The sequence below is a fragment of the Anolis sagrei genome, chromosome 2 (genome assembly GCF_037176765.1).
Source record: "Anolis sagrei isolate rAnoSag1 chromosome 2, rAnoSag1.mat, whole genome shotgun sequence".
Taxonomy (NCBI): Eukaryota; Metazoa; Chordata; class Lepidosauria; order Squamata; family Dactyloidae; genus Anolis; species Anolis sagrei.
The window spans coordinates 97,803,759-97,947,937 of NC_090022.1; the positions used below are offsets into that span (position 1 = coordinate 97,803,759).

The 144,179-nt window shown below is 40.0% G+C and overlaps 3 protein-coding genes and 1 long non-coding RNA gene across 14 annotated transcripts; 3 read left to right on the forward strand and 1 right to left on the reverse strand.

Moving 5' to 3' along the window:
- Nucleotides 1–10,272: 10,272 nt before the first annotated feature.
- Nucleotides 10,273–12,679, forward strand: POU4F3 (POU class 4 homeobox 3). Its single transcript, XM_067463707.1, has 2 exons — nt 10,273–10,640; nt 11,443–12,679. Exons 1-2 carry the CDS (start codon nt 10,545–10,547, stop codon nt 12,355–12,357), a joined length of 1,011 nt encoding a protein of 336 aa, XP_067319808.1. The 5' UTR covers nt 10,273–10,544; the 3' UTR covers nt 12,358–12,679.
- Nucleotides 12,680–17,775: 5,096 nt separating this feature from the next.
- LOC137094734 (uncharacterized) lies at nt 17,776–60,765 on the forward strand. The gene is made up of 2 exons (XR_009630760.2): nt 17,776–18,075; nt 59,261–60,765. It is a non-coding gene; the product is annotated as an uncharacterized lncRNA (long non-coding RNA).
- Nucleotides 60,766–69,803: 9,038 nt separating this feature from the next.
- Nucleotides 69,804–112,734, forward strand: TCERG1 (transcription elongation regulator 1). Of its 11 annotated transcripts, XM_060765152.2 has the most exons (22): nt 69,844–69,930; nt 73,842–73,933; nt 74,409–74,634; nt 76,318–76,470; nt 76,683–76,932; nt 79,090–79,332; nt 82,949–83,011; nt 84,415–84,615; nt 85,662–85,801; nt 93,232–93,338; nt 93,986–94,146; nt 95,108–95,201; nt 95,398–95,533; nt 96,931–97,020; nt 98,615–98,733; nt 100,488–100,638; nt 105,587–105,751; nt 107,835–108,017; nt 109,270–109,449; nt 110,276–110,359; nt 110,525–110,625; nt 111,551–112,734. In XM_060765152.2, exons 3-22 carry the CDS (start codon nt 74,410–74,412, stop codon nt 111,750–111,752), a joined length of 3,048 nt encoding a protein of 1,015 aa, XP_060621135.2. In that variant the 5' UTR covers nt 69,844–69,930; nt 73,842–73,933; nt 74,409; the 3' UTR covers nt 111,753–112,734. The 11 variants fall into 11 exon arrangements, with proteins under 11 accessions (XP_060621127.2, XP_060621130.2, XP_060621128.2 ...); XM_060765144.2 differs by lacking the exon at nt 73,842–73,933 and having other exon boundaries at nt 69,804–69,930; XM_060765147.2 differs by lacking the exon at nt 73,842–73,933 and having other exon boundaries at nt 69,804–69,930; nt 95,135–95,201.
- Nucleotides 110,459–117,379, reverse strand: GPR151 (G protein-coupled receptor 151). The gene is made up of 2 exons (XM_060765155.2): nt 116,002–117,379; nt 110,459–110,518 (listed from the first exon to the last, which is right to left on the reverse strand). The coding sequence occupies exons 1-2, from the start codon at nt 117,214–117,216 to the stop codon at nt 110,501–110,503; spliced, it is 1,233 nt and encodes a 410-aa protein (XP_060621138.2). The 5' UTR covers nt 117,217–117,379; the 3' UTR covers nt 110,459–110,500.
- Nucleotides 117,380–144,179: the final 26,800 nt, after the last annotated feature.

The following is a 144,179-nucleotide window of genomic DNA, read 5'->3' on the forward strand; positions in this document are numbered from 1 at the left end:
TCAGTATAATGTACTCTCAGTATGGTCTCTTGTGGCCAAAACTATGTTAGACAACGACTTCATCCACTTTCTGGGATTCACAATTTAGAGAGTCACTTTGGGTTATATGCAGGTCAGAGAGAGATAAGGAACACTTTTAACAAAGCAGACCTTGAACACACAAAGTGTTCCCTTCACATTTATGGGTTCAACTTTTTGGACTTGATAGGTCCATAATATGTTCTCTAGAAATTTCTAGATACTTCAGCATAACTCTATGGTTATATTTTGGAGGAAGTTGAACACAAAGTCACACTGGTAGACTTCGAGATTCTTAAAGGTGTGTTTTCTCTTGTAAAAAATGTAACCATTTTTTTAAAATTGCCAGATATTCATTTTTACAGTGGTTCTGCATCCCTAATATGGAGGACTAAATATTTATATGATTGAATCCCATTCTCACCTTGAAAAATTGTGGCAACCTATACAACTAATCCCATGAAAAACACTGCAGACTGTTCAGTATCATGAAAGAGAGCATTTATACCAGAATCTGTAAACATGAGTTAACAGACATTTTAATATTATAGCTCTCATAACAGGAGTGCTGTTGATGGTGTCATATTAGTTGAGTGATGAATCTGCTCTAAGGTTTCTTCTGAACTTCAAAGAGCAAGGTGCCAGAACCTTTCCACAAAATAGGCTCAGCACCATGGATAGCTCCTGTAAATCACAGTCTAAAATTAAGAGTGGATTCTCCAGCCTACTAACATGGCAGCCACTGGGACCTCTCTCATCTCTCGCAGATGATTGATTGCCTCCAAACTCCACCACCACAGCATTATTTTTTGCTTTAAAAAAACTAATTAAAAGAATGCAAATGTGGGGTGGATGATTTTAATTTCAGGTGACAAGGATTTTTTCTCCTCCTACTTTGATTGTTACATTTTAATTTCAAATTTTAATGAGGGTTTCAGTGAGGATTAATGTAAAAACTTATGCAGATCCATGGTTAATGTTATGCACATTTATATAAGAGCTAGAGGCCAACACATGGGTGTTTCATCTTGTGAATGTGGGGCAATGGCTGAGGACAGATTCACACTGTGACTCCACTTATTCCGTGTCCATTTTTCATCATCATCATCATCATCATCATCATCATTTAATAACTTATTAATCGCCCTCCATCCGAGAATGCTCCAGGTGATTTACAGCTAAATTACAAAAGATAAAATACATACATACAAAAATTAAAAATCAACAGAGATCGAATGCTCTAGTAAAAAGCCAGGTCTTAAGTGCAAGAGTAAAAGGCCCTAAGTCATGCATGGCTCTCATGTAGGGCGGCAAGGAATTCCACAAGGCAGGGGCTGAAATAGATAAAGCCCTGCGTCTGGTCCTTTCCAAGTGTACTTCTCTAGGACCCGGTATATGGAGTAAGTCACGTTGGGCTGGTCGTTGCGACCTCCGATGATGAGAGAAGGAGAGGCGGTCCCTAAGGTACGATGGACCCTGGCCGTAAAGAGTTTTAAAGGTCTTATCCAGGCCACGGTACTCAGTTGGAAGCCAATGTAAATGTTGCAGCACTGGTGTTATATGGTATTTCATGGGCGTTCTTGTGAGTAACCTGGCTGCCGCATTCTGAACAATACGAAGCTTTCGGGTCGTAGACATCGGAAGGCCCACATACAGGGTGTTGCAATAGTCCAACCTAGACGTGACCGTGGCATGGATGACAGTTGCCAGAGCCTCATCAGATAGGTAGGGTGCCAGTTGCCTCACTTGTCGTAGATGGAAAAAGGTCTGTTTGCTGGCAGCAAAAACCTGAGCTTCCATTGTCAGCTGTGAATCCAGGATGACACCTAAGCTCTTAACAGTGGTCGATGGAGATAGGGCGACACCATTTTTAGTGTTCAGATTTAACACACTTTGGGGGCAAAAGAGCTGTCTAACCATGCTACAATTCTATTTGGAGTTTGGAAATGTTACTTTTTTGGAATAGAGTTCCCAGATTTCTACAATCTGAAAAGACTCTAGGGATTTGTCAGTAGAATGAGTGCTAAAGATTTTATCATAGCCTTAGCTTTATTTGTAGTTCATAACAAGTAAGGCTGTAAGGAGATGACTTTCTCACAGGTGGAAATTCATAGCAGGACCATGCCACATATTCTCCTCCAGCTTTCCCAGCGGTTTTGGTGGAATACAAGGAATGAAACTAGGAAAGGCACTGAAATACGGGACAGTGCAAAAATCAACATTGGAAAGAAGGTTTCAAATTCTGTGTGTCAGTTTCAAGTTCTGTCATTCATAGTCATATTTCAAGTTTTATCATTTGCATTTTGCTACTGAAATAATAAATATACTCACACAAATATTACAGCTGTAACATCATTAAAACTAGCTATTTAGCCATCTGAGGGGTAAACACCTGTTATACTCTCTTTGGAAATCAGTCAAGTCACCTGTAAAGATGGATGAATCCACGTTCCAGGAAATCTTCAAGTGGATTCGAGATGGATACATGCTAGAAGGTCACTTTAATCATGGGTCATCGTGCTTCACTATTGCACTTTCTTTCTTACAATGTATCATTCAGATCATATGAGGGTGGACTCTAAAAAAGTGTTACATCACTGACAGGCATCTTTTTAGTATCCATGGATTCATGCACCAAATAATAATTGATATATCTCATAACTGCATTCTTGGAGAGGAGAATGTCCTCTCTGATTTCCTCTGTCTCATTTTTTTCTAAAAAAATACTCCAGTTACAGAATAATCTAGATAAATTGGTAGTGACAATAGCTATCATAACTGTTCCTTGAATTCCAAATCCCATTGTTTGCCTAATTTTCTCCCCTCTCCAGAACTGGTAAGTGTCATCAGGCACGGACAGCTTGGTCATGTAGCCCCTGTAACTTAGCAACTTTCCCTTTGCTATTGTTAAATTAGGCTGTTCAATCTCCTTAATGAATAAGAGAATCAAGCCAAGTAATTGATGCTTGGCTATTTCACTGATAAATAATTGACACTCTGGGTAATACTAGACATTTCCCCGATCAGATTGTACAATGGAATAGACTTGTCATCTCGTGTGCAAAGCTCCTCTCCATTTACTAACCAAGAGAAAAATCTTCTTTTTACATCAGGTGGTAAAATAACACACACAAAAAACTTTGTTTCTTAGCAAGTTTATTTCTCTGAAGAAGACATTCCAATTTTGTGCTTAATTATTTTGAAATAGATCACACTTACATCTAAAATTTTACTTCTGAGTGAAACTGTATAAGAGGGAGAGAAGTGTAGTCAAAACTCATCTCGCAAATATAATAATAATTTCACTGAAAATCCTGTTTTTTCTTCTTCTCCTAAAACAAAAAATGACAAGCAAATAATTCACATGTCTAGCAATACCATATCAAACAGGTAATGACTGCACACATGAAACACAACTGTATCCATAAAGTATCATTTCTTCTCTTTCCTGTCCCTTTGTTGGATTACACAACAAAGCAGAAACACTATTAAAATACCAGTATAGAAAAGCAGTAAAATAAAAAAAAATCAAAATTTAAATGTCAAAAGTTTAAAAGAAAATGCTTTTCATCAGTCTCCCCTCTGGTGGCACAGCAGGTTAAACCACTGACTTGCTGAACTTGCTGACCGAAAGGTTGGCGGTTCAAATCCAGGGAGCAGGGTGAGCTCCTGCTGTGAGACCCAGTTTCTGCCAACGTAGCAGTTTGAAAACATGCAAATGTGAGTAGATCAATTGGTACCATTTCAGTGGGAAGGTAACAGCATTCCATGCAGTCATGCTGGCCACATGACCTTGGAGGTGTCTATAGACAATGCCAGCTCTTCGGCTTAGAAATAGAGATAAGCACCATCCCCTAGAGTTGGACACAACTAGGCTTAATGTCAGGGGAAACCTTTACCATTTTATTTGTGACCTACTATTAGCCTAAATAACCTGAAGGCACCATATTCCCATTTGACTGGAAGTTAAGCAGGCTCAGACCTAGTTAGTTCTAATTTTGATGTGGGGACTGCCAACAAATATCTGATCAGCTGAAAATGCCAGTCACAGATGCAGGCAAAAATTCAGGAGAAAATGCTGCCACCTAATTTTCATCTAATTTCTGGTCACAATGAGTCACCACTGAAGCCTCATCGGTGTGTTATTTTTCCTTCCTTCTCCTGAAATGGCATCAATAATTTACTGAGAGCTGAATGATCTCTGAAATCAATGGCAGCGTCCCCTTTATTTGTGTGAATATCATTTCTAGATGACAAAACATCTGTGCTCTTAACATGTTCCAGTTTATCCTTTGGACTCCCCTGCTTGTAAGGTGTAGACGGAACAGTCAGGGCCAGAAACATTAATATTTTACATGTGTAATGAAGAATCCATCCAGTTAAATGAAAGCAGCTTGTTTTTATGAACCTTGAACTAAAAGTTATTCAGAGAAAAGGGAAAAGACGCTTGGTTAGAATTTGCTGCTAGAAAATAAAGAGTGCTTGAAAGGATGCTGCATAGTATAGAGGTTTGAGTTTTGGTCTGAGGAGACAAGGGTTTGATTCCCTGCTCAATCAAGGAAATACACTAGGTGACCTTGAACAAGTCACATACTCTCGGCCCCCCAAAAACTCCATAAGTCTTAAATAACTTGAAGGCATACAACAACACAAAATGGTATAATGATCTCACCATGGGTCAAGTGTAGAGCTTGCAGTGTTTATTTTGATAGTTTTCTTAAAGTACTAGCACCTTGAATCCCCACAGAGATAAAGGCGGGATATAAATAAAGATAACAACAACAACAACAACAACAACAACAACAACAACAACAACATAGATGTGGCTCACAAATGGAAAACTTTGAGGGCCTGATTCTTGCAGCCCAAGAACAAGCTATTAGAACAAATGCCATCAAAGCCAGAATTGAAAAGTCGATAATAGATTCCATTTATAGACTCTGCAAGGAAGCAGATGAAATGATGGATACTCAGCTGCTGCAAGAAGATTACCCAGACAGACTACAAGTAGAGGAATAATACCGTTGCTCAGATGATCCATCTGCCTGTGACAAAAAACAGTGGGAACATAAGCTGGAAAAGGTTACAGAAAATGAGTGAGTAAAACTACTCTGGGACTTCCAAATTCAGACTTACAGAGTTTTGGAGCACAATATTCCTGACCTCATGATCATGAAAAAAAACAAAGTATGGATGGTTGATGTTGCAATCCCAGGCAACAGCAGAATTGATGAGAAGCAACTGAAAAAGCCTACACGATATGAGGACTTAAAGGTTGAACTGCAAAGATTCTGGCACAAGCCAGTAAAGGTGGTTCCAGTGGTGATTGGCACACTGAGTGCAGTGCAATACATTGGCCTGCACTTAAAAACAATCGGTGCTGAAAAAATTACCATCTGTCTGCTGCAAAAGGCCACCCTACTCAGATCTGCATGTATTGTTCCCCAGTATATCACACAGTCCTAGATACTTGGGAAGTGTCCAATGTGTGATCCAATGCAAAAGCCAGCATGGTTATCTTGTTTGCTGTGTACTAATCTTGTTGTGTATATAATAATAATAATAATAATAATAATAATAATAATAATAATAATGCCTTACTTTAAGATCCTAAATCAATATGCCTCCTGGCCATTTCATCTCTCAACCAAGAAACTTGGTGAAAAGGGATATTGTAAATTCTGGTGTATCTATGAAACTCAGAAGATCAAGTGTCAGTTTCATTACTAGAGCAGGGAACAGCAACAAGCTCAGCAGGCGAGCCAAGTCAAGCATTATTCATCAGAAAAGGTTCTTGCATTCAAATCCAACACTTCCCTTTTATTTATTTACAGCAACACACAAGTCCCAAATAGCAGGAGGGTGCTTTTAAGAAGTAGAAGAAGGAAGAGAAGAGAAGAGAAAACAAAAGTCTGAAATTTATCCATCTATTAATTACCTAGAGCATGGTCTGTAAATACAGTGCCACTTCAGATAAAACTTTCATGCAGCTATTTAGGTCCTTTGAAATATAAATGATTTCCTTTAAATTTTTTATCATAAATCAAGGCATGGAGCTGTGCGACTACACACCGATTTCCCCACTGATGGCAGGAAGCAGCTTCACTCTGTCTCCCTGCCTTTCAAAGACCCGTTCATGTTCCACTTCCATTTGCCCGGCTCTTGGCCTTGATGGGAAGTGATGGCACAGGGCAAGCTTGTCAACAGACCCTCTGCTCCCTTGGCTGCCTTGTCATTTTGCCAGGAGCTCTCAGGGAGTGAAAGCCAGGGGAAGAGAGCACTTTCATCACGCGAATCCAAAGAAGGATGGCCTGAAACTGTGACCCTCCATAACTGTCACCCCTTGGCTTCAAGCAATCCCTTCTGTCAGGGTTTACATGATGTGATCACTACAGTTCATGTTCTTATTACAAGTCTCATACTCTCAGGGGTGTGTGCTCTGTCCTTTATGTATCTTACTTTTGTATCTTTTTTCAAACAGATTTTATGCTGTTTATTGTTTTCTAAAATTGTAATGTTTTATTATTGTTACCTGTGAGGAGAGGGCTGCCTGGCCAGGCTAGCTGCTCCAAACAGCAGCACAGGGCATGGACTATTCAAGTTGGGCGAGATACTTTGGAGGAGGGGAGATGCTTTGCTTCATGCCTCAAAGATTGAGAGGGAGGGAACCATGTGGGGAGCCAGAGAGTATTTCCCTGTCTTTTTTGATGACACAACACTAACTCAGCAACTCAACAGGTTTCTTTCTGCACTGTTGAGTACTCAGATGAATGCTTCAAAGCTTTGTGGGGACTAGAATTTGAGTCTTCCTAGTCCCAGTTCAACCATTAACTACAGTAATTTGTTTCCACAAGTTACATTCCAAGCTTTGCACTTTATAGAAGCATTCCTATAAAGAAGAACAGCAAATTGCTGGAGAAATCACAAACTCTTGCCCTGTTCCTGGTTGGGTATAACATCATCAGCTGTCTTCTGTACCCCAGTAACTTATCAGACAAGCTGAACTAGCTAAAATTTGTCTGGTATGAATAAGAGCCAAAATGAAATGCTGATACATTTCAAAGGTTTGGCACACATTTCAAATGGGTGAAAGGTATTGAATTTGCTGTTTGTTAGACATCAGATAGTGGCTCTCATATATGTGTGCATGCATGCCTTTAAGTGGTATGTTGAGGTATGGCAATCCCTTTAATTTCATGGTGTTTTCTTGGACAAGGGTAACTCAGAGGTAGTTTTCCCAGTTTCTTCCTCAGAAATATAGCCTACAGCATGTGGTATTTGTTGAGGGTCTCCCATCCAGGACTAACTAGGACTAACCCTGCTTAGCTTCCAAGATCAGACAGGCTCTAGAGCCTTTACTATTTAGGCAGATAGCTTTCAAAGACTACAGATGAAATTACCAAGGTCCACTGTACCTATGAAAACTTGCTTCCAAGCAAAATGTATTTGAGAATTGGATCAAATGTTGTAACACAATAGAAAAGTGTTCTTTCATGATTGTAGACCTGTAAGATCCCAAAGTGAAATGCTGTCGTACTCCCAAAATGCCCAGGCTACAACATTTGTGGCACAAATTTGAAAACAGCAGTTCTAGACATTTTAAAGCAGGAAGGTTATCACCCTGCTGAGACATTTTAGAGAGGTGAGCATCAGAAATGCTGACCCAGATCTTTTCGGTAGCAAGCAGCTCTTCTTATGTTACCATCACCCTGCTTCAGTTTCTCATCAACTATATAATGAATACTGGGTTATACCGCGGAACCCACCAGATGGATCTGACACACTTTGGTTCTGAAAACTCAAACCCCGAGCAAAATAATTTGCTGCAATCTGGAATTGCGCAAAAATATTTTAGAAATACAGTGGGGTTTTTTTAATGAAGTGACCTTACCTTCACAATAGCTGTGTAATATAAGTCAGCTGAGACAAGCTTGCCAAAAGTGAACGTCAAGGTTTTGTGACAACTAGAATCTTCCAAGTGCCAGTTCAATATTAAACCATGCTGGCTCTTATTGATAAAGTAATGTAGTTTAACAAAGGTATAGTGTATAAAATAAGATTAGCAAAGGATCATGAACTTCATAAGAAACACCTTAGTGAGGTGCCATATATTGGTGCCATATATTGGTGTTGGTGATACTAAGAATATATGAAAAGAAGAACCACAAGGCATCAAATCAATGCTCGCACTCCATAGCAGCCAATTAGAAGCCCATAGAAAGGCCTGGAGGAGGACAGGAATGAAAATGTGGCTGGTAGCTGTGGATCTCCTGGTGAAAGAGGGAATCCTGGCCAGTGGCTTCCATGACAGCAAGAGGGCAGATCCTGTCTGGATTTTAGCCTGAACTTTAAAGGAGCTCTGCAACCCGCTGAATCCTCTCCCCAGACTGGAATCTCATCTGCACTGCAGAAAGATAGCAGGGTGGCATCACTGTGGTAGTCTTGGCTCCATCATAGGGAATCCTGGGATTTGCAGTTTATTGTGATACCAGAGCTCTCTGACTGAGCATGATTAATATTTCACAGAATTACAAATAACAGCATTGAGACATGGCAGTTGATATGGTGCCAAGCTGTTCTAATTCTGCAGTGTGGACACACGTAGATGCGGGATACAACATACTTAACTGCTCTGGCTCAGTGGTATGGAATTCTGGGAGTTGTAGTTTGGTGAAGCACCAACGGTCTTAGGCAGAGAAGGCTAAAGACCCTGTATCCTTGAGCCATGGCAGTGAAAGTGGAATCAAACTGCAATAACTCTAATGAAGATGCATCTTCATTTGAAATGTCTGGAAGATGGTGACTCTTCAGGTACGCCTGTGGAATTCATGTAATTTGGCATTACTTGAACTGCACAGCTCAATATGATGAATTTATGGGAGCTGCAGTTTTACAAGGACTTTAGCCTTCTCTGCCAAAAGGCACTGGTGCCTCACTAATATACAACTCCCAGGATTCCACAGCACTGAAGCATTACACTTCAAGTAATGCCAAACTGCATTAATTATATACTGTAGAGTCAACTTAAGTCTTCTGATATTAATGGGTTGTCTGAATAGGAAGGCTGGAGAAAGCAAGGAAAGGCAGTTCATGAACTTGGATTTTAAAGGAATACCAAGGCGTGCATGAGCAAGAATTGTCCATGTCATGGGATATTATCCTTCCTTTCTTAGTTTCCCTTTTCCTCCCCCTCATCTTATGCCCAACGGGAGAATTTGTGGAACTGAAATGTTTGCATTCACTCTAAGACCTTCCTGGACAAGAGTAAGGCAGAGCAACCTCCGTAGCCTTCATAACATGGTTGTTGATGTTGGTGTTGCTGTTGTGTTTATTTCTTGTTGTTGTACACATCTTCAAGTTGTCTCCAGTTCATGACAACCCTATCTTAGGGTTTTCTTGGCAAGGTTTATTCAGAGAAGCTAGCCTTTGCCTTCCTTTGAGGCTGAGAGAGGAATAGTGGGAGTTGAAGTCCAGAACACCTGGAGGGCTCAAGTTTGCCCATGTCTGCACTAAAACCAAGAAAGGCTACCAAGGTTTATTCAGAGGAGCCTGCCATTGCTTTTCTCTGAGGCTGAGAGTGTGTGACTTGCCCAAGATCATCCATAGGCCACTGCCAAGATGATGAGCAAACACTGGTTTGATCCTGGGCCTTTGAGCATTGGTCTCTGCTCTTTCCATGGACTGTATACAGCCACAGTGCTGTGATTCCACTTTAATTGGCAGGGCTTCATCCAGTGCAATCCTGGGATTTGTAGTTTGATAAGACACCACTTCAATTGTTCCATAGCCTCTCACAGACACGGACAAATTTGGGTCCTTCAGGTGTTTTGGACTTCAGCTTCCACTATTCCTACCAGCTGTTAGGAATAGTGGGGGTTGAAGTCCAAAACGCCTGGAGGGCCCAAGTTTGCCCATGCCTACTTGAGTAATCGGGATCAAAGCAGACAATCTGGATTTTATACGGCACTGTATTTGGGGCCACCCTAAAGTGTGGTGCGGGAGGAGGAGGGGGAGCTTTGGGCGCCCTGTTCTGCTCTTCCCTGATTGGTGGAATCCCCGCAGGTCTGAGACCTTTCAGCACTGAGCCTCGCCGGAGAGCGGCGCTCCTGTGCGCAGGCGCAGTCAAGCGCCGAGGGAGGGATGGGACCGAGCCCTCCTCCTCCTCCTCCTCCTCTTCCTCCTCGGGGCAGAAGGGTGCTCGCACACCTCCTGCCCAGAGGAGGAGGGAGGGAGGGAGGGAGGGGGTCCCATTCCTCCCCAGGCGCAGGAGTGCGCCTGCGCAAAGGCGCTCCCTTCCCCTCCGAGGCACCCAGGCAGGGCAGGGCAAGGCAGGGCAAGGCAGGGCGAGGTAAGCTGAGCGGAGGAGCCGAGATGGGGCGGCGGAGTGGGAGTGGGAGCGGCGTTGGGAGCCGCGCACTCTGAGAGAGAGGACAGGCCGCGCGGGTGCCAGGGGCTGCTTCTGCTGCTGCTGCTGCTTACCTGCCGGCAGGTGCGCCTCTTCCTCCTCCTCCGCTGCCGCTGCCACGATGCTGGGCATGAACGCCAAGCACCCCTTCGGCCTCCCGCTGCCGGAGGCCCCCAAGTTCCCGCCGGGCCTCCACGCCTGCCTCTCGGCCCCGCAGGTAGGTCGCTCGGTCGCTCCTTCAGGCGCAATTCGCGCTCTCTCTCCGCTGAGTTTGGACAGCTTGGGTTGGATGTTTTGTTGAATAGGGAGCCCCCGGTGGCGCTGAGCTGCTGAACTCGCTGACTGATCACCTCATCACACTAGAGAACGAATCCACATTAAATCCGGTTTCTGCCTCCTTTCACAGCTTCACTAAACTACAAACTCCAGAATTCTGCAGGAAGCAGAAACCGGATTTTAAGTGGATTCATTCTCTTGTGGTATGACGTGAGGTAGCGGATTCGAATGCGGGGAGCGTGAGCTCCCGCTGTTAGCCCCAGCTTCTACCAACCCAGCAGTTCAAAAACATGCCAAGGCGCTCATCCCGGCCACCTGACTTTGGAGGTAAGGGCGCTCCATGCAGTCATGCCAGTCATGCCGGCCACATGACCTTGGAGGTGTCTACGGACAACGCCGACTCTTCGGCGTAGAAATGGAGATGAGCACCAGAGTCGGACATGACTGGACTTAATGCCAGGGGAAAACCTTTACCTTTACCTTTGATGAGCAAGCGCTCGCCTGCCTCTCCTCCCTCCAGTCTAGTCCTCCCCTCCTCCCTCCCGCCCTCCCTCCCTCTCTCCGCCTCTGTATTAATTTTTATGACCTGAGCTTCGTGGGGGGATCTCGGCTCCTTTCCACACACACTGAGAGAGCGAGCGAGCGGGCGAGCGGGCGAGCGAGGGGGGAACCGTGCCCGGCTGCCGACTTGACAGGATGTATTCCCCACTGACCCTCCTCCTCCGCGCTTCTCCCCCTCGCAGCTCCAGGGCCATATATTCGGCGGCTTCGAGGAGAGCCTGCTGGTGGCGGCGGACCTGCTCTCCTCCTCCTCGTCCTCCTCGTCGTCCTCGTCGCAGGGCAAGAGCCAGCAGCAGCAGCAGCAGCACCCCTTCCAGGCCATGAGCAGCGGCGGAGGGCACCCCCAGCACCCCCTCCAGCACCCCCACCACCACCCGCACCACCCTCACCCCCACCAAGGCCTCGACGGCGACCTGCTGGAGCACCTCACGCCTTCCGCTTTGATGGGCGGCCCCGACCCGGCGCTGCACCCGCACCTGGGCCACCTCCACCCGGCTGCCATGGCTGGCATGGCGCAGCCCCCTCCGCCCCCTCCTCCGCCCCCTCCTCCGCCTTGCTTGGGCGACGTGGACTCGGACCCGCGGGAGCTGGAGGCCTTCGCGGAGCGCTTCAAGCAGCGGCGCATCAAGCTCGGTGTGACCCAGGCGGACGTCGGGGCGGCGCTGGCGGAGCTGAAGCTGCCCGGCGTGGGCTCCCTCAGCCAGAGCACCATCTGCCGCTTCGAGTCGCTGACGCTGTCGCACAACAACATGGTGGCCCTGCAGCCCGTCCTGCGCGCCTGGCTGGAGGAGGCCGAGGCCGAGGCGGCCCAGCGGCAGCGCAGCAGCAACGCCAAGGCCGGCGGCGACGGGGGGCTCTTCGGCCTTGGCATCGGCGGGCAGGCGGGCGGCGGGGCGGAGCGGAAGCGGAAGCGCACCTCCATCGCCGCGCCCGAGAAGCGCTCCCTCGAAGCCTACTTCGCGCTCCAGCCGCGGCCCTCCTCCGAGAAGATCGCCGCCATCGCCGAGAAGCTGGAGCTCAAGAAGAACGTCGTCCGCGTCTGGTTCTGCAACCAGCGCCAGAAGCAGAAGCGCATGAAGTACGCCGCCGTCCACTGAACCTCCGGGGCCTCCGGGACACGGACCCACGGGCGCACGCAGAGGGAGAGTGACACGCGTGGGAGACGCGCAACTCGGCAAGGAGACCTGCCCCGCAGCAGGGGACTCTTTCGTGGAGAAGAGACAGACCTGTGTACAGGTATACAGAGACATCAGAGAGAGAGAGAGATAAATGCATCAAAATCTAGGTGGCCCAACTGGGATCCAACTCCGAAGGAGCTTCGTGCGCCTCTGCCTCTTTCCTGGCCCAGGAAAGACTCCGCCGTGGGCTTCGACGCTTCCACCAGCAAAAAGAAAGAAAGAAAGAAAGAAAGAAAGAAAGGCAAAGGGACACACTTGTAGGTATACAGCTAGAGACGTATATATATATCTGTCCAGAGTCGGATACAACTAGACTTAATATGTATGTCTACAATCCTATTCTGCATGCAGGGACACACAATCTCCTTTCCTGCATATATATATATGTATGTATGTATATGTATATTATATATATGCATTATATATCTTCTATATAAATAAAAATGTTCGTTTGTGGGATTAACATAACTCAAAAACCACTGGAGGAATTGACACCAAATTTGGACACAATACACCTATCAGGCCAACGAGTGACCATCACTCATAAAAACACTGAAAAACACAGCGGTAGAGACAAAAAGCCCAAAAAATACATTACAACGCATGCGCAAAACCACATGTATACACATATACACACATATATACACACACAAAACACATATACACAGACTGAGCCAAGCAACGCATGGCAGGGGATGGCTAGTGTGTGTGGGTGTGTATATATATATATATAGAGAGAGAGAGAGAGAGAGATTTCATTATATGTGTGTGTGTGTGCAGAAATGTGTATGTGTGTGTATATACACATATACATTAGACAATGCAGAAAAAGAGATTGTGTGTCCCTTCATGCATGAGATAATAAGGTAGGCGACATATATATTAAGTCTAGTCGTATCCGACTAGACTTAATATATATGTCGTTTTCCCTTGTTTTCCTTGGCGACAAGGAAAACAACCCTGCAGGGACCTGGAAGAAGCTTCTTTCCTGTGGTGTCGTAGGCTTTCAGGCCGGAATTACTGGGTTGGTGTGTTTTCCGGGCTGTATTATCTCCTGACGTTTCACCTTCATGTTGTTATCATCATCATCATCATCATCATCATCATCATCATCATCTATGGCAGGCATCCTCCGAGGTTGTGGGATCTGTTGGAAACTAGGAAAATTGGGTTTATGTATGTATGTCTGTCTATCTATCTATCTATCTACCTGTGGAATGTCCAGGGTAGGAAAAAGAATGGACTCTTGTCTGTTTGAGGTAGATGTGAATGTTTCCATTGAATCCCCCTAACCCTAGTTTCCAATAGATCTCATAGGTTGTGAGGATGCCTGCCATAGATGCAAACCTTACAACCTCTGAGGATGCCTGCCATAGATGTGGACGAAACGTCAGGAGAGAATGCTTCTGGAACATGGCCATACAGCCCGAAAAACTCACAGCAACCCAGTGGTTCCGGCCACGAAAGCCTTCGACAACACAGGAGAGAAGCTTCTTCGGAGGTCCCTGCTGGGTTGGCTTCCTTGGGCAACAAACTCCCACAAAGGCGCGTGAAAGGAAGTCCCTAATGCGCACCAAGGCTGCGTGCCATCTGGGCCTCAAGCTGGTTGCGGAACATCCCTTGAAACCCCCTGCACCGCGGAGCCGCTTCCTTCAATACCGTTTTGAAGCTGCCTTTAAATGGTCAGTGTCGAGGGGGCCCGGGACCCCACCAGCACACAGAGAGACCGGCAGACTGCAACTGTAGAAGGAAACCAAAAGAAAAGAAAAGCAGAGAGATCTAGACCGAGACATACATATCTATATATTTAAATACAGGAATAAAAGTATTGTGCGTGGCAGAATGGGGTTGGACGGGATGCGATTCTGTAATTTGATGACTCTACCGGCTGTTAGGAATTGTGGGAGTTGAAGCCCAAAACACCCGGAGGGCCCAAGTTTGCTTATCCCTGCCCTAGGTCGAGCATGTTGCCTGAGATCTCTTCCTGATTTTCAAAACCTAACATTTCAATGTTAATAATATATTTTAAAAGATGGTCTTCTTTGTAAGCGAGTCCCTCTCCAGTAAATAAGGTTCTTTGCTTTTTCAGAGGAAGGGAGAGAAAGAGGGAGGAGATAAACCAAAAGATGAACATCCCCGTTTGAAAGGGAGGGCGTTCCAATCTTTCAATGGGGATTTGTTGTCCAAGGCATGGCCGGAATCACCGAGTTGCTGTGAGTTTTCCGGGTTGTATGGCTATATTTCCAGAAGCATTCTCTCCTGACGTTTCGCCCACATCTATGGCAGGCATACTCAGAGGTTGTGACGTTTGTTGGAAACTAGGCAAGTGGGGTTTATATGCCGGCAGGACTGATGACCGACAACTCAGAGGTTCGAATTCGGGGAGAGTGGGTTGAGCTCCCTCTGTCAGCACCAGCTCCCCATGCGGGGATATGAAAGAACTCTCCCACAAAGAAATCAAAACATCCGGTCGTCCTCTGGGCAACGTCCTTGTAGACATATACTCTCACACCAGCAGTTTCTCAAGTCGCTCCTGACACACACAAAAAGTTTATATATCCGTGAAATGTCCAGAGTGGGAGAAAGAAAGAACCCTTGTCTGTTTGAGGCAAGTGTTGATGTGTTGTTGGGCTTGGCCTCATGTAAGCCGCTCTGAGTCCCTTGCGGAGATGGTGGCGGGGTATAAATAAATTTTGTATTATTGTTATTATTATACGTGTGAATGTTGTAGTCCAGAGATATACAAACTTCACTTGCCAAGTTTCCAACAGAACTCACAACCTCTGAATATGCCTACCATAGATGGGGACGAAACGTCAGGAGAGAATGCTTCTGGAACATGGCCACGCAGCCCAGAAAACTCACAGCAACTCAATGGGGATTCATTCCTAAACACGTAATCGGAAAGAATCTCGAATCTGTATCTTCACGACAGAACGCACGCAGCTTGGCACCACTTTAATGGTATAGAATCGTGGAAGTTGTAGTTGTGCAAGGTCTTGAGCCTTCTCTGCAATTCCCAGGATTCCATAGCACTGAACAAGGGCAGTTAAAGTGGTGTCAAACTGCATTCCTTCTTTAGTATGGATAGAGAGAGATTTGAGGGTCTGGCGCAGTTTCGTCCCTTCCTCTCCTTCGACTCCCGAATTCACCGGCTGGAAAGGGATTCTTTCGGGGAGTAAGGCAGGCTTTCACTGAACTACTAGTTGGATGTCTTAAATTCAGTCCTTTTCCCTGGGATTTTTAAAATTTAAACTTCAACGAAAGTTTATCGAAACGCGGAGCTTAGATTGGCTTCAGTACCTTGGACAACTTCTTTAAAGTTCGGGACTAAAACCCGGAGCGGATTCGCTGACCAGGAAGCCGCCTGCACCAACCCTTTGGAAACTTTTCATTAACAGTTGCAAACTGAGGGGGTTTTGTCAAGTTTTTGACAGTGTTGGTTTCATCTCTACCTTCGACCCCAGGCATGGGCAAACTTGGGCCCTCCAAAAGATTTGGACTTCAACTCCCACCATTCCTAACAGCCTCAGGCCCTTTCCTTTCCCCCCTCAGCCGCTTAAGCGGCTGAGGGGGGAAAGGAAGGGGCCTGAGGCTGTTAGGAATGGTGGGAGTTGGAGTCCAAAACTCTCGGAGGGCCCAAGTTTGCCCATGCCTGTTCTACCCGCTTCCCTGTTCTTGCATTTTGGACTTGTTGTGAGCCTCCATGATCTCGACAGACCCCGCTCCCTCTCTCTTGGAAATACAGTCTGAAACTTCTCAAATAAAATGTTTTATTTTTCAATCCGAGTCGTTTCTTCCTCCTTCTGTCCTCCCACAATGTGCTGCTGTTCTTCTTCTTGATATATGTTAGTTGAGACTGAACTCGAAGCAAGCCAATGTGCCCTTAAAGAAGCAGAAGCTACTTCTCTTACTGACACTGAGAGGAAACGCCAGGCTTTTGGGTTTGATCTAGAGTTAGACCCATTGAATCAGCAGAATCCCATTGATTCAAAAGACTAACGAGGGTAAACAAGCATTTCAGATTGTTACCACACAAACCTCACAAGTAATTCTGGGCCAGTTTTTCATCCCAACGAATCAGGTCTTTTTTCTGTATCAGATCTTTTGTGCTTCATTACTTTTTAATCCATTCCGTCAGCTTTTTAGTGGGCAACAAGGGAAGGAATATGTTGTCTAAGGCATGGCCGGAATCATTGGGTTGCTGTGAGTTTTCCCGGGCTGTATGGCCATGTTCCAGTAGCATTCTCTCCTGACGTTTCGCCCGCATCTAGGGCAAGCATCCTCAGAGGTTGTGAGGAGGGAATCATCGGCCAGCTGCCAGATTCTTAAAGCTTTTTTGTGGTGAAACCCTACCAATCCTGACAATCGCTCCCTGAAATAATATTTTTGTTCATTTCACCAAAGTCAAAACCAACTTTTTACTCCTGCGAGGTGATCTCTTGTTAGAGATATATAGCAGGATAATAATAATAATAATAATAATAATGGGATTTAATAATATAACTGCAAAGACTCTGACAAAAGCCAGTAAAGGTGGTCCCAGTGGTGATCGGCACACTGGGTACAGTGCCTAAAGACCGTGGTCTGTACTTAAAAACAATGCGCTAGTAAAGTTACTATCTATCAGCTGCAAAAGGCCACCCTACTCGGTTCTGCACTAATTATTAGCTGATACATCACACAGTCCTAGACACTTCACTTCACTTTATTTCTTAATTAGTTGCTCTCCATCAAGGTGCACCGAGCGACTTATAATTTAAAATAGCACTTACACAATATAAAAACATTCAACATAAAAGCATACAACAGTGATTATTTGGCAAATTAGATCTGATCACTTTACTTAAATGCACAACCAAACAGTCAAGTCTTAAGAAGTGTCCGAAGTGTGATCAAATACAAAAGCCAGCATACTGATCTTGTTTGCTGTGTATTAATCTTGTGTATATAATAATAATAATAATAATAATAATAATAATAGGAGGAGGAGGAGGAGAAGCATTGATTTCCTCACCGTGTAGGGGTAGTATTAGAGCTAAAGAAAGAAAATAAATTGACTCCTTCCAAAGATTCATTTGTAATTCTATTTAAACGGGGAAAATAGGCGATTGTGGGTTTTTTTAAATCCCAGAGGCACCAACAACCATTAAAAATTAATGCTCCAAGCCCAAACTATCTTCTGAATTATATCCTCTTCACTTTTGATTGAGTATCTCTCAATAAAACTTAAACTTGAGTCTACTGGCTTTTAAAAAAACTTTCTAATCAAGGCATTGTTTATTATTATTATTATTATTATTATTAATAATAATAATAATAATAATAATCTGAGTCAAGACCACTGGCTTCCTTCCAAAGCCCCTCTTGCATTTTATTTTCCGAAGGAGTCCCAACGATTCCCCCCAATCAAATGTCCTTTAATAATAAACGCCCTTGTGTCATTACATTATATTGTGGGTTCTGAAATTTTAAAATAAGCTTGATGCAATATTAATTGGGCGCCGCAGTATAAGAGGAGCGGGACGGGCTTCTGCCTGGGCAGCCTTCCTCCTCCTCCCTCCGCCAGGACTTGAAGGCAAGCGCTTGCAAGAAAGGCGCTTCTGGAGATTTCCTTTCAAAAAGATTTCAGATCGGGTAAGATACATTTATTCATTGTTGCAGCCTTTTAACATTGGAATCTAACTTTTTATATTTTAGTGTAGAATGTAGCATTGGAGTGGGCGGGTTGCACCCGCTCATAATTTGACTCAGTTCCTTCATATGTACAATTAAACCATTTATTGTTCTGCTATTTGGTCCTCCATTTATGTGTTAGGGCTTCCCAATGGAGTCTGAGCTGAATTTGTAATGTTTATTAACTATATATATATAGACAGATAGCATTCCTATTTGAAGATCGGCTTGAAATATGTTAAGATTTTGATACAAGGAGGGGGGCTGAAAATTAGAAATATTTTCTCCTGTTGTCAGACTCTCTCTCTCTGGGCTTTTCCACACAGCCCTATATCTCAGAATTTCAAGGCGGAAAATCCCACATTATCTGAGTGTGGACTCTGATAACCTTGATATTCTGGGTTATATGGCTGTGTGGATGGGCCCACAGAGAGAGAGAATGGGGGCCTTCCATACAGCCCTATATCCCAGAATATCAAGGCAGAACATCCCACAGATTCTGCTTTGAACTGGGTTATCACACTGCCATATATCCCAGTTCAAAGCAGAGCATGTGGAATTTTATTCAGCTGTGTGGAAGGCCCCCCTCCCCCCCCCTCTCTCTCTGTGGTCTCTCTTTCCCTTTCTTGTCCTGAAATGTTTCCTAGGACCCTTCCACACAGCCCTATAACCCAGAATAAAAAGGCAGAAAATCCCACAATATCTGCTTTGAACTGGGTTATCAGAGTCCACATTGTCATATATTCGGGTTCAAAGCAGAACATGTGGGATTTTTTTCAGCCGTGTGGAAGCCCCCCCCCCTCTGTGGTCCCCCTTTCTCCTGCCCTGAAAAGTTTCCTAGGACCCTTCCACATAGCCCTATAACCCAGAATATCAAGACAGAAAATCCCACAATATCTGCTTTGAACTGGGTTGAGTCCACACTGCCATTGATTCCGGTTTAAGGCAGATTATGTCGGATTTTATTCAGCTGTGTGGAAGGGGTCCTAATCCCTCTCCTTGGTCAATGCAGTTTCTTGAATAGCTTTCTTTCCCCGTGTGGAAGTCCAAAGCCGGCCTCCTCCGTTTCAGCACCTGGACAGCACCCTCCCTCTGTCCCTTGGAAAAACTGCCTCCTCGCTTCCCTTTCGGCTGAATTTGGCAGTCTATTCAGGATCCCGTCCTTTTGGAGAGGAATCCTTTCATACAAAGGAAATCAATCTTTTATTTATAAATGGCTATTGAACGTGATGAGCTTCTCCGTTTCTCGCCTGCTCAGCGGCAAGCAGCCGGGAGCCGCCTTTATTCTGCCTCCAACATCAAGGCAAGTCCTGGCTTAAGGCTGGATCTACACTGCACTGAACTGCATCATATGGATCTGCACTGACCATATAAAGCAAACCTGGACTCTCCAGGTATTTTGGACTTCAACACTCATTATTCTTAACAGCCTCGGACCCTTTCCTTTTCCCCCTCAGCCGCTTAAGCTTTGAACCAGAATATATGACAATGTGGACTCTGATAACCCAGTTCAAAGCAGATATTGTGGGATTTTCTGCCTTAATATTCTGGGTTATAGGGCTGTGTGGAAGGGTCTTAGGAAACTTTTCAGGGCAGGAAAGACAAAGAGGGATGGGGGGGGAGGGGCTTCCACACAGCTGAATAAAATCCCACATGTTCTGCTTTGAATTGGGATATATGGCAGTGTGATAACCCAGTTCAAAGAGGATATTGTGGGTTATACTGCCTTGATATTGTGAGTTATATGGCTGTGTGGAATGGCCCGGGGGGGGGGGGGGCGGGCTTCCACACATCCCTATATCCAGAATATCAAGGCAGAAAATTCCACAGCATCTGCTTTGAACTGGGTTATCAGAGACCACACTCAAAACCCCTGGAGAGCCCAAGTTTACCCATGCTTGATATAACAATTTCAAACTGCATTATTTCGCAATGTAGATCCAGCCTGAGTGCCTTGACTGAAAGAGGAAAGGCGAATAAAGTGGGTGAGTGCTTGACTCTTGCAATGAGTTCAAGAACAATCTCGGTCTTCCTGGAAGAAACTGAACAAAATGAGCTCCGGGAAAGAAAGAAACCGTGTTTCAGGTTTTGATTAACACGTCTCCCATTTATGTGAAATAATTTTTTTACAGACTTTATGAATCTTGAGTTTTATTTAGCCTAAAATATTGAGAGGGTGCCCTATGCAGTGTAGATCCAGCCTTAAGTTTTAGTGGCTTTTACTGAAAGAGGAAAGGCGGATACACGTCTCCCATTTATGTGAAATAATTTGTTTACTGACCTTATGAATCTTGAGTTTTATTTAGCCTAAAATACCGAGAAGGGGCCCTGTGAAGTTTTCTACACCGAGATTCATTCCAAGGTGGACAAATGATTTGATTGCTAAAAATGCTGCTCTCGGAAAGGTCTAAAGGCGCGCCTCAGTTTCTCTGTCTTGCACTAAGCCCCAGGCGATTGAGTGACCGATGTCTCCTTCCACTGGCAGCTTTTGCCCATTGTGGGTGCATCTACACCACGCCTGGGCAAACTTGGGCCCTCCAGGTGTTTTGGACTTCAACTCCCACCATTTCTAACAGCCGGTAGGCTGTTAGGAATGGTGGGAGTTGAAGTCCACAATACCTGGAGGGCCCAAGTTTGCCTACGCCTGCTCTATACGGTAGAACTAATGCAATTTGACACAGCTTGAACTACCCTGGCTCAATAGTGTAGAATTCTAGGAGTTGTAGGTCAATAGAGCATCAGCATTCTTTTGCAGGGAAGGCTGAAGACCTTGTAAAATTATAACTCCCGGACCCCATAGCATTGAGCACTTCAAGTGGTGCCAAAGTGCATTAATTCTACAGTGTAGAGGTCCTGTATCGACCATATCATTCCTGACGATACAACCTCTAGGAATTTCTACCTATCCACTGAAATAATCAATGCTTTTAAAAATAGACCTACCTTTTAGGGTTTGAGTCAAAGTAGGGCCGCTTTTGAGGTCCGTTTTCCTCGTTTTCCCAGTTACTTTACAAGCTGGAGAAGGACCGGGAGCTACAAACTTCTTTCCTTTCGGGTGCAGAATTAATGCACTTTGACAGGACTTGAATTGTCATGGCTATTGGGCTAAGGCGGCCTTTCCTCGCAGTCTTAGAACTGTGGGATCCTGGGAGTTGTAGTTCGACAAAGTCTTCAGCCTTGTCTGCCAAGGAGCGTTGGCGTCTCACTAAACTACAACTCCCATAGCATTGAGCCATGACAGTTCAAGAAGTGTCAAAGTGCATCACTTCTACAGCGTAGATACATCCCGAGTTACTCTTAACACGGCCATGTCTCCCAATGAATGAAAGTGAAGGCAGAGTGAGTAAATATTCATTTCTTTCACTGCTCTTGATTTCCCCTTCAGGCTTTTCCTTTGAGTTATAAGACTGCGAGGAAAGGCTGCCTCAGCCCAATAACCCGCCAAAAAAAAAAAAAACCAAAGTAATGTGCTCTCCCCTTTTTCCCCACTTTGTGTCCCCAATCCTCTGGGAGCTAGCCCTCTTCTTTATCCTTCTCCTTTGATGGAGGTTTGATGGCAGCTTCTCCTAAATTTAGGCAGTTATGGGACACCTCCTTCCCCCAATGATTGGAGGGTGGCCTCCAATCAGCCCAACTTCGTATTTGCATCTATTCCTATGAGCCTTTCCAAGTCATACTTGGGGGATTCAATCAATTAGCCATTAGGCTACTGCATTAGCTCCCTAATAGAACTGTCTAGTGTCAATGTCTTTGTGCACGTGGGGATGGATTAAATCAATGCAAAGATGGGAGAGGGATGAAAGCCAGCCAAAGCAGTTCTGGAGAATCTGGACAAAAACAGTGCCTCCCTCCTCTCTGTCAAAATTTTTAGGGAAGCTGGGATTCAGCAGTTTTTCTAGTGGTTGCTGCTCTTGCAACCAGCAGAAAAAACTGGAGAGCCCTTCTGTAACATACTTACCTCAAAGGAAGCTCTATTGATCTCAATGGAACTTGCTTTCAGGTAAAGGTAGGGTAGATAGGGGTCAAACATTATAAATCCAGTCACCTTAGGGTTACCACACATTGGAAGTGACTGGAAGCACACAATAACATCAACAATAACAACAACACCCACTTCCATTTTCCTGGGGCACAATTAGCCATGAACTCTTTGGATGATTTCCCCATAGCAAAATACTTTCTAGAATGAAGAGATGCATTTCTTCCAATTCATGGAGAACAGGTATCATTCTGGACACCTTGTGCTTTCTCTCAGAAGTCAGATTCATAGTTATCACCTAAGTGCAAACTTAGTTATCACCTAAGTGCCATGTGTCCATTATAGTGCCATGTGTCCACTTCCTGTATTTTATGAAATGCCCCCCCCCCCCCCCCCCCGAATTTGGCAGTGCTCCAGAGAGAGGGAGCCTGAATATCAGAGCTGGGAAGCAACTCTGATATTGGACTATGGCTCTGGAAATCAGGAATTTATTACCTGTTCAGTGATTTACAATGACTTTAGGTAAGTCTTACTCTCTCAGCCTCAGAAATTTAGAGTTTAGGTGCTCAGTCAGCCATGAAACCCTCTGCTTGAACTTGGAGTTTCTCTTTCCTGTCTACCTCTCTCCTTCTGCAGACTACCACCCACAGCTCTTTAAAGGAAGGGCCATGCCTAAATCATAGATTCAAGAGCTTAACTCTAATATACAAGAGAGAGAGAATGGAAAATCAATTGGAGGGGAAGCTTAGCATTCTCAATAATATTAGCTCACCCCTGAGATGAATCTAGTCTCCATGGTGGCCAAATCAATCCTACTGATAGAGACAAGATAACATGTCTGATGTGAAACTTGTAACATTAATTTATACTCTTCATGAAAGACATTTGAACAAAGCTGTCAGCCCACTCTTTCTTTAGCAAAACTATAAAGATGTGGGAAAATACATAAAAGAGTCATTCTGCATGAGACTGGCAAAGTGATGGGAATCTTGCCCCATTTGTCCAGTTCTGTGATTCTGTTTTAAGTACTTCAGACTTCAAGCAAAGGAGAGTGCCAAATTTCTCATCCACTAGTAAGGGATACCATCTTTCCCTAACATGGTGCTCCCTCACTGACATGCTTGTTTGGAATGATAGGTATTGCAGTACACAATATGGCTGGAGGAAACCAGGTTGGTGAAGACTGCTTTAGGTAGTTGTGTAAGAATGTTCAAATGTCGTGCATAAAGTGAGCAAAGCTGCTGTTTGCAAGAAATGAAGGTATTTTCACAACTCGAAGAGGTTACTGTTTGGCTTATAGCTCCCCAGATTCCCCAGCCAGCTTGGCCACTGAAAAATTATGGGAGGTGTAGTCAAAAGAATTAACCTTTTCTGGCTCTTTCAAAGCCAATCATGTGACATTTTCCCTTCCTGTGTCCTAACTCTATTTGGTTATAAGACAAAGTTTGGTCAGTGAGAAAGAAATTGCAATTCCACCCTATTGTAATGCTTCCATCATTTATCTCTTTGAGGCTGTAGTCCTGCACTTTTATCTGATAATGATGGTGGTGGTGGTGGTGATGATAATCTAGGGGAGCTCGTGCCATAATATATTTGTTAGCCTGTAAAGTGGCTAGAATTGTTTGTTATTTGTACTTAAGGGGTAACTCCCATTGAACTGGTATGGCTTACATTTGAGTACACACAAAGATTTCTGCCCTTCATCTTTGATCTCTTAATTCCCAGAGATTTAAAAATTAATTCACATACTCATGCACCCATGCTTCTTTCCCATTCTTCTTTCAGTTTATAAAAAAGCACTTAAAATAATAATAAAATGCAGAAACCACTGTTAGATTTAGTTTTCTTGCATTATTGATTGTGGTTTCATCAGCAGTTGGTTAAGCAGACATTTATCAGAAGAAGCTTTCCCTGGCAATAGGAGAAAACACTATCAACTAAATACCATGCTGCAAAGAAAAGTACAGGAACATAGACAGTAAAAGGTCTGCAATCCTAATAAAAATCATACCCCTGATTTAATTACTACAAGGAAATCTTAGTTTCCCTATATAACTTGAATTGTTTGTGTCCTCCTCCTCCCTTAGAGAAGGTTCTGGTGATTGTAGAGTCAGCATTTTCAATCTTTTACCTCTACCAGAAAGGTCAAGCACTACTGATGGGAACCAGGTAATTTATTTGGGGTATTTGTACACTGCCTTTATCAACCTCAAAGGGGATTCAGGGCGGTTCACAGTGTTGGCAACAATTCAGTGCCATTGATAAAATATAGTATAAAATGCCAACATTGACCACACCCTGGTAAAACATTACACATTATTAAATACAGCACATAAAATCATATATTGCAGAAAGACATTGCCATTGTTGGTAGTGGTTACATGTTGGCTCAAATGGGAAGGTGCAATTCTACAAAAAGAGAGGAAGAGATTCCTGGGCATAGCTAAAACATCCTCTATCATATTGCTATGGTTTAGTGAAACTGCACTGGAAACTGCATTCATTTAATCAATCTAAATATGCATATAATCATGGAATGCCAGCTTTTCTTCTGATGGGGCTCATGTGCCCTTAGCAAGTAGACATGTAGAAAATAAAGTAGATAACCTTTCTTTGACAGGGAACTCCGGGGTGGGCTGGCCCATGAGGTTATGAAGAGTCGGAAACGACTGACTGACTGAATAAACAACTAGTGCCTCTTATATGAAGAGGCACTAGTGAGCAAAACTTCACTAGAATTTCTGCCAGCCATGAAGTTGTTAGATTTATCACATTTATATTTCATCCATCCTCCAAGGAGGAGGATGACTCATCAGGACTTCTTTTAAGGAGCTCCAGCTGAGCAGCAGGTTTTCAAGATTGCTTGGTTTCATGGCTCGTCACATCTAAGTGCACACAAACATGTCACCTTATTTTGTTTCTATCATTTCTGCATTGAACAGGAAGGACTGCATGTTTTTTGTTCACTGATTATAGCATGTTATAAAACAAATCAATGGCAACACAGACAAGTCCTGTGGAGAAGCCATTTTGATAGGGCTCCTCATATTTTGTGAAATAAAATGATCACCTGTGGATATTCTTGCACAGCTAAGGGATTTGGTCACATAATTGTCTGATGTACCATGTCTTGTCAACAATCTGTTCCAGTTAAAACTTTTATAATGCTAAAGAAGTTGCAGTTTTTCAGCTGCATGTTTTATCAGTGCCAACAGCAATTCTTTAAAATTAAATAGAACCTGAACTTTCAATTTAAATATTACATTTCATAAACTCTGGCATGCAATAGAAGGGGATAATATTTCTTTGAAGCACAGAAACCAAGTGAGAATTGTCTAGGCCTGGCACTGAATTTTTCAAGAGCTGCAGTCACAGAATCAGACAGCAGAGCTACCAAGCTGGGATCTGATAACATCTTTAGAAAATCTATAATCTGTTAGTTAGAAATGTAAAGATACCCACGTTATCTAAAATGTTAACAAATGCATTTTAGCATAAGTATTTATAGATTGCAGCATACATCATGCAGCACACTTTCATACAGAATTTCAGGTGTACATAATACATATAGTTAGTGTGGAATTGTAGTCAGTGGGGTCAGGAAGAATTAAATGCAGTCAGTAACAAGGAGATTATCTATAGGAAGCATTTCCCAAGCTATCTGATTTATGATACTGTCAGTTATTCCACTGATCCACCCCACTATTCATGGGTCAATGACCGGTACCATATTGGCACCCATTGGCTATACTTGTTTCTTTCTTTCCTACAAACTCAATATGTACCAGTACACAATGGCTTGTGGACCTGCACCATTGGTCTAAAAGATATGACACATAAGGAAAAAGAGAACAGGGAAGGGATTGAAATAGAGAAATATTTTTCTACTGCATTATCAATATATATTCCTACTTAATTTTGCAGAAATATAAATTAAGAACACCAATTATGCTAGCCTAAGTGAGGGTGGCAAGGAAATCATACTAAACCTTTCATATAGCACCTGACCTCAACATGCTTTCCAGCAGAGTTCAACATGCTAAGTGGTGAGGAGCCTGCTGCTGCAACAAGTTTACCAGGCACTTTGAAGAGAAAGTATTTTGTATTTGCTCAGAACTAGATGGTACAATTACTCTAGAGCCTGGGGAAATGTCCAATGATGATCAGGTTTCCTGGGATCTATGTGAAATGTTATGAGTTGATTACATGGACAAGACACTTGTAAGCCTGACCCTTAGCCAGGTCTAACAAGCAGGCCAGCTATGGGCCTTCCTAGACAGGGATAATATATCCACACAAGTCCATGTGCTGGTAAACTGCCCTATTAGACTACTATAATCAGTAGTATGTGGGGCTGCCCTTGAAGATGGACTAGAAGCTATACCCAGTGTGGTAGAAAGATTACTGATATACAGACAACACATTACACTAGTCTTAAAGGGGGCTGCACTGGCTAACAATTCACTTTCAGTCAGAATTCAAAGTGCTGATGATGGCATTCAAATAGTATTTGAATACACGTACCTGCCTGAGAACCATATTCTGCTAAGGGGCCCTCCTCCATGTCCCATAGTGGGCGTAATACATCAAATAGGGACGTATAGCAGAGCCTTTTGCTGGGGCACCCCAACTATGGAATGCTCTCTCTTGATGCTCAATTGGCATCAATGTTAGTTTCTTTTCTTTTAAACAATAACTTAGAACATGGCTTTTTGAAAAATGGCTGGGACCAAATATCTTTTTCTTGAAATATAAAAGTATAGTCAGCCCTCTACACTTGAGGGCTAAACCTTTGTGGATTTGATTGATATGTTTTCACTAGGTATCACTAGGTCCTCCAAGACAATTCTATGGTTGACTTCTAATGGAGAACCTAGAGATTTCTATAGGTGTTCTGTAAAAATTTTAAAATTGCATGTTTCTAATTTCACATATGTTATTTGATCTTAACCTCAGCAAATGGAGAAGACTGACATAATATTAAATCATGCTTAGAAAACGTACTTGACATTTATTACTTAATTGATGTCAACACATTGGCTTTAATGTATCTTGGTTTTTTATAAATATATGATACCTTTTCCATAGGAGCCCCCAGTGGCACAGTGGGTTAAAGTGCTGAGCCGCTGAACTTGATGACCAAAAGGTCACAGGTTTGAATCCGGGGAGCGACATGAGCTCAGTTGTTAGCCCAAGCTTCTGTCAACTTAGCAGTTCAAAAACATGCAAATGTGAGTAGATCAATGGGTACTGCTCCGGCAGGAAGGTAACAGCACTCCATGCAGTCATGCTGGCAACATGACCATCTATGGACAACACTGGCGCTTCGGCTTAGAAATGGAGATGAGCACCAACCCCCAGAGCCGGACACGACTGGACTTAAAGGGAAAACCTTTATCTTTACTTACCTTTCTATAGTGCAGGGGTCCTCAAACTAAGGCCCGGGGGCCAGAAATGGCCCTCCAAGGTAATTTACCCGGCCCTCACTCAGGGTCACCCTAAGTCTGAAACAATTTGAAAACACACAACAACAACAATAATCCTATCTAATCAGCCAAAAGCAGGCCCACACTTCCCATTGAAATACTAATAAGTTTATATTTGTTAAAATTGTTCTTCATTTTAATTATTGTATTGTTTTAAAGTGTTTTTTGCACTATAAATGAGACATGTGCAGTGTGCATTGGAATTCATTCATGTTTTTTCTAAATTATAATCCAGCCCTCCAACAGTTGGAGGGACTGTGACCTGGCCCTCTGTTGAAAAAGGTTGAGGACCCCTGCCATAGTGTCTCTGTGAGGCCATTTTTACCAGGAAAAATTGACTAACTGGTGTCAGGACATGGAAAATGTGCCAGTGATAAATGGAACAGAAAGTTGTCTTCATAGGGTATGGCTTACTCCTCCCTTGCTGAATATCATTCAGGAAGAATCTTCTAATATTTGATATTACTGAGATTTCTGTGCTTGATAAAGTGAATAGTTTCAATACTGACCTGCTTACATGCAATGGTAGATAGTATTTGACAGTAGAAAAACCAAAAATGTCATAGTGACTGCAAACTAATATTGAATTCACCTGGTGGCATTGATTACAGTACCCAGTTTCACGCAATACTGTACTGAAGTAGATGAAGTCAATCCTGAAAGATCAGTCACAGAAGATAGCATTAGAAGACTGCTGTTCACCTGACCTTTGGCACATGGCAACAGCAAGGGTCTATGATTTCCAATGTATTTGCATATTTACACAATAGCTTCGTCTTCTGCCTTTTTTTTTTTTTTTTTTGGAAATATATATAATTGATAGGAGATAAGAGAACAAATCCCAGAAACTGAGCTCTAGGAAACTGAGTTCTGGTTTTCAACCTAAGGCCAACCATGGCTGAGACGACCCCCCCCCCCCTCTCACACACACCCAACCACACACACACACACACATGAAAATATCTTTGATCTTATTAAAATATAGAAGGTCTCTAAAATTTGGTAATCTGCCAGAAATCTTCAGTGATATATCCCTGGTATGCAAAGACATTTGTTTTGTGGATTGTACAAATTTCTCAGTGAAAGAGGATTTCTGTGAATCTTAAATCTTATGTAATCAAGTTTATGTTAGCTGACTTTTTCATACAGTACAGTGAGCCCTTGGTATCCACTGGGGTTAGGTTCCAGGACCCTCCATGGATACCACAATTCATATATGTCAAGTCCCATTATATAAAATGGTAATGTAAAATGCTGTCCCTTATATAAAATGGCAAAACCAAGGCTTGCTTTTGATTTTTTTTTTCTTTGAAATATTTTAAATCTGTGGATGGTTGAATCCATGGATGCAGAATATGTGAATATGGAGGACTAAGTGTACCTGTCTCTATATATGTATGTATTCATTTATTTACTTTTTTTTGTCCCCCCGCCTGTTATAGGAACCCAAGGTGGCTAACAGCAAACATGATACAATATCATTAATCCTGACAAATGCATTAAAATATTAATATAACAATAAAAAACAATGAAATCTGTTGTGTCATATAATCATAGATTTGGAAGAGACCACCTGGGCCATCCAATCCAATCCAAGAAGCAGGAAATTGCCTTCAAATCACCCTCGACAGGTGGCCATCCAGCCTCTGTTTAAAAGCCTCCAAAGAAGGAGTATATAAATAGCAAAATACAATTAAAATTACATTTTAAATCTCCTTCTCATCAAATAGATACAATTTCTCGAGAGCAAATTTCTTCTGATTTACATTGCAAAGGACCTACTACTAAATGAAGCTTTAAAAAAGGATCAGACTTGTTATCTAATTTACAGCTGATCTACATACCTTACCATACCTTAAGTGTATTCAGTGCAAGATTGCAGAATACAAAGGCTATATCCTACTTTCTTTTTCAACCAGATTAAAAACTCAGCATTAAACTACCTTTGTTGGGCAGGTGAAATTTAAAAAATGAAGAAGAGGAGAATCAAGAGCTGACTTAAGTTGGGTCAACTCTCCAAATAGTGACAAAGAAAGAGCAGATCAGATGTTTGTTTTCAGTTTAAGGAGTTGCTATCCTTCCAGATGGCACTTTAGAAGACCAACCACTACTAGTGTCCACAATTCCCAGCACCAGACTTCCAAACCCTGCAGGTCAACAGCTGGGTAAATGAACTAATTCAGGACTGCCTTGAAGTTAATGCTTCACACAGAAAAGCCCCAAGGCTGTGATTCAAAGGATACCTTGTAGAGAAAGAAATTTCATTAACAAGCAATGCGATTTGCAAAATAACCTTTAAGCCTGTAATAACTGTGCTTGTTACTGTGGAAGGTCTTAGTTCTGTATCAGCATGCATAGGATTTCACTATAAGTAAAATCAGGAGGACTTTCTCCTGTGTAACTTTTGCAATGCATTCTACCAAAAAAAAAAAAAACCCAAACAAACAAACCATTAAGCATTTTTTGGCATTAAATGTATATTCTTCCTATTGGGAAGATAATTGTTCAAGAAATGCCTAAGCATTGAATTGATTTGTATAAATTCAGAGGACATGTCACCATGATACACATTTTATTTTACAAGGAGCTTTGTCTTACCTGTGTTCAGAACTTTGTCAATACACTTTTTAGACTACAGTGCCCAGAACCCTCCAGCCAAGATGTTAGTTGGGGGGAATTCTGAGAGTTTTAGTCCCAAAACCAGCAAACCTTGTCAAGCTCTGGTTGTTGACACCAATATAGAAAAAAGAATCCCATTCTAGGTTGTAGCAGGATGGAGGTGAAAGTGGTCAGTGTCCTGAAATGCATTTAAGTAAAGTCAAGACCGAGAGAGAGAGAGAGAGAGAGAGAGAGAGAGAGAGAGAGATGGGCACCATTTTTAGAGAAATGCAGGATATAAATCAAATATTGTTGAAGAAAAGATTGAAGTAGAGAAGGATTTCCATGAGTCACTAACAATGGATTCTTCCCCTCTCTCTCCTGTGCTGGTTTCCTAATATCCTGCTCAGTGCCTCCTGAGGACAGCACACAGGAGATGAAAGCAAAGAAAACCAAACAAGCCATCGGCGACATTCACTCAATTGATTTTTACACAAAATTTGCCTTTGTGCTCGAAGGACGGAAAAGCGATCCCATTAATAATAAATCAGGAAAACAAACGTGCAGAGGAAATCAATAGAGGCACATTGGGTGTCATAGGGAACTGAAGCATGGAGTGGAATCTCATGATGATAGACATCCAATTTGTGATGTAACGACACAAGTTTTGATATATAACAATTTGGGGGTTGAAAGCAGAGGGAGATATGACCTCTTCTAGTCTGGGTTGCATGAGGATGTTCCCAGCAGGAGAAACTGCTATGACACAGATGGGAAGGGATATTTCCCCCTGGAGTGTTAGGGTAGCACTTGGGAACTGTACAGGAGCAATTTCACATTGGGAAGATTCAATGATCTGAAAATGAGAAGGAATTTGAAAGTTAAAACAGAAGTAAAAGATGAATATATTTTGAGCAATTTTGGGTGAACACTTGTACTCTGGAGGAAAATGGATGAATACATATACTCTAAACAGTTTGGAAACAATGGGCGCATTCTGAAATGTCCTCTCATTCGGTCTCAAATAGGGTGGTTGTGCAAGTGTTCATTTATAGGTGCTCCTCCTTTTGAAAGGCTGTCCAGTTCAAATCTGATTTACAGGCAAACAATCTTAAAGAAGGAGATGTGAAACCTTGATATTGCCCATCCACTGCTAGAATTTGGGATGACATACTCAGCAGGTAACTGGTCACATTCTTCCCTACTGGGTGTGATATATTGTAACTCTTTTTTGAATTATCCCATCATTTCCTATTTCACATCTGTATATATAGAAATCAGAATATGCAGTTTTGTGCAAATCAATGTCTTTGAGTGATGAATGGTATCTTTGCAGAGAAATGTAAGTGCCCATCTACATTCCAAAGTACCAGATCAATTTGCCAGTTTCAAAGTCAGACCACCTAATGGGGGTCAGGAGGGGGCAGCGTGGCTTGGCTTTCAAATTCATGAAATTCTTTCCATGTGGAAGCAATCATAGTACCAGCTCCTTTTTAGGGAAATGAAGAAACTTGGGCATAGCTTTCTATAGTTGCAATTCTCATAGCTTTAGAGGAAAGCAGTGGCAAATACCTCTTGCCAAGACAATCCTATGATAGGGTTGCTGTAAGTTGAAGTTGACTTAAAGGCACATAATAGTAACAAAGTGAAGCTCTACCAGGTGTAAGACAAGTTTCTTTAACCCCCAACAATGCCCCTCTCCATCAATAGAAAAGCATCCCTGCTTAATCCTCCATAAATGGCAGGTGGTTAGGAGGTCGCAGTATTTGTTGCTGTAATTCTAGTGTGTGTGTGTGTTAAGATGTCCAAACTATATTTTGCTGTACAGGACTATTTTCTGGTAATTCTTAGAACCAGCTGCAACTTATCTGTCTGTTTATGTTTTAAGATTTATTAATTCAAAAGAGATTTCATGGTATCTGGAAGTGGCCGTGGTTCATACCAGGTTGGGTAGAAGTGCCTGAGTTATGGTGCCTATAACTTCTGTTTCAAGCTGAAGAGTGGGAAAGGGAAAGGAAAGGAGAATCCTTTAATTGCCTTCTCTACCTTAATCTTTTCTTTTTAAAAATTGAATTATATTCTGCATTTCCCTAAAAATGGGAATAAAAACATCTTACTTTTTTAGTTATAGAGCCATAGTGCATAATGAATGAATCAAACAGCACTTTTGAACTACAATAGTAAACAAACAAACAAACAAAACTTTATTTATAGACTGCCCTCTCTCCCTGAGGGGACTCAAGGCAGTTTACATACAAAAAGACAATACTCTTTAAGAATAATGTTTAAAATATCAATATTTCAGAAATAAGAAATGTATTTCTTCAAGTCATAAGACCACCTTTTAACATTAGCAAGCTATGCTCCCAGTTAAAAAAACAAACCAAAGCTTCAAGAACAACTCTAGTGTAGATCCAAGAAATAGCTACACCCAATGACAAACAGCCCAAGAAAAGAATGGAAAAACATGCACTGAAAGAGAAAAAGTGGATGAGAAGGTAGCAATCACCATAATAATGTGTCAAAGCCCAAGGAAATATATTGCAAGAGTTTTTAAAAACCAACCTGGACAAACCCTGAGGTGGTGGTCTGAGAGCGGATTAGGAATGCTCTTATGAACCTATAATATATAGCTAGAGAATCAAAACATTGGTGGATGAGAGCTAGACAGTAAAACCTGATTTGACTCCTTGGCAATATTCTTAGAGCTTTGGAAAGCTACATTTTTCAACTATAATTCCCAGAGTCCTCCACAATTCTGGGCCACAATGTGGAAAGCTGGTGTTTAAAAGAGATGCTTCTCTTTCATCAATCAACCTGTAGTTATTGTGGTACATGCAACATAATTCCTCATAGTGTTTGGCACTACAAAGTAGGTTTTTGGAGCCTTGTTTAAGTATGAACCCAAAATCTGCCTCCTTATGCTCCAGAACTCTGAGTACTCTGTTATCCCCAAAGCATTAATGCAGCAGCCTTGCACTAACATTTGGAGAAATGTACACATCATTTCCTTCTCAGTCTTTGCATGTAACCTGGAGAGTACTTAGTCTGAAAGTATAAATGTATGATAAAATATTCATGAAAAGGTTATGGAATATTCATTAAAGTTCACTTCAGCGTTTGTAAAGTAAGCTGTGGATTCCTTTCAATTTTTCTTTCCCACAGCTATATGCTCTTGTTTTAGTGACCAGAAGACTTACTTGCAAAGAGATGGGCCTTGTTTGTCATCTTTTTTTCACTCTACACTTACAGTCTTTGATACCACTTTAAATCTGTCCTTTGGAATCCTGGGATTTGTAGTTTCATGAAGATTAAAAGCAAAAGAGTTCTAGTGCCTCCTCAAATTACAAGGATGAGGGGGATGATGGGTTTCAAAATGAGGAGTCTGTGAGTGATTGGACAGAACTGCAGGGAGACGAGGCCAATGTTTTGGATTCTTGTGCTCATTGAGGGGAAAGTGAAAGTTCCAGTTCCCTGGGGAAATGGCCTTGGGCAAATGGGGAGTTTTCCAAGAAGGCTAGATTAAACATGAAAATGCAGGGAATGAAAAACAGTCAAATTAGATATTCCCAACTGATCTGAGATAAGACCCTAAAGTCCAGATGTGTCAGGCATGATGTCATGGGTTTCTCTGAGGCTTTAATTAAGTGGTTTTAATTTAAGCCTCAAAGGAGACAATGTTGCTATAGAATATTGTTCCTTTGTTTCTGCTCTCAAGTTCTTGTCCAAGTTTTCTCAAGTTTCCCGTGTTTCCTCATGCCTGTGTCTCCTTGGAGAGTTTACCTTGGAAAAGATCCTGTTTTCATGTTCATGGATTTATGTTTGGAATACTGCTGCAGATTTTGGTTTGCTTGATTTTATGTTCCTTGTCATTTTTGGATTACTGCTCTTTTGTATGTTCTATGCTACTGATCTCTTTTGAATTACCCTTTTAAAAATCTGTTTTCCTTAATAAAAATTTTAGATGGAATTACTGGACTCTAGTGTGGTACTGGGTGAGAAGGGGTTTCAGTGCTAGAGTGCAAAAACATCTTGGCTCACACCCTAACATTTTTCTATGAGAACAGTTGTGTTCATGGAAGGAATCTTTCTGTTCATGGAATAAATCCTTCTATTTGCACAGAATTCCTGCCAAATACTGAAACTCTGCTCACTCACCTGCCGCCGGTCAGGGGGATTTAAATTCCTACCCTTGTCCTCAAAATCTTTTATGATCATCTTGCCTCCATCCTCTGTATCTCTTCTCTGTCACATCTTGATATATTCCTGGCCATGTTTTGTCCTCCTTCAAATCCGCTGCAAAACATTTCTTCCTTTCTCAACATTAGAGCTAGCATGTTTTGAAAGTAGCCTTTGTCAAAATTCTGTACATCATCCAGGTGTCGTCTAGTAGTCATATGTGTTCACAAACTTGTTCCAGTGCCATGTGGATTTCCAGTATCTTTATGGTAGCATATTATTCATTAATCTGCTTTTGTTGTTCACATTTTATAATATGCGCATAGAAAAAAGAAAAAAAACAAACAGATTGATTTGAACAGTGCACAAAAGAGACAAAGAAATTGAGAAAACATTGCTTGCATTAAATAGAAATTATTTTAGCACACTTGCTATGTGACTGCTAATCCTAGCCTTACTGTTGAATGTGATTTTCAGTGTGAATTATTATTTATAAATGATTGAAGAGAGCCTTATCCCCATTACTGGTTGTCCAAAAGTAAGAGCTGGGAAAGAAACCCAGCCATTGCCTACCAAAAGAGCACAGCATTTGGACAGTGCGACATGAATGAATTATTTAGCAATGATTTGAAAAGTAGAATAGTCTTTTCATTCTCTATAGATCAACTCTGGACTTCTTGGAGAGAGACTCATTTCTCTTGATCTCATTTGAGCCATTGGCAATTGGTAACAATTAATACGATCTAAAAAAGCAATTTGGCAGTTTCTGATCTGCTTATGTTGTTTGTTGTTAACAAGAGGCAAGTAGGCTAAAATAATCGAAACCAAAACATTTAAAGACAATAAAGACAATATGTGTAAGAGAATCATGTAAAGTTAAACATTCCACACACATTAATTCAAAATCTTGTTATGAGCACTTTCATAAAATATTCACGAACACTCATGTTTTAGTTGAAAAGGACACAGTGCTGGAAAGTGGTGGATTCCACTTAGAAGGAAGTTGCATTGGGTGCAAGTCACTTTTAAAAAAACTGATTCTATTTGGCATTTGACCTGCCAACAATGGAATTTGGTGTGCATCCTTCCACAAGGATCAGATTAGATGGGGAAATATATAAACATATAGAGCATATAAAAGAAGGTGGATTTTAAAGTATCCAGGTCCCCCACTGTTTAAGACTTAATATATTAAAATCATCATCTTTGAATGAGTCTAGAAACACACTGGAGACCAAAGGAATTCAAACAAAGTAGGAAGATGAATATAATGTAAAGCTCACAAGAGCTAGTTCAAACAATTGTGCTTGCTCTTTTAAATGTTGAACTGGATTTATTTTTTTTTTCGTGTCGGGAGCGACTTGAGAAACTACAAGTCACTTCTGGTGTGAGAGAATTAGCCTTCTGCAAGGACATTGCGCAGGGTATGTTTTGATGTTTTACCATCCTTGTGGGAGGCTTCTTTCATGTCCCCGCATGGGGAGCCAGAGCTGACAGAGGGAGCTCATCTGCGCTCTCCCCGGATTCGAACCTGCAACCTGTCGGGTCTTCAGTCCTGCTGGCACAAGGGTTTAACCCATTACACCATCGGGAGCTCCGCTGGACTGGATAGGAAGATATCATAGCTTTCCCTGATAGTTGACATTCCTGGCAAATGTTTTCATCTGCTATGTTACTGAATTCTTGATGATAGCAACCATTCACAATAATTTGCAAAAGTGCAAGAACCAATTTTACAGGTTATCGAGGATAGTACTTTAGTGTGAAAAATATTCGAGTTCACTATTGATTTATAGCCACAATTCAGAAAGCAATTTCAATTGGGAAAGGCAGCCAAATACTCCATCTCACTATGGAATGTAGAAAACAGTAAATTATGTAAAATAAGGTCCTTGTAAATTTATTGCCCTTTGTGTTTCATTTATTCTTTATTGTTGCTTTTGAAAAACAATCAAATCAAATTTTGCCACTGAGGGAAATTTGGCAACCCCTATGTAAGTTCCATATCTAGCTTTCAATCAAACATTTGTTTCCTGTTGCCTGGATCCTTCATAAAACATAAAAAGATAGCAGATTCTGATCAGACATTAATATATTTGGGCTTCCCCTGTACCACCTGAGTCTAAAAAGGAAGACAAGAAAGTCGATTGTAGGCATTCCTTTCATATGCATAAAGAGCAATGCCAAAAGTAAAGACTGCAGTATTTATAGGAGACAGGTGAACGTGTCTTTCATCTCTGGTGTTTGAAACTTCACTCAGGGTTACCTATGGGAAAACAATGCACAGAGCATGCCTTAATATGCTGTATGTTTTGTACCACTGAAACTATGTTCCTTTAAAAAACTTAGACGAATCTCTTAGAAGAAAAGCAAATGTGACTTAGAAATCGAAGATTGCACATTTGAGATCTGGAAACAAGTTCGATGTCTCTCTTCTATCTTAAAGAAAACCACACTTATAGGTATGTGATATGGCTTGTCTAGGGCAGGATTTCATAAGACCAGATTTTGTTACTATTGTAGCACAGGAAAGAACATTTTAATTCCTTCAGGAATCAACTGCAAAACTTTGAAGGGCTACCAGTCAGTTAGTTGGCTAGCTAGTTAGTTGGAGCATTTATATCATGCCCTTCAGCCAAAAAGGCACCTAGAAGAGACCAGACCAAGGGAAGATGGAATAGAAGAGGACCACTTCTCAGTTGCTGAACAACTGGGGGGGGGGGGGGTAGAGGATAATTTTGAACCCCATTGCCCATACTTTGGCACCAGTGGTAACCTAGAGGTGTCATTACATCATTCCCAATTCCCATTTCAGTTAGCATGTAGTTGAACAAATTTGAGGGGTGGGATTAAAGAGCTGTAGTTGGGGAAAGGAGATGGATCAATGTGTTTTTAGGGACTGTTGAGAATTTTCAGGTGATTTGGGGGCCATAAGTTGTCCAAATCAGATAGAAAACAAATAGGGCAGTCTAAGTCAATTTAGACTTCCCAGATCTCAGGGAGCTCATCCCTATTTTCCAGTCTGCAGACAAGAGGAAGAAATCGCAGGGCAAGATAATTGTTTTGAAAAGTTTGTACAAGTATTTTCCTTATATATTTTTTGTACTTGATGTTTGTAATTTAAATAGCATACCCTGAGCACTGTGATAGATGGTCAAGGTATCACCCTGCATGATATCATTCAGATTGATCATGCACACTGAAGGCTGTACAGTATGAAGGCTGTATGTGTGTTTCCATGTTAGCACAGTGAGGAAACCCCTCCTCCTCTACACATCCGCATCCAAATCAATTGGGCACAGCTCTTTCGTGTCCACCTTTCTCCCAACCCTAAATGATGAGATGAATGTGAGAAGAATTCAGTATAGCAAGGGAAGTGTGCAAGTGCCCCCCATCCCCAACACACACACTTTTACTACTTGCCAGATAGCCAGATAGTCCCAGGCTCAATGACTGCTTAATGTTTGCTGAAATTCATTTGGAATCCTGCCTGGCCATAACTCTTCATCAGGACCATTATATTCAAGATGGTCCATGAGAAAATGTCAATTTTGAACATTAATATGACAATAACAGCACACCATTTCCATTTGAAATGGAGGCTCCCAAATGATTGCCCATGGAATTTTATAGTTTATCATTTTTGTCTCATTTTCCTAGTCTCTTCCCTCCCTCTTGTCTTGATCTGAGAATTCCCATGCACTGCAGACCATCCATAACTCAAAGATGTGTTCTAAAGAGATCTTATAAAAGTACCTTTTCTAAACTACCATTTCTAGAATATCCCAAACAGTATGCCCAGATTCTGAGAAATGTCAGCTCTGGCCATTACTCAATATTGCCATTTCACTTCATTTTTTTTGTATGCTGTAATAAAACCAGCTTTCTTGGTTGTCTTACATAAAGTCAGAGCTAATCACCTGGCAAATCTAATGACATTTCAATGCTTCCCCACCCCCAGCCATACATATACATAGCTCAAAAAAGAGTTCCAAACCTTTCTTTATATATGGTTTTGTAATTACATTACATTACAGTTTTATAATGGAAAAAGATCATTTTAAAAGAGCAAATGGCAAAGTTTAATCTGTTACCTATCATAATTTCTTAACTGAGCACATGTCCTTCTGGCATTGAACAACTTTAGGAACCAGTTAATTAATGTGATGCTAATATCAAGAGCCTGAGGCGTCAGACCAAAATGTATGCACGTTCCATTTTTGGCAAAGGATTCACAAAGCGCAAAGGAAGCAAAGGGTATTTAGAGGAAAATGCTACATGTTCAAGCCAAATAGCTATGCAATTGGAAACAGAATGAAAAAAAGGAGGTATCTCAAAAAGAGAATCCATCTTTCCCAGAGATAATTCCTCACACTATATGGTGTGAGTTTTCTTCTCTGCACCTGGAATTAAACAGTGCTACTTTGTGGCCTTTCCTTTGTTAATAATTTTGTTTTGATTCATTTTTCTGCAATAAGAAAAAAAAGATACAGTAGCGAGAAAATATGGCTTTTCCAGTGGATAAAGTCTGGTGGCTTTGTAAAATTGTAAGCAAAGCATCACCAATGCATATTAAAAGTCTCATTTGAAAACACTTATGCACAGATGATTGTTTTGATGTGTAACTTGTACTCATGAAAAGCTGTTATCATTGGAACAAAATACATGGGGACAGAAGAGTTTTCAATTGTCAAGGGAATCAGGCAAGGCTGTTTACCCAGTCTGTTTACCTTTTATGCTAAACATATGATATGTAAGGAAGGACTAGCCTCAGAAAATTAGAGGAAAGAACAACAACAAATCAAGATATGTAGATGATACCATACTACTAGGAGAAAGTTGTGAAGACTTGCAACCATTACTGAAGAAAATGCAAAGGAAGGTTTACAGTTAAAACTTAAGAATTTTTTTAAATGACCACATAATTTACATGACTTTAAAGCAGGCAGTTAAGACACTAAAATCATTCAAGATTTTCCATACCTTTGGCCCAGCCATTAATCAGAATGGGGACTGAAGTCAAGAAATCAGAAGGCTAAGTCTTGGAAGGAGAGCTACAAAGGAACTAGGCAAAACCCTGAAGGGTAAAGATAGGTAATTGAGTACAGGACTTAGGATTGTCTATGCCATTGTATTTCCAAATTCTATGTATAGTTGTGAAAGTTGGACAGTACAGAAACCTGATAAGAGGAGAATCAACTCACTTGAAATGTGGTGTTGAATAGGTCTAATAGATATGGTGGACTGCTAAAAGACAGTAAATGGTTCCTGGATTAAATCAAGCCTGAACTATTCCTAGCAGCCAAGATGACTTAACCTGGACTGTCATATTTTGGCCATATCCTGAGAATACATGACACATTAAAATACAGTAATGTTTGGTAAGGTAGAAGGCAGTAAGAATAGAGAATAACTGCATTCCAGATGGGTAGAACAATCAAGGAATCCACAGACCTGAGTATGCAAGACCTGAGCAGGGCGACTGATGATAGGGTGACTTGAAGGTCTTTTGTTCATAGGGCCGCCACGTTTGAGTTGAGTTGATTGCAGTTACCAGCAAACAGAAATTTAAAAACCATTAAATAAACAATCAGTTAACTTCAAAACAGTTAAAATATATTAAAACATAGTAAAAAGACAAAACTACATCAACAACCCTTCTGTCCCAACAATTATACATTGTTAGTCTGATTAGATGGGCAAAAGATTCTACAGTTTATACTAAGATACACTACAGCTTATAATAAGTAATTTAAATGTAGTTATAACAAAAAGAAACAGGAATATTTTTTCCTTTTTTATTTTTGAAGAAAGCTTTTCTTTGAGAGATTGGAATGACACAATCCCATAGTGTCAGTGACAAGCCAGTCATCAAGGATTGCCCTCCACTTCATGGTATCATTTCAAATGAGACAGGCATCCATATGATGGGCCTAAGATGGAGACCACCAAGATAGTTTTACATGAATATATAAAAGCAGATGCTAGATGGGAGCATATTTGGGACATTAGCAATCATGACAATATTCAGCATTACAGTCTAGCAAGTGATGAAAGATGTTATGGCCTATCCATTATCCAAGCCATCTATCCTGCTGGATTATGTTACAGTATAATGATTTCAATATATGTTAAAGAACAATCCAGCATCAACTGAACAGCTGGCAAATGGGCAAAATTTATGCGGTCTCTCATTGAAATCAATGGGCCATTGATAGCAGAAAGCTTGAAATGTATCCCTGGTTGACCTGAAATATCTTATCTCAATCTTATCTTATTATTACTTGGCTGATGCATGATGTGGAATTCTGATCAACTAGCTACAGAAACAAGTATAGAAACAAACAATAATCTCAATTCTAAGCAGACTGTACTTTAGCATGTTTGATAACTTGTTCGTTTCAGAAAATGTTTAACCTTCATTTTCTACCTACTGAACACCAACACAACTTAGTCCAATTGTTATCACAGAACAAACTACATTGGTTCAAATTTCATTCCCTTTAAAAAATAAAACTAAACTATCATCCTTTGAAAAAGTAAAACAGCATAGACCAGGGGTCTTCAAACTTATTAAACAGAGGGCCAGGTCACAGTCCCTCAACCTGTTGGAGGGCCGGATTATAATTTGAAAAAAACATGAATGAATTCCAAAGCAACTGCACATATCTTATTTGTAGTGCAAAAACACTTAAAACAATACAATAATTAAAATGAAGAACAATGTTAACATATATAAACTTATTAGTATTTCCATGGGAAGTGTGGGCCTGCTTTTTGCTGATGAGATAGGATTGTTGTTGTGTGCTTTTAAGTCATTTCAGACTTAGGTTGACTCTGAGCGAGGGCCGGGTAAATGACCTTGGAGGGCCGTATTTGGCCCCCGGGCCTTAGTTTGAGGACCCCTGGCATAGACTATTTTTCTTCTTAATGTTAGTGATTTTCCTTAAACTGCTTGATGGATAACTAAATATCAACAAGAAAACAGAGGGGAGTGGGGATGGAGGTGGGATGGAAATCTAAACAATCAAACAAAAAGTGCTTTTGATAATACTGTATGAGATCAAGAGACAAGAATATGCTCTATGGTATGAGATTAAGCAATATTCCATTGCACAAAGGCTGTAATTGGTCTGTGTTCTTTGGGTTAAATTGTCCTTCTCATATGCATTCAATTTTTATATCTGCAGGGATGTTGTCCTAAGACACACACACCCATGGATATCTGAAACAATGGATAATAGAAAACTTTATAATTTCACTATACTTACTTGACGCATGCCACAAAACCACACTGGAGGATCTAGAGAGGTCCACAAACACTTCCAGGAGGAAAGAAAATTTTTTTTGGAAGCATGGGTAAGTGAAACTGTGGACAGCAAATCCAAGGATATGGGCATTATACTGCATACATTTTGAGAGCTTAGTTATAGTGTTTGGAATTATTCTGCTTTGTAACTTTATAAAATGTATTAATGTTTGTATTATTCTATATTGTATATTGGCTTTCAATGATAACTACTTGTTCTCTATGTTCAGTGGTTCTCAACCTGTGGGTCCCCAGGAGTTTTGGCCTACAACTCCCAGAAACCCCAGCTAGTTTACCAACTGTTAGGATTTCTGGGTGTTGAAGGCCAAAACATCTGGGGACCCACAGGTTGAGAACCAATGTTATACCATTGTAACTGGAGTATCTTCTTTCATCTTGCTCAGACAGAAGGGTTGTGCTCTAAATGTTTCCAGTTGTGATTTTTGCTGAATTCACAACACATCTGGATAGTTATGGATCAGAAAAGAGAAAAGGCTGGTAGCTTCCATGTCAGAGACACAGTGACTCCATCCAGGATTTTAATCCAGATTTTAAAGGATCTGAAGTGTAGCATACCAAATAGGGTTCAGCACCTTGGACAATGCATTTAAAGTTCAAATGAATACTTGGAGTGGATTCACTGCCATAAGGACTTGGGAGCCACCAGGCACCACTGAGTCTTGGAAGTCTTGTATCTCCTCTGTGCATCTACAGATACAGTGCATACATCGAATAAAACATTTTATTTGGCATATGCTTTCATGTCCTGCAAGACATTTGCAGCTACATCTAATGACGTGGCTGAAACATATGACAAATAAAATATATGGCATCTTAAAGACCAACAAGATTTATTTGGCATGAGCTCTTCATCTCATACATGGAATATGGAGGTTAATTTTTCTGTGATGGACAGAACTACTGCAAATACAATAAGTTAGTCCTTAAGATGCTACAAAATTGTTTGTTGCTTTTATTACAATAGTTCTAGGTCTCTTTCATACTAGATAGTGATGTCAGTTTGATACTGCTTCTCCTGCCATAGCCACATCCTTGGAGTCCTTGTAGTGTGGTCAGAGGCAATAGAGGAGCTCCCTTGTTGAGTTATTATAGAAAACCCTTCCTAAACCGTATTTCAGGATTCCATAGGATGGAACTATGGCAGTTAAAGTGGAACTACAGCACTGTGATTATTTACTATGGAAGAGACATAACACAGCTGTCTGAACCATATCCACCCCTCAGCTAGAGAAGATTTTACTGGCAGGTCACAAAGATATATTGGCCCAGTCTGATCTCCAGCCATATATGGTGGCCACTCAGGGGCACACTAAAGGTCAAACTTCATTAATTCTGCAATTTCTATGTACCCTTTTTCAGTGAGGTATAGCCCAAATCTAGGCTTTTGTCTGGATTTCAAATAAATAATTGGAGTGTTGAATCCTAGAAAGTAGGCTGAAAACCTTTAATACCTCATTTAAAGTTCAAACTAAAACCCAGAATAGGTATCCTGTCTCAGAAGCTGCCAATCTGGCCTGCTCATTTTGTTTCCTCATTTTGTGTCTAAAAAGCTGCTATTGTTTTTATCCTCTTGAAGCCACAGGCAGAATTGTTCATCTCAAGACAGTTTTTCTGGGAGCCTTGAGGCCTGTGTATGTTGAACCTTAATTTTATGCGGCTTCCCCTGCTACTTTTTGTTCCCACTCCAAACAATACAAAGCAAAAGACATATGAATAAAGAAAATCATTTGTGAAGAAGGAATGAAAGTAAGGAAGAAAGAACAGAAGGAAGGTTCCCTAACCCACTGCAAATGATGTCCTCACTCGAATTCCCCCAGTGTCGGGCTTTTGTCATTGTTTGGCAAGCTTCATAAGTGAGAGTGATAGCTAATGACTAGGCAACCGCAAATAGGGTCCCTAGTGATCCGGTCAGCTTGTTTCTCCTCGGTTACATTGAGAGGGGCTGGCAGCCAGCATCCAGAGACCAGCACAAGTCGGAAGAGTCACAAAACAGAGTTTTCTTCCTACAGCTTCTTTTCATCTCTTTGTTCAGATACATAATGAAGTTAAGAGAGACAAAAGATGGAAGTGGATCAGGCAAGGGATTTGTTAAATAGCAGCCACAAAGCTGTGAACAGTTAACAGTGCAGACAGGCAGAGTCCAACGGTTGGAGCCACATGGGGAAATAGCCTTGTCAACACATATCAGTGATTGCCCTACCATTGCGTCCAATAAGAAAGAAGGAAAACCCATTTCATTTTGTTTATTCAGAGACTTGGTTGTATAGCTACCGGTGAAAGTCTCACTACGCCTTCCTCCCAATATGTATTTTTGGGGAAGTAGTGGTGGAAGCCAGCATGGCCTTCTCCAATCAGCTTAGCATCTTCTTCTCAGATGCTAAGACTGCAGTGTGAGCTTAAGAGCAGCCCAAAACATTCTGTGCCTCAGGAAGACCAGCCAAAAATGCACCCCACACACTTCAAGTGCAAACACCCAAGCTAGCCAAGTTCTTTTGCCACCTGGTACAAAAAAATCCACAAGGACCTCTTTCTTTCCCTGGCATTAAAAGGGCAAAAATACAACAAAGTAAATCACTAATGATTTGTCACCTTTTTATGAAATTCAAAATCTGCTTCCTGGGAAAGGGATTTCATTCTTCCTAATGACAGGCCTGAGTCCCAAATCTCGGAAATGTCAGTTGAGTTTATCTACATACCACCAGTATTGGCTAGAGAAGGGATTCTTGATCTTTCAGTTAGATCTTCATAAAAGCTTCTTGAATGCTCACAAGCCAAATTGGGGACGAATTAGTATCCCTTTCCCAGCAGAAATTCCTCTGCCATTGATGCTGTTTGGTCTTGAATGACAGGAATCCTATGAGCCTGCCCCAGCTCTAAGAGGCTTAAGGGAGGCTCTTTTCCCAGTCCTACTGCCTCTGCAGGCATGCTTGGGGGTATAAAGAATGAGAGAGGCCTGATTGATTGCTCCTACCAAATTTTGGAACTCCCTTCATGGGAAACTAGTATGGGCTCCCTTTCCTTGCTCTCCTTCCACTGACAAATGAAAACTTGCCCGTTCAATGTGCTTTTGAAGATTGTGTTGTTTTGTTCTTTTTATAGCCTGTCTTTTCTGAATTTTAAATTATTTTAATTCACAATGGTTTTAAATTGCTAGATTGGTGAATTGCCTTTCAAAATACAGTACAAGCCCTTGATCACATGTGTTACAGTTTTCCTCTGTGAACGTTGAAGGATATATATATATATATATATATATATATATATATATATATATATGCTTAGATGATATGGTCCAAAAGAAAGAGAATGAAAACATCAATGCCAGCATTAGACCTGAATGAGCAATAACACTAGAGGAAGAACATTAACCAAACCACACAATTTATCTTTTTCAATGACTTTTCTCTCTCTCTGCTTGGCACTGTCTGCAGATTATGAACACAAGAACTTCAGAAGTGCTCTGCTGGATCAGATCAAGGGTCCGTCTAGTCCGGCATTATGTTTACATCAGCTGGGCACATACCTCTGGGGTCCCTCTTAAGAATATCAGAAGAGCCCTACTGGATCAGATCAAAGCCCTATCTAGTTTGCTGTTGTCTCGCTCAATGGCTAGAAAGTTGCCGATGGGAAGCCCACAAGCAGCACAAGAGCACAAGAACTCCCTCCTTCAGACGTTCCCCAGAAAATGTTATACCGATACTTGAGGTAACAGATAATCATCAAGACTAGTAGCCATTGACAGCCTTATTCTCTATCAGGCACAGCATATGCAGGGCTTGAAGGCAGCAACCCTTTTCTAAGATGCATTGGAAAGAAGTAATAAGCACAGATCTTTCTTTCATGGACTTACCTCATCCTTTTGAACACTGGAAGTTATGTATTTCCCTCAGCTTTGCTTTTAGGTCAAAACAGATGGCATGTTTAGAAAAAGTGGTTCTCTCTATCATCCTTTCTTTTGTTTTCATGAGGCAACAAAATGCCTAGGCACCATAGCCACAACTTTCATCTCAGTTTTCTCTCTGTCTGCGTGCTGTGGAAGAAATCTTCCACAAAAACATGAATCCAGGCTTTGCTTGTTACCACCACTTTGTCTCCCTTGGAAAATTAACTCTGACACCTGGGTGATGGCAGTGGTTATTTGCCTTCCATCTTGGATCATCTTTTCAATCTGTACACAGTTGGTGAGTAAAGGGAGACTTTTGTGTCTCCGTTGCATCAGGCTGGATAATAAGTAGCATGAAAATTGGGCTAAGAGGACATTTTACAGTAATAAAATCCACAGCAAACCTGCTCGGTTGGCTTGGTACACTGTTGCAACTTTGAAGAAGAAAGAAAGCAAACCCCAAAATTGCCTGATATAAATTGGTGAGAGAGATGATAGAGCAGAGCTTGATGTTCCCTAAAGTAAATAATATGCATTTATTTTTTTAAAAGTGGTTAATACAACATTAGCCCAAGGGACAAAAAATTCTTCTCTCTCTTAGAAGCAGTGCACATTTTATAGCCTCTTAGAAAATAATTTCATTTTCCTTGTACTACTCAGGAAACCCGACAGAATGTGCATTTCTAAAACTAAAAGACTATACTGATTATTAAAAGGCACATAAAGTCAGGGGATGCTTGAGGTAAGCTTGCATGGAAGGAGAAATGAAAAACTCCATCTATTCCTGAGTTACTATTGTAGTGTTGTAATGATTTTTTTCTATTCAGTTTCGCCACAGATGGTTTTGAAAACAATTGCATTAATATTAGTCCTTTTGAACAATATTCAGGTCTAGTGTGTCCACAGGCTTTACTGACTTTCTTCTTTCATACCTGTTACAAGACTGACATATAAATTCACTTCTACTTGCTGTTTTGAAGAATTTCATCCCAAGATGCACCTCAACTGAAATGCCCCCAAGGAACAAAGCAAAGATCAATGGCTTGGCTGAGGGGCATCTTGTGAACAATGAGTATTTTTTATTTGTATTACATCCAGGCTTAGAGCAAGCACAGCAGCACAGGTTAGTTGCAAGCTGTAGTAGAAGGGATCTGAGCAAATACAGTCCCAGTTAAACTTTCCCTCTCTTCCATGCAATACTGCCCTAGTTCCTCTTTGGCCCCTTCCACACGGCTGTATAAAATCCATATTTAACTTGATTATACAGCAGTGTGGACTCAAATAATCCAGTTCAGAGTCAATATTGTGGATTATCTGTTTTGATATTTGTATGGCTGTGTCGAGATGGTTTGGGGGGGGGGGGGAGGTTCTGGCCAATAAACAAATGTTTAATAGAGAAGGCAACAATAATCACTGAAGATCTCTATTTTTCTCTCACCTGTTCTGGTTTTGAACTTTGTCTCTGGACAGGGAGGATATAGGAATTGGCAATAATATTTTCATTGTTCAAGCTGTAAAACAAATGATGCATCCTAAACCTGATTTGTTTATTTCATTGAATTTATTATACCTATCCTTTCTCCCTGGATGAGATGATAACTAACAGCTTTACAATGGTCTGAAAAATCATACCCCTGATATAAAATGGCAAAATCAATGCAAAATGAAGCTGTGAATGGTTGAATCCAGGAATACAGACTCTGTAGAATCTAATACCATATTAAGTTCAAATCTTAAACTGGTATTCTGTTGGCCACGACTTCTTAGCAGCTCTGAATCCCTCAATGAGGGAGAGAGGGAGGGATATAAAACAAAGTAAATAAATAAGTTTATAAGTTGACTGATGCTTATTGGAATTGGATTAATACTGTTATTTAATTCTTTTTTTAACTGTTGTAAAGTGATACTGGAATGCTACATGACCTGTTACATTATATAACTTTACATGTATGTTGCTACATAGTAGAAGCACTTAAAACCCTTTTACTGAATTGCAAAGGTATGTAATGGGAGCACTCCACTAGTCACTTCTTTCCAGGATGAAGAGAACCATTGGTGGTCCACCCCTTAGTTTCCTAAAGGTTGGATTACTGTAATGCACACTAAGTGGGGCTACCCCTGAAGACGGCCCGGAAACTGCAGTTGGTGCAAAGGTAGGCAGCCAGGTTGTTAACTGGAGCAAATTACAGGGAGTGGTCAAATCTCCTGTTCAAACAGCTCCACTAGCTGCCAACAAGTTTCTGGTCCCAATTCAAAGTACAGGTTATCGCTTATAAAGCTCTAAATAGTTTGGGACCCGCCTGATTTTGTGAATGCATCTTCCCTTATGAACTTACATGATCTTTAAGATCTTCTGTGGAGGCTCTTCTCTTACTTCTACCTCCGTCTCAGGCATGATTGGCTCCCTGGCTCTGTAACTCTCTCTCCAGGGAAATTAGGCTAGCACCCCTCCTATCCACTTTTTGCAAAGATCTAAAGACATGGATGTTCCGCTATCCATTTGACTAGGCAATTACCTCGACAGGTGGCTCCAGCAAGAACCCAAAATCTTGTTCTTGCACTTTATTACTGTTGTATCCAAAGTCATAATGATCCTTTTTATAATGCTCTTATCCTTACTGCTGCTATATGACCTATGCTGAAGAAGCGTTGCAAGATGTTTCATCAGCCATGACGCCTTGGCATGTGTTTTTTGGGTAGCTCCAACAGAGCTACCTGCATTGTTTTTATGTTGTTTTATATTGATGTTATGCATTTTAATGTGTTATGTTTTAACTCTGTTGATTGGGCTTGGTCTCATGTAAGCCACCCCAAGTCCCTTCAAGGAGATGGAGGCAGAGTATAAAAATAAAATTATTATTATTATTATTATTATTATTATTATTATTATTATTACCATTAGTCAGCACTCTTTGGATTTGGCTTTTTAACCAATTACAGATCCACCTAACAATAGCATTGCCTAGCCCACATTTTACTAGTTTGTTTACAAGAAGGTCATGGGAGAAATCAAGATATGGTGCTCTTCATTCTGGAAAAAAGTGACTAATGGAGTACCGCAGAAATCTGTCCTGGGCCTAGTACTGCTAATAATCCCACAATTAGTTTTAAAAGCACAAAACCATTTTTTTTAAAAAAAAAACCAATTAAATAATATAGTGTAGGTTAAGGAAAAAACAGAGTAAAAGATAATAAATACACTTAAATAGCATTTAAAACTCACAGCCCCTGCACTCCTCCCCTGAATCCCATCTACACTTCCCCAGCAGCATGTTCCTTATTCTGCTGGCAGAAAAAGGTCCCTGTGGTTTTCATTTTCACAGATGTCCTATGCCCCTAAACACAGCCAATGTGGAGGGCTGCCTATGTTTTTATCCCTTGGAGCAAAGAGTATAAGACTTCAGTTTGGGAATCTAAAGAGGGACAGAAAAATAATATATTTTGGGTTTTATTGATTCTTATTGCCAGGATCTGATAACGTAATATTATTTTCATTCTCCTCCCTCTCTTATGAAATCTATCATCATTCTGACATATTGTTGTTCTGAACCACTGCCACATAATGGACCTTGAATCAAAGAAACAGGCTGATCAGTCATAAAGCTTGCAGGGTGGTCAGGGTAACCCTTCTTGCAGGTTTGTTACAAGGATTAAATGAGAGACACTTTTACTCTGATTTATTTTGTCTTACTCTCCTTGGTGCAAGAGTGACAAGTACAGTATACTTTTAGTTAATCAGCCCCCATAGGGATTGGTCGATGCTGGGTAATTGTAAGTGTAGTTTCAGGTTGATTGACAGTTACTATTAAAAATAGGCCTAACTAATATTATACCCATACTATACTATACCATACCTTACCGACTTGATATTAACATTGAAAAACAGTAACTAAAAACAAATAAAGACAAAGAAGGACAAACTTAACTTAATGTAACACAGTTTTAAAAACAGCTGGTTTTTGTTACATTTTTGCTGGTTGCTTGAGTTCTGGTTAACTGAGAGTCTACTGTACGTACTTATTTTAGAATGATATTGTTCTTCAAACATGATTAATATGACTAATTTCAAAAAAAAATTTACTATATGAAATAAATACTAAAGCTCTGTTGTAACTCATCTTTGCCAAAACAGACATGTTAAAATACATATTTGCCCTTTTAATTTTAAAGTTTATTCATTAGGAATATTTCTATACTGCTTATTTGAGTCAATCCCCAAATTACATCTAAAACAGTAGTGCAGCTTAATGTTTTCTAAGGAAGGGGGGGGGGGTCACCCATCACCCCCTAAACCTTCGCAATGCTCTGCTGCTTTACACCATTTCTCTAGCTCCATCCAGCTTGCCTCTCCTAGCATATCTGGGGTTGGATTTATGACTTAAAGAATCAGAGGCAGTTGGGGAAACTGAATTTGGAGAGTCTGTGGGGGCCCTGGGGACAGTAAAAAAAGTCTTTAAGTTTTCCTCTTGTCCTTTGCAAACCAGACCAAGGAACTTTTTGTTGCAAAAGTGTGGCCGGCCACAAGAACCACCCACATCAGTGAAGAGAAGCAATCCTGACAAAGCAGCTCAGACAAACGCTAATTAAACTGATCTGGGTTCTATGCGGCATGATCCTTTGCTCAAAGGGAGGATGTGAAGCAGGCATAAGGAGCAGCACAGCGGAGGAAACGGCAGAGCAGAAGCACCTAGACACATCAATTATGCATATAATGCCAGCAGCAACAAAGGGGAAAAGGGACCAGGACGAGAAGAACGGAATATCATAAAGCTTTTTAATGGTCTTTTTCTATTAGCATCAGAGCAGTGACCATGTTTCAAGGAGGTGGGAGTTTTCCAAAACTCAGATGGAATTCAGTGACAAAAGCAAAACTGTGTTTCACTGTCTCCTCCCAAACCCCCCACACATGTGCTGTTGCAACTCATGGTCTCAGAAGTGGAATATGATTGGCAGGGCTGTGTGGTTGGTGCTACTGAAAGACCTTCTTTAAAGGCTCTCCAAAGAAGACATGCAGAGTGGCCATGCCAGCTGCAGGATTTTGGGAATTGCAGTCCAAAAGGTAACTTTTCCAAGCATTCCATTTTGCAAAGTACACAGTAACTGGTGGGATTGAAATGAAGGGTGGGTGTAAATATAGCACACAATGGAGTGGACAGTTTTTGTTTCTGTTTATAGTATTTTAGTTTCAGCTGAATCAACCCTTCCCACAGATGCACTCATGGTAGCTCACGAAATTGCTTATTCCATTGGTAAATGCAAGTAAGAAATTTATTATTAGAGTTATTATTATTATTATTATTATTATTATTAGCAAAATGATTTAAGTAGCAAATACACAAATATCATGACATATAACAAAAATGTGATAGAAAATTGATACTGATCTAAGTACTATTAACTGATGAGACCATGTGAGGCAGCCAGAATGATAGACCCTTGATTTGAATACTACACCAGCCATAAATTAGCCTTATCCAAGGTACTGGCACCTCAGAGTATTTAGGGCTGGCAGGACAGTTGAATGTCTAGCAAGAAGTTAATCTTTGCTAATTAGAAAAAACAAGTTTGAAAGAAAGGAGAGAGGAAGGCTCTAAAGCAGTGCAAAAGTAGGTCTCCTAATGTGGCCTTGGAGAAGAGTTCTGCGAATATCCTGAACAACCTAAAAGACATGCATGTGACCTAAAGTAAATCAAGCCTGAACTCCCCTAGAAGCCGAGACAACTACACAAATTGCAATTGTGGTACTTTGGACATATCACGAGAAGACATGACTCACTAAGAAAATACAATAACATTTGGCAGGATAGAAGGCAGTTGGAAAAGAAAAAGGTTGATAGAGTCAAACAAGGAAGCCACAGCTATGACTTTGCATATGCGAATGAAAAATCACCAATCTTTTATTGTAATAAAAGAGCATTTAAAACTGAACATTCTGAAGTCATTTGCTATTCACTGATTCTGTAGAACAAAACTGCAATTCTTCTGTAGTTCTAGAGACCCAGCTCCAGATTTTCAAGTTCCTTTGAAACACCTCTGAGTTTTTAATGCTATGCAATAGTGTTTTTCAGGCTTGTAGACAGTCTTGTAATGAATTATAATATTTTGAATGTTTAATGAAGAAAAGTGGGATCTAAATGAAACAAGCAAAAAAAAAAGTTGCTATGAATTTTCTGAGCTGTATGACCATGTTTCAGAAGCATTCTTTCCTGACATTTCACCCATATCTATGGCAGACACCCTCAGATACCATATCTGAGGATGCCTGCCATAGATGTGGGTGAAATATCAGGAGAGAATGCTTCCGAAACATGGCCATACAGCCCGGAAAGCTCACAGCAACCCAGTGGTTCCGGCCATGAAAGCCTTCGACAACACAATATATATATATAGAAACAGCTCTTCAAATCTGAGATTTATGTGCGTAAGTGTTCAGGAGAAGAAATACATGCCCATAATTTATTATATTATACAATATTGCCATATCCAGGCTGGTGCCATATCACAGTGTTTTTTTGCTGCCTCTTAGGAAGATTAATTCCCTTCAGCTCTAGTTATAGAAAAGAAGAGCTGGAAAATTCATCCTCTTTTCCCTGCTCACCGTAAAATGCAATATCTCAAGCAACAAGAGAGGTTCTTATATCTGAACAGGGGACAGTGGAATGAATATTTGTAAGAACCAACTTGAACCAAGAAGGTATTCAATAAAGTACATGGATTTTGGTTTTGTGGCCAAAGAGAGCCAGTGTGGCATAGTGCCGGAGTAGGACAGGAAGACCTTGGGCCCTAACCTGAGTTGGCTGCTCATTAAGTAAAGTTAAGGCATACTACACAGTTTGCAGGAAACTCCAGACTATGAGCAGGCTTTACAAAGGACCCATCACCACTACCTTTTCTCTGGGCTAATCAATGCAGGAATGAGGATGGGTCATCCTCATGATGCTGCTGCATTCTGTACTGCATTCAGTTACATAAATGCAACATATTTCATATTTTTCTGGAGTATTTTCTATCAGGAGATTTGGAAACTGATGGTGGCCAAGGGCTTCTTCACATGTCCCCCCCCCCCCCCCCAAATCATATGGGGGAATGGAACAAGATGATTTTGACCGTTGTTCTTGTCCCCATCAGATTGGGAAAATGGCTGAAAAATGCAGGTAGCTCTGTTAGGGCTACCAAAAAATCACATACCAAAGTGTCATGGCTGATGAAACATCTTGCAATGCTTCCTCAGCACTTCAAGATAAATGGGGCATGGCTTGCCGAGTGTCATGTGATTGCACTCGGCAGGCCCCGTCCCCAAAGTGCAAGGGACCAAAATGCCCCCAAGATGATAAGGTGGCAAGTGATGGATTCCAAGTGTATCAGATTGGTCATACATGCCACTTCCCCTTTACACCACCTGACCATCCTATCACAATCAGACTTGCAAAAAATATTTACAGAAGAGATTCAGCTCAAGGAAGATTCATATTGCTTCTTACAAGAGATATTAACTACCATCCCATACCCAATGCAACTCCCACATAGCTCTCCAAATCTCAGGGAACAAGCATGTTGTGAGGCAAGACTACAGATTTTTCTCAGAAACAAAATGTCACAGCCTGAATGTTGGGAAAATGTAGCTTATCTGCAACTGAAGTATCATCTTGAGCAAAATGACTGAATCCCTTATGGCAGCTGAAGATAAATAAAACATCATTTGAAAAGTGTTTTAAGGCAAATGGGCAAAATTAGCCAACTCTGACTTGATTTGTATTAGACACTAATGTAGATATGGAGCTAAAGTATGCCAGCAGGATAACCTAAGTTATAATAAACATTATATTTTTCTCATACAGTTAATCTATTTATCTATTATTAATGCTATTTTTTATTTGCCCACCAGAGTTCCTGGGGTAGTACACATTAGATTAAAACATTCCTTAAAGTCAAATCAGAACACCTTTTCAAAGCACACAGAGTTAAAATAAGGAAGAACTAAATGTTGTGTGAAACAATATAGTTTTGACTACTCACTGGAAGCCCTGCAGGCATGGAGGCAGCTTGACCACTGTTGAAAAGGTATTCTGCAAACATGGTGCTACTGCTAAGAAAGTCCTGTCCTGTGTTCTTACCAAACTAGCTTCTTCAGGGTGCAGCAGGACTTTCAACAAAGATTTCAAATTTGGGGGCAACTCATACTCTACATCATAACAACTGTCCTAATTTGGCAAGGATAGTTTATTTCTCCTGCTTCCACTTTTCCTCTTTGTCCTCAGCATACTTCAATTCCTGCAAACTGACTTCAAAGTGCAAAAGTAGTTTGCACTTGATTAACTCAGTGGCAAAGGGGTGGAATCTTGCCCTTCCCAATAGGAACAGGCAAAAGCAAAAGCCACTCATAACTTGTGTATTCGTCCTATCTTAGCCATGCTCTGTTGTTGTTTGATCATACAGTTTTTGAACTTTATCCTATGGAGATGGCAAACCAGCATAGAAGCAGGACCATCATGTTTGATGGTGCTTCCTATTGCTTGGCATTGTGTGACGTGACCTCCCCATTATAGTTGTCCTAGCAATTCATGGGCAAAATCCATCAACAGCCCCTGATCCCATCAGGGCCTTCAGACTTACTGTGCAGTGAGGTCTGGGCACTTCTGTGCCAGTGTGTTGGAACAGAAGTGACCCCAAGGGGAAGGATTATCTGGTTCTCCTCCTCTCCCTCTCCTAGTAAACAAAGATCGAACTTTTAAAAATATAACTTAATAAAACTGCTGAGTTCCTTTTTTTTTAAAAAAAAAACCCAATCTTACTGGAGATACAATCTGTGAAAGGGCAGCATTTCCTTCTCAACAGGAAATCTAGCAACGGGATCACAGACTGACAAAGTGACATTGCTGCAGCGTCACAGACAGATGCATTAACACAGGTGATCATCCCAGGAAATTCCAAGGATCATTAGTCAAATGAATGTTGTAAGATAGTGGATTTACATGATAATGTCCTTCATTTATGAAAATGTTGATGGGTATTATATGGAAGGCACAAGTCTTTCCAATATCATGCCAAAAAAAAGAGACATTTAGGACTTTGTATATCTACAATGACAATTTGAATTGATCTCAAAAATAGTTGCAGCAGAAGCCAGTGCTGGTGATGCAAGGCTGTGAGTAATGCAGTTTCTAAAATCAACATTGGACTAGAAGATTATTTCAGAAGGGTTATCAGTAAATGCACCTTTAGAAGGTTTTTTTTTTTTTTGGCATAATCATAGTTGTAACACCTACGACATGGGTAAATGCATCGGTTTAGAGAGAATTGTTGTCCAAAACCTAAAGCTAATGGTCCTAAACAGACAAAAATGGATCAATCTGCTAAACCTACTCTTTTGTTTGCCCCCCCCCCCCAATTCATGGCAATTATCTGCTGTGCATTCTGTCAAGAATTCCTCTGAGACTATCCATAAATCCCATCAACATTGCTAAAAACTGGCACAAAGGCTGTTTTGATGTGCCAAATGAGTAATATCCAATCAACATCAAGAGCCAATACCAAGAAAGGGGGAAACAATTTTGGAGTCAAGTAAAAATCTATTTTGCAACTGTATACAGTTTTCATATATTTGGTGTTTGGGGCTGAGGTGGGAGTGGGAGGAGAGAGAGAGAGAGAGAGAGAGAGAGAGAGATGACATTTCAACTTATCTTTCCAGAAGCTGGAAATAACTCCTTTTTTTCCAGAAGCTGAAATAACTCCTTTCCATAAACTTTTCTGGTTTATGGAAACGGCTTTTAAATGTATTTTTTAGGATGGTTATTATTGCTTTTATAACTATTTGTTTTATACTATTTAAATTGTATTTTATTTAAATTGGATCATTTATTACTGTACAGGGCATTGAATATTTGCCTTTTTATGTCTGTGAGCAACTCCCCACCCCATCTCCCCATGAGGAGATGGGGTGGGATATAAATAAAGTTTTGTTGTTGTTGTTGTTAGACATGAAATGTAGGTTTTTAAATTATCTTTTCCAATGGTTTGACTATTTGGGAACATGTTTTCATTATTCAAGGCTTGAAAATAGAATAATTCACAGTTGGAAACAACCACAAAGGCTGTTTGGTACAATCCTCAGCCAATTCAGGAACTGATAGCTAAGCTCATTCCTGAGATGATACTATCCAGTCTCTGTGTTAAAGTCCAATGGATAGATGGTTCATTAAATAAATAATGTATTAGTAATGAGTTTCTAATGTACCATTCATAAAATAATGACTTGTGCTACATCTGTTACATATTTTAAAAATAACAACAAACACACTAGTTTGTCAGAATAATATTCCAAACTTTGTCCTTAATGTTTAATTATACTGCCTTAGTTTTCATACTGCTGAAAACAGCAGCACACCCAGTATCCATTCCAAAATATATTTTGAAATACAGTTTTTCATCTGGAACATTTTCCAGAGACGAAGCTGCCTATTCAACCCCTCCTGAACTAGTTGCTCATCACAGATACATCCACTCCCCATTCCCATTGTATTCATCTGCCAACTGAAGGTTGCCATAGTCCAAAATAGGACCTGTGGGTCTCCCATGGCAGATGCTGCCACTGCTGTAGTCTAAAGGCCCTCCAGACAGCCCAGGGCAAAATTTTTAATTCAACATCAAACTTCAGTCTGAAATTAAGGGGTAAAAATGGCAAGATGGCGGTGTCTATGAACCTATTTAACTGTGCTGGAAAGTTCACCGATCTGGATCACAGACCTCTGGATAATGGCTTAAAATCATAACTCACTCAGAGGCTCTTTGAGCTTTGTGTGTTAGTGCTTGTTGCCTTGAAGGTCAATCTGATTAAAATCATCACATTTTGTTTTTACTCAAGAAGCCAAAGCGATCAGCTCTGATTATGAAAAGAGCTTCAAACACAGTGAGAAAGGGCACAAGACCAAACTATCTTTATGAATCCTCTATTAAGGCTGGTTCTACACAGTAGAATTTATGCCATGTGGTACCACTTTAACTGTCATGGTTCAATGCTATGGTATTCTGGGATTTATAGTTTGGTGAGAGAAAACTAAAATCATTGTAACACTACAACTCTCATCCAGTGTATAAAAATTCTGTATACTGAAATGGAGTCTGGCTCTTTTGTCAATACCAGTGATAGGGCCTGTGTCTTCTGCTGCATCCGGGGGCCTTCCATTCTATGAAATTATGGTGCTACGATGCCATTTCAATTGCCTGAGCAACTTCATATGGAATCCTGGATTGGAAATTTTTATGGAAGAGCCTTCAGAATGAATCCTCAGCAAGGGATAGCTCCCTCTTCCAACCAAACTACAAGCCCCAGCAAGCCCACAGCATGTAACCATGGCAGTAAAGATGGAATCATAACACTATAACTGTGTAGTGTGGAAAGGCCTCTGAAGGTAGCAAGCTGGTACAGCCAACCCTCCTTATCCACAGATTCAGAATCAACAAATTCAACCATCTATGGCATAAAAATATAGATGTTGCCATTTTACATCAGTGTGTATACTGGAACTTGAGTATCCATTTTGATATCCAAAGTCCAGCAGATACCAAAAGCTCACTATAGATACCACATTTCACCAAATCTAAAGTACCATCAAATGTAAGGTTCACCCTGTTTTGGAAGCTGCAATTTTTGGAAAGGAAAAATTTTCAAATATATTTTATATTTTCCTCTACATGCACAATACCTTGTTTTTGTTTCAATGCAGTTTTGTAGTGAAATCTTTCCTATGGGGGGAGGAGGGAGAATGAAGAAAATAATAAGTTAGCTTGTCTTCATAAGTCTATGGGCCTGTTGGGTAGGCAATGGAAGCAGGATGCAGCATGTAGCTCAACCAGATAGAAATAACCATCTGGCTGAGGCTGCCACTAAAATGATAGAGGCTGGCAGAGCTATTTGAGGCTAGAGCCCTTGCTCCTCCTCTCTCAGGGCTAAGACAACTTTAAAAAAAAACCCAAAAACCCAGCCCTGGCAAATCTCAGGTGCCATTGAATCTAAGGTGCACCCCATTTTGACACTCCTTAAACATCAGGAAAAGTGCACATTAGATTTAAAAGAATATGGTATTTCTCTTTTCAACCAACTCCCAACACTTCACTCTGCATACTGCTAGGGCTCATTCTGATTAATGATTATTCTCATTCATCAGACATTTTCCAAGTGCAAAGTACTTTACAGTCTTTTGACTGTATTCCACTTCCACAACAGCCTTGTCAGCAAGGAAAACTTATACATTTTGCATTTTAAAGTGTTGGTGGATTATGTGAGCAGTAAATGAAACTGACAAAATTCAAATGAAAAAGTACTGCGTGTTTCAGTTCTTAAGTTTTTTGCATGGGCCATGCCCACATGTCGAATATCACGTCATAAGTATGCATTTAGCAAATTTGTTCCGACTTATGAGGACTAACGATATTTTAAAGCAGTCCTAGTATATACACACCTGTATTCTATATTAAGCGCCCACCCAAAATTTAAGAAATTTTGTGAAATGACATTGACTAAACTGGGTGATTATGGTTAAATCAGAATAAATTATAATAAATTAAATTGGGCTTAATATTAGAGGAATAGAAAGCTTGGCTTTTAATCACACACACACACACACACATCAATCACCAGGAAAATGGTGATAGTTGTGGATGGAAAATACTATTACTATTAATACTGTACATATATAGTTGTATGTTGAACTAAGCATACACCCAAAATTTAAGGAATTTTATGAAACAACATTGACTAATAAGATGAGCTATAAAATGGATTGATTATATAGAATTATATATATTTGATGTAATACAGAAAGAGAGAAAGCATGATAATGATAAAATGATATAAATACTAATCTACTAACAATTTAAATAAAAATTGTAGAATGTTCTTTGTAGATAATAATAACAAATAATTTAAGATGCCTTTCAGTTTCTTTTTTTTCTGCCTCTGCAGTTGAATCATGAACTTGAATTAAGTCTGTATTGATAGATTTTTCCTGAAGTCCTATTGATATTATTCATCAGACTTTGCATTATATCATTTGACTGATTTTGCTACATCTCTCTTCACTGTTAATGCCACCCCATTTCTTCTTAAAATTTCATTTCCTGCATAAAATGCAATATAATTATGTAACTCAAAATCTCACAATCCCTTTTACCTCTCTGTCTCTAGGTATTGCAATTTTTATGATTGATTAACTGTTTTACTATATCTAGCTTCCCCTGATTCATGCTTATCACATTCCATGTGTTGCAGCTTCAGACTTTCTTTTCACCTCTGAGCACATAAACAGCTAAATGTCCTTTCAGCTTGAGTCCAGTTGCATCATTAGCCACAATGGTGGTCTTCTGCTGAGTCCCAATAGCTTGTTGAGCACCTTCCAACTTGGGGGTGCTATCTCTTGTTTCATTTTATACATAAGGAGAATTTACAGATGTCTTTCTCTGTAATCAATAAATCATTAAGTCATTCTGAACCTGTCAGATAAAAAGATGGACAAGGTTAGGCAAAGAAAGATAGCCTCATATTTAGGGTTTTTGAATCCTGTTCAAAAATGTGCTTTAATCTTTCTGCCTTGGGGTGTGTTGAGCTGGAGGAGACAGTTTTGATGGAAGACAATTGAAGCCAAGTAGTTTTTATAGTCTCTTTTTTCCCCATCACCTTTCCCCCCACTTTCCAGTCTAGGAGACAAGATACTCCTCATCTCATCACAAGGGCAGAACCAGTCAACATTCTCTCCCAATTTCCTTTCTGCTGATCCTGAGAGGCTGCTTCTGAATTTCATCTTCTCCAGAGACTTTTCCAGCTCCGGCAGCAGTGTGTCACCTGCTGTAGATGTGGCAGTTGATGAAGAAAAGAAAACGCTCCTTGGACCCCAGGGGCCCCTTTGAACAAGAGAGTAGCAGAGTGGATTGTTCGATCAGTACAGACAACTGACAACCACCCTCTGAAGTGTCAACACTCTTGTAGTTCTAGCGGTTTTAAGCAAAATACATGAATAAAAATGAAAGGGAGCAAAGCATAATATCAAAGGGAAAGCAACTGAGAACTGTTTTTATCAGAGTCCCATCAAAAGCTCCCTCAGTAATTCTGATTATTCAAGTTCTTTCCAGGTGGGAAAAGCAGGCAGAGAAAAGATCACAAGTCAGCAAAGTGCATGAGAGCAGAGTTGAACTGGATCCCTGCCTAACTGACAAGTGCCTATTTCACAATTCTTATACCTTGGCATGCTTCATAAAAATATGACTAATAGCTTGCATTCATGAAGAATTTGGTGTTCTCGAGCCCATTGATTTTTGTTCTATCTCTGATTAGCATTGGTGTATTTTGTTGACATTTTAAGCATACCTGCTAGAAAGCAAATCCTGCTGAAATTAATGGTCCACACCAGCCCAATGACCTCATTTGGCTACATAATAAACCCACACTGTTTTGTGAACCCTTGCTGGCTGTTGTACACTAATGTGGATGTTTTGTTTAGATTTCTGATATTACAGAATTTGGTCTGATTACGTGTAGTTTAACTTATTGATGTCAGGTTTAATTTACTGATGTTAGGTCTTAATTTGATGTTAGGCTTTAATGTTACTTTTATATGTGGGGGTTTTCTGGGATTTTATGTTAGTATCGTGTGTTTTATGTAGGCATTGAATGTTTGCCATTGTTATATTTAATTTATATAATTTAATTATATATTATTTAAGATCTACTGGGGAGGCGTCTGGTGGGGATGAGGGACAGGGCCTTCTCAGTGGTGGCCCCCCCGCTTGTGGAATTCGCTCCCCAGTGAGATTAGATCGGCGTCCTCCCTCCTCACTTTTAGGAAAAAACTCATGGTTTTGGAGCCAGGCTTTCAGCTAGTGGACATAGCAGCACTTTAGACTCTGAACCGGACCACAGGATTATGACAATTGGAAACAGATATGTGATTTTGATAAGGCGACTATGTTCGTATATAAGTATGTGATTTTAATTAATGTCATCGTTGAATTTTCTGTGTATTTGATTTTATATTGTTGTACTGATATTATGGCATTGAATTGTTGCCCATGTAAGCCGCTCTGAGTCCTCCCCCCCCCCCCCGGGGTGAGAAGGGTGGGGTAGAAATGATGTAAATAAATAAATAAATAAATATTGCAATCTGCCCTGAGTCCCTTTGGGGGGATAGGGCGAAGTACAAATAAAGTTGTTGTTGTTGTTGTTGTTGTTATGAGATTTATCTCCAAGTAGATATATAGCAGGAGGCCTAGAACCAGGCCACAGTTCTGTGCATCCTTAATTAGAAAGCAAATCCCCATTAAAATGTTATAAAAACTGGACTCCAAAAAGATTAACCCCAGAGTCTGCAGCTCCATAGGGACTAATGGGGAACCTGCATTGACTCTCCCCCCAGTTTCTAGCCCTCTTACATTGAACTCCTCTAAAATGTTGCACAAACACTACACATCCCAGACCTCGGGCAATAGCCACAAAGTAGTTCACAATGACCTATGAAGACACATAGAACATACAATGGGCTTTAGGAAGAGCCACAAGGTTTGCCCCAACATTATCTGATTTTGATCCTGGGGATGTTTCTTGACCCCTATTTGCTAAATCAGATCCCCTCTCTGGAGTGTCCATTGAATCTGTCAACACCCCGAACACCCTTTTGTCTACCTAGCTGGCACAAATTGTATTGACTGAAATAGAAACATCAAACCCATTTAAACCCATTATCTTCTGCCAAGCTTGATTCCATTCTGCACACACCGTTCTCCTGGGCAGATCAATAAACAGACACAAACCTTCAAATAAACCAGTGACAGTTTATTATATTTCTCTCTAAATTAGACCAATCAACAACAGTAACAGATAGTGCATCCCAGCCAACCAGCCTGCAGATCCTAGCCTGCCATAATCTGGACCAATCAACACTCAGGGAAGCAGAAGTCTTTTGTTTCAAATTGTTGTCAAGATCCTATCAATGTTTCTGTATGTTTGCATTGAAATATGTCAGTCTTTGGAGCACAGGCTCTGCTGACATCCTCTTTGGCCAAGGAGAATAAACACATCTGATTTTGCCTTCAACCTGTCTGTTGACTTCATCACATGGGGCTAGATTAGGCGGCAAATGCCAATCGAGCCCCAGTCACTCATGGAGCCAGCCAACTCCGATCACAATGTTGTGCTGGCTCAGTGGGTGAAGGAGGCTTCCCGTGTTGCCATTCTTTCAATGGGTGAAACCGTGCGCACCACGCTCCCCCCTGTTTGAAGAGCTGCCAATTCGCCACTGAGGGTCACCATCAAAGGTATGATGAGATGGTTTTTCTCATTCAATATTTTGGGAGCTTGACACTCTGGGTTCCAAACCTGCAATTCTTTTGGTAGCTGACATCACTGAACAAAATCATGCATAAGATTGAACTGTAATGGAAATTCTATATAAAAATTACCTACTTTCCATATGTCCATACTGTTGTAGCCCTAGCTTCAACATTGTGTGCATTACATAGGTATCATTGGGTGTTCATGTATGTGGCCCAAACATAAGTCAAAACGCATTTTGTCTGTATCTAGTTAGGTCTCATTTTTTGAAGACATTTACACTGCATAGGTAGGTAGAAAAGAACTTTGCATTGCTGCTGAAATAAAGAGTCAGTGGTCAGAACAAATGCTGTGCTAATAAATTCTTTGCTTTGCTGGCTTCAGATGATGGGGCTGACAAGCTGACACAAGGCTTAAAGGGGAAATCTGCCAAGTTCAAGACTGCATACCTGAGGCTGATGCTGCCTCTGGCTCCCACAGAAGCCTTCGTGCAATGCACAGATTCCCCAGGTATGCTGCTTCAATCACAGGATGCAATCTAGTGACCTCAAGGTAGTCAGAAAGCCAAATGGGTCTTTCCTATCCTCAGGCAGACCTGATGGCTAGGTTTCAGACAGAAAATGCAGGCTGAATTGGATGCTTGCATAGGTTTCCCACAATCCCTTGCAAAGAAAAGAAAATTATCCTCTTTTAACCAGTGGCAATTGGTCAGGAAGGATAATATAGGCATGATAACATTGATCTTCTTGCAAAACTCATAAGTAAAAAAGTGGGCTTGGGTTACGATTATGAAAATATCTCAAGGTTTTGTGTACCAACTGTTCAAAATTCACCTTTATCTGAACTTGGTAATAATGTGATAGCCTCAGTGGGAATGACGAGGACAGGAGTTCATTCTAAACCTCTTAATCTGTTATCTGAATAAGCTTAATTACTTTGGAACCATTAATAATTACCTGGATGATTATTAAATAGCAAACAAGTAAAGAAGCCCAATCCAAATCATGACCCTCATAGGACTTGATGTATTTGAAGTACAAAGCTCATGGGTGCGCAGGGTATGAGCACAACCATTTACCTGGTTCCTGGCTGATCAGCTGAGTGGTGGGCTCAAGGGAATCCCAATCCTCCCTCCAACAGTAACGGGACAGTGATCCATCAACTAGGATGGTAACAGATTTCTCTCATATTTAATATAAAAGGTGACAAAGCACCTTTTAAACTGGTCTGGGGAAAAGCAGACAGATGGAGAAGCATGGGGGAATGGAATGGAAATAGTTTCTCCAATGCTCTCTAGTTGAATTTATAGAGTAGATGAGTGGGGATGCTCCATAAAATCCCAGTATTGTCTTCTTTCATTTTAAAAAAAAGGAAAAAAAACTAGAACTGACTCCAATTAAAGAACTCTTGACAACACTATCCTTGATTTGTTTAGAGTTTCCTCTCAATGATTAATCATTAATACAACACACACCCTACTCACACTTTCATCACATATTATAAATACTTAATAATTAGCTTGTCTATCTTCCAAAATAAGATTCAAGGCAATATGCTAACTAATGTGCCATCTGAGAGATATTGCCATTGTTTTTCCATAGCAAACCCAATCCTTATGGCTTGCCCAGTTTGTCAACTTGCAGATGGCACAGTGAGCTATGTCAGTATTTTTCAGAACGGTGTATGTGTGTATACGTGCCTGTTGTGAACTGCCCCAGGAAAGGGGCTGGGGCAACACTTATTGCTATATGCCATCAACTGGCCATGTTGTCCGAATCCCTGATCACCCAAAGAAGTTACTATAGTCCCAACTCAAGAATAGGAAACATAATGTTGGTGGAGAGGAAAAGAGATTTAAAGATTGGCTTAAAGCCGACCTTAAAAACTGTGGCACAGAACTGGGAAGCCCTGGCCCTTGAGCACTCTAACTGGAGATCAGCTGTGGCCAGAAGTGCTGTAGAATTCAAAGAGGCATGAATGGAGGGTGAAAGGGAGAAACATGCCAAGAGGAAGGCGCATCAAACCAAACCTGACTGGGACCACCTTCCATCTGGAAACCAATGTCCGCACTGTGGGAGAACACGCGGGTCAAGAATAGGGCTCCACAGCCACCTATGGACCCACCACCAAGACACTACACTTGGAGGACCATCATCCTCAGTCTATGCCTAAGATAAGAAGAATGAGTACTCCCAGGTTTTAATTTGATTGTATTTAAAATTTGGATGTTCCAGCTAATTTCTTATAAAATTTATGCCTTTTGCTAGCATATTTGGTAGGGGGAATATGGTGGCGGATAGAGCTTCATTCCTGTTGCTTGGAGATCTACACCACCCTCGAATGGAGAGAGATAATCAAGATGAAGTCACCACCTCTTATTATTCTGAAGTAACTGCTTCTATTTATATATTTATTTTTGGCATATCCTGACCTACTTACACCAGGAACACCAGCTGGCAAAGACAATTCCTTCAGATTCTTCTAAAAACTACACCAGTTCATGTAGCTGTAGCAATAAATCACCAGTTCCTCTTGACATTTTGACATGATCACCATAGAATAGTTGGGAATATGCTCTGTCTCTGTGCTCTTTGTAGATTCCCATCTGTGACTCTATGAATATTTGATGCCAATGGCCATTCTACATACCAACATTGCTGATAAGTTTTTGCCCAGAAGCTAGAGCACAATTATCAGCCATCAGAGTAAGTTAAAAAGAGCACATTCATTAGTAACATCAAAGGAGCAGATTGTGTGTATTTGAAGAAAGGGAGAATATGAAGTGAGATATAGATTCATAGTTTTATTGATTTCATAAATGGACAATTTTGGGAAACAATTCACTAATTCAATATATATTTAACTGTGTTTTTCCTTTCCCTTGCTCCCCTTGCATGATTTCCCTGTATATTCTTCATATGGTCCTATCTTGCCTATCTCAAATATAATATCATCTTACAAATGTTATACTGCCTGCCTAGAGACTGTTCTGAGTCAGGTATATTACTTATCTGAATCAAACAAGGGAAACCATAATTTAGATAGGAAAATACACTTATTTTCAAAAAAGAGATCATTTTACAATAAGTAATCATATATATTACAATGTTACACTTTCTGTGCTAGTATCTACAAGGAAGTTAGTTGAAGAAGCAAGAAAATTGAGTTTATCAACCACAAAGGTTGTTCTAATCCTTTGTACTGGAAAGGTAACTTGGTCTTGAATTGGTTAGACCTAACAGGTTTACACAGTACTTGCTCCTAATGGAGATGAAAACATATGTAACAGCTGCCTGCATTTTTAGTTCCCTGTGAAGGTATTGTTATGCTCTCCTGGCACTGGTCTGTGTGATGTTATGGACTTTTGATGCAGAATGTTATTTAATTAAATATATTAAGGTAATTTGGCTGTGCATGCATTTTGTAATGAAGTAAGGAGCTGTAGGGAGGGGTGAGAGAATTGAATATTGGCAGTGAATAGTGGGGGGATTTCAATAAGGTTGGTGGACAACAGTTGATATAGTCATTTAGAGTTGTCAGGGTAGTTAGGTAGGAGGCAGAAAGGTGTGAATGAAGTGGGAATCACAATTAATAGAGTCAGTCAGTCATAGTTAGGAATTAATGTGTTTAAGAGTCTTAATTAGCTAGAAGTGGAGAGTGAGAATGTGAAATGTTTTAAGTGTTTTAAATAATTAATCTGCTTTGTTGTTTTCAACTTCTCTTAATAAAGTATAGCTTTTGTCTTTATGCACTTTTGGCCTCCGGGAATGCAATATATTAAGCTTGGATTAAAACAAAACGATTGGCAGCAATGAATAAAGAGGAGTGATGCCTAGTGTCCAGAAGTTGCATAATATCTCACACGGATATCTTGAGAGTATCTAGAATCTCCTCACAGTTGGAGGCCACAGATGTGGAACAGGAAGAGGTCCCTAAATTGATGGCTGAGGTGGGAACAAGTAAAAGCCATCATTCTTGATAGTCACAACTTACAAGCAGTTTGTGGAAGTCTCTGTGTTGGTGGCAAGTCTCATATCTGGTGGAAGCAGTGAGTTAAATGGTAAATCTGTAAAAGGATAACCACATATTTCACCTAGGAAAACCAACCCTTTATCCATTAAAGGGAAAACCCTCACAGGCTGCACTTCAAAATTTATCAGTGGATTACTGTGTTTGATATCACCTAAAATAGAACTGAGCAGTCTTGACTGCAATCTAGTCTTTTTCTGTGCAGTAATTAAAAAAACCTATGAACTAACCAATGGTAGATGAGAGGAAAAGAGATCAAGGGATGGGACCTTCGTCTTCACCCAAATACCAGTTAGACTCTTCCTAAGTGGTAGATGAGTAGCAAGACCAAACTAAATCTGCTTAAATCATCAGGCCGGCCAAAATTTGTATTAAAGCTATCCAATGGAAGAACTTAGCACTGATGTATGGTAGGAAAACGTGAGATTTCCTGGATGTTCTTTCAGTTCAGTTTTCAAAGCATTCCCCCAGAGGAGAGGCAGAAACAAATATTGGACTTTCTTGCATGATTCCTTGATAATATTGTTGTAAGAACCTGGGAAAACTCACAGCAACCCTATGTAAGAGTTCTTTCCATCTTCTAAAGTTGTTGAAGGGGGTCTCCTAGTGGCTGAAAAGAGGAGTTAAAGTAACACATGCAAATTATTTAGGGGGGCTTAAGTGAGTATAGTTGTAATCTTCATTACAGCAGACTCTGGAATATAGTTGATGTATCAATGATAAGAACTCAAAGCATGTAAAATGTTTTTTATTAAGTAACATGAAGTACATACGCACCAACAACATGCTAGCTGCGGGATTTTTCTTTGTAACTACTGCTCTCCCTTAATATCCAGCAACAGCAAGCAGACTTAAGAACAGCTTAAACAGATCTCACTTCCATTTGTCAGGCAGTTTCTTATCTTCTTCCTCCAGTCACATTTGTAATGTAAGGCTAAAGTGATATTCTTTCCTCTTAACTCTTGTTCATCGGATCCCAAAGAACGAAAAAGTAGGATTGATGTTTGTTAGAAAGCCAAAGCCCTTATTGTAAACACAGGTTTCCGAGCCCTTGGTCTTCACTGAGGTCATCTAGATACAAAACAGTTATGGCTGTGTATCTTTCTAACACAAATATTTCTGTATTTAGTAAAACATTTGCAGAAGCAGCATCATTAAATTAGAATTAACAGCATTCATTTTAATTAACTGCTGGTCTATGAAACCTCTTACAGAACACTGCCAATATCTATATCTGTCAGCTGGATTCTCAGTAACATGCTCATCACAGTATTAATGGAATTGGTTAACACACTTGTCATGGCTATTTGCAGGTGACAGCTGTTTTTGCCCCTCACCTCCAACAATAACTCAATTTTCCAAGTTTTATGTAGAAATCAAAACATGAGACAAAATTAACAGCTACTATTCTGTCCATTAATTTTGTAAGCAACCATACTTTTGCAAACTTCAGTCTTGTTTTTTTTTTCCAGAGCACACAACCCCACAGTGTAAGCCATAATGTTTTTTTTTCTGTTCCCTGGTTTGTTGACTCTTTGTAGGGAAATGTAGGGGTGATGTTATGACATAACAACAGTATTATTTATTAACGAACAGAGGGGTCATTAAATGGAGTGAAATAAACCAGTGAAAGAACTGAGCATCTTATCTGAAAATAAAAGGACTTGTCCTTGTTCTAGGGACACAAAATCAATTCCTAGGGGCCCTTCCACACAGAATATTCTATATCCCAGAATATAAAGGCAGAAAATCCCACAATATCTGCTTTGAGCTGGGTTATCTGAGTGTATACTCAGATAATGTGAGATTTTTCTGCCTTGATATTCTGGGATACAGGGTTGTGTGGAAGGGCCCATTGAAAAATCACAGAGAAACAAGCTAGAAAAGGGTTCTCAGCCACCTACTTATCTTGGCAGACCTGGTGCCTTGTCTGCAAATGTTATAGATCTGTGTCCATGAGGGCTTTTTTCATGTGTGAATTTAATATCTCCAAGAGAACATTTGTACAATTCAAAATTTAAGTAACCAGAGTTCTTTTATGATGGCTATATAAAATGTTCAATGTGAAAAATAAAGAAAATGTTCCAGGATCAGATCCTTTAAAATTCAAAAGAATAGAACAACATGCTGAAGCCATCACCTTGCACTGCTGAGCCAGGCATGGCTTTGGCATGGCACCATATTTATCTTTCCTTTAAAGTAACTTCCCTAGATCTATAATGGGCAGTTAAAATGCTACAGCCAGTTGCTGAACTGAGTTCTGAGAGCTGTAGTGCAACCATAAAAAAAACCCTTTCCAGGCACCTGTGCTGTTAGCTTAGAATGGTGGTTCCCAACTTTTTTTTTTTTTTGACCAGGGACCACGCTCCAACATTAGTACCAAAAGGGTTATGAATCAGATTTTGGTCAACTTTAGATTTGGTTTGGTTATTTGGGGTGCTGTTTCAGAAAATTGTATTGGAGAGAACACATCAGCTCTAGTTTCTGATAAAGAACATATATCATCTGCTCACCCACAGAAAACCATATTTAATAATCTAGAGCTGATGAGGTAGTAGTAATCTTTTGTGAGTAGTCAGCCCTCCTGATATCCCAGTTACCTCAGCACTATAAGAGGGTTTTGCGAGACCAGTTGCTCTCAATGCAATGGTGTAGTAACGGTAAGACCGTGGACCACTGGTGGTCCACAGATCACAAGTTGGGAACCATTGGCTTAGAACCGTGATGGTGAACCTATGACATGTGTGTCAGCACTGACACACATGGCTATTTTTGATGACACACACATTCAGAGAAGTACACCTTATAAGAGCCAATCTAATTCCATCCTTAAATTTGTAAAAGGCTCTACAAATTTAACATCTGCATGTTTGACCATTGTTCACTCCATAACTCAGCATGGAATATACATTTTTCTTATTTAAACTATAAATACTGCAAAATTATGTTTTTCTCTCTCGAAGTGACACCCCACCCAAGTTATGCTCAGGTTTTTGGCAAATTTTGACACACCAAGTGCAAAAGGTGGCTTAGAAGTACTAATCCCCCTAAAGTTTAGGAGAACACACACCTATGTTGTGCAGTCCATCCTCCCAAATGGGAAGTCTTTCCTTTCATAAGGATAAAACGGAACCTGCAGCACCTCTGAGATTACCTGAGAAAATTTCTAGCATAATCTTTAGAGGATCCCAGTCCCACTTCATCAGATGCCAACAAGGTCTGGAGACTACAAAAGCTCAGGGGAGAAATGCCCCTTTTCAGTCTCAAAGGTGCTGCAGCTACAGGATACCTTTCTATATGTTTATACTGAAACAGATCTAACACTACATGTCTTTGAATGTACCCCTCCTTAGATATGAGCTTTTTAGTTTAAATCCCTCAAATAATGTTAAGTTGGACGATTAAGGGTATGCGTGCCAAGTATTATGGCTTCACATGAAGCGAGTTTCGAGTCAGAGCGGGCCTGGACTTCTCCAACCAGAGCCGTGGTCAAAATCCTCCCTTTTTCCATACATTTCATTCTGCGGGCAGCCCTCGTTTCAAAATGATTTATCTAACAATAGACTCCGAAAGGTAGGATTCACACAACGTGTCGCGCCTCTACCACTTTCCTGCCTCTAGCTATCGCCTGGCGCACGCTTGTCTTTGAACACCATTTCCGGGTCACAGTTCACGTGACGTGCCGCTGAAGGAGGCCGCGAGAGGGCGCTTCTTGATAGCCTTTGAGCCAAAACCCTCCAGTCCCGACTCGCTTTCCTCCCCTCATTCAAAATCGGCGGCGGAGGCAGCCAATCAGGGAGAGGCGAGCCCCTGACGTCCCGTGATTGACGGGAGAGGCGGCCAGTGGCGAGGAGGGAACCGTAGCGAGGGTGGGCGTGTGCGGCGGCAGTGTCGGCTGGTGATGGCGGAAAGAGGAGGTGGTGGTGGAGGAGGAGGAGGCAGTGGCGGCGGCGGAGGGCCTGGCGGCGGAGAAGGCGACGCTGCCGCAGCGGAGCGCTACAATAATGAGATTAGGTAAGGCGGAGGAGGGGCGGGGAGGTGGAGGAGGAGCACGCGCTGCCAGGAGCACGAGGCCTTTTGTGAGCGAGCGGGCGGGCGGGCCAGCGCGCGCGCGCCAAGAGAGGGAGCGCGAGCGGCCTCAGGCTGTGACCTCAGCGCTCTCTCTCTCTCTTTCTCTTTCTCCTTCTGCGCGCGGGGTCCCCCTTGTCTCGCGCGCGCCCTCTTCCCTTAGCGCTCGAGGCGGAAGTGGCCGTTTAGTCAGTCTCCCCTCTCGCCTTCATTGCCAGCTCTGGCCCGGTGAGCCTCGCCCGTTAACTGGCGCCTCCTGCCCGTTCTCAGGCCTTTATCCTCGCGCGGTGGCTACCCTTGATAGCCACAGTGTTTATTTTTTTTTCCCGTGGAGTGTTCCCCCCCCCCACGAGAGCGTGGGGGGGGGGCTACTCTCTCGTACGCGGTGACGTCTCAGGCCGGGGTGGGGGCTGGCGGCGAGGGGCTTCCGTTAGGAAAGCGGGAAGGAGGAAGTCCTCCCGCTGTCCTCCAGTTCAAAGGCCCGGTCTGGAACCACGTCGACTGTAGAATTCATGGAGTTCGACACTACCTTGCACCTCACCTCCCTAGAGAATGAATCTCCTTGAAATCCGGTTGCTGCCTCTTGCAGAATCCTGAGGTTTGTGCTTTAGGGAGAAGCCCTTAACGGCCTCACTAAACTACACACTCCAGAACTCTGCAGATGGCAGAAACCGGATTTAAAGTGGATTTATTCTCTAGTTTGAGAGAATTTTAACTGCCATGGCTCGATGCTATTGAGTCCTGAGAGTTGTAGTTTGGTGAGGTACCAGCACTCTTTAGCAGAGGAGGCCCAAGCTCTTGTAAGAGTACAACTTTCATGATTCCAAAGTATTGAGCCAGGGCAGTTAAACTAGTGTCGAGCTGCAGTAATTCGATAGTATAGATTTTTTTTTAGCTACTATTTTATCACGCTAGAGAAAAAAATTGGCAAAAGTATGATAGCTGGGACCCACTGCTGGTTGCACATCGCGGGTCAGAATTCAAGAAGCCAAGACATAACGTATTTGAATATGTTTGCATACTATATCCAGATAGCCTTAAGCACTATACTTGGCTGTTGGTCCCCCTCCCCCTTTCTGGTGAGCTATCTTGCCACAACTTTGCTGCACCTGCATCTCTCACTGCACTGTCACAGCATTGGGTCCCAGCTATTATACTTTTTGCCAAAAAATCCACTTAAAATCCAGTTTCTGCCTCCTGCAGAATTCTGGGGTTTGTAGTTTAGGGAGGAGCATTTAACAGCCTCACTAAACCACAAACCCCAGAATTCTGCAGGAGGCAGAAACCAGATTTTAAGTGGATTTTTTTCTCTAGTGTGATGAAGCATCAGGTGCATCCCTTGAGAGGGTTTGTGGGCTAAGAGCAATTTTCATGCTCATAAAATGCTCTGAACCAACAAACTAATCCTGAGAGGCAACCTCCCCCGCCCCCCATCTGAATCCTTCCAGATGTGTTGGACTACAGCTGCTGTCATTCCCAGCCCTTATCTTCCTGGCTGTTGTGATGGCACTTATGGTTCAGGCATAGTTGGAAGAGCTAGGCAGGAAGACTGCTGTATTAAACCATGTGTGACAAGATACCCTTAAAAATTCACTGAGTGTAAATATTGGTTTCAATTAAAGTAAGTGCATTAAAAATTAAAAAGTCATTCAGGGATGCTTGTACATAGCATCTCCCCGAATGTAGAAAACAGTTCACTTCACAACTTATTTCATTGATTGAAATAAACAGTCCAGCTAAAAAATGTTTGTACATAACAATTGCACAAGGAGACCTTTCCATGTTGGAAATGCCAAACACCATGTGTGATGTTAGGATATCCCCGTGTTCTACTGTGTTTCTACATGTGTGGTAGAAAGCTGTGTTAATGTACAGCAGTGTATGAATGCAGATGAGCTATGCATAATTGATATGCATACAATGTGATGTGTTAGTTTTGCCCATTTCTAGTCATGGAAATATAGTGATTGACCCTGACAAGAACTTTTACTAAAATAATCTTCCATGCTGCTTAATGCTACTTTATAGCAAAGTTGGATGGAAAGTGAGCTCTTCTACTTATTACTGTGCACTTGCAAGATACCACAATACTATGTATAGTGTTACACGTGCAAGGCTATACAAGGCAATTGATGTTTTCACATGACATGACAGGTCAGGGATCTTTGACAACTCTATCTTCTCATGAATGAACAGCATGCTGCTTGCAGTGAGGATGACTTTTTGTGCTGTCTAGCAACATGGAGCTTCTCTTTCCTGTTTTCCCTCCCACTAAACCAGAAAAAGACATCAAGGACAAATATTTGATCCTTCCTTGTTTATTTGAATTGAATCAATTTTAAATGAATATCGATGTCCAATCCTAGAGAGCCCACTGCCCAATTGAGTTAGTTTATCCACTTCTATTGCAAATTATCTGTTTCCACAGATCACTTGTGGTCATGTTGTGTTGATGTATCCTGTAAGTCATTCTAATGAAAAAGGAATTACCCAGAGTCTGATGGTGAAGGTAGTGAAAAGCACTGCATCTTTGTCTACAGTTGACAAGAAAATGCATCTTGTATCATCAGGCTCTCAGATTTTTTTTTAAAAAAAACCTTTAAAATATGCTTTATGACCAGTAAACAAGACTAGGCTATGCAAATGGAATAGGCCATGTACTGTAGTCCCACATCTTTCTGTTGTCCAAAACAGAAGTGATTACAGCAGCTAGGATTTACAAGTCTTGTAGTAATAATCCCTAAATTGCTGCCAGCTTCTCCTTTTTCATGTACCAGACCTTATGGAGTGACAAATATTTAATGACTTGTGGGCACTTGGGGGGGATGAGGAAGCTCTGTCCCACACCAGAACACTGTGTACCTTTTGACAAGTTGTTTGTGCCTGAAAAGCAAGCATGAACTGAATTGAAAGAACCAAATGATCTCAATACATTTGCTTCATTGGTCGTCTTCTAATAGAAAATGGTAAAATTAAAGGTCAAGTGAAACTTGAATTGCACAACAATATCTGTTGGACAGATTGCCAAAATAAATAAATAAAGCCTTGTGATGTTCAAACTAATATGTTGCTTCACTTGGCTGACACTTTCAAGCAGCCGGTTCTTCCATTTAGAACCAATGTCCTTTTTTGTTAAAGCAGCCAAGACTTCTTCTTTTCACTTATAAATGCGTCCATTTAAAGGAGGTCCAATGAACACCTTTTTTTGCAAATGTGGCGGGAATATAAATCTCTAAGCAGAGAATCTTCAAATAAGACTTAACAAGGACGGGGGGGGGGGGGGGGGGGGCTATTGAAAAATTACATTTCCCATCTACCATCTGAATGTGTCATTGGAATCATAAAAAGTGAGAAGAAAACAAACCAAAATCAGTTCTGAGTCTACTTATTGGCTATCAGTTTTGTGATTTACAGTAGCCTTGTACATAATGTCCTACAGACATGACAAAAGAAGATCCTTTTGACATGTCATAGAGCACTTTTTTTAAGGCACATGATTGTTCTCAAATAATAAAATGAGTATATACTCTATTAACTATGCACATATAGCTATTTAGAATAGATAAGAGCAATATGTAGAAAGGAACCCAACCTTGTTTATATTTTGAAAAAAAATAATTGAAATATTTACATATGTAGATATGTTGATACAGTGATCAGGTGTAGATAGAAACATTTCAGTTGGTACAGACCCCACAAGGTGTTATATGTTTACAGTTCATATATATTGCAGTAGAATTTTGATATACCATAATGGTATGCAGTTTCTAAATGAGAAGGTGTTTAAATAATGAGTGTTGAATTATATATTTGTTGTCGTTCGCCACCTTATAACCTTTGTTTTTTTCAATTTTGAGTCATCATGCCAACATTGGTATTGCACTGGCACTAAATGGTGGGCAAAATTGTTTTCCTGAGAGCATCAGAAGAGCGTTTGTTGGTTACAAAGGTGAACTTTTTATATATATATATATATTCTAAGTTACTTCTTTAGAGGGCTGGGTGGTACAGTGGGGTCAGTGTACTCTAATATGACTTTAGGGTACAAATGAAAGGATGTTGATGGCTTTGTTCAAGTGAGTTGTGGGCACCCATTCACATTATGACACGTTTGGTTGCCTTCTTGTTTGCTATCAGTAGAAAATGATTTAGATGCCATGGGTATATAGGAGCAGTGTGGGTATCACATCTCATGTTGGAGGTGCTTTATAGTTAGGCCTATGGGAGGGAAGCTTTCACAGTGCCTTTCCATTCTAAGGAATTGCGGACAATTTAAATATTGCGGACATAGCCTCCCAAGAAGTTTGAACCCTAGCATTGTTTGAACTTATGTCACAAAGCTCTGATTCACTTATCGCACCAGCACCCTTTTGGTATGCAGAAAGCTTGAACATAAAACTGTTTCTTTTTTACTTTGCTTGCAGGATGGCTCAACAGCAAGCACTGAGATTTCGCGGTCCAGCTCCTCCACCAAACACTGTCATGAGAGGGCCACCGCCTCTTATGCGTCCACCTCCACCTTTTGGTATGATGCGAGGTCCACCACCACCACCAAGGCCACCCTTTGGACGTCCCCCATTTGATCCAAATATGCCTCCAATGCCACCTCCAGGAGGAATTCCTCCACCCATGGGACCTCCACATCTCCAGGTAAGAATATGCATGAAGTGTAATCCCCTTTCTTGTTTTGTCCAAGGCCTAATGTGGAATGTATGATTCGCAGTGACTACTAAGGAAACTACAGTTACAGGTAAGCAACTTATAATTCTTGTTTTGTCCAAGGCCTAATGTGGAATTTTCTCTGTCTTCCCATTTCCAATTGTCATTTTTTTCTTTAACATTGTTAAAGAACCTCTTTCCACAGCTTTGCTGTTTATGTTTCATGTGTGCTTTCCTTGGTTATCTATTTACTATCTGATTGGCTTTGACATGAGTTGCCTTCCACCATATTTCCTTCATTCTATTTATCTTTAAATTTTAACTTAAATGGGTATTTCTTGTAGTTTTTCATGTCTCAAAATCAAGGATGGGGACTAGATGTATTCACCTCTGGGAAAAGACATTTACTTTTATAATCTGCCCACCCATGCTTCATTTTTCTGACAGAAAGCTGCACTGCTTCTGTTTTTTCAACTGTTTGGGGGTTTTCTGCAATGTCTTTTCCCATTACTTTTTTTGAAGTCTTTGAGAGATCATTTTGCAGGAAGTTAATCTTTTACTTCCTTCCTGAAAGTTTTATTGTAACACAGTTTTTTTGATTCAATTGACATTTAAAATGCTTATAAATCTCAGATATTAAAGATCTCTGCCAGTGGTAAAGGGGTGATAGATTTACAATAATCCTATTGGGATGAGGTTATTTTTTTCATAGTAAACGTTAAGGAGTTTTTTAAAATTGCATCATTGTGTAATGCCATCAATATTGTCCTCATACATGGCAGGGTGATGTTGAGAGTAGGCAAAGGCTTTCCCTGATCTTTTTGTTAAATGTTTTAATACAATTTAGGATTTTGCTGTGTAATGTATTGTCTGACGTCTTGTGCTTTTTTTATGCTGGGGTATGTAATTTTTACTCTTTCAGATGTTTTAGGTTGTGTTGTGTTAAGTTTATTTTGCTTTTACTTGACTTCATTTTGTGTTTTATTTAGGGAGGTTTATTAAATTTGCAGATAACCTAATGTATAAGCAGAATAAAAATATTGTAACTTCCTATCATTGGAATATATACATGGAGATTTTCTATCCTTTGAACTCTACCATTAGTAGATTGATTTTTTGTTACATGTGATAGATTTTTTGCAATAATCATGAATGTAATACTTTTATGTATGCCAAATGGGAAGGTTAATATGAGAGATTACAACAAAATTTTCTATGGGATCTTCCTTTGACTTTGTCCTGAACTCAAGTATTCTTAAAATAATCAGCTTGAATTAACATCTTCCCCTGCCCCTCCCCCCCCCCCCCCCCCCAAATTGCTAATATCTTTTCTTTTACTACAGATCACTTCTGAGAGCTGCTCAAAATGCTTAGCTTACAGCTATACTGCCCAGGGACCAATGCAAATTTACAGCACATCAGTTAAAAGAGCACATAAAACCGATGCATCTTAAAATCAGTCAATACAGACTTAAAAAAAATACCTAGATGTGTGTGCCAAAATGATTTGTGGCACCCCATACTTCTTTCTCTAAGGACCATTTCTGTTCATTTTATATTAACTTCAGTTTTTACAGTTATTTTACAATATATGCTGTTTCCTCTTAATTATGGAGGTATTGTGGAGTGGAATACATAATGTAATCTTTTACTTACTTTTGTTTATTTTTATAGAGACCCCCTTTCATGCCTCCTCCTATGGGAAATATGCCACCTCCTCCTGGCATGATGTTTCCTCCAGGAATGCCACCAGTCTCTGCACCTGGAACTCCAGCAATGCCACCTACAGAAGAGATATGGGTAGAAAATAAAACTCCAGATGGAAAGGTCAGATTTATTCTTAGTAATAATTACAGTTATTCTGTCATTTTTACAATTCATGCTATGTTAATAGAATTTAGTAACCTGGTTGGTTCAGGTGGTTGAATAATCTGCCTATGTTTATTCATTAGATAGATTAATTTGGTATTGTGATGTTCAAACATGAATTAAAATATTAGGTCAATTGTGTAGCCTAAAATTATGTCCTCTCTTTCAAGGTTTATTACTATAATGCACGAACACGTGAATCAGCATGGACCAAACCTGATGGAGTGAAAGTTATTCAGCAGTCTGAACTGACACCAATACTGGCTGCACAAGCCCAGGCACAGGCTCAAGCTGTAGGTGCTTCCACAACTACTACCAGTAGCCCTGCATCAGCAGTATCTCCCTCTGCCTCCTCAAATAGTCAGTCCTCTACAACCTCTACTACTACTACTGCAACATCTGTTTCACAAACAGTTTCCAGTGAGTAAATTTTGTAGGACATAGGAAGGGATGGGAAATACATTTTATCTGGGGAAACATGCTAGTGTGTCACTTACAACATTCACCGTAAGACCTTTTGACACATGTCAGTTGATGCTATTCTCCATCCCCTCCCTATTTCTCTTCATCTGATCCATTCTGTGCATATGTGGAAAAAAGAGAGGGTCACATTTATAAACTGTTCTCAAGATCTGATCTATTATGTGAATGTTGTTTTCTGTGTTGACTACCATGTGGAGGGCCCAAGTGAAAAAATACATTTGAGTTAAAAAATACTTTGAAACCCATATATTCTGCTGTTTCAGGAGGAAAAAAACAACACCTTATTGAAAAGTAACTCACTTATCAAGCATGAGTCTTGAGTGCCTTTAGGATTTTCCTGATTTTCCCTCTTGAGATCATTACTTTGTATCTGTGGTGAGCACTTCTTATCATGCCCTTCCACACAGTCATATAATCCAGAATATCAAGGCAAAATGACCCACAATATCTGCATTGAAGTGGAATGTCAGAGTCCACACTGCTATATATCCCAGTTCAGAGCTGATAATGTAGGATTTTATTCAGTTGTATGGAAGGGGCCTTAGTCAAGTTTTTCTTTTGCCAACAGGAAGAGAAAAACTTATTTTGTTGCAATTTAGGCAGATAAGAAAATCTTTACTGACTGATTTAATCTGAGGTACTTTGTAACCCAAACAACAATTCCATTGTATATCAGGGTGGAAAAATGCCCCATGTTGGTACAGAATCAAGGTTTTCCCATAACATCCAAACAGAGCCAGAAAATGTATTGTCTTTCATGGCCGGAATCACTAGGTTGTTGTAGGTTTTTCAGGCTGTATGGCCATGTTCTAGAAGCATTCTCTCCTGATGTTTCGCCTGCATGGGTGGCAGTCATCCTCTGAGGATGTCTGCCACAGATGCAGGTGAAACGTCAGGAGAGAATGCTTCTAGAACATGGCCATACAGCCGGAAAAACCTACAACAACCCAGAGCCAGAAAACTTTTGGAGACTGCATGTTTGTTTTGAGTAAGTGTCAGCCTTGTATTTTGCAAAGAAGGAAAGAAAAGAAATCATAATTGTTGTATTAAAAAATACTACTATTTTAATTGTGGCAGGTAGTTGAAGCTCAACAGAGTTTACAATTCTTGAGAGTAGTAAATGTTACAGTAAATACCTTGTAGGTCTAGTTGTTTTTGAATTCTGCAATAAAATATGACTGGAAACTAACGTTTGTTTGGAGAAGGATCAAAGTAAACGACACTGAAAAGCAAATATAATTATTAGGTTGTCTTGCATTTCATATACAAGGTAATAGGTACCGTTAACGCCTTAAATCTCAGGCTGTAGAATTCTTTATTAAATACTAATGCCACTTGGAGGTGCTATAGCATCCTAAACAGCTTTTGGTGCCTGGATTCAAGGGATACAATTTTGAACAGAGTAGAAGTGCTATGAGTATATAGATATTGTACTGTTTACATTATGTTTTTAATTGTTGTGTTACAGCATGTACATTCAAGTTAGCCAAAAGCATAAGGGGTTTTTTTTTTGGGGGGGGGGGGGGTAATTTTCTTAGTTGTGCAAGTTAGTAATGCATCGTAAACTGACCATACTTGCTGTTTGATGAATCAACAGAAAACTTCTGCCACTGATCTGGAGGTTTGTTAGGTGCATTATGTGGAAAATATGAAGGTGAAATAAAATGATAAATCTGTCCTTTGAAGAAAGCTGAAAAATCTCAGTATCAGCTCTTTTCAGAAATGTACTTTACATAGCCTCTTGAGGTGAGTGTGTGTGTGAATGAAGTAAATGTTCAGAGCTGCAGAGATTGTTTCATGACTTGTTCTTCACAATAGAAGCCCCCTTTAAAGGAAGCTATAATAATAGAGCACATTGAAGACCCCAAATCAATATTTGTAAAACGCTTTTCTTCTGAAGGAGATCCCTGCTGAAGTAAAATATTATGCGCATTTAAGTTACATCTCTGAAAATTATATAGATGTATCTTTCTTAATTCATCTGAGATTATGCCCAGTTTTGCATCAGTGTACATGGAAAGATTGGTGAGTCCTATTAAGTGTACTGCATATGCTACATGATCCATAGTTTCAGATATCTGTTTTCTTTATCAGCACCTACAACACAAGACCAGGCCCCTAACTCAGCTGTTTCAGTCGCCACACCTTCCGTCAGCGTTTCAACCTCTGCTCCTTCTGCTACGCCTGTGCAAACCATCCCACAGCCCGGCCCACAGACATTGCCTCCTGCCGTTCCTCATGCAGTACCTCAGCCAACAGCAGCAATTCCTGCTTTCCCACCAGTAATGGTACCTCCGTTTCGTGTCCCCCTTCCTGGCATGCCTATTCCACTACCAGGTAAATTGGGAAGTCGTTGCTTTTCTTGTCAGCCCCATGTTCATGTTGTCAATTTGTTTGCACTCATGTGTCCACTGTGTATGAAATTTGCCTGAATCTCTTCATTGAAAATATATATTCTTCAACAAAAGTGGAGTTGTTAGACCAACCTTTCAAAACCACAATTTCCAATACTTCTTATTGGAAATAAGCCACATCCATGTAAAATAGTATTTTGGCATGAGCAGAATACATCTTTTGCTTCAACAAACACAATTTATTGGTTTTGCAGTTTAGTTGGAAGAAATTCATCTTGTCTCTGGTATTAGCTTATCCTGTCATCCTTTTCATACTTAGCTTGACAGTAAGCCCCATGGAACCAAGTGCATAGGATTGTGTTATAAAAGGCCTTGCTCTTCAAATTCAGTAATATCTGGTAGAACTAGACTCCACCCTTGAAATAAAATAAGATGTAAACAGGTTTGCATTAAGGTTGGGGAACCTGTCATTTACTAAATAATGCTGGCTTTCTATTCCCATCGTCTTATCCATGGATATACTAGGTGAGGGAAGTGTAGTCCAACAAAACCTTGGAGATCCACTGGTGCTCCAGCCCTGTTGTATGGCAGATTAACTGACTAGTTTTCTGTAGAAACCCTTATTGTTGGTTAAAAAGCAAGTTTAGATCATGGAAAAAAATTCTGTTTAAGCATGAGAAGCATTTAACATTATACACAAACAAATGCTTTCTTCTTAAGCACAAGGTTCTTTGGATGTCAGCTGTTATTTCAGTTTAATGTTGCTTGTAAAAAAAAGATGCAAAATACATAGGTTTTTAAAAAGCGGTCACTTTTAGAATGTTAACATATTAAGTAATATATAGATAAGCTATATGAATCACACTAATTCTTATACCTGAGTGGACAGCACACCATATTAAATTCTTATAATGCGGATCATTTTCTTCCAAAAAATGAAGTAAAGTTTCTTATGTGTATGAATTGAGAACTATGGTTGATATCTTCCTAGAGTCAACTTTAAACCATGCCTCTGCATGTTCTTATGTATTAAATTCAGAGGTATACTTGAAATCTCTATTTTTAAAAAGTAAATATCCTTTTAGTCTTGCAAATTTTTCTGTAAGCCATATTGACAGTTGTAAAGATATTGATCTTAAATTGGTTCATTAGGGCATGTATGTAAAGATGCTTTTTATTTCAATAAACACTTCTACCTTGGCTGCCAGATCAATCAACCAATTTTGCCTGTCTATGTAGCACAGACAAATGCAGACAATGAAAGATAGAGCAACTCTGAAACATATTAGCAGTGAATGCCTGCTAAAATGAAGCAACCTAACACTGAAATGATAAGAGAAAGTTCAAATTTAAACCATTGTATTGAAGTAGAAATGATACTGCAAATCCTGAGAAAGCATGTCTTTCTTCTGGTCTACTGTACTGTACAATCAGATCTGTCACCTCCAGGAGAGTAGCTGTGCCTTCGTAGTATAGGGGTTGTGTTTTTGTTGCCACAGTGGTATATTTCTGTGTACCATTACAAAATAGTGATTTCTCAACATAGGTATTTATTCAGTCAAGTTATGATACTAATGTATATAGAGAAAAAAGAACCCAAAGAGGCATGAGCATTCAGTTAGACCTTCTTGGTATTAAAAATGTCCTACCTTTCCATTACTATAGTGAGTGCAAAGATAAATCAAAGCATGTATAGATATTGTAGATTTTTTAGCACAAGTGTAGAAACATCAGTCATTGTATAAAATAATTAAAGCTTAAAGATTGTATGAATAAGCAGTGTCTTCACTCTGTTGTAAGGCTACAGTCAGGCAAATTTCTAAATCAGTTTCAGTTAACAAGGCCATTTTAGTGAAATTACATATGGTGTAAATCAACATCCTTGTAACTGGAATAGTGACCTTCTTTCTTTTAATGTGTTCAAAGGAACCTATACATTTTAATATGATTGAAAGTGACATTGAAAATGGCTACTTTCCTCAGAAATATTTATGGATGAAATCTTTGGCAATTCAGTAGCATATTATGTATATTTGCACATAGTATCTTCTAGTACAATCCTATGCATGTTTATGGACAACTTCCATATATAGTTGGGCTTACTTTTCTAGTGAGTATGTACAGGATTCCAGCCTCAGCTTTAATTTTTGGGCATGTTCAAAATATGGTTAACTGGATTAACCTCTGCATTTATTCCAAGTTTTAAAGCATTCGTTCACCCTAGCATATATCAGCAAATATTCTACTTGACTTGCCAGGTTGCATTTTGTTCTATGCATGAATAAAGTTTGGGAATCTTATTAGACACTTTCTTGAAGGCTGATAAAATACAACACCCTTGAATGGTGTTATATTTTAATGCATTAAACACTCTTAGAGAGAGAAAATGGTTTTTATCTTTTGATTTCAGAAATTACCATAGTAAACTCTCGTCCCCCATTACAAAAGTAAAATATTCTAAAAGCATTCAGAGAAGATGTGGTGGAGGCTCCTTCTTTGGAAGCTTTTAAACAGAGGCTGGATGGCCATCTCTCAGGGGTGCTTTGAATGCAATATTCCTGCTTCTTGGCAGGGGATTGGACTGGATGGCACATGAGGTCTCTTCCAACTCTATGATTCTATCTACATTTTGTATTTCAAATGTTAGAAATTACTGTAACAGCTTGGTTTTTCTCATCCAATACCCTCCTTTAAATGAGCTCTATTCAGAAGTCAACTTTACTCCCGCCTCATTTTCTGGTTACCTTGTCCTATGTGATCCATCAGTATCATTTTTCAATCAAAAATAGTTCTTGAATCTGTTCTTCTTAACTAGTAAACTTAATGGTGCCCAATATACATTTTTGTAATCACAGGAAAAACAGGTGATGGAAAAAAATTCAAAATGGATTGGATAACGTGTAAAGAACTAACTTGCAACCTGCTTTTGTCCTTGAATATAGATATATGTGTGGGAGTAGTCAGCAAAGATGAAAGGGAAATCACACATAGGCTGCTAAGCAGCCATCAACTCGGGTTTTGTGTTCTTCTCCCATCCCTTCTCTTAGTTCACTTCTCTATCCGCCCCACAGAACTGATACACCTGTGCCTCATTGTATGATATTACCTTTCAGAATCACAATTTTCTTTTCCCAGAAAACTACATTTCTACAGCTTGAGTCCCATGAGCCCTATGTAACGATGTGGGGTTTCATTCCAAGTAATTATGTATACGATTGGGCCGCATGAGCTGTTTTGCCTAATGCTGAATAAATTTCTGTAAACAGAGACAGTAAAATAGATATGGCATTTCTTCTTAGCACTGTCTCTCAAAGGTTGAGAAATTTCCCCACACAATCTAAATCCCCGGGTCATCCTACATTTTTAAAGGATAATATCTAATGTCCTTTGAGTCCTTTGTTCAATATAAATCAAGATTATTGCAGGGATTGTGATTAATCTGGCATCATGTTAATAAAATGTTATTCCTGCTTGCTATTTATTGCCATTGAAAAAATGGCATGCTAAATTTGTAGCAGGAAACTGATTCTGCTCAGATTCCCAGTGGTAGCAGACATGAGGTGGCAGCTTTCCAACATGCTTGCTTATCCATTTTACAGGTGTAGCAATGATGCAAATAGTCAGCTGCCCGTATGTAAAGACAGTCGCTACCACCAAGACCGGTAATTTTTTAAAAACAATCTTAGTCTGTTTTGTCTGTAAGTTGGCATGGTAGTGAATGTTGTTGTTTTTACCTTTTATTTGCTTTCCCCAAGTAATTGGATCTTTATATTTATTTTCAAAGTACACTTATAAATGCAGATTTCCCATGTAGCAGCCAGCAAGAAACCTTCCCAATTAACTGACATTATTACCCTGATTAGTACAAAATGTTTTCTGTTTAAATTACTCTATTCATGTGAATCTCTTCCATGTCCATATTTTGCTTTTGTTGTTCTTTGTGGGATAGTGTTTTGGTCCCCCACCCCTGCCATCTGTACAGTAATCAAACTTTGTTTGCATGTTAGTGTGCTTGTGTATGTGTGTATATATATTCATATCTACATGTCTAATTTTTAAACTACATTTATAACATTGTTCTCAATACATAGATTTTCAAAGAGAAAGCAGTTTATAGTCAGAACCGTATACATTCACTCAGTAGAACAGTTATAATTTGGTCACGAATTATACTCTGCCCAGACGCATAGTCCAATTGAAGAGTTAAAAATTTAAAACTTATGTCAATTTATTCCTTGTGCTGCTTAACTAAATGGAGATAAGCGTTCATTTCTTAATTTAACAATATATGTTTCTTTCTAAAACCTCTAGATAAAATACAGGTCAAAATAAAAAAATGAATAAATCAGGTTCTGTCTTTTGAACCAGTCTGGGAGAGGGGCAGATATCTAGTTCTGTGGCTACTTAAGCATCTGATCCCAATATAGTGACTGTGGCTGCTGCTAGTGATAAATGGAGCCCAGTAAGTGAACTAGGCTTTGTTCACCTCTCTGATCAGGATTTCCTTTGCTGGCTCATAAACGCTGACCAAGCAAGAGAACTAAGCAAGATTATTTGCTGATAAATATTTACTATACATCTTTACTATAGAAGCTGGATTTTTTAATGTAATGCAGCCAGTTGAAAGCAGCCAGTCTCTTCCCACCTTCACTGAATGCCGATCTTGATCCATATATAGAGTATATGGAACTGGGATTACTTTCTTCTCTGGATGATGCAGAGAATCATTTCATACTTATCACAATCCTTATATGCGGTGTATAGAATTGTGAGTAGCTTCTTATTTTTTAAGACTTATGAAATGGTTCCATCTCATATAATATGTAAAGTTCTGATTACTTTTTGTGTTTTGAACAGCTGGGTGTATGATCAAATAAGAGGCACTAGTGATTAAATAGTGTGTAACAAGTGTAGTTTGCTAACATGGGAATACATTTTAGAAAGAATATGTCCATTACTCGTGTTTTTTCTTTTACTTGACATTACAAATGCTTTATTAAGTTCGGTACTTAAGATTCACAAAATGTATTGTTTATCAGTACTTTTATTGCTTCTTTTAACCTAGGTGTCTTGCCTGGAATGGCTCCTCCTATCGTACCTATGATTCATCCTCAGGTTGCTATTGCTGCTTCACCTGCTACATTAGCTGGAGCAACAGCTGTTTCTGAATGGACAGAATACAAAACGGCAGATGGGAAGACATATTATTATAACAACAGGACACTGGAATCAACATGGGAGAAGCCACAAGAACTAAAGGAAAAAGGTGCAGTATTTAATTTTGGATCCTGTGTGCAGTCTTTAACTGATAAAGGTTTGTGTACCACTGTGCACTTGTACAGAAACTCACATAATGTTCTTCATAAACAGAATCCCAGGGCATCATATAAAACAAATAAAATAAGAATTGAACTTAATGTGCCGATAAAAAAACTAGTGAAACTGAAAATCTTACTGATGCATATATTAAAATGGACAACTTCATCAAATCAATCATTGTTAAGAAATGAAATTCAAAAGATAAAGTGTCATATCTGAAAACTATGTGAAATGGAGATAACTAAATAAGCTCTAGTGGATCACTGGAACTTCGACCACACAGTTTGTTTTTCAGGATTGCATCTTACCTCAGTATTCCTTGATGTCCTGTTCACTATTTCTCTCCTTGTTCTGATCATTATACACTCTCATTCATTCTTTTATTTTCTGTTCCTGTTTTCATAGTGCAAAGGAATCTTGTAGTACCTTCAAAACTAAGTAAAAGAATTTAGCAGCGTACACATTGAGACACTAACTTTCTCTTATTTTCAGAGGTGCTACAAGATCTCTTTGCACATTGATTGGGACTAACTTCAGTGTCCTTTTGTGTGCTTGCTTTTGTACTGATCTTTAAACGTATGTTGAATCTCATATTTGTCTGATGAAACATGCTTCTGCCAGTATCTCAAATTGAACGTTAAAAGTGAAAGTCTAAATTTTCCCAGCCACCCATACCTTCTCATATCTTTGGTTACTGTGTTTCTGTCTTAGGTGAGTAACCATGGTATAAACTTCTACACTTTTTCCTATTTTCAAAATTTGGGAAATCATAAGTTACACTAGTATGTCTTTTTAAGATCCATCTAATATCTCATTCTCACACAAACCCTACCCCACACTTTATTTTCCATTTTTATTTCTGATAACCATGTGAAATTAAGTATCTTAACTTGATGCTTTTGGTAGTGACAAAATGTTGATAAGAGCGTAAGTAATTTACATTTATTGAAAGCAGAAAGTAAATAAAGCTGGAGTTTTTTTCTTTCTTTTTAGAAAAAGTAGAAGAAAAAATGAAAGAAAACATTAAAGAGCCCATTGATGAACCTTTGCCTATGGAGACAGAGGAAGAGGAACCCAAACTTGAACCCATCAAGGAGCTCATAAAGGAGGTAAAAGACGTAACACACATACAGGTGAACATAACATTTTTATTTTAATGTTTGAAAGCAGGCCTAAATCTAATGTTTTACTTGCATTGTTATACCACTACAATGTAACTTTTTCCTGTCACTTTCACATTGTAACCCTTATCACTACTCAAAGCCTGGTCTGAACACTTTCCCAACTCCCATGAGCATTTTTTTTAGGGTAAACAGGCAGATGCAGTGAAGAAGAAAGATTACTTCTCCTCTCAGATCTACTAATGGAAGTAATTCTGTCAGTAAATGTCCTCACCTAGATTTTGGGCAGTAAGCTATAAGTAAAGAGCACAGTAATGGAATGCTAAAGTCACATCATCATTTAATAAAGTGCTTTATCTCTTAGAGTGTATCTACACTGTAGAATTAATGCAGTTTGACACCACTAACTGTTGCAGCTCAATGCTCTGAAATAATAGGATTTGTAGGTTTACATGGTCTTTATTTTCTCTTCTCTGCCTCAGCATGCTGATGCCTCAGCAAACTACAAACTAGTTTGTAGAACTAGAACAGAGAAAATATCAAAAATCAAATCTAAAACAGTTATCATATAATAAATATTGCAAGGATGCAAACATTTACTTATTACATCTAATCATTAGAAAAATTCAGAGACTTGAACATTGTCCTTTATAGACTATATATCACTTTTGTCCATAAATTGGAGGTGGGTTGGAGCCTGCGAACGAAAATGGGATAGGGAGGGAGGGGGAGGGGGAGAGAGGATGTTGGCAAGAACCAAAAAATCTAACAACGAGCAAAGTAGAAAGCAATTTCTTGACTATGGATGGCGGCATGGAGGGGGAGAGGTCTTCCACTAGCCGAGGGGCCCCCATAGAGGTCGTGGTGGGAAGGAGGAGATGCGGAAAAAGGAGACCTCAAATTCGGCCTAATTCGGAACGCTTATCCATATTAACAACCCCCAATCGGTCTCCTAAGGTAAATTGGTGTAACCAGGTGAGCGGACCCTCCGGCTTGAAGGTGGTGTTGTTGAACGCCAGATCTGTCAACGGAAAAACGACCTGGATCCAGGATTTAATCCTGGAGGAGCGGGCAGATCTGGCGTGCATCACGGAGACCTGGTTGGATGAAGCTGGGGGCGTAAATCTCTCCCAGCTTTGCCCTCCAGGTTTCTCCGTGCAACACCAACCAAGAGCCGGAGGACGGGGAGGCGGGGTCGCAGTGGTCTATAGAGATTCCATCCATCTGACCAGGAGCCCCATCCCGCAGACCACAAATTTTGAATGCGTCCACCTGAGGGTGGGTGACCGGGACAGAATAGGGATTCTGCTAGTGTACCGTCCACCTCGCTGCACTACAGTCTCCCTACCTGAGCTAGCGGGGGTGGTCTCGAGCCTGGCGGTGGAGTCCCAACAGCTCCTTGTGCTGGGGGACTTCAACATCCATGCCGAGGCAACCCTCACAGGAGCGGCTCAGGACTTCATGTCCGCCATGGCAACCATGGGGCTGTCCCAACGGATAACTGGCCCCACCCACTGTGCTGGACACACATTGGACTTGGTCTTCTGCCAGGGATGGGAGCAGGGTGGCAGTGTGGAGGAGCTGTCTATCTCTCCGTTGCCATGGACCGACCACTTCTTGATCAGATTTAGGCTCACTGCGCCCCCTAACCTCTGCAGAGGTGGAGGACCCATTAAGAAGGTCCGCCCCAGGAGGCTTATGGATCCGAATGGATTCCTGACGGCTCTTGGGGATTTTCCCGCCACCTCGGTAGGTGACCATGTCGAGGCCTTGGTCGCTCTCTGGAATGGGGAGATGACCAGGGCAATTGACAGGATCGCTCCGGAACGTCCCCTCTCGAGTAACCAAGCTAAACCAGCCCCTTGGTTCACTGAGGAGCTGGCAGCGATGAAGCGAAGGAAGAGGGTACTAGAGAGCGTGTGGCGCTCGGACCCAAGCGAGCCAAATCGAACACGGTTTGTGTCCTTTCTAAGGGCATATGCCGCGGCAATAAAAGCCGCAAAGAAAACTTTCTTTGCGGCTACTATTGCGTCTGCAAAGAACCGTCCGGCGGAGCTGTTTCGGATTGTCAGAGGTCTTTTAACTCCCCCTACCTCAGGTGGGAGCCCTGACAATTCGGTCACGCGCTGTGAAGCATTTGCTCGGTTCTTTGCAGACAAAGTCGCTTTGATCCGCTCTGAGCTGGACGCCACATTAAGTGCAGTCTCTGTGGATGTGACACAAGCACCTGCTTGTCCTATTTTGTTGGATTCTTTTCAGTTTGTGAAGCCCGAGGATGTGGACAAGATACTTGGAGGAATGAGGCCCACCACGTCCATCCTAGACCCCTGCCCATCCTGGCTTCTGAAGGAGGCCAGAGGGGGATTGGCCGAGTGGGTAACGGTGGTGGTGAATGCCTCCCTTCGGGAAGGCAAGATTCCAGCGAGCCTAAAACAGGCTATTATAAAGCCGCTGTTGAAGAAGCCATCACTGGACCCCACCAAATTCGAAAACTTTCGGCCTGTTTCCAATCTTCCCTACTTGGGCAAAGTCATGGAAAGCGTGGTGGCCTCACAACTCCAGGTATTCTTGAGAGACACGGATTATCTGGATCCGGCACAGTCTGGTTTCAGACCGGGACATGGTACCGAGACGGTCTTGGTCGCCTTAGTCGATGATCTGCGCCGGGAGCTAGACAGGGGGAGTGTGTCCCTGTTGGTGCTCCTGGACCTCTCAGCGGCCTTCGATACCGTCGACCACGGTATTCTTCTGGGGCGCCTTGCAGAGATGGGTCTCGGGGGCACTGCTTTGCAGTGGCTCCGGTCATTTCTGGAGGGCCGTACCCAGAAGGTGTTATTGGGGGACTCCTGTTCAACACCACAGCCTTTGACCTGTGGGGTTCCTCAGGGCTCCATCCTGTCCCCCATGCTGTTTAACATCTACATGAAGCCGCTGGGTGAGATCATCCGGAGTTTCGGGGTGCGGTGTCATCTGTACGCAGATGATGTCCAACTCTGTCACTCCTTCCCACCTGCTACTAAGGAGGCCGTCGAAGTCCTGAACCGGTGCCTGGCCGCTGTAATGGTCTGGATGAGGGCGAACAAACTGAAATTAAATCCAGACAAGACAGAGGTACTCCTGGTCAGTCGCAAGGCCGAACAGGGTATAGGGTTACAGCCTGTGCTGGACGGGGTCGCACTCCCCTTGAAGGCTCAGGTTCGCAGCTTGGGTGTGACCCTGGACTCGTCGCTGAGCCTGGATCCCCAGGTTTCAGCGGTGACCAGGGGAGCATTTGCACAGCTCAGGCTCGTGCGCCAGCTGCGCCCGTATCTTGGGAAGTCTGACTTGGCCACGGTGGTACACGCTTTGGTCACATCCCGCCTCGACTACTGCAACGCTCTCTACGTGGGGCTGCCCTTGAAAACGGCCCGGAAGCTCCAGCTAGTCCAGCGCGCGGCAGCCATGTTGTTAACAGGAACAGGGCGTAGGGAGCACACAACGCCCCTGCTGTCCCAGCTCCACTGGCTGTCGATTTGCTACCGGGCCCAATTTAAGGTACTGGTACTATCCTACAAAGCCCTAAACGGTTCCGGCCCAAAATACCTTGCAGACCGCATCTTGGCCTACGAGCCCACGAGAACCTTGAGATCATCCGGGGAGGCCCTTCTCTCGATCCTGTCTGCCTCACAGGCACGCCTGGCGGGGACGAGAGAGCGGGCCTTCTCGGTGGTGGCCCCCCAGCTGTGGAACGCCCTCCCTGCTGAAGTTAGACAGGCGCCCTCCCTTATGGCCTTTCGTAAGAGCCTGAAAACATGGCTCTTCGAGTTGGCCTTTAACTGAGTGCTATATCTTGGCAATGATGACCGGAATGGACCACGACTATGAGACTGACTATGACCCATGATATGACGAAGCGGATTTTTAGTATAAGTATATGTCAAGTAGTAGTAGCATGTTATGTATTGTTCTGATTACTGTAAATTGTCTTTTCTATGTTGTTGTTCACCGCCACGAGTCGCCCCCTGGGCTGAGAGTGGCGGTAAATAAGTGCAAGTAATAAATAAATAAATAAATAAATAAATTGCTGTGGAATGCAGTTTTCCCCCTTAGTTTTCTATGATGCCTGTAAGCTGATAAAAAAGCAACTGTATCATTTCACAGGAGTCATTTCCTGTTTGTTCCTTGGATTGGCTAATTTAATGTTTCACTTTCTCTTAAGATGATTTCCAAACTAAAATTACATCAGTTATCCATACACATTGCTAGATTTCCATTTGTGTGTGGTGACTTCTGTTCCTGTCATTAAGAAGAAAGGGATAAGATCCTTATTTTTTTAAACTTATATAGTGGTTTAAACTTAACCAGATCAGGATCCAGCTTATAGTTTTGATATTTAATAATAATTTCCTTTTGTCCTGATTGCAAAAACTCCTGGATCATTGAGTGCCTCCTGCAGGAACTTAACCACATTGTTTGCAACATATTTTATGAATGTGTGCCAATTTAATGGAAGTGTTATTCTTTCTATCATTTTATTTCCATGGATTGCATATTGTAATTATCACCTAAAATTTGTAATTTGCACATGATGGAAACCATTCATTTGAATTTAGAGGCATGCTTCACAATAATGCTCTTCTAGCTTAATATGCTTCTGTATTTGTACTCAAAAACTGAGGATCTAATGCAGCTGAAACCATATATTTATAGTATGTGATAGCTTACAGTGCTCCCTTGGGTTCCAGGACACACACATACACACATGATTACTAAAATCCCATTATTTACAGTGGTGAGGTAAAACAAGGGTCCTGATATAAAATGGCAAAATCAAGATTTGTCTTTTGGAATTTTAAAATTCTTTTCAAGCCACAGATCATTGAATCCATGGATGGGGAATCCATGGACTGTACTTTCTTCAGCTGGGCTCGCTTGCCTGACTGTTTGCTCGCTTTGATGGCAAAATAGCATAAATAAATCTTGTCCAGTTATCAAATAGTAATGTTTTATCTGGATGAAAGAAGGGTAAATGTACCAAGATAGGGATTAATAATGGAATTCCAGGATTAGTAGAGTGTGTGAAAGACAGATGATTTCCTTCCAGACTAAATTAAACATGATGTAAAAACATATAACACAACTATTACTCTTTTAAAAAATATTTCAGTACATACCTTTCCTACATGATTATTCAACATCAGAATAGGTTTGTGAAATTCAAATGTAAAGTGATATTTGTGAATTTTAAGGATACCCGGTGCCTCTGCTGTTACATTTTGATAAATTACCCAGTAGTAACCTTTTTGCTTTTTTAAAATATATAAATTGAAAATATATTGCTAGATTTCGAGATGCAGTATTATCAGATGAACTTGGAAAAGAAAATATAATGTTTATTACCTAGCAGACTATGTTTTGACAAATACATTTAATTTAATTTATTTTGTTATTTCATTGGAACCATCTTTCCATAAATTACTGAGAATTGCAGGGATTTTTCCTTATACCTTTAATATATTCAAACCTCTGTCTTAATACTAAGTCTTTTGTATCCCATTGTCCCTTTGATTTATTTGAGTTAATTGGTAACTCTGACACTGATTTAAATGGTCTGAATTTTCACATTATTTCCCCAGACTTTATGTTCTGGATAATAATAATTATCAGCATCATCATCTTTATTTCTATACGGCCCTATCTCCCCGAGGGGTCTCAGGGCAGTTTATAACAGAAAATGGGCAAACATTCAATGCCGGCATAACATAACAAGCATATCAAATCATAAACAATAAAATAAACAACATCGGGTGTACTTAAAGAGCAAGTCAAAAATAACAAACTTAGAAATTTAAATATATAAATCAAACATTTAGGACATGTTTACTAGATCTAATAATAGCCAACAGTTAAAACATTAAAAGTAAAAAGGCATTTACAAATCAACAGGGCTGAGCTGGTGTCCGAGTCAGAGTGTTTATTATTATTATTTTATTTACACCATTTCTACCCTGCCCTTCTCACCCCTGAGGGGGGACTCAGGGCGGCTAACACAGGCAACCATTCAATGTTTGAAGTGCTGGCCGAATTAAAATTATTATATTGCACAATTCCACAAGTTAAAAAGGACCTATATGGGTCTAATTACGATCTTCCTGACACACCCGCCTCCCAATTTCCGATTCCCTCCCCATAATATCCACTCCTATACTTTATGCCCTCCCAGAGATTCCCAGATCCCCACAATTAAGGAGTTCTCTAAATACTGTTTAGGTACAGAAATGCAACCCAGGTATTCATGGGGGGTATAAACTGTGGTATGAGTTCCTTGGGGAGGCAGATGGGGGGGGGGGTGTTTTTTCTCATGATGGTGAGTGTCTCTATCCATGTTGGTAAAAGTCCTGTAGTGCGAAGCTCTTGTTGGTTGGCTTAACATAGTTGGATTGCACATAAACCCAAAGCCTTGAGCTTGTCTATTCCACAGGCTTTGCCTGACCTACTCTGATCCAGAACCCAGATCAACCTAAAATAGCCCAACCCACCTTGAACCCGAAAAGACCCTCCAAGACCCCCCCCCCCCAAAAAAAAAATCCCTTGCAAAGGTAATGGTAAAAATCCCCAAACTCTAACAAAGATGATGGTAAGAAAGGTTTTAGAAAGATTTTGCCAGTTTGGTCTCTTCGAACAATATATTATCTGTCGGGGCTTGATTGCAATGACAAAGGAATGGTAACAGGCAATCCTGTTGGGTCCTCTGTTTAAGGGAGAATTATGAAATAAAGTTGAATGTATTTGATCCCACTTTGGATAGTGCACAAAATTTATTGGCAACTCTTGTCAGTAGTATGTTCTTATTGTTAAGAACTTATGAGAAGCAATGTTTGATTTTTATATGCATAACTAACAAACTTATCTAGGAACAACTGCATTTTAGTTGTTCCTATTAAAGAATAGTTCTAGCAACTGATACCAAATAGCTGAAATGTGTTTAAAAATGTAAATATCAAAAACAAAATGTAAGGTGTTTTATCTTTACAACTTTATCCTTTCATGTATTGCAAAGATTTTAAGAAATACTTTGCTTTTCCAATCCCCCCCCCCCCCCCCAAAAAAAAACCCAGAACACCTTTGGTATGTATTGAACCTTATTCAAGTAAGCCATATTGATTTAGGAAACTTATGCCATGCATTCATTGTGTTTAACTGTTGCCTGTTTTTGATTGTGTTTTAAAATATCTGTTTTTAAATGTTTATGATAATTATTTGTACAAAATTAAATCCTGTTATTGTATTCTACTTGTTTAGGCTCCTCTACCACTTGCTGACGCTAATAGTGATGTGCTAGCAAAGCAAGTTTAAATCATTCTAAACAAAATTATTTAAAGTATTGTATAAAATTACTCTGCTAGTATTTGTGTAACCACTACAATCAATATCTGTTCTTGAAATGTAATTGATTTCCACAGCCTTTGATCTCTCATCAGGAGCCAAAAGAAGAAGAAATGACTGAAGAAGAAAAAGCAGCTCAGAAAGCAAAACCTGTAGCTACTACTCCAATTCCTGGTACTCCATGGTATATAACCTTCTTTTTGAAATTTATGCATGTATTAGATATTTCTATTTACTGCATATAGTGAAAATTTCATATTGTAATTACCAAGCAATATAAACATTTGATTTTAAAATACTACAGTAATGATACATGTTGAGCATGCCATATCTAGAATTCCAAAATTGTCCACGTGGCTTAGTGAAATAGTGGCACCTTGCGTTCTTATGCTTTAGTGTACACACATTTTTTTTCTTGCACAAAATTGTTCAAAACTTTGTATAAAACTATTTTCGCAAAAAGTACATACAATACATATGAGACATAAATGTAGTTTGTTTATATTAGGGTCTTATCTCCAAAATATCTCATTATGCAAATATATGCAAATACAGATATTCCTACCCCCCCTACAAAATCCCAAACAAATCTGGCCATAAGAATTTTGATTAAGGGATGCACTATGGATAGCATTGAGTAAATTTAAATGATTCATTTTACAATAAATAAATGGGAAAAAAGACTTTCTGTTGGTTAACAGAAAACAGACCTGTGGATTATGGACATTTTGGTAGGTGCAGAATTGTCTATTTATGACTCCTCAATGTGAAATAAAATCCAATAGACTACACCAAAATAAAGGATTTGTGACTCCCCCCCCCCCCCTCCAGGTGTGTTGTGTGGACTGGTGATGAGCGAGTTTTCTTCTACAATCCTACCACTCGTCTGTCTATGTGGGACCGACCAGATGACTTAATAGGAAGAGCTGATGTGGACAAAATTATTCAGGAGCCTCCTCACAAAAAGGGAATGGATGATGGTAAAAAACAAAGTAAGAAAAAGTAAATGCTATCCTGATTTTCTCATTCACTACTTTAAATACCAGTTCTATCTTTTGTCCATATTTTGAAGCAATTTAAAAGCGACCTACTTAAAGTTATTGATCCACAAGAGCCTACACTATGGTTAAATTAAAAATATGCAATTAAATCCAAGATTAAACAATGACAAACAATATGGTGCCATTTGAAAACAAGAGCACAAAACAGATAAAAATAGATACAAGTTAAAACATCATCACACTAAAATACAAGTTAAAACACTCAGCATCCTAAAACACAACTCGGCTCCATAGGACACCCTATTTAACATCAGTGCTTTTGCATGCCACTAGAACACCTTGAGTAAGCTGGAGCAGAGGGGCCTCCCTCATTAAAGAGTTCCTGCTCTGGGTGAAACTAGTCACAAAGCCCTTTCCAACCAAGCGGACATCAGATTAATGTATTGTTGAAGGCTTTCGTGGCTGGAATCACTGGGTTGTTGTAGGTTTTTTTGGGCTGTATGGCCATGTCCTAGAAGCATTCTCTCCTGGCATTTCACCTGTATCTATGGCAAACATCCTCAGAGGTTGTGAGGTTTACTAGAACATAGTTAGAAGTTTCACTTAGAAGATTTGAATAGTTGTACAGAAGGTATTTACAGAAGAAAGTTAAAAACGTCATCAGCTGTTTATAACTTTTGTGTAATAACCAGTGCTTCCAAATAAATCAGTAGGCAGTGTGATTTTAATTAGCTGAATTTATGCTCTTGTCATTGATTTGTGCAAAGTGAATTTTCTGAGCTATCTTCAAAGGCAATTCCACAAGGCACACACTTAAATAATTGAAATGTGTTTGATCCTAAGGCATTGGTCATTTTAGTTAGAGAAAGGTTTTGGTTGGCATAGTAGCCTAAGCTGACCAAAAATAGCTTGTGGACATAACTAGTGAGATTTCTCTGAATTGTCCCTACAGGAATGCTAATAAGCACCTTTCTTACAGTAAAAGAAGAACATGAAATGCTTGAAGAAACCAATGATGATGAGCCTATCAAAGCAAAGAAGCGGAAGTAAGTTCTATGTCAAACAAAAGTACTGTTTTACAAGAGTTATATTGCCTGCCCAACTCGTCTGTGAGCCTTTAAGGCTTCGCTTAACTACTAGTTTTTCACACTGAAACAGGCTTTAGGCTTTTGTTAGTTTGGATAATCAGATTTAATTGTATTACTGGTTCTTTGTGGACTTTTGTATATTTTCATTTTGTAGGAAAGAAGATAACAAAGACATGGATTCAGAAAAGGAGGCTGCCATGGAAGCTGAAATTAAAGCAGCACGAGAGAGAGCTATTGTTCCTTTGGAGGCTCGAATGAAACAGTTCAAGGATATGCTGCTAGAGAGAGGGGTCAGAAACTATTATTTCATTAAGTTAACAGGAGTATTATTGTTGTTTCACTGTTGGCTATTAATTATCATATGCAGATTTTTAAAAAATTAGAATAGAAAAAGAAAGCAAAACTTTTATATTGTGGTAAGAAATTTCAGCCTGAGTAATTCAAAGTTTAATTGAAAATTTAATTTAATTTCCCCAGTTAAGAAGTAATCCTCAAATACCTGTTTCAGTTAAAGGTAGTACTTCACCTGTTGGGATCTTGGACCCTTTCAGAATCTGCTATAAACTCTGAAGTTTCACCCCACAAACATGCATTAATATACAATTTCCAGAGTCAGAAAGAAATCAAATAAACTTTTTTTGCTCCTGAATCATGGCCTTTCTCCTCTCTTGCTAGCAAGCCTTCACCATGGCATTTAGTTGTTGCTACTGCTGTTGCTGTTACTATTATTTCTATCCTGTCTTTTTCTCCACCCCATGCCTCAGTGTAATTTTACAAAGATTAAAACAGTTAACAGCTTTAAAATTCACATAATAGAAAAGTTTTAAAACATATTTATTCTAGCAATAGAATTAAAAGCCATTAAAATCATTACCATTAAAAATGCAGCACACTCTGAGAGGCCTGATCTCCTGGGCAATCAGCCCTCAAAGCCAGCTGAAGCAGGAAGATGATCCTCAGTTCTCTGCAGAAAGATACCATGACTTTATTTATATTAATAATAATTAATTTTTATAAAGAGGTTTGGAATGTGGAAAATATTTTTTACTAACCCCCCCCCCCCCCAAGCTAGTCATTTTCAGTTGCAGCTAAAAGCACTATGATGTCTGGATTGCTACCTGGAAAAGTGATCTTCAGCTGAAATGAGAATTCATCGGAAAACAACATTGGGGGGGGCGGGGGGCGGGGGAGTTATTCCAGTTTCTGTTAAGTGTCAAAGCCTGTCTGTGAAATGTCATAAGTCTTCAGCTTTTGGCTCTTTTTTTCACCTTTAAGGGCCTTAAATTTGATTACTACACAAAAACTTCCAGTTTAGTGAAGAGACTGGGGGATACTGGATCATTTAGAAAGAGTTATGAAGGCATTGGAGGTTGAAATACAGAACTTCAAGGCTTTCTTTTGATGTAGCAGTTTTTAAATGTCACACAGTAGTAGTTATTTTAATGAGTAATTAGGTATATGTTAGTTCTGTGTAATTATGTAGACGTTTTCAGGGCCAATTAGTGTGCAGATTTGCCATGCTGACCTCCTGCAGCTCATCATCTATTAGTGATGAAACTCCTGTAAAGGTTTCAGTTTTAACAGATGTCCTGTAGGTTTCAAGCAGAATTGCACAACCTGTGTGTCTCTAGATGAATTTAATTGGCAGGAAAATCACCATTCTTCCCCCACTTTTTTCTTTCTTCAGGTTTCTGCCTTTTCTACTTGGGAGAAAGAGTTACACAAGATAGTTTTTGATCCCCGATATCTGCTTCTTAATCCTAAAGAAAGAAAACAGGTAAAAGGAGTATACATGTATATTGAAATAAAATAAATGGGTGGAATCTGATTTTCTGAGAGTGAATCAACTAATCCTCTGTGAGCTTGGTAATTTTTGGAGTTTCAAACAATGGATAATGGAAGTGGGGAAAAGATAATGTTATTCTGTATTTCTCAGTTAATAGAAAGTGACATCTATAGGGAAATAGAAAGCTTTACATACAAACATATGTTGGTATAGAGTTGTCTACTTCACAAATAAGAAAACTTATATCAGAGTAATAGTATAGGAATAGTCTGATTTCTTTATGTAGAGTGAAAACAGAACAGTTCCTTTTTTTGCTCATCAAGCAACTGCATGTCTTTTCTTTCATACGACTGGGGCGGGGGGGGGGGGGGGGGGAGGGGCCCAGTGACATATGGCCATGTGTTCCATTCTGTTCACAATATAAAAGAGCAACAAGATATACCATCCAGTGTTGGATTTAAAGTTCTTAAATGCTTAAATTGAAATACCAAAGGTTCACGATGGAACCAGTATTAACAGAAAATTTACAGATCAATGATTGGATACTGTCAATTGATTTAAAGGAGGCATATTTCCACATATGTATGGTTTCAGGTTGTGAAAACAATCTTTATTTCTAGTTCAGAGGCTCTCGTTTTCAATTCTGAGACTTACCATTTTGTCTATTCTGTGCTCTCAGGGTCTTCACCAAGGTGTTAGTGCCTGTGATTATACTTCTGAAGGAGAGACAGGTGCAACTGTCCCCATACTTGTATAGCATCCTGATGAAGGCTGGAACCAGGAATATCTCATTACTTTAAGACCTCAAAATTGCTCACGATATATTTTTCCCTCAACGTTTCTCTAATCAAATAAAAAAAAAAAACAGTTTCTACTATTTTTATCAATTTCAACACCCATCCCTCCTTTTCCACAAATAACGTATTCATTCTAAAAATAATTTATTGATTCATTCCTTTGCAAACTTTATGACTTGCTATCCAAGGTTAAAAGATACCCTTAAGTCTCTTACCTACTTCTGATAACCCCTGAATTATAATCAAAACTACGCATCACTTTATTAAAGTTCATTTTCCGAAATTTAATTTTATAAAGATTCTTTAAAAACATAACATCTAAATTTTGTCTCTGTAGTCAATATTTTTCCATTAATCTAAATGCAAAATTATGCAAATTAGCTTGATTTTGTTTTTTACGATGATCCACTGCTGTATGTGGAGAAGGCAGCCTCACCCATCCTTATTAGTGGCAAAATTGCAAGCATTCAGCTTGTATTACATGGCCAATAACTTTTCATATTCACTCTTTAAGGTTTAACATGGGAAGTACTGGAGGAGCAACTAGGGCCTAGACTGTAAATCAAGATTTTATGGCCACATGACCCTTGCCTAGCTCAGGTGATGATGGGGTTAATCTGTGTTTGGAAGAGTAGAGTTTCTCTGTATCTTTTTTTAAGGGGATGCAAACGTGAAAGTTTGGCAGTAATGATGAAATCCCAGGGACTTCATGTGGGATGGCAGGTATGTTGTCCTGTTCTTTTAGGGATGATGATACTTTAAATATATACTTTCTGCTCTTTCTTTAGGTATTTGATCAGTATGTCAAAACTAGGGCAGAAGAAGAACGTAAAGAAAAGAAAAACAAAATAATGCAAGCCAAGGAAGATTTCAAGAAAATGATGGAAGAAGCAAAGATTAACCCGAGGTACAACTTCACACTAATATCCAGCAACAAGTTTAATGGAATGTATTTCTCTTGCCCTAGTCAGTCTTTGTGGTGCCTACAAAAATCGGGGTTGGGTGTCCAGTTGCTGTTGGGCTGCAGCCCTGGGCAGCATGGACAATGATGAGTGCATTTCAACAGTGTTTGAAGGACCGTGTAATTATCGCCTTTGCTTTAGAATTTCCCAGCTATCCTGGACAGATTTTTAGAGTCTGCAGGAGCTGCAGATTTGATAGGCTCTGCTGATAGAAGCCGTTCCATCAGTACAACAGCTTCAGATAATCTTTGCCAAGTATTTTGTATTTACACACAATCTGGTTTTGCTCAGTGCTGTTTCCATAAAAATAAGCGAAACATATTAGAAGACCAAACTTTGTTCAGGGGTTCTCTTACTTTGCTTGAATTAACTTGATGTCTGCAAACAGCTATCCAAAAAGACTACAAACCTTAAACTAGTTCTATTAAGAGAGTAAAATCTGCTGAACATACATGGGATCACATTGTGGACTGCACTAGAGATTCCTCATTGATTAGAGTGGATTCATATTTTGATTTGTTTCTTTATTAGTGTAGTCATAATCCTGATTTATCCTCAGCTATTTCCTTTTTCACCCCAAAGGATATAGAATTCATAGGTTTGGATCCCATCTTACTCCTTCTCTTCTCAGAAGGAAATGATACCCAGCAGAGGCTCCTGCTGGAGGAAGTAACATTGGAGGTTATCGTCTTCCCTCCCATCTTCTTCAAGCAGATGATTTTTGTGAGCCAGGTTCTGCTCATGGGAAGTCTGGATGTAGTCTTCTGTCATTTACATGTGCTTTGCTTTTAGTGAACAGTGAGTGAAGAAGGCAGTCTCCAAAGAACCTGCATGCCTTGTTAACATTATCTTTTAATTGTAAGGGTTTTTTTTTACATCCAAAGTAATTATAACCTTTTGGATGCTAGCACTCCTTGAAATCATCCCAGTGCTTTGTATGCCGAAGAATGTTTGTCCAGCTTTGGTTTTGTGGTTCACTTTTCTTTAGTATAGGTTTACGTACACATCCAAGCCATTGAATAAGCTACCAAATTTTTCTCTTGTTTTAATGTACCCTACAGCAGCAGTAGGCGGGATTTCCCAAGTCTAATTATTTCCATGCTGTGATGAAAACATTCCTAGGATTATAATGTCTCACATAATCTTGGGGCCAGATTAGCATCAGATCTTGGAAAAAGCACAGTAGTGGGTTTTTTTTCGAGGTAAGTAGCAGTATTATATCTACTGCTCATCTGAGATTTGGAATCTGGCCCTGGAGGTGAGTGAGTATTGTAAGAATAAAACTGCAGGAAGGGAGAGTGGAAACCCTGCAGCCACAGCTATCCTTGATCTCATAATGTTAAAAAACAATCTGGATTTTTCTGTCTTGTTCATTCCACTTCCAGTGGTATTGGACGGCAAATGAAGACTCATTAACTTTATATTGCCTGATCCTGAGTTATTAAGGCAGGCTGGTTATAGAATTTGCATTTTACAAGGTTTTGCTGTGTTGAAAAAACTGCATTTAGTATATAATTTTGAAAAAAAAAATTAAAACAAGGCAGACCCTTTTAAAGGTAATTTGATCCACGCACTTATATCTGAGATAGGGATTCTGGTGTATTGGTGTTTAATTCACTTATACACAACTGTGCTTTTGAATGCGTGTTTCCAGCCAAGAAAGCACTGCCAAATCAGTACACTTGCCATTTTGTTACAGAACTACTTTTAGTGAATTTGCAGCCAAGCATGCTAAAGACTCACGTTTCAAAGCAATTGAAAAAATGAAAGATCGAGAAGCCTTGTTTAATGAGTTTATCACAGCAGCAAGGAAGAAAGAAAAAGAAGATTCGAAGACCAGAGGAGAGAAGGTAAGATTTTTCTATCAGGGTTGTGAAAGAAGTGTGAAAAGTGTTGGAGAGGGCCTATCCTTGTCTTCCAGGTGTCCACCCAACACTCCCCTGGATAAATCATTTCTTCGGGGTGCTTTTTGATCTTCCAGGGTTCTTTCCCCTGAAATGTGTGGACATTATTTTAATACTATTGTATTGTTTTTTTTTAAAAAAAAAAAACCCCATAATATCTAAGTTTTGACATCTTAGCGTTTGGACAGGAGACCTGTCTGGTTCCAAACTGACAGTAATGTAACCATTCTGTCAGTGGTATAAGATTTGAGAACTTTCCAGGCAAAATTGAAGTAGTTGATTTGTCTTTCAGTACTAACACTTCAATGGTGTTTTAATCTTCTAGTAAATGTAGTTTAGTTTGACTACTTATCAGAATTAAAGGTCACCTATAAAAGATTAATGAATTCCAAATGTCATTTGTCTGCACTGTCAGTATGAGAGACAAAGCACACATCTCTGGGGAAAATGAATGCTAACAAAGTGTCTTCAGTGGTGTTAGCATCAAAAATGCAGCAGCATTCTCATATGCTGCTTGATGGGGGAATTATATACCTCTGAAAGCTAATCATTCATGGTATTTGTGTTTTTTGTAGTTATACCTTAGGAGTGAAGGATGCGCATTCTCTTAAAAAGAAAAGGATATGAAAAGAAGCATCTTATATTTTGTGCCAAAGTAATCTATCATATAGGCATTCAGAACTGGAATGCAAACCTCTGCTTATAAATACAGTTTTAAAAAATCTTACAGAAGCTCATGATGCTTCGCAGCTTATCTGTCCATTAGTAGTAGTAGATATGCAATGTATAGTGTTTACCTCACTTCGAAATGTTCAAAAATTGCTTAAGACACAGTATCTTACTATGTTACCTTAAAATATCAACACTTTAAATTTGATTGGTTATACCCATATTTCAGTTCAAGAGCTTAGGCTAGGAGACAGTGCTTTTTAGGCTGCAGTCCTGTTTCTGTTTGCCTGAGAATAAACTCCATTGAACTCAGTGGTACTTTCTTCTCAGTAGGAATGTGAAGAATTATGCTGTTAACTGTATGCTACACAAGAATGATTAGAATTCTAGAGGCGAATATGCGTAATTTGAAACTTCAACATAAACTGCTCTATTTGTTTTAATCCGTAGTCATAGTTTAAACATTATTGTTACTGGATTACTAGAATCAGTATAAATAATCCTTATGTACATTTGTTAATATTGCATGACCTACATCAAACTGGATTTTATGTTAAATATTGTATTTATCTTTGCATTTGAAACTAATTATTTTCTTTCTCCCAAAGCCTTTTGTAACCATTTTATGTATTCTGTTTTGTAACAAGTGGATAGATTTTACAGTTTTGTGCTGTGCGGCCTGTCAATCAGTTCAGTCTGACAGCTGTCAATCACTGACACGCAAAGTATTATGGGATTCCCTAGTGAGGAAAGAATTGGTATCTCTGTGTGGTGACTTTAGCCTCCCGCAGTTCCGGTACTTTACATTTTTTTCAGTTTCTTTCCTTGTGAAGTGATGCGAGTTATATCCAGAATGTGTAAACTGCAAAAAAGGAGAAAACTCCTCCTAAATACACACACAGTATTTCAGCCATTTGCTTTTGTTGTGCTTCCATTAAAAAGCTATAAATTAACTGAAAAGTGACTGAAATGTTAAGTGAAGCTTTCTCAACCAGATTTTCATAAAAGTAGTCTAATGTTAAATTTGTATGAACTTTCCAAAAGACTTTAAAGCAGGATTTGAAATGCCACACTTGGATTAATTGTCCATAGCTATCCTCCAATCCTGTATGTAGTCCACCTATTTGCTGACATAAAGTGAGAATACAGGAGTTGGGCTGGCAGTGTGTTTTTATGCTGATGAAAAAGATACCTTTTAAAGTTAGTGTTTCTTGACTTCACCTTTGGCAATAGAGAAAATTTTGGGAGGTACATATGTATCACAACTCATAGCCGTTGTAAAGTCTGACTAATTTGAATGTTTCCAGACTACTACCTCTTTATTGACTATTTCAATTTCCTTTCACTACTTTGACTTAAAAACTGACACCTTGCAGCTCCTCTCTCTAGTAGTAGCAACATTTACTCAGCAGTACTGCTACACTAATAGATCTATACCCCTAACTTTAAAAGTTCATGCTTTTTATTTTCTGTGTTGTATTTTCCAAAGAGTTGGGTTTTTTTTAACTAAAATCTTGTGTGCTCCTTAAAATCCTATTCTCTTAGACAAAATAATAGTAGGAATGCCAGTCATTAAAAAAACTGGCAGTTCTCTTTTGGCCCAAGAATTAGCACTTTGGTGATGGGATCATCCTGGCTTTCAGGTTAGAATTAGGATGAGAGCTGCTGGTTTCTATAGAGACAAAGAAGCATGCTGTGTAGATGTGAGATAGGATACTGGCTGTAGAGACTTCATGGCTATAATGTTCTGAATCCTTTTCAGACTAATTATAGCTATTTTGACTTTAAAAATGACAAAGATTAGTAGACAGTTTTAAAGGTCTATGAAAATAATGTTAGTCCACATAGTGTGCCCTTACTTGAGATATTTCTATAGAAAAACCTTTGTTTTTTTTAAAGTGTAAGGTCCATACATCTGGTTTAGAAAGCTTTATATTTTAATATTTGCATGTTGTGTTTAGGTTCACATTTCAAATAACAAATACTGTGTTGGATCCAGAAAGAGATGAGCAGACCTCTGCTCACACAATGGGACTTTCCCTGGCTTCTTTATCCTGCCGTAATTCCTTATGTGCCCCTACCTGCCAAAACCTGATTCTCAAGATTTGATGGGACATGAGCAGGACAGGAATTCAGGAGGAATTCAAGTGGAAGTGCATGACATATCTGGATCTAAGCCAGTATTTTAATATTTAGAAGTTGTTATCCGTAATCTTAAATACTATTGCCATAGGTTATACCAGTAAATTTGGTAGAGTGTTAATAAATTTGCCATTCACAACACTGAAGCAATTGTTCCTGCCTTTATTTACCTATGAATTTCAGAAACATAATTAATATTCACAGATGTTTAGATGCTGTTCTAAGAACCAAATGCCAACATTTACAGGCAATTAATAAAGTTTGCCTTGTCCTGTATGTGGCAATTACTTTTAATATTTGAAGGGAACAAGAATTTTAATTGGCTGACGAGGCAACTATGTCTCAAGCTGCAATATAAGCGTACGTTGGTCAGTGAGGTTTAAATTCTTTAAGGTTTAGGATTAGTTTGAATTCTCAAAGGTTTAGGATTTCTAGTGAAATTCTGTGCAGGCATATCTCCATTAATGGGGCGGAAATGTAAAAATATGATCTAGTCAGGCTTACAATTGAATGGCATAGCCAGAGTATCCAACACTAATTTTAAAGAAGTTCTGAGGGGAATATAATTGGTTCTGTAGATAAGCAACACAATACAGGTCTAACTGAAAAACATTTCTCCATGAGGCAGAGGTTTTATTTATGGCACAGTTTCACACAATAAGTTAATATGAAATGTTCCTTGCCCTTTTGGGTTAAATATATGTAGTGGAAATATATGGCTATTTTCTCTGCTGGCTTCCTTTTGTATTAACAGAATTTTCTCCCCTTTAGATAGATAGAATTGAAATTTCAGATGGTCTGATGAATTCAGTCATAATGTCACTTGTATGATGCAATGATTGTTGCACACTGCATAGCCACAGCTCTGCATTTTAAGCTGTTTGTGTGAACCAATTTCTCATGTGGTTGCAACCATTTCAATTACACCATTGTACATCCACAGTTTTCAACAGTCATATGGCTGTGAGAGTGCATCTGTTGCAAAACCATGGGAAGGCATTTTACATAAACAAAACTCATTTATTACAGCTAATTTGTAGCCGCTAGTATTCTGAATAAAAATATTGATCATAATTTATATCCTGTATTTATATATATATTTAAAAATAGATGAAAAAGTATGTCTAACAAATGTATTAACAGCCTGCCAAACCTTGATTGATTGGCAGTACTCTTAATTATGTTTTATATGGTTCTTGGTTTTAATTTTAAGTAAAACAGAATTGTAAAGAAAAAAAATTCACTATTCCATATGAAACTTAAATTGTGACCATTATAGTGATTGTTAAAATTCAGCTGTCTGTTAGCGTAGAGCTTCTAGAACATTACCTCCCCCATTTTAACATATGTGTTCATATTTTTATACTTCACTTTTTAATTCAAATGTTATATGAAATTATACTTAAATGCAATGAGAAATCGTAGTCCATCTTAATAGCTCTGATATAACCACACATTCAGTGAATTCCGCAATGGCTGGAATCCAGAAGTTCATTTTGCTCCGATGTGATAGAGTTATAGGTTACTTGTCCAGACAAGTCCTCACTACAAAGGACCATGTAGCTTTGCTTCACACTTATTTCCATAAGGAAGAAAACTTCCACAGTCCTATGTGTTGTGGTAATGCACATACATACACACACACCACATCACAAACTAAACAAGACCTATGTTTGCAGTATAGATCTCCTGGTGTAGTTCCCACAAGAAAAACATCAGGCACATGGGAGGTCCCACGACTCTGAAACAGCAAGTGGGTGTTATTGTAATACAAACTTCCCAAGAAAGTCATGAGTATATACTTGTAAGGATTTTCTTTGTTTTGGCTGAAGACTGTAATATCTACAGTGTCCTTTAAGGGTTCAGCTGACATTTTGATGCCCCTTTTTATTACTTTTAAAACTATTATGAAAATTTAACCAAGATGGCAGTGGCCTAAGCACAAACAAAATTAAAGTTTAGTGTCCTTATGAAAAGTGTAAAAGGAAAGTCTGCTTCTGTTTTATTAGAATAACATTGCAAGAATTTGGAGGTGACTCTTCATTTTGCCCCTTTTTTCTTTTTTCTTGTGTTTAAACTATAGGTCAAAATGGACTTCTTTGAACTATTATCTAATCACCACTTGGATAGTCAGTCTCGTTGGAGCAAAGTGAAAGACAAAGTAGAGACTGATCCCCGCTACAAGGCTGTGGATAGTTCTTCACAAAGGGAGGACCTTTTTAAGCAGTATATTGAAAAAATAGCCAAAGTATGTGTACTATTGACAAAAGTACTTCCATTTCTTTAGTATTTCTTTGCTGAAGCAAATCAGCTGTCTAGTTAATTATGAATAGTGAATTATTTCATTATGTATTATTTGGCTAACACTTAACATTGAATTTAGACCCTGTCTTTAAAATACTCACAGTAGCAGAAATAACTAATATTCGTCCATGAATTATAGGCAGCTCTTCTCACTTATAAGACTGGCATCGTTTTCAATATACGGTATATATACATATGAGATCACAAGCTGGATTCACATTTATGGTTGTTAATGACCAAATGTGACTTCAAAAACCTGTCTCTAAGCCAGGCAGTGCCCCCAAATGAATGATGATTGGGTGTGTTGGGAGAAGCAATTGTGGCAGGACCTCAAAGAGTCTCTCCAGCTTCATATCTCAGTGCACCTCACAACCAGGAGACCTCTGCTGTAATTTCCTAATGCCACAATCTGCAGTACCCTGGAATCCCTTTGGTTAAGGCTCTGCTGGGTGTAAGAAGCGGTTTTTGGAGAGATAAGATCAGCAGAAATAAATTCAGCAACAGAGCTCTGACATCATAGGTATGTCTGCAGATGCAAGAACTCAGCCTAAGATTTGCTTTATCACTGATAGGCGCTGCCTATATCAGTATTCAAGTTATTCTCTGTATGGGCTGCAGAGGCACGATATTTTTTCCCTTCTCTTCATTCTGACAATTTGAAGTACATTTTTGAATGAAAGAGTGCATCATATTCATAATTCATAGGAATTGAGTCTGCAAGATATGTATTCCTATACTGATATACTGCTGCTGTTGTTAGAATACTTTTAATAAATTGGTAAACTTTGTATTCTGTAAGTATAAGTTAGTACAGTATGCTAGTAGTCTCTGTGTATAAACAGGGATATATCGCTTCCAGAATGTCATGTAGTAATCTCTAGATGTATTTGTAGACTAGTATTCCATAGTAAAATATCATAATTCTGCCCTGAGTATGAACTACACTGCATCTGACAGTAGAAACCACATTCAACACAGTGTATCAAAATGAAATCCGCTTTATCAAAAAAATTATAGCGGATTGATCAAGGCTTCATCATAGTAGTCCCAAGAGTTTAAAAACCTCCATCCTTCAAAGCCCCAATCAAATACTGCCTCTAAGCATCAGCAGTGAAGAGGCTTGATGAACCTCCATAAAGTGATATTCAGAGACATAGCCAGGTCAATCTAATTCAGTTTTTAAAAATGAAAGAAATCTTGTAGCACATTTGAGACTGAACTAAGAAAAAAAATTGAATAATCTCACCTGTGCTCCAGAATGCCTCCCAGTCTCCCTAAAGTGAATTCAGAAAAATGGGTGCTGCTTCTTAGGAGCCTGTGCTCCATATGAGTTTTTGCTTTGGCCCCAGCACTCATATTTTACCTGAGCAATTTAGATGTTGAACCTGAGAGGACATTATTATTTTTACCTTACAGCCCATCATTTTTTTCTTCCCAGCCTTCTTAAATCTGAGTTAATACTCAGATTGCTTCTGGGAGTTTCAAAGATAGTTTGCCATTTGATATGAGGAGCCACAAAATATCTAAATCCAAAATTCTTTTGAGTATTTAAAACTAATTTCAGGCTGTTCCTTGAATCCCAGCCACTGTTTGTCTGCTCATAATAAAAAGATACCCTTACTGTTTTTTCTGTTTCTTATCTCTTTACATCTGCAGAAGACTGCATTGAGGCTTGCAGATATATTCACCCCCCACTTAGAATTTTCCAATTTTTCTTATAATACAACTTGAATTGAAATGGGTTTAATTTAGGTCTCAAAGAGGGGACTGTAACTTCTGCAAGATGCTATGAATTAAGTGATCCTGGAGGATAATAACTGTATAAAAGTTCATTATTAAAAATAAATAAATCTTAAGCTGAAACTGTATATTGTTGATAGCAAAAATATTCTCCAAAGTTGTTGCATTAAGTGCTCATATTTTAAGCCTGTTACCCTAAAGTTAAATCTTATTTCTTATGTTAACATTGCATCAATACATGTACTTGTTAGTCTAATCAAAATTTGCAATCCTGGCTTTCCTTTTAGAATGTGGACTCTGAAAAAGAAAAGGAACTGGAAAGACAGGCTCGAATTGAGGCCAGCTTGCGGGAGCGAGAGAGGGAGGTCCAGAAAGCTCGCTCTGAGCAAACGAAGGAGATTGACAGGGAAAGAGAACAGCACAAGCGAGAAGAGGCCATCCAAAACTTCAAAGCTCTCCTCTCTGATATGGTCAGGAACCCCTCTATATTACATTTTGTGAGAGTGTTGATTTGTTTATAGGGGAGTTACTAAAATCATTCAGTTCAGTTGTAATACAGGAAATACCAAATAGAAAATATTGTTTAGCCTAATCCCCCCCCACCACCAATTAATTTGACTGCTGTTTTAAAAATGTGGCTGCATGCAGCCTCACTGACCATTTTTGAGGTGCCCTAAGAGATCAGTGTTTTTACAAATGTCCTCAGATTCACTCTAGATGGTGCGGAGAGCATTCCCACCATGTTTGGAGGACCCTAGACCACCCTCCCCCCAGTGGTAAAAAAGTTTACCCCAAAATGCTACAAAATGTCAATTAAAGAATATGGGATATATTCCCACCACATCCAATGCCTCGTGAGACTAGTAACACCCAGACAATCTTATTCTTATTATATCAGTTTCCCATTTTATTTGTTGTTTAATGTGAATAATACAAACATACTAAGTATGAAAGAAACAAAACAAAAGAGAAAAATGATGAAAAAGAATCAAAATCAAATGCAAAATCAAATGTATAAATAATGTTGAACCAAACCTTACATAATCCTAATACACAAAACACTGAATAATAGCTATTACTCGTTAACAGACCATAAGGCTCTAACCCTCCCTAAATGAACTGTAATTAATTATTAAGAGAAAAAGCTGTGAAACAAAAGATAAATATAATTCTACCATTACAGATCTAACTAAATTATTCCATTAGAATTGTTAAAACTTATAACCACAAAATATTGCATTATTCTTATTATTCAATAAGTCATAAACTGCTTCCAGCCTGTCAGTAAATATTCAATTATTTTTCCTTTTTTGGTCCACATTATCCTGGCACTTTGGGTTAACCCATCAACTGTAATAATCCATGGATAATACGAAAAAGGGAGGGTTATTTTATTCTGGTAATCATCCCAATGCATTTCGGCCTAGTAACATGTAATAACCTGCTTCAAAGGCTGTTAACAGATAACAGAAAAAAGGGGACGATATATAAATTTAAAAATTATAATAGGGGACAAGTTACAATTTGCAGCATCAATTTCAGGTACTTCTATCTTGTGTGGAAATGGATCAGCTATGGAACAGTGCATGGGTATTCTTCCTTCTTGGTCTGTAAAAGCATTCATGTCTAAATAATAAGTAAAAATTGTAATGAAAAGTAGAGCAAAACTGTGTAGCCTAAAAGCAGAAACTGTGTAGTAAGCTCAGGTTTCCCCTCTATTAGGTGCGATCTTCAGATGTGTCATGGTCTGATACCAGAAGGACACTTCGGAAAGATCATCGGTGGGAATCTGGCTCCCTTTTGGAAAGAGAAGAAAAGGAAAAACTATTTAATGAACATATAGAGGCTCTTACAAAGAAGAAGGAGGCGCATTTCCGGCAACTTCTGGATGAAACATCATCAGTAAGAAAGATGTTCAGCCTTTTTTCCTGAGCTTTAATTTCATATTTGTACAAATTGTAATAGGGAGGAGACATTTCTAAATAAACTTAGGGCAAATTGGAGCACAAGAATCTCAAGTGGGGAGAGAAATTATTTTGGTCTTGTGTCAGTAGTTTTTGCAGCTTCCTAACAGACTGAATGGTATGTAACATTACCCCCAAAGGCTCGCACCATCAGGTCACACTGAGCTCAAAAGGGAAGCCAAATGCAAATATAATTATTATGTATCTTCATAGATTTGTGAGCTTGTATATATCCATAGTTTTTCTTCACATTAGAATGAACAACTTGTAGAAGGGCGTGATTGTGTTTTCCAACAATGAGGGAATTGAGCAGAACTGGCTTATTTAGTTATTACTGGGTAGCAGTATAAAGTAAGTGTGTGGTATGAACCTTGCATCAAGTCCTGCTCCATACATCTGAATGCAGAGACTTTGGCATCCCCACAGCAGGGCACTTCAATACTTGTTTTTCATTTTGAATTACTACAGATTAGACTACACTGGACTGTATTAGACCCATCCTTGTATTGTTTCCCTCACTGTTTAGTTTATCCATTATAGAACTTCATCCCAGAATCTCCTTACAATCCATTTCAGGGAACTCTATTAATGACTTCTGTGTTTAAACTGAGAATAGGATCTGGTCAGTCAAAATCTTATACAGCTCCTGTATGTACCAAAAGACTCAAAACATTCATGAGACGCTACAGATGTTTCAGGCTACCAGTCAATGTTAGCGTGAAATAGCAACCTATACTTACTTATCTTTCTTCATCTCTTAAAAGATTACTTTAACATCAACCTGGAAAGAAGTAAAGAAAATAATTAAAGAAGATCCCAGATGCATTAAGTTCTCTTCCAGTGACAGGGTAAGAAACCCTAGAATGATTTTTGTTTCTTTTAAATTAGGTATGACTCCCTATCTCACATCCAGCTGTTATCTTTTATTGAATAAAAATACATAACCTACCAGAAAAATGAGATTGATGTTGTAATGGTGACAAGATTTTTCAAATGGGCTTCTTTTCCTGCAGAAAAAGCAAAGGGAATTTGAAGAGTACATCAGAGACAAATACATTACAGCCAAAGCAGATTTCAGAACACTTTTGAAAGAGACCAAATTCATCACATATAGGTATGTATTCAGATCTAACACAAAAATGCCCCCAAATGCTACTTTCTGATTCTTCTTCTTTGTCCAAGCTCTGATTGCAGCTGTCTGTATTTATTTAGAAATCTTTTTAAAATGTGGAGATTTTTGAATTCCCATAAAATATTCCCATAAATTTGAAGGACATATTGAATGTCCATTATCTGAAATGCTTAGAATGAAAGGTGTTTTGGATATTGTACTATTTGCATATACATAATGAGGTATCTTGGGAGATGGGATCCAGGTTTAAACATGAAATGTATTTATATCATAAACACCTTCTATATGTATCCTGGAAGTGATTTTATATACAATATTTTAAAATATTTTTTTGCAGGAAACAAAGTTTTTGAACACGCTCCAAAATCCAAAATAGTCTACATGAATGGCTGAAATAACAGCACTTTTGGTTTTTGATGGGTCAGTGTGTACAAACTTTGTTTCATGTTTAAACCTGAGTCCTATCACTACATTATATCATTATACACAAGCTTTCCAAAATCCAAAAAAACAAAAAACAAAAACCCAACTCTGAAATTCCAAACACTTTGGGTTCTAGGCATTTCATTTAAGGACACTCAACTTGTATTGCATTTGTGTAGTTCAACTTGGTGCTGATTTTTAAGACTGAAGCTTTCTGTTTACCAACTGGACCTAGCAGCTGTAAACAGAAGGTTTTGATGGTAGATTGTTTGCAGTTCTACATCCTTGCCATTTTGCCCAAAGGCGTGACCTTATTTATAGGGGAGTGGAAAGGCCAGTCTCTCTGTGCTTTTGAGTGTTTGCCCTCACTGTTTGCTGTGTCGAAGGGGATTTTATTTGGGGAGAGAAATTGTTACCCTAGGGCCAGCTCCCTTGTTGGCCTCAGTCACTGGGAAAAAAGGCTAAACCTTTCACTTAATTGCAGATCCAAAAAGTTGATCCAAGAATCTGACCAACACCTGAAGGACATAGAAAAGATATTACAGAACGACAAGCGCTATCTGGTGCTCGACTGCGTGCCGGAGGAGAGGCGCAAACTCATTGTGTCCTACGTTGACGACTTAGACCGCAGAGGTCCCCCTCCACCTCCCACAGCGTCAGAGCCTACAAGGCGAACGACAAAATAGTTACAAAATACTCTGTTATATCAAGGAGATTGCATGAGCCATCTGTCCAGTTTAATCATACACATTACTATGAACTATTGCAAAACCATCCAAGGAGCAGCGAGGAAAGCAGCATTTGTGAACACAAAACAGTCTCTGTACAGAGAGAACCTTTGCATTGGTAATGCTTTTTCTCTTTGTTGCATGACTGACAAATATTCTAACCATGCAGCTATTTCCAGTGATTTTTAGATCCTAGAACAATGCAATTATCTGTGTACGAGGTATGGATGTTGGTAGCATTTGGAGGCGTCCTTCCTCACAGCTGCGTTATGTGCGAAAGCCTTGGAATGATTGATATTTGTGGTTTAGAGTTTAAGATCTTAAAACAGACACACAAAACCCCCAATAACCGCAGATGTCTGAATGGGAGAACCAAGGTCAGGCACTCAAATGATTAAATTGTTGACTGCTGAAGACCACAGTAAGATTAGGCTGTGTCTCATGAACCTGAAAATGTATGGGGCCTAATTCTCTATTCATGGGTGGCCTTTCCTGTATAAATCAGGACTAACTCCATTAATGTCAGATCTAGCAAGAGAGGAGAATGAGCCTTGCAGTGACCAAATTGGATTAGACACTATATGATCTTGTTCACAGGCCTGCTTTGCGCCCCCCTCCCCTCCCCAATAGGCAGAATCAAGTTGCTTTGCCCAGTAGTCTGGTAATGTTTTGCTGTAAATTCGGAATGCACTGAGTAAAACGAAACAACAAAACAGCCCCCCCTCCCCCGATAGGACGGTTGTAAAAATACACTTTTATTTACCATGCAGTGAGCTCTGCCCACCTCTGGATTAGAAAAAGGATTTCCCTTCTGGGTATTTCTTGTAAACTATATTCCTGTTTTGAATGTTAAACTTGTGTTTCTAAAGTTTAATTTTGAAATTGTTGGGATTGTTCAGTTTACGTATTTGAGCAACAATAAACCAACCCTTTTTACATATGGATTGTACATGCTTCATAATGATTTATTACATTCTGTGGGAGCAGTTGGTATGTCATGTTGAGTTCAATGGGATTGAATCTTGGCAGCCTAATATACCAGAGGATCTATCAGGCATGGGCAAACTCCAGCCCTCCAGGTGTTTTGGACTTCAACTCCCAAAATTCCTATCCGCCTACTGGCTGTTAGTAATTGTGGGAGTTGAAATCCAAAACACTTGGTGGGCCGAAGTTTGCCCATGCCAGGGATATATGGTGGTCAGACATTCTACAAAATCATAATGCTTTACACACACACCCATCATATTTTGTCAGGTAATAAATACACTGGGTAGTATTGCTTACCTTGACATTAAAATAATACTTGTTAAAGCAACTCTTTTTAGTTTTATTCTAAATATTTTAAAATACTGGGTGGAACATTGGTGGTTTTAATTTTGTATTAATGGACGTTGGTGGTGGGGACATGTCTATATTGGATATGTATCTCAGTGGCTTTTACCACCACTAACCTTCATACCCTTCTGGACTGCTTGGCTTGAATGATTCTTGCAAGTAATGCTTTGTGATTTATTCTTGGACTTCCTCAACAGTGTATTTCCAAATTATTGCACAGTAGTTAAGCTATTTGACCTATAGTGTCCTTCCAAGGTTCCATCCTTTCTCCCTATAATAACATCTACATGTAAAAATAGGTCAAAATTATCCAGTGGTAGCATTTTTAATGTCATTTGGCTGTTGATGATTACTCAGTTTTAGCCAATGGAGGGATTCTGTATTTGTGCCTGGGACCGGTATTAAACTGGTTATGAGAAAATGAAAAATTATTACAATGCAAGTGTCCTTGGCCATTTGGGCTGCTAACGTTATGATAAAGATCCATCCTGTTGTGGATGGAGTTGAATATCCTGAAAAATTCAGACTCGACTATTTTTGAGCATTCCCAAAGTAAACCTTGCTCCTGGATACCCAGATTGCAGATGTGTAACCAAAAAAATGTGTTTACCCATCATATACTTGGGTGTCAATTAGGTCTGTTTCTTCGGAAGGGTTTTACAAACTGTTAAAAAAAATCAAGCTGGTAGCTGTCACAAACAATAGTTTTTTAATGGAAAAATGATTATTAAAAAGCAAACAAATATGTGTGCACTTACTTACAGGCACCTTTATGAAGCAAATGGATATGCTAAACCACACATGTAATCATAGTGGCTTTTATTTTTTTATTGACAAAACGAAAGCAATTTGTGATTCAAGAGTTGTATCAAGATATTTAACAATGTCATCGAAGTGGCAACACCTGATAGATAAGTAATTATTCTCCACTGTCTTCTCTTATTAACAATCTAGGACTGTACCTATTTGGATTGCTTGCAAAAATATGCAAAGAGCCATGTTTCACAAAACTATAAGCCTATTTTGCCAAGTATTCTTTATCAAAGTAGTGAACCAAATGTTTACGGAAAGCCCAGGGCATTTGGTCCTTGTTTTCTAGCAATTAGTACAGAAAAGCTAACTACCTCAAATATTAGAGTTGCTGTATAGCCATCTGAGTAGTCTTTGAATTTATTTGAAGCTGTCAAACTTAGTGTCCTTCTCTGTTTCTTGTGTTAACACATTCAGTATTTCAACCATTGGTTGTATAAAGAATTACTCCCCTTGGCCTTCCTGAATCTTTCAATGTTCAACAAATAAATGATCCCAAGGTCTAATATTTAAGAGGGATAGGGGAAAAAAATCTCCACTTTCTTCACACCATTCATATTTTTGCATATTTTTGTAATGTTCCACTTAAACTATTTTCGTTCCTAAGCTAGAAAACTGACAAAAAGCTGGATTTGTTCTAAATATTGAAATGATTCAGCAGCTCAGAATTGTTTTGCTATGTATTGGATAATGGAAGTTTTGTAACTTAGTGACACCTTTTCATGCAACAGTCTTAGATTTAATCTGCTTCTTTAAGTAGGGATAGAAAAAATCCAGTCTCAATCCTTTTGCAAATAGCTGCCAGTTAATATTGATGATACAGATCTATATAGACCAGCAATCTGATTCCTTTGGCAGCTTCCTATATTCCTATGTCATATGACATTGGAATCAAATTAATTCTGCTTTGCACATATACCAACAGATAAACACAGAAAGGAAACATTCTAGCATTTCCAGCTGAGCCACAGATTATATATATATTTGTATTACTTGGTCAGAAACTCACTTGCTTTTTCCAAATTTTTATACTAACATAAACATGAAAATGCTATAGAAAACTAGATATATCTAGAATCTCAATATATAATTATAAATTATATGGTTCTGAAAAAGTTTCTGTTACATAGTGAAATCCTTGTACAGTTGATGTGACTTGAAATGATGCTTTCATTTCAGTGCCAATTACAAATATTCAAAGACACATAATGCAGGTTAGGAAATTTGTTCACATACAGGACCTAAAATACAAATCCCACTTCATCATTCAAAGTTGGGAGCTAACACACTTATAAGACTGATCAGTTACTCAAGAAACAATGGCCACTTTTGCTTTGAGCACATTTAATACATAATTTACAAGTGTAGTAGTGACAAAAACACTTGTAATGCGTACTAGCATTTGTAAACAAAACAAAACAGATTGCACATTTGCTCTGCACTTTCGTGGAATTCAACAAAATGAGTTCAACAGAACTTGTCCCTTAAAATGCACACAAGCCTGCTTTATGTGTATTACAAATAAACACGAAGCCCTTTTGTTTTATAGTCATATCACACAATTATCATTTATCAATTCACCCAACAAATTGATAAATTAATTCACTACTCTTCAAATTTCATGAACATAAAGAACTTTTCCCTTCTGAAATGTTAACTTAAACCATCCTCCTGAAAGTGCATAATATGACTTTTAAATAAGATGAGTGATAACATTTTAAAAATAGAACAAGTGGAACAATTGTTGCTCTTTGTACATAACATGGATTTTAAAGGGACTGACAAGTCTCAGGCTCTACTAAACACATGCAAAAGTAAAACTATAGTAGTTCTATACATCCTCAACATACCAGTTCACCATACATCCCAAATAAGAAACAAAATGATAGTGAGTTGAACCCAGGCTTTTGTATGTTTAGAATTAATCAACCTAAGTCCCATTCATTTCAGTGGTCTATCATAAGCCTGGATCCAACCTAATTATTTTGTTTGTTTTTTGTTTGAAACAATTATCATTTGCCTGTTCAGCTTTCTGACTTCACTTTTGCTGATCGCAACCTACTGTCTCTTGTCCTTCATGTTCCCAAGGAATGGGGTCGTTGTCTTGAGCATCAGGGACTGCTTCTCGGTCATGCCAGAATTGCTCTACATCAGGCAAAATGGGCATCTCCTTCTTAATTTCCATGCTTTCTGAGCTATGCGACAAGGGAGCGGGCTCTTTCTCTTGATCAGGAGTCACAGCCTCTGGAGAAGGAACAGATTCTGGAATTCCCTCCGAATCATTTTCAGCTGCTGTTTCCTCTTGATCCTCTGGACTAGGCAGAGGCTTTTTCAGTGTAAGCCTTTTCCATAAGCCTTTAAAGCCCTCTCTGAACTCTTCAGACATAAGTGCGAAGATGAGAGGGTTCGCTGAAGAGATAGCAAACATCACGACTTGAGTAGTGGCCATGAATCCTTGTGGAGGAGCAGGCCCATATTTCGTCTGGTGCCAGAGCCACAGCCAAGATATCCAGTTGGGAAGCCACATCACAGTAGAGGTGACAGTAACGCTCAGAAGCATCATTGTTAGACACCTGGATCGGATTTGATTTCTCAGGTTTTGTGTCTTGGTCCCCCTTCGCTGGCACCTGCCGTAAGCTCTCCAGAAATAAAAGAAAGCAAAGGTGAGGGGTGCACAAAATACTGCCAAAGGATAGAGCTTGACAAAAGCTGACATGAACTCATGGGCTTGAGATGGGATCACCATGATGCACAAAGCAGAGCCCCTCTCTGGCTCCCGGAGGCTGCTAAAGAACCACAAAGGTAATGGGATCCCCAAGGCCACCAGCCAAATCACCAACAGCATTGCACAGATAGTGTGCCACTTAATAGTCACCTGTTTAGCTGGGTCATTTGCATACATGAAGCAAGTCTTGGCTACCACAGCAATGGTCAAGCTCTTGGCTGTCATGCAAGCATCTTGGAACCAGACTGAGGTTTTACAAAGGAACCAACCCAGAGACCAGGCTCCCTTGGAGTAAGCAGCTGCTCTGAACGGCACAACAAAAAGGATGAGCAGAAGGTCTGCAAAGCTGAGGTTGAGGATCAAAGAGTGAATCATAGAAGGTTTCCCCTTTTTGGAGTTGTACAGTAGGATCCCAATGACGCACACATTTCCTGCAAAGCCAGCCAAGCAGATGACCCCCAAGAAGGCTGGGATCGCCACCTTCCACTCTTTGGAGACCTGCGGTTCGTAGCCTCCTGCATAATGGTGTGGTTGAGCCAGAGAGATATTCATGATGGTGAAGGCAGCTTTCTCTCCAGTTCTTAACGCACGTCTCAGTCCTTTCTTGCTGTTTTGCCTGTCCGTCTCTTTCTTATTAAGCTCTCTGTGGCGGAAACAAACCTGTCCTTCCACTGTAATAGTCTCTGCAGTGATCCTCGATACAGTACATGTGGATTTAGCCAGACCTTCCCTTTGCTATATAACTGCTACAGCTTTGATTGACAGTCCCTCCCCAGTGGGAGCACCTAGCCTGCTGCTTATTAGCAAGTCTAATAGCCAGCCGTAGCAGTCCCATAGAGTAATTAAAATGATTCTTCCATAAATGATGCAAAAACACAAAAATTCTGTGCCTGGTTCCCAGTTTTTCAAAAAATAAAATCGGTAATTTGGTAAGTCAGTTCCTGACATTTATTTTAAAAGAACAGAAGGGTTGAATGATTCTTTAATTCTGATGCTAATGTGAACATAGCCCACAGAGTAAAGGAACTCTGTAATCATGTCAAAAAATAATGGCAAAGCTCCGTTCCGTGTGCTACAGGTGCAAATTTCATTTTGACTTTGTGGAAAATTGCCTCTGCAGTTAGGAGATTTAATGATAGGGTAATGTTATTGCACAAACTCTCTGTAATGACAGCCATTGAACAACATTTGACTGTGAGGTGTAGTTAGCTCCATCATACTTTCGGCAGGGATTCGTTATTATTATTATTATTGCATCTTTTTTGTTGCTGTATATCAGGTTTGAGCCCAATGGAGAAAAAGAGGCAATTGACAGGTGTTTCAGATTATTTGGATCATTTAACATGCAGGAATTAGATGTGCCCTTTTATTTCATTTGGAAGCATATGCAGGTGTTGGGGCACATTGACTGGCTTATCTAAGGAACTCTTCTTGGGAACTTAGACTCCTTAAGATAGCAATATTTGGAAGGATGGTACATTGTTTCAAATTATTGATTAGCATTTATATCTGTGCATTCAAATCCTTCTGTAAATATCTTAGAAAGAGTTACAAAGTTCCTTTAGGATAGACCCTTATAAAACTTTGGACTATATAACACAAGAGAGGCAAATGGCATTGAAGTAGAACATTCCCAAAGCCTCTCTGATGTGCTATGAGTCGTTCTTTTTCATGATAGCAAGGCATAAGCCTCATGACCTAGGTGTACAACTCAGTCATGAACTACAAAATACATCAGTTGCACTCCTTCCTAGATTTGGAGGACCTAAAGATGGTAGTGCACGCACTGGTAACCTCAAGGTTGTACTTCTGCAATGCGCTTTACATTGGGCCACCTTTGTATCAAGTTCGGAAACTGGCAGATTCAAAATACAGCAGCCAGATTGGCTACAGGAACATCCAGGAGTGAGCATATTACACCTATCCTAAAGTCACTCCACTGGCTGCCAATTAGTTTCCGGGCAAAATACAAGGTGTTGGTTTTGATCTTTAAAGCCCTACATGGATTGGGTCCAGTTTATGTACAGGGTCACCTCCTGTACCATCCACACCATATAGTTAGATCCTCTGGGGGACAGCTACTCCAACGAGCTAGAACTCGACTGGCCACTCACCCAGAGGACCTTTTCATCGGCTGCCCCAAGACTGCGGAAAGACCTGCTGATCAGCTGTTGGAATGTAAAAATCATCTAAAATCCAATCTCTTCCGCCAGGCCCACCCAACCAGTTTTAAGCATGAATTTTAAACACGTGTCCTGTGTTTTAATCTCTGTCCCGTGTATTTAATATGTATTTTATAGAAATTTGTTTTAGTAAGCATCTTATATAGATCTACATTTTAACATATGTGTTTATAGAAATTTTGCAATGCTCATTTGTTTTGACTGTGCTGTGACCTGCCTTGAACCATGAAGGGAGGCAGGGAGGACATATAATAATAAGAACAATAACAATAGCAATTCCTATGACAGGTTACCTATAACAAGTTACTTCACCACACATACTTTGTCTGAAGGTGTAACTAAGGGCTCTATTGAGCCACAGTGCTCCGCTGATTCCTACAACCAAAATACAAACTCCAGGATACAGAGTACTGTTATTCAGCCTTAGTAGCATTCATGAAGGCTACACCAGTGGTGGAAGCATTTCTTCAGGAGTAAATATCATTCTATAACCATATATAAATGACTGGCCAACTGTGGTCTGCAACAGACAGAAATTTCAGTTGACTCTTGAAGTTACTTTAAGCCTTCAGATATTCAGCCTTGTTTTCATGAAAAGTCTATTTAATTGATGTCATCTTTGATTTCACATTCCAGTCTGCCTTCCTTTTGGATGTCCACTTCATGGCACTTAGTCAGTCTTGGCTATCTTTATTAGAGAAAAATCAGAGTCAGCGAGTCTATGACATCTTCTACATCATGACTCATCATGCCACATTCCACATGGGGCCTCTTCAGGCATGATTCACCTCTCCATTTGATCTACTTTGACACTCCCCCTAGAAGTAGCTCACTACTCTAAAACTCTTAAATGTTTGCTTTGGTGGTGGTTGGACACATCCAATGTTCAGTTTGGCATGCCTTCACTCGTCATCAACCTCAGAAACCTGTCACCACAGGTGCTTCAGTGATGGCTTGGGACACTCATTGCAATTGTCTGTCCATTCAGTAACTACAGATCCCATCAGATACAGCCCTTACAACAATGCCTTAGTCATGCTGACAATGGATACAGTGTTCTACTGCCTTGGAACTCTTCTGAAGGACAAGGTGGTGAAACTGTGCACCAATAACACCATAGTAATGTATTGCATCAACAAAATGGATGTCAAGGAAACTATAATTTTTAAAGATTTGGATAGAGCATAAGAGTCTGTGAAATGGTCAAAATGGACAAACTAACTTTGGCTATATAACTAATAACTAAAAAAATATCAAGAACAATATACATATACTTTGTAATACTTAGTAACATTGTCATGTTAATTTATGTTTTAGTTTTTATGTCTTAATGGATTGTTCTTGTTTTTATTTTATTTTGATACCTAATTCCTTTGTTTTATGTTGTTTCTGTTGTTGTCCCTATTATTTTGTATTATTTTGATGTGTCTGTGTTTATTTTGAGGCACTGAATGTTTGCCTTTTTATGGTTAAACAAACCTGAGTCCTTCTGGAGAGAGACGGTGGTTTAGAAATGATGATGATGATGATGACTATTATTATTAACCCCTCACTTAAGAATCTCTGAATAATACAAGGGCTGGTACCCCCTAATTCAATTTGGATCATTTGAAGGGGGGGGGGGATGAAAGTGATACACAGTAAATTAAACTAAAACTTTGAATTATTTAGACAATAATTAAAATTTGATAAAAGAGTTAAAAGAGATAAAATAAATAATATGGATAAGAGCAATCAAGATGAAGAAGAGCTGGAGAAGACAAGAAAAAAATGGAATAATACAGAAAATATAAGATACCATTATTAGGTTTAAAATTAGATGATAATACTATTTCATTTCTTGTTATAGAGAATATATGGAAATTGTAATATTTTTAATACTTTAAGGAATGTGTAAGAGTAATAGAAATGAAAAATTAGATGTAACAACTACAATTTTGTACAATGTTTTCCCCTCGTGACCACCTGTGATTTGCACCTATGGTAATTCTGCACGCGCGCGCAGGCAGCATCGGACATTCTCGAGACTCCAAAGAACCGTTAGCTAAGCCACGCCCACCTCCGACCACATAAATAGCCCTCAATGAAGCTAACGGTCAGTTCTTTTAACCGCCGCTAAAGATCAGGCAGCTGGATACTTGAGACTCGCTATTTCAGTATCGTACAACAATCTACGCAATAGAGCCTAATTGTGAGATCTCCAATTTTAATAATGTCTCAAACCACGGGCTTTAAGCGTTGTACTGCCTGCAACACTAATTTTCCAGACAATGATGCACACTCGCTCTGCATCGTATGTCTTGGAGAGGGGCATATGCATCAACAATGCAATATATGCCAACTATTCACTCCTCAAACAAGAAAGAAGAGAGAGATTCACCTTAAAGCCGCTCTTTATGAGCAGGCGCTTCTTCCACCAAAGCCCACAAAGAGGCAAGACGGCGACGCAAGTGCGTCAATAGAAATGAACTTACCTGAGGCGTCGTTTTCTGCTCCAGCGAAGACACAGCCTAAGAAGGTTAAGAAGCTTAAAATTAAAACCGCTGGCTTGCTTGGTGATCCAAGCAAGTAGTCAGCAACTCAGGCTGAGCCTAAACAGCCAGCAGGTTTTAAAGCAAAGGGAACAGGAGAAGGTCCAACGCCTTCACAAACTTCCCAAAGAGAAATGGAGCCGGTCTCGGCAAAACAACGCACAGCGCATGCGCAAGACTCTAAGGAGGGCCAAACCACTCCCCCGATGCCGACGTTATCGGCGCCTACCATTGCTTATGCTACAGTTTCAAGGGAGGAGCCTACTCAAGCTCCTCCAAAGGACTTTTCCCAAGCGCCGGGCCCCTCCTCGGCTGGGGAAGGAGGCTGCTCCGTGCGGAGCCAAGCAAGAGCTCCTTCGCGCTGCGTTGATGGAGAGACAAAGTCTGGAGGGCATCGACGCCGGGAGCGCTCGCCGTTGACAAGTAGCTCAAGCTCCTCCTCAAGCTCCTCCTCTGACTCCTCCCCTTCTAGGGCAAAGAAACAATGTCGGAGGGGAAGAAGCAAGACAAATAAAAGAAGCCAATTTAAAGGAGACAGAGGCTTTAGAGGTTACTCTCTCACATCAGCCAGTTCATGGAGAGGCAGTGGAGAAGGACCTCCCCAAGGGGGATTTTGGCAAATGACTCCACAGGGACCTATTTTTTATGGAGGACCCCCACCATATCATTGGCAGACTGACAATATACCACGAGATTATGGCATGATGTCCAATGAGCCCATTGCACAGAAAAAAGGCAGGAATTTGCCTTCAACATCAAGGGACATAACAATGTCAGATGACTCTGTAGCAGAACAATATATAACCTCTGATGCACCAATCTCTGAGCAAATAGACATATCAGATTCATCAGATGATGAAGCAGCAACATATGATCAGTCAAGGAAAAAAAGCCCTGTTAATAATGCGAATGAGGGCATCGCAAAATTTACAGCATTGCTGTCAAGACTGATTAAAGCATTAGACCTACCTACTCCGAAACCACCGGAACCAGTAGAAGACCCTATGTTTCTGGCAGACCAGCAAGAGGCATCAAATAACACCATGTTACCTGTTTTACCATATCTTTTGAAACTTACTAAGGTGCCAGAAGGCTCTCCGGTATCAGCTCCAGCCATACCTAGAAGAGTAGATAACCTTTATAGACTAGATTTGTCTAGTGCTGACTGGGTTTACAAACCATTTACACCCAATACAGTTATAGCAGAGGTAGGTCAGGGAAAGAAATCAAAGAAGACAGCACCTTCTGATAAGGAAGGGAGAAAGATAGATAACATGGGAAAGAAGGCTCATATAGCCGCGGGACTTATTACACGGATGGCACATTATGCCACATATATGTCTGCATATCAGACATTCTTATGGAACAAAATGTGTCCTTATATTGACTTGCTGCCACAAAATGAACAACGTTTGCCTAAAGCTTTCCAATCAGAAGCATTATTACTGGCAAAGTTCCAGAAGGACTTTGCTAAGCATTTAGCAGAAACATCAGGGAAAATTTTTGCAACTGCAACAGCAGTTAGGCGCCATGCCTGGTTACGAGCGTCTTCGTTATCGGAGGATGGGCGCACTCTTGCTGAAGATTTACCCATGAATGAGAATGGTCTTTTCAATCCATTGACGGACGAAAGACTTAAGCACACACAGGAAATGAAAAAGACCATTCAAGTTTATGGCTTTCTACGTCAAACAGGCTATCAACAAAAACCAAGATGGCAACTACCTTACTACAAGAGATATCCTGGTAACTACTATAATGGGCAACCACGTCAATGCAACTTCCAAAACAACAAGTCCTTCACTCAAGGAAGCCAAGACTTTGGAATGAGAAATCGTTTCCAACCATATCAGAATAAGCCAAACCGTTCGGGAGGCAACAAACAGCGTTTTTGACATTCAGTCACAAATTACAACGATGACCGCATCTCCAGAGGGAGTTGCATCTTTGTCTAATGTTTGTTTGCCGTCAAATACATTGTCAAATGTTGAATGTTATTTTAAACAAGTCTTAGATGTAGGTCACCTGAGTTTTCCCTGTTTTGGGTCACGTTTGACCTCTTTTTATGATGTTTGGGCCAGTATTACAACTGATGCCTGGGTTTTGGAAATAATTAAAAACGGTTATCATATTGAGTTTGAGAATTTACCTCCAGTAGGTCATGTGAAGTCCATGCCTTCCTCGGGTCCCTTGTTAGAAGAGATTAGCAAGTTGTTAGAAAAAGGGGCGATTAAAGGTGTAAATCCATCGGTGTAAATCCAGTCAATGCTTCTTTTCAAGATACTTCTTAGTGTCCAAGAAGGGCAGGGGTCAACGCCCCATTCTTGATTTGCGTAACTTTAATAAGTATATCATACCAAAGAAGTTTAGAATGGTTTCACTTAAAGTAATTTTGCCTTTACTAAATAAAAATGTTTGGTTCGCAATGGTGGATTTGAAGGATGCTTATTTCCATATTTCAATTAATGAAGGACATCATAGATATCTGACTTTTATGATTGACAACCAGGCATATCAGTTTAGGGTGCTCCCCTTCGGGCTGGCAACAGCACCACGAGTATTCACAAAGTGTATGGCAGTAATTGCAGCATATCTTCGCACAGTTGGGGTAACAATTTACCCGTATATTGATGACTGGTTATTGGTGGCTAATTCTAGGGAAAAATTACAAGTTGACATTAGCAAAACATTGTATCTTCTCCAGTCCTTAGGTCTGGTGGTGAACTGGGAAAAATCCAATCTCACCCCAATGAGGAGAATTCAATTCATCGGAGCTATGTTGGATTCGGAAGAACAGAAGGCGTTCCTGCCCAGAGACCGATTCCAGAACCTACAAGCTTTAATTTTTCAAACGTTACGGCAAAAAAGAGTAAAAGTAAAACAGGTCCAAAGGTTACTAGGTCACATGGCATCGACCACAGGGGTGACACCATATGCCAGGTTACACCTCAGACCTTTACAATCATGGTTCCTGTCAGTTTACCAGCCTTTACATCATGAGCCCAACACCCATTTTTCCATTCCGGGGGATTTATGCAAAACTCTGCTGTGGTGGTCGGTACGACACAATGTTTGTGCTGGCCTACCCTTTCACACACCAAAACCAACAATAGCTCTGACGACAGACTCCTCGCTCAGAGGCTGGGGTGCTCACGTGGAGGGTCTAACTGCCCAGGGCGTGTGGACCATACAAGAGTCAGAGTTACACATAAATGTATTGGAACTACTGGTTGTAGAAAAAGCATTGAAAGCTTTCCAGTTGCTTTTTTCAAATCAAACTGTACAGCTAGTCACAGACAACACCACAGTAATGTTTTACATAAACAAACAGGGAGGGACTCATTCTCCAACATTGCTGATGTTAACACTGAAGATATGGCATTGGTGCATAGAAAGGGGAATACATTTAATAGCACTCCACCTGCCAGGAGAGCAGAATGTACTAGCGGACTACCTGAGCAGATCACCATTAACACACCACGAGTGGATGCTGAACAGAGAGGTAACATCGCATCTGTTTCAGACATGGGGATGGCCAAAATTAGACCTGTTCGCATCACCGGAGAACAAACAATGTCAAGTGTTTTGTGCTCGTCTAAGCCAAAGTGTCCTATACAATTGTCTGGGAGATGCATTCCTGCAGGACTGGGGGGGGGGGGCACCGCAGTCTACGCCTTTCCCCCATTCCCCCTCTTGTTACGGGTAGTGTCGAAACTGTTCCACGACAGAGCCCGGGGAATTCTGATAGCCCCATGGTGGCCTCGGCAACCATGGTTTTCTGTGCTGCTACAGATGTCACAAAAGGTATTCATACACCTGCCGAACAGGAAGGACCTTCTGGCTACACAGAACAATTTGGTCCTCTATCCAGATGTTCAAGCCCTAAAACTTACGGCTTGGAGGATATTTCCGAGCCAATGACTTCTGTTTCTGCTTTGTCTAGACCGGTACAAGCAGTTCTGGAGGCTGCTCATAGGTGCTCAACAAAGAGATCTTATACTTATAAGTGGGCAAGATTCACTAAGTTTACACAGGAGAAAGGTGTCAACCCCCTAGAAGCATCTACATCTGTGATATTAGATTTTTTGGTATCCTTAATGGACTCGGGTCTTTGCATATCCTCACTGAAGTGTTACCTTGCAGCTTTGTCTTGGTACAGAAGGAAAGCTGGTTTAACATCTTGCTTTAAAGATCCTTTAATATCCTTATTCTTGAAAGGGGCAAGAAATATGAAACCAGCTATAACACCATTGGCTCCACCATGGAACTTGGAGGTGGTGCTCACTGCTCTGACAAGGCACCCTTTCGAGCCGCTAGTGACTGTAGATATCTCTTTTTTGTCATGGAAGACGGCCTTTTTGGTAGCGATCACCTCTGCCCGGAGAGCAGGTGAACTTTGTGCGCTAAGATGCGATGAACCTTATATGAGGATACATAAGGACAAGGTAGTCCTTAGGACCGATGTAGCTTTTTTACCGAAAGTAGCTAGTTCTTTCCATATGTCCCAGGAGATTGTTTTACCGGCTTTTTTCCAAAATCCGACAACGTCTTTGGAGAAGTCTCTGCATACGTTAGATGTTCGAAGGGTGTTAGCTTATTATGTAGATAGAACAGCAAAATCTCGGAAGACACCGAGATTGTTTGTGACTTATAGAAATGATACTATAGGGTTGCCAGTATCATCACAACGGATTTCGAAGTGGATTGTGTCAGCTATTCATACAGTTTACCATGTGTCTTGTAAGGTTTTACCTTCACAGGTTAAGGCGCATTCTACAAGAGCGGTGGCGACGACCACAGCCTTCATGAGAGGAATCCCGATTGATGCAGTGTGTAGGGCGGCGACCTGGTCTACGCCTTTGACCTTCGTGACGCATTACAAGCTCGACCTGATGTCTAAGAGAGATGCTGCCTTCGGGAGAGCAGTCCTTTTTTCAGCAGTGGCATGACGCCCTCCATCCAAGGTTAGCAGCTCGCTAGTCTATTACCATAGGTGCAAATCACAGGTGGTCACGAGGGGAAAGTGTAGGTTGCTTACCTGTAAACATGGTTTCCCGAGTGACCACCTGTGGATTTGCACAGCCCGCCCATCCTCTCCATAGCGTCATGCCTCAGGACTTCTGTCTGCAGATTGCGGCGGAAGAACTGACCGTTAGCTTCATTGAGGGCTATTTATGTGGTCGGAGGTGGGCGTGGTTTAGCTAATGGGTCTTTGGAGTCTCGAGAATGTCCGATGCTGCCTGTATGCGTGCGCAGAATTACCATAGCTGCAAATCCACAGGTGGTCACTCGGGAAACCATGTTTACAGGTAAGCAACCTACACATTTCCCTCTTCCCTAGAAATATACTAGCTATTTGCATTGTTGCTGTGTCACTGCTTTCTTGGTTGGTGTGCCACTTGAGGAGTTTTCTTGAGTGAACACTTGGTCACAGCTACTGACTTTCATTACTCACTATAGTATGGATTCCCAGGACTTAATCACATGGGATTTGTAAAGCATTTGGGATAGTTGGTTTTCCCTTCAGCTTCGCAAAGCCCTGTTTGAAAATTAAATGGATGATTCCCTACCCCCCTTCACACTCTTCTTCTTCTCTGCTTTCTTTAAGATTTATCAGTTTGATTTGCCATTAAACGGTTTCCTCCCACTGTCTCTTGCCATTTTCGTTTAAAAAACAAACAAACTTTTGTCTTTGTAATTTTGGGAGTTCAATTTACAACCCGAAAAACTCACAACAACATATATAGAGGGGTTATTCTTATGTTACAGAATTGAGAACAGGAGGGAGGAAATTAAGCTTTAGCTCTTTTATATGTATCTCTTTGCTAGCCTTTTGATAAGCAAAATAAAAGCCTGACAGTACAGCAGAAGTTTCAGAGAGGCAATTGAGAAAATAGTAAGTAAGTGTTTAAAGGGACTTTTACAAGAAAGGAGATAGCACAGGAAGAGGGGGAAATGTTGAAAGAGGGAGCTCAGAGACAATTGCAGGATTTGCATGCTTTGCTATGTCTTTCTCCTAAATGTTTTGAATTTCTTTGAATGTTTGCTCTACCTCCTCAGTCCCAAAATGATAATGGCAGAAGAAAGGAATCAATACAGCCCATCTCGTCTCTTCCCTCCATAGTGACATTATCATTGTGTTTACAAACAAGTGAGGGGGAATTCCCATCACATGATAAATTGGGCATTTTTACATGTCTCTATGCAAGGAATTGAAGACAAATCACTTGCCAACTGGCTTAGGAATCATCAGGAAAACCCACTCTTTAGAAATGGCAAGAGACCTCTACCCCACATTTGAAGCTTGTGTTGTGTGAAGGGCACCAACAGTTGCAGATTCTTAAGTGTGTAGAAACACTGATTTTATCACATGTGATGAAGTTCCTCGTCTCTGGCTAATACTGTTTTTGGGAGAGCAGTTATTCATTCTGCTGGATCTTGAATACACTGGCGACTTTCTGAATTTTTCTTTACTTCTTGTAATGTATATTACTTCAATTGACTGGACATGCTTTCTCATATTGCAGTGTTGCATTGATATATTGTTCAGTAAACCTCTGACATGTTTGTAATAACACTACTGCCTCCTTTGTGTGTAGCTTACTAGTCTTTCATTTGTGTGAGTCACAGAGACCATGAAGGAGGATAGGTTGTACACCTGTAACTATAGTTCTTCAAATGGTCATCTGTGAACTCATGCAGTCCTGCCTGCCATCTCCTCTTCATGTCCTGCCCAGGCCCGTAGCCAGGATTTCGTTTCGGGGGGGGGGGGGCTAAAAAATTTTCAGGGGGAGTTCGGGGGGGCTGAGTTTCGGGGGGGGCTGAGTCTGAGTAAAAGAGGGTCTAGCCTAGCAAACCTTTTGTATCATTGCCCCAATACCCCCATGCATATGGGATATATTGAGTATGGTGATCAGATCATGATATGAATAAACATAACAGTTTAAATAATGCACCAGTAAGGCCTTTTCGCGAACCACCATGAGAATTTCGGGGGGGGGGGGGGCTGAAGCCCCTCAAGCCCCCCCCCCCCCCCCCCCCCCCCCCGGCTACATGCCTGGTCCTGCCTGTCCTTGGCTGGCAGCATTGGCCTCCTAGGAATTGGGGAGTTAGGCTGGAAGCCACTTATATATGGTGGCTGTAGATAAGTGTGGCTACTGCTAAAAAATTTATGTAACTCTATAGAAGGTCCTAATTGTGCACTAACTGGTAATTTCCCTGCATTTTCTCCCCACCTCACCAGTGAACAGCCATGACCAGGCCCTTAGCCAGGATTTTGTTTTGGGGGGAGCTGAGTTTGATTCAATATGAATTTGAAGATATGAATTTGAATAACATAACAGTTTAAATAATGTACCAGTAAGGCCTTCTCTCGGACCACCATATAGGCATGTTTAATTTATTGTTTAATGAATTGTATAATGTATTTCTAATTATTGTTAATGTTTTAAATGTAATTTTAATTGTTTATATGCTGATAACCTCATATGATGCTTGTGTGAGGCCGCTCTGAGTCCCCCTTTGGGGGGAGAAGGGCGGGGTAGAAATGCTTGAAATAAATAAATAAACACACGTACACACAAATATATACACACACAAAACACATATACACAAACTGGGCTGCAGCAACGCGTGGCAGGGGACAGCTAGTCCTACAATAAAAACTGTTAAGCATAAACCCTATGAAGCAGTGGCATAAAATGTTTATTTAACATAGCATGGACAATAACAAGTTAAGTGAATACTCAAAAGAGCAAAATCAACTTATCTAAAAGCAGTCTGAAACATCCAGGACTTTGCAACCTATTTTATAAGTAAGGAGAGATCTTGGGTATTTTATGGAGGATGTAAACACCACAGAAAAGTTCCCGGCCACCAGCTATGTTGTAATGGCTGTGTATATGTGTGCTGTTCTTAGTCAGGACCTTGCAATTGGAACTCATCCTTCATATTTGTGTAATCAGGTGGACCATGCTGAGAGTTAATGTTGAGTAAAATGTAGCAAAACAAATAGGTAGAAAATTGAGCTTTGATCATGCCTATTAAATGGAACTGTTGCAGCTATTTTAATAAAGCTGTCAGTGCTACATTGCCGGTTTGCCTACCTGAAGGAACAGCCAAAGGAATGAATCCCCCTCCCCTGCTTCTGCTCCAAGGAATAAAGTGAAGTGGATTGTCTATTTATTATTCACTCTCTGCTCCCCAGCTGGTGTTACAAATGAGCCACTTTTTAAAGTGACAAGAGACATTATTCTCATAGCAGCACATTTAGTGTGTTCTATAATTCACTTGTTGTTGGAAAGCCTAGCCGCCATTACCTACTACACATTTTTACATGCAACATTTTACCCAGGAATTAAGAGCACATGGTGGGAGCACCAGAGACTCTGTGGAAACATGGACCATATTCTCAGACATTGACCTGGTTAGTTATGCAAATGATTTGGCAGCTTCATTGCTCTCTAAAGAGGCAGGACAGATTAAAACTATGCCCAAGTGCTATGGCTCCTTCACCCATGACACACAATTGCAGGTCATGATGGGTTTGTGTATTGCTTTGTTTTGTGTTGGTGGCTTGGCATTCAGTCTGACATCAAAATGGAGATGAAACCCTATTCCCCAGTGAATGTTTAAACACCTCCTGCAAACATGCACCGCAGTAAAGTATTCGATACCACTGTCTCTGATTCATACATAGTTGATACAGCATTCTTTAAAAAAACAAATATATGCAGCTTGCTTTTGTAAAAAAATAAGCAAATTCAATTACTTTGCATACTATGAAAGCAATCATATCACTGTGTCATGAAAATAGGAATCGTTTTTGCATCCAGAGTGCCAGTGTCCATGTATCCCTATCCAGCTACTAATCTTCCAGAGCTTGAAACTCACTATCTACAATTGGTACTTGGATTTTTTCCCCTAATAATTTGGATATAACTAACTTCTCCCTCCCAGTTAGACTCAAAGATGCTCCAAGATTCCTATACTTGTATGTTGATACAGATTGACACAGGTGTGTTTTTGATTATTTGCATAACAAATGCAATGAAATAGAGAATGTCACTTCTTTCCTAGTTATTATTTTAACGGTTTCTAAGTGTGTGGCTCTACTGCTTAGATGGGTTTGTATCACAGTACACCAGATTGTAGAATATTGTTTTGAGGGGAAGGGTTAAAAGGAAACTACCTACGTTACCATTTCAAAAGTATACAAACTACTTGGAACTAACAAATTTGAAATGATTATGTAATTAATTACTATTTCAACAATTTTTTTTAAAGCTCTTGCATCTTCCAGCTAGCACATGGATTGGGTGTCATCACATTTGCTCTCTAGTTTTCACAAGTTGTATTGTGAAGAGAGAGCAATTTCTCTCTCTCTAATACTTGCTCAACAAATATGACTGCCTAAGAATGGGAAAATGGGAATAAAAATTAAAATATGCATATTTGTATGATTTGAAAGAAAACTGGTACAAGATGATGTACCAGTGGTATATTACAACCCAAAAGTTGGTGTAATGTTATAAAAAATATTCATGAAAAATGTTGGAAAAGTGAAAGTGGATACTTTTTATTGCATGTGGTGGTCCTGTGGAAAAATGAATAATTATTGGAGAAACATACATGAAAAGATACAGAAAATTATGAAAGTAAGATGACAAATGAACCCAGAATGTTTTCTCTTGGGAATAACAGATACGAATTTGGATAAGAATCAAGACATATTATTTAACTATTTTGTTAGGACAGCAAGAATAGTCTATGCAAGAAAATTAAAGAAATCCCAACAATAGAGGAATGGCTATTGAAAATAGCAGACATTATGAGTATGGACAATTTAACACAATAATTAAAGAACTACCATGGCAACCCGAAAAAAAACAAGAATGCTGATTTCAGTAAATTTAGGGATATATTGTTTGTAATCTTGTGGCTTGGAATACTAGAAGGGAAGAGAGTTCATGATAATAATAATAATAGGAAGAAGAAAGAAGAAAGAAGAAGAAGAAGAAGAAGAAGAAGAAGAAGAAGAAGAAATAAATAAATAAATACTTTATTCACCCTTTCTCCTTGAGGGGACTCAGAGCAGTTAACATACAAAAAAGGCAAACATTCAAGGCTGTAATCAGCAAAGACAACATCAATAGATCTATAACTATTAAAAACAGAAATAATATAAAATAATAATGAGAAATACCAATATTTAAATAAATATAGTTACACTAAAAACAGTGTCTCAGAGAGTTAAAACAACTAAGATACATAAGAAAATGCCAAAAACATATCAATAAAATCTAAAATGTACTGTAGCCACCTATAAGATTCGAGTAAATTGGCCAGCATCCCAGTGAGATTGACTTAAGATGTACTAGTCCTCCTCCCTTCCATATGCTATAGTGCATAAGTGCATTTTCAAAAGTTTTTTAAAGGAGAGGAGGGGGGGGGCATTTTTAAATCTTTGGGCAGGGAGTTCCAGAGGCGGGAAGTGATCACAGAGAAGGCCCCCTCTCTCATTCTCATGAAACATGCTTGAGACAGGAGTGGGACCAAGAGCAGAGACTCCGCTGACTGGAGTGCACAAGGTGGTCTATGTAGGGTAGTGGTTCTCAACCTATTGGTCCCCAGATGTTTTGGCCTTCAACTCCCAGAAATCATAACAACTGGTAAATTTGCTGGGATTTCTGGGAGTTGTAGGCCAAAACATCTGGGGACCCACAGATTGAGAACCACTGAAATAGGGAGATTTCAGCTTGATAGATAGCCTGGACTCAAACTGTTTAGGGGTTTATAGGTAACAATGGATGGAAGTTCTCAAACATAAGATATTGAAGACATGATTTTTTAAAAAATCAATGAGGAAAAATGGGAGGTATCTAAAGTAATCAGAATGAATGCCCAAGGAACTTTCAACTGAGAGAACATTTAAAAGAGACATGTACAACAAATGGAAAAAGGGAGAAACCATCAACGAGGAATTCAAATTAAAAGCCAGAATGTGTAGAGAAGAAGTTAAAAAGGCTAAAACATAGAATGAATTCACACATGCTAGAGTGGTTAAAACAATAAACAGGTTATGGTTGTGTCCATGGCAACAAAAAGAACAAGGAAATGGGGGGAGGGTCATTGCTGCCAACAAGGAACAGAGAAAAGGGAAGAACTACTCATCTTTTGTCACAGTCTTCCACAAAATGAAAGCAGTGATCAGCATAGGAAAAATAAATCACATTTCATGAAGTGCTACAAAGAAATTACTCTATGGAGAAAGAAAACAAGTATTTCATGCATGTACCCTTTTCTTTTCTGTACAGAAAAACATTTTTTACAGTGGGATAAAACTACTCATTCTCTGCAGAAAAATAAATTCCCCATGAAAAATTCTCAGTAGTCTTTTTTTGTGGGAAATCTGTCAAGTAAATTGTTTTTTGAACTGGGAAAGAATAATGACAAATCAAACTCCACTGACTGAAAATGAAACCCCCTAACTTAGTTCCACTTTCTTTGTGCCCTTGTGAGGACAGGGTGACCTTTGCCTGATTATCCCATCGATACTTTAAAAAATATCTCCCTAGCTGCACATACAATAAAATAGCACTTAAGCATACTGAGCTATTTTAATGCCACAGAATTAAATGTATACTGTAGAATTTATACGCACTGACACAAAGAGTACCCACAAGGTTGTGGCTCAGTGTGAGATAAATCCAATGGAATATGCATTTTGACCAATTGTATGTTTTATTTAGCAATAATACTCCATAGGTACACAAACAAATTAGCATCTGAGAATAACAACAACAACAACAACAACAACAACAATAACCTTATTTTTGTACCCTACTCCATCTCTCCAAAGGGACTTAGGGCGGCTTACACATGACACAAAGTGCCTAAAAACAATGCAGAAAATAAACACACAGTACAATACGAAAAAGTAAAACCAATAGCATATGAAAACAACAATTTAAAAACTCAGAACAACACCCAATAAGCTATGGTGACACCTGTGGTAAGACATGGCCAAACCGTAAACAAGACAAGGGAATGGGATAGTGCAAATTGTAGCTAAGGAACAGGGGCATGGGATGAAAGTGCAGTGCTGTGTCATTACATATACTGAGATGGATCTTTGCAAAGTGTGAAGCATCTGTCTGAGGCACCCATTGGAATTAATGAATGACTTTCATCACTCCAAATAATCTCACTGAAAACCAGCAGTCTACGATCATGTGTCCCTACTAACACTATATGCTGACAAATATGTCAAGGAAAAATTCTGCTGTCAGCTGGATACTATTCTATCTGAGATACTTAATGGGGACCATTTAAAAATGTCACTCTCAACTTCTGGAACAATTCCATCAGTGTTGCCTTTGAAAAATCCTGCAAATCTCTTGGGAAGACAAGCAGATAAACGTCAACATTCTGGAAGAAGCAAAGACCACCAGCACTAAAGCAATGATTCTCCACAATCAACTTTGCTGGACTGGATATCTTGTCTAAATACACAATCTCCATCTCCCAAAGCAGTTATGATACGCTCAACTCAAGAATGGAAAATGGAATGTTGGTGGACAGCAAAAGAGACTTAAGAATGGGCATAAAGCTAATCTTTAAAAATGTGTTATAAACACCAAGAACTGGGAAGTCCTGACCCTCAAATGTTGTGATTGGAAGTCAGCTGTTATCAACAGTGTTGTGGATTTTGAAGAACACAAAGAAAGAGAGGAAGGGAGAAGTGTGCCAAGTGGAAGGTGCGTCAAGCAAATTCCTGTTGTGACTGCCTTCCACCTGGAAATCTATGTCCTCATTGTGAAAGACTATGTGGATCTAGAATAGGTTTTTGGGACTATTCTGGAATTACTTCAGAATAGTCATTTGAAATGGACCCAAAACATCGGACACCAAATAGACTTAAAACATTGGGAAAAAGCCTAGAATCAAAGACTTTATTTATTTATTTATTTATTTACAGCATTTATATTCCGCCCTTCTCACCTCGCAGGGGACTCAGGGCGGATTACAATGTACACATATATGGCAAAAATTCAATTCCAATTAGACTTACAACATATATAGACATACACAGAGGCTATTTAACTTTTTCTGGCCGCCAGGAGACCTGTCGCTTTCATTGTCCATCTGCAACACTGATGAAGTACTTCCACATTCCCCGCATGCTTTTGCTGGAGTGCTTTTTTGTTGGAGTCTTTTTATGGCCTCATAAATTAGTTAATTAGCCTCCCCACACATAGGTGATACCTATTCTTATGATTGTACTTATTCTTACGATTTGAAAGAAAATTGGCTTAAAATGCTATATAGGTGGTACATTACACCATACAAAATCTCTGAATGTTATAAAAATGCATCCAGCAAATGTTGGACATGTGAACAACATACGGGAACTTTGTTCCATACCTGGTGAACCAGCCCGAAAGCGCAACAGTTTTGGAAAGACATAAATGAAGCCATACAAAAGATTTGAAAAATAAAAATTCTAAGAGAGCCTAAATATTTTTTTTAAATTAGGCATGATAGATATAGAAAAAGACAAGAATAAAGAGATTTTGTTTAACTTCTTGGTCACGGCTGCCAAAATAGTGTCTGCCAGGAACTGGAGACAAAAAGAAAACTGGCTGACCCAAGTGTTAGAGATTATGAATATGGACAGACTTACCTATTGGCTTTCATCTGACCAAGGCTTACCTAAGAAAGAAACCAACTGGGACCTTGTAAAAGACTACTTAAAACAGATGAAAATAGATCTCATCTGCAAAAGACATTCAATCTTAAGGGAATAAGAAGATGTAGGGGAAGCAGAACAATTATAACATAATATTAATTCCATCAAAATGACCATCAAAAGCAAGAAGAAAGTCAACAAATATCTATTTTTCTTTTTCCTTTTTTTACGGTTTTTAGAGTTTTTTCTCTTTTTCCCCTATTTTTCTTTTCTCTTTTCTCTCTTTTTCCTACTTTCTTTACAAGCAAATGTTCTCCCACTTTCAATGTAAAGGAAATACTATCTTTGGATTTTTCCCCATTTTCTTTATTTCACATGATAAAATTTCAATAAAAGGCTTGGCCCGATTCACCGGGCCGAGCGAGGTTGCGACTGGGTGTCCTCGCTGCCATCTCGCCCTGGGGCTTCTTCTACCCAGAAGCCCCTGGGAGGGCTTGGGTGGTGGGAAAGTTTCCCACCAGTGGGGCCAGCCGGCCAACTGAGGGGCTGGCCCCACCCCGTCATGGGCCTGGCTGTGGCTGGCCCGCTCTCCTGCCCGGGCAGCCTACTTAAGGCTACCTGAGGCCTTTCAGCAGACATTGGGCCTGCTTTTCTACTCCAACCCATTTGTGTATGTGCCTTCTTGGGGCAATTGGAGGGAGGTGTATCACCCATGCACACGCAAAAACATTTGGGGGGAAAAAAGAATAGTCATTTACAGATTCACCACCAAGACTTCACTTTTGGAATACAGTCATACTCAGCCACGAGTGATTGCTCATGACATGGCTATGCATTAAAGTCCTTTTTGTTTCACAGTTTACTTGATTTACTTATTTGATTTACCTTATTTATATCCCACCTCTCTCTCCGAGGAGACTCAAGGCAGCTAACAGCTACACGCTTTGATCAATTTTAAACAAAGCAAATGCATTTAAAAAACAACAACAATTAAACAAATAAAGAGGGAAAGAACACTGGCCTTTCTCTTTTTATTTTGGTCTCTTTAGTAGCTGCCTGATTCATCTGACTTGATCCCCTTTTGACAGCAGGGCCTAGGCAATGAGCTGGGAATGTGGTTTGAACATCATCATATGGCGATGCTGAACCTGGATCTACCCAGGTGAGAAACCTCCTTTGCCAACATTCCTCATGTGAATAGAAAGAAACTATGATGAAACTAGATAACATTTTTACTAGGAAAAGCAAACACCTCAAAGACTCAACAAATGTATTATTGTTGGTTGTTTTTGTTGAAAAAACATAATGCAGCAACATCTGGAATCTGTTCTTGGGAAAATTATCTAAGCCCACTTCCACTAGATGGCACCATTTCTTCATAGATTTTATGACAAAAGGCTGCCAGTATGACAAACTGGAATGGAAAGCAAGAACACATGGGTGAATAAGCGAGGCAGGGTGATAACAATCCGACTGGCAACTAGTCAAATTAAACAATTTAATTAAACAATTAAAGATTGAACTAATATTTTAGAAAGGGAACTTGCCAGAAGAAAAGAGATGTGCACAAAATAGAAACAGAAAGACTTGGGAAGTAAAGAAGTTGAAGCAAGGATGGAGCCTTGGGCTCTAACATGATGATGAAAAAATATAACAACCACCAGATGGAAGTCAAATGCATGTATAGTTGTGTTTTTTGTGCTTGATTTTTGTCCTTTTGTCCTCCCCCCCCCTTTTTTTCTTGTTTTTGTTTTGTCTTCTCTCCTTTTTATGTATATATGTGTGTCTCTTATTTCCACTTTTCATTTTAGCTAACCTTCTTGTATCTTTGGAATCTATTGAAATGAAAAATTGACCTTGTGTTACCAATAAAACTTATTATCAAAAAAAGGAAAAAAATCAATATACAGTATTTTTTTTCCCTCCATTTCAATGTGCACTTTTAAAATGTAAAAGAAATGCCTTTCTCCCAGCCTTTCTGATCTTTCTCTGGTGCCCAGATGTTCTTTACATGTGTAAGAGTCAGTCAGGCTTAGTTATTCATGCTTACAATACAGTCATTGACATTAATACAGATTAGTGCTATGATTAAATTGACTCATTGATTTTGATATCATGGTGAAATTAAGATGCAAACCCCTCCTGCTGCTTCAAAATGTTTGTCTCACAGTCTCATTTACTACCATTTCATTATTTGATAGCTTTGTGATGCATATTACAAAGTCACTGACACTTGGTATGAAATAATGTATTCAGTATAAATACAGCGAGTAGCAACTTGCCCTGACTTCCCAAGTAGCAACAGATAGGTGCCTTGCCAGTTTTTACACTTCTTTGGACCTCATCACATTAATGAGGGGCAGTGGGGCGATTCACCAGCCTCCGTGGTGGAGCGGCAGGGCAATCCCGGCTCCCCACCTCGCCCACAGTGACACTCCCCTATCATATGTGGGGAAGCGTCATTGCATGGTTTTACCACACACTGGCTCTGTTGTTCCCAAGAGATTCCCATGTTGTGGACAAAGCATCATAGAATGCTCACACCACAGTTGTTTGATGGAGCCCTGCTGGAAGTTAGTGTGCATCATGTGATGGGCAGCGTGGGGCTCTGTAGATCAACTGTGCTGCAAGCATCCTAGGACACTTGCAAAGACACCTATGATGAAGTCTACAGACCACATTGAACTAAATACTTGTTTCCAGAGGAGACAAGTGCTAAAAATCAGCACTCACATTTTAGTATTTAAAAAAATGATAGAGAATTGTTGAATTGGAGTATCCCACTCCAGGATTCATCCATGTGGAGTGTAGAGGTAAGCTTTGGATCATTTTTCATTCTTCCCTCTAATTAGCATTTGACCCTTAGATTCTATTTGTTTCTGTGGAAAGTTATTAATGATAGTGTTCAAGATGAATTAATTGGTGCCTACCATGGGCAGCAAAGACTTCCCATGTAAATTCATAATCACACTTGCTTTTTTCTCCCAGTAACCCATTCCAGGTTCTTAACGGCTAGTGTTAATTACTTTCCTGTACATGGGACACTGTAATCTATGTTGTGTCTACACCAATCAAGTCTCTTCCAGTCGTTAGGTCCAGCAGTGCATTTGGAGATAACTAGGTTGGTATTTTGCATCCTTTTGTGGTAGCTAAACCAGTTAAATTCAGCCTATTCAAAACAGCACAAAGCTCTCTGATCAAAAGTACTTCTCTTCAGCGTTTGTGATATTTTTAGCCTCTACAAAGGCAGAGGGGATGGAAAGCAGGCAAAGAGCAGTATCTGTAATCGAATTGCTGCACTTAAAAAGAAGCCATCAAGTACTTTGTCTCAGGTTTGACCTACCAGGAGAATTCTCATTAATCTGGTTTGATGGAGGGAAGGGGGAGAAAGAGAGAGTTAGCTGGGCTGTAAAAACAAGGAAGAAGCGCCTCCCCTATCTTTTAAAATGCATTGCACATGCCTAGGCACTCATTGGCAGTAATGGGCAATGAGGGGAGAAATATCACCGCTCAGACAAGATAGGAAGGGATCTGAGTTAAATAGCCACGTCAGTAGGGTTTGAGCTCATCCATTAAATGAGAACCTTCCATCTTTCTTTGCTAAAACATTTTTTTTTCAACAGAGTTGGGTTCGGTGTTGCCAATGGCATGATTCACTTGGTTTGTACCAGGTTGCCTGAGCTGATTGTTAAAATCTGTTGGTTTTGCTGAGGTGCTTGTTACAAAGGCAGAAAATAAAAAGTTTCCCTGTGTCCTCCTCTTCCACCTGGCACATACTTTGTTACATTCCCAGCCAGCTTCTCAAGTAGCAGCAGCCAGCAAAAGATTTCGAGGTCAAATCTAGCTCTGCTGCGGGAAGGAAGAGAAAAGGAATTGCTCACCAACTCACATGCAGCCCTTCCACCAGGGAAGGAAAGGAAGGGAAGAAAAAAAGGAGGGGAGGGGAGAAATGACAGAAGAAAAAAAAAGGGAAGGAGGGAGTATAATTTGGAGGGTGCTTGACTTGGATCCCTTCCTTTCCCTCTGCTGCAGGAGAGAATATATACACATTTCTCCAGTCAGTTCCTCCTCTTCATGCATAGTAAATGAAATATTATTAGTATTATCATCATCATCATCATCATCATCATCATCATCATTACAAGAATCATCACCATCAAATGCTCTGTGGGAATCATACAACATCAACTGCAGGCAATGACTGAAAAAGTTTAGTGAGCATCTTTGGCAAAAAATACTTTTGTGCCTCCTAGAAGGTTTTTGAGGGCAAAACAAATTGGATTTTTATGAGAACAAGTGCAAAGGGTGGTGCAACTCTCTGAGGTCTCCTGGAGAATGAAGGCATCTCATCCTGCAGTCTTCCAGAGTTGCCCACTTCTATTTTAAGCCTGCCTCATTAGAGGCTTAGTGTAGAACACTGCTGTGTATGAAGAACAATTAGGATTTGAGGGTGGGATGGAGTACTGGACTCAATTCACAGAAGAGTGGGGCTTGGGGTGAAATCACTGACTATCCCCCCTTGGAAGTGAACAGTGATTTTGAAAGAGGAAACTATTGACAGTGGTTGCTTGCCCGGTTTTTAAAGTCAACCAAAGTGTGAGCAGAAGAATATATGGGTGATCTGCAGTGATCAGAGTTTTGAACGTGCATGTTTAGGTCCAAGCAAGGCATAAAGCTCAAAGAGTAACCATAGGTTGGTCTCAGCCTCTCTTTCCTCCTCTCCTTTTCCATCACATACACTCTAACATACCTCATGGGGTTATAGTAAGGATTAACTCATGGAGTGGCACAGTGATGGACCAAGTATGCAGGGGTGTAACTGGGGGGTGAAGGCCCAAAATGAAAGCACTGTTTTACTACAGCACCACAAATGTTTTTTTCTGTCTTATATTTACTGCATTTGGATAAATTTGCATGTCTCTCTCCCCCCCCCCCCCCCCTTTGATGCTCAACTGAAATTATACATTACTACAGTGCTTGATATCTGAGGAAAACTGAAGGAAACTTTCATGGGGGGGATTCTTTGGGTGGGAAGGATGTCTTCATTTTGTCTTTCCTCCAAAAGCTAAACTCTTTGATCTCATTTGTCAATGAGGCCACTTGACTTATTTCAAGGAAAAGGTGGGTGAACAGAGTATAATGAATGTGTGAAACAGGGCATCTGAATAAATGGAATTTACAGGTATGTCATCTAAGCAATTGATTCTATGGACTCACTCCAGTTGGATATAGGATTCCCCTTCACCCTTCAAAATTTGTCTCCTGATCAGATGAGGAGAGAATGCAACTACTAAATCTTCCAGAAATACATATGTAATTCAAATCTAGACATCTTAGTGAGAAGGAGTCTCCATTGCTTCATTGCTTCTTTCCTCCCTCCCCTCCATCTTTCTCCTCCCATCCTTCCTTTCCTTCTACCCTTTCATCCTTCCTTTCCTCTTTCCTTCTCCTCTCCCTATTTCTCCTTCCGTCCCTTGTGTCTTTTCCTCCATCTCCTCCCTCCCTGCCTCCCTTCCCTTCCACCCTTCCATCCTTCTCTTCCTCCCTTCATTCCTTTCTTCCTTCTCTTCTGCCTTCCTCCTTTCCACCTGGGGGATGTTTAGCTGGGAGAATAGTAGGTAGAGAGAGAACATGGGAACCATGTTTCAAGATTTAAAAGGTTGCCTCAGAGCGTGGTGAAGTCTCCTTCTCTGGAGGCTTTTCCATAGAGGCTGTCTATCCGAAATGCTTTGATTGTGCCTTCCTGCATGGCAGGGGGTTGGACTGGATGGCCCTTGGGGTCTCTTTCAACTCTAGGATTCTATATCAAGAGTAGGCAATACGGGGTCTAATGGATACACTTTTTTCTCCCATCCCCCATCTCATCCTGACCAAGACTAATCCTTTTGGGATCCAAACCTTTCCTGTCTTTTCTTCACTTTCTGCCTCCAAAAGAGAACAGGAATGAAAGGGCAGGGAGGGGACTTGGGGAGAACCCCCTCCCTCCCGGCCCATCCGTCCACCCACCCCACTCTGGCTTGTCATGTGGCCCACAAATTAGAAAGTTTGCCCATGCCTGCCCTGAACATACCAGAACCAATGTGATCTTGGAAACTACCAATGTATAAGTTGACCGTATATATACATCAAAGGCATGTTTGGGGCCAAAATTATGGATTTTGATATGAGTCATGGATATGTCATGGGTTATTCCATGAAAAGGGGAAAGCATCAGTGCCACCTTAGTAGGTCAGCTGGCCCTCTGCCGCCACCATGTTCCCACTCAGGCATTCAAAGAAACCAAAACTGGTGCCTGGCACAAAGAATAGAAGAGGTTGGTGCTTTTTTTAGGTTTTCCTGGGATGGGCTAAGCTAAGAACCTGTGTTTGGGGGCTAATTTGTGATTAGAATGTCTAGACCTATACATGAGTACACAGATTAAATTGGATCAGATGAGTCTGAATGGAGTTACAGTCCAAAACCTCCATTAGGCACTATGTTGTGGGACATTATCTGATAGTCTTTATTAATAGCCAAATGTACAGTCTTAAGCAGGTGAAGATTTACCTGCTACAGAAGCACGTGACAGCCAAAGTATCAGCAGCTAATGACATAGGAGCAGCATGTATTAAACATAAAGATGGTAGCTCTATTAATACCTGCATCAATGTGCATAGTATGGACTAAAGCAGTAGAACAACTCCTCCCTCCCTGCCCCCACCTCACCACCACCTGGGTAGCAAAAGAAAGAAAGAAAGAAAACCTCGAGTTTTTGGCAAAATGCCTGCTCCCTTTGAAGCTCAAGGGTAATCCTGGAGTGCCTGTAAATACATTTTTCTCGCTTGGCTTTGCACCTCCCTGTAGGGGTTCATGCATTTTTTATCTTTACCTTTAAAAATATGGTTAGCATGTTCATTAAATGAATAAGATTATTATTAATTTTAATTTATCTTGTTTATTGGGAACAGCTGTTCATTAACATTTATTTATCTGGTTATTTTGCAGCCTAACCAATTATGTAAAATACCCAGAGTTTCATGCCCAGGGAGACATTGTCATTTTGGACTGTGCGGTCCGTTAGTAGAAATAAAATATTTCTGTAAGGTTTTCATTGTAGCCCAAATGAAAACCTCTGTCAGTCTATCCTAATTATCCTGCCATAAAAAACTGATGAATGCAACAGAGGGGTGAATCAAGAGCTGGGAAATTATGGGTTTTTGGCATTTACTAAAAAAAAATAATCCTCCGAATTCTGATCAACAATATACCATGGTATGCTACTGATTTATTTGCCTATACTCATTTCATCAGGCCTATAAACTGGCAAGCAACACATCAATTTTCACGTGTGGTCATGTAAAAATTCCCGCACTTGGAATTCCCAGGTGTGCTCTAAATAGAGAATATTACTTGACTGCTTATACTGCAGCTCCTGATAAAGACCAATGGTCAAAACAGAGCCCTGGCAGAAGGACTGATTCCTCTGATTTGATAATGTTGTTAAAGCCACTGTTAGGAGATGGAAATTGCATAGAAAAATGGACATGACACTTGTAATTTTCTCTAAGAGAAATTGCATTATGTGTGAGAAAGAAGTCAGCTTAGTGTTCTTTGAGGACACTTCTTGCTGGGGGGGGGGGGGGCTGATGGCAACATTATTTTGCATAATTTCACCCTAAAGAGGTTCAATGGTGCTTCCACAGACAAACAGCATGGTGCAGTGATTTGAACATTAGATTATGACTTTGTGGACCAGGATTTGACTGACCACTTGGCTATAGAAAACCAATGGGTGAGTCACACGCTCTCCATCTCAGAAGAAGACAGTATACATCCTTTCTGAGAAATATTACCGGAAAACTCCATTGCAGATTCACCTTAAGGTCATCTTAAGTACAAAAACAACTTGAAGACACACAAGACAAGTTCAAGACAAGTCATTTCACAAATAGAAATGACTGTGATCTAGCTCATCCTTTCCCTGGAAGAAAGAGGCCAATTGATACTCAACAATTTCCCCTTTTCCCTTTGCAGGTTATTTCACCTTCTATTCTATTTGGAGGGAGAGATATCTCTATGTTTCTGATCCCATGAGTGATTTGTCATACTTAGTCTTGATCCAATAGAAACATGTTGAGGAGAAAGGGCAAGACTCTGCCTGCTGACAATATACCGAATCTCCCTTATGGCAAACAAAGATTGGCATCCTGTTAGTGATTTTCCCAGATCAAAGATCAACTTATATCTGCCAAAATTATTTGGGGGGGGGGGGGTCGTGCAGAAGTCAGAATTCCTTGCCAGTCTTATGTGATGACCCAATTAGACCCAATCCACCTTTTAGTTACTGCAGCCACCTACCCCAGGTTTACTGGCCAGTGCTGGTGGTGGTAATTGTGGAGAAATGTCATGCTCTGTTTCTGTAATTGGATGAATAGCACTGATGCCATCCTCCAGGATCTCTGGAGTCCAGGATCCTGGAAGTTCCAGATGGTGCTTTATCTCTGTATCTTAGGCTATCGGAACATAGCAAGATGCTTCTGCAACACTCCACCATCTGACAGCCAGCAACCTGGCATTTTGTGGGAGCCGTAGCAATCAAAAGTTATGATTGGTGTATATTTTTCTTCATGTTTTAAAGAGCATAACCAAACTAAGAAAGGATTAGACTCATTGACTATAGCTAGTGCTAACATAGAATGTACCTATGAGTCCCCTTGGGGGGATAGGGTGGAATACAAATAAAGTTATTCTTGGAGAACGGGAGAAGTTCCAGCAGATTGGAGGAGAGCCAATGTGGTCCCAATCTTCAAGAAGGGAAAAAAGGATGACCCAAACAACTACCGTCCGGTCAGCCTCACGTCGATACCAGGCAAGATTCTGGAAAAGATTGTTAAGGAAGTGGTCTGCAAACACTTAGAAACAAATGCGGTCATCGCTAATAGTCAACATGGATTTATCAAAAACAAGTCATGCCAGACTAATCTGATCTCTTTTTTCGATAGAGTTACAAGCTGGGTAGATGTGGGGAATGCCGTGGATGTGGCGTACCTGGATTTCAGTAAGGCCTTCGACAAGGTCCCCCATGACCTTCTGGCAAGGAAACTAGTCCAATGTGGGCTAGGCAAAACTACG

Coding starts and splice junctions, on each gene's coding strand:
- POU4F3 (XM_067463707.1), top strand. CDS start 10,545: ATGCTGGGCATGAACGCCAAGCACCCCTTCGGCCTCCCGCTGCCGGAG. Junction 10,641..11,442: donor CCTGCCTCTCGGCCCCGCAG/GTAGGTCGCTCG, acceptor TCCCCCTCGCAG/CTCCAGGGCCATATATTCGG.
- TCERG1 (XM_060765144.2), top strand. CDS start 69,818: ATGGCGGAAAGAGGAGGTGGTGGTGGAGGAGGAGGAGGCAGTGGCGGC. Junction 69,931..74,408: donor CGCTACAATAATGAGATTAG/GTAAGGCGGAGG, acceptor CTTTGCTTGCAG/GATGGCTCAACAGCAAGCAC. Junction 79,333..82,948: donor CATGCCTATTCCACTACCAG/GTAAATTGGGAA, acceptor TCCATTTTACAG/GTGTAGCAATGATGCAAATA.
- GPR151 (XM_060765155.2), bottom strand. CDS start 117,216: ATGAATATCTCTCTGGCTCAACCACACCATTATGCAGGAGGCTACGAA.